Source organism: Pygocentrus nattereri, chromosome 14 (assembly GCF_015220715.1).
Source record: "Pygocentrus nattereri isolate fPygNat1 chromosome 14, fPygNat1.pri, whole genome shotgun sequence".
NCBI lineage: Eukaryota > Metazoa > Chordata > Actinopteri > Characiformes > Serrasalmidae > Pygocentrus > Pygocentrus nattereri.
Window position 1 is genome coordinate 23,458,267 of NC_051224.1, and position 144,179 is coordinate 23,602,445.

Below are 144,179 nucleotides of genomic sequence, written 5' to 3' on the forward strand. Positions count from 1 at the left end.
TACCATATTTATTGTATTGTTTTTAATTTAATGTTTGCATACTAGGCGGTGGCGTGGTGGGTAGCGCTGTCGCCTCACAGCAAGGAGGGCCTGGGTTCGATTCCCCGGCCGGGTGACCTCCTCTGTGTGGAGTTTGCATGTTCTCCCCGTGTCTGCGTGGGTTTCCTCTGGGTTCTCCGGTTTCCTCCCGCACTCCAAAAACATGCAGTCAGGCCAATTGGATGTGCTAAATTGCCCCTAGGTGTGAGTGTCTGTCTGCCCTGCGATGGACTGGACCTGTCCAGGGTGTATCCTGCCTTCCGCCCAATGACCGCTGGGATAGGCTCCAGCACCCCCCCCGCGACCCTGATGGAGAAGCGGCTTAGAAAATAGATGGATGGATGCATGTTTGCACTAATATCTGCACTTTGTACTGTCTATTTTGTTCCTTCTTGTGCCATGTTCTTCCTGGAGGAACGTAATTTCACTCCACTGCGTACTTGTACATAGATGGAATGCCAGTAAAGCGTCCTGACTTTTATTGTTTGTTGTTAAAATAAAAAAAAATTTCTAAAGCTTGGCACGTTAACTTAGTCTAGAGGCTGATGTTGTTTTAAGCTACTGTCATTAAGCTGCACTATATTAAATCTTTATATATATCTAAATCTTTATTGTATTTGACAACTTAAATGTAAGTTAAGTTGCTAGAATTATTACAGGGAAAAAATTTTACTTCAGTAAACTTTCCATTGACCTATAGCTTCTTTTATGAAAATGAATTCATATTTATCAAGGTATGGATAAAATATTGGACAGCTTTAGTTATAACACATCAGACCATCAGCCAACTGTGTTGCACACACAGGAATTAGACCTCTGCATTTAACCCAGTGAAACAGCCACATACATGCACACTAGTGAACACACACACTAGGGGTTAGTGAGCGCCCTTGCTTGGAGAGGTGGGTGGTAACCCTATCCACGGTGCCCAGGGAGCAGTTGGGGGTTAGGTGCCTTGCTCAAGGGCACTTCAGTCACATACTGTCGGCTGAGGGGATCGAACTGGCAACCTTCCTTTCACAAGGCTGGATCGCTAACCTATAGCCCACGAATGCCTCCCCTTAAAAAAATCCCTGAAGTCATAAATTGAAACACCAAAAAACTGCTGATGATGTTATGCCCAAAAAGCTAGTAAAAATGGCAAAGGACTGTCCATCTCAAAACCCATGACTTATGGGGACAGGGACGATGGTGGAGCATTGGGGACTTCACACAGCTCCAGGGATCTGTTGAATATCTGCATGAATACTAGAGCCAGTTGTTCAGCACAGGCTTTAAAGCAGGAGGGATAAACACTGTCTGGACCTGGTGCTTTCCTGGTCCTCTGTTTCTGGAAGAGTGGACTCTTCACATATCTTAAGTGCAGCCTGTGTGTCATAGAGGAGGTAGGGGAGTTGCCAGAGGTGTGATGGGGGCTAATGATGTTAAGCTGAAGTGATTGAGCACTGTTAATTTGTCCCTTTCAAACCTGCAACAGAAGTCATTCAGGTCTTCTATAGTTTGTGATGTAAAGCACCAATGCAGGGTCACCGGGACCTTCTTTAATCCACTCTCCAATCCAATCTCCAATACTGTAGGTGTCTGCCTCGGCCTGACAAAGCTGTCTTAATTTGGTAGCGAACCATGGCTTGTTATTGTTGTATGTGCACAAGGTCTTGGTTGGCAATATGTGTCTTTACAAAAACTAAGATGTCATAGTGTCTGTCAGTTCCAGCTTCAGGCACACTCCATTTGTACATTCACAACAATCTTGTAGTTCTTGGGCTCTCTGGTCAATTTCTGTTTTTCTACAGGCTTTGCAGATTTTAGTTTCTGCCTGCATGTTGGAATAAGATGAACCAAGCAGTGATCAGACTGCTCCAAAGCTGCCTGGGAGAACAGAGTGATATGCATCTTTAAGGATAGTGTCGCAGTGGTCCAGTTTGTTATTATCCCTGGTGGGACAATCAACATGGTGCCTTACTTTTGCTCTGTTAAGACCTCAAGGATTATGAAGTGTGAGAGTGTTAATTTTAGTTCCAAGCCAGAGTTTGTAGTCAGTCATTCATGCTGGCTTGGGGTGGGATGTAAACACCAACCAGGATGAAGGAGGAAAACTCACATGGTGAATAAAATGCATTCCAGTTCAGGAACAATGTCTCTAAGTTTGGGCTGCAGTTTTTAGTATTTAGTGACATCTGTGCACCAACTTTCATTAACGCAGAAACAAATTCTGCCGCTTTTTGTTCTCCCTGACAGCTTTGCTATTTTTGGATTAAAGTCTGCTGTTGGGGACGGATTCACTGAGCCAGGTCTTAGAAAAACAAAGAGAAGTAGAACATGTTATAAGCTGTTATATTCAGTATTGTGTGCATTATGCCTTGAATGTGATGTGATTGTACCTAGAACATTCTATTCTGCCTATTTTTTTCTCTATCTAGGTGTCTGTCACAATTGCATCTTTACCAGATTTCCATAGATTCTCTACTCCTGTAGAGAAAATTGGGAATTTATCAAACTTAATGTATTTGTCAATATTAAAGCCAAACAACTGAATTTTTAGCTTCACATTTTTCCAGTTGTATGATAAATGGTATGAAATCTTCAGGGGTCTTCATGAGCTGCTGCTTTCAATATAGATACTGGTCCATGACTGAAGTAACACTGGTCCCTCAAAATCAGATGGGAATGAAATTTTCAAGTCAAGTCAAGAGGCTTTCATTGTCATCCCAACTGTCACGCATCCCTCAGGTTCAGAGGCTTCTACTGACTCCACTTTCACTGCTCTCTGTTGCCTGAATACTAACTTGTTACACCTGTTCACTTATAATTAGATTAGTATAAAGCCCAGACTTTTAGTCTAGGTCAGTGCGAGGTAGTGCTACTTGTTCCAAGAGCCACTGAGCATTATTATTCTGATGATTGAGATTGTTCTGGTTCTGACTCTGTTTTACTGTTTTGAATTTTGCCCTTTGGACTTTGTTTGCCTTGGTATGTTTGTGTTTTTGTGTCTGTTGTCATTTTTGGATTCGTCCTTTGCCTGTTCTCTGTCCACGATTTTGTACTACAACTCTAACATTAAAGGCTCACCTTCTCTTTTTATCCCTTTTAAGCGTCTGAGTTATTCTGCCTCATTACACCATCTGCGTACAAGTACACAGTGGAGTGAAATTATGCTACTTTATGCTACTCCAGGAACAACACGGTGCAACATGAAACAAAATAGACAATACAAAGTGCAAACATGCAGATGAAAGTGTGCATAAAAATTTAACTAGAAACAATACAATAAATATGATAAATAACACCAACATTAGACACAGTAGACAGACAGGACAATGCAGCGCTTACACAGCACTCATTTTAGGATTCAGACAGAGAAAAACTGCCAACAACAGTGCTTTGAAACATACTTAGCGATTCACAGAGAGCCAGCCAAAGTGTAACTCCAGTAAATGTAGACAAAGTGTTACAGTAGACTATTTTTAGTTCTGTTTAGTACTTCTGGTAATAACTGTATGGGCTTTAGCTTTTACAGAAAAGTGTAAAACAGGAACACAAACTCCGCCTCTGCAGCTTCAGTCAACAAAGTCATCAACATTTCAGAGTGAAACTGTTCAGCAGTGAACACTGTAGTTCAAATCAAACTGATCAAGGCTTGGACATGGATCTAAGGCCCAGGATGCCGAGACCTCATCTTATTTTAATACTCGGTAAATTCAAATTTTCTTCCATTTTTTCCAAGAGCAAAATGCTGTGACTGTAGTTTTGCATTATATACATTTTTATAGCAAAGAACTTGTTTTGAGAGAGCAGATACTCGCTGGAATGGCTTTACCTTCAATATATGTTTCTACATTGAAACTGAAAAAAAATACACTACAGTTAAAGCGTTTTGACTCGCTGTTCAAAACTTTAAAGTCAATGTTCTCAATAATATAAAATTAAGTGTAGAAAAATGAAAAATTATTCTTGAAAACTAAGAATCAAGAAATGTTAGATGTGTTCAGAACAGAGACTTTCTTAATTTCCCCACTGAAGGCTGGTCTGTTTTACAAATAGCATGCAAGCAATTATTTTGCTTAAATTTATTCTTTAAAATTTTACTTTGATGCAATTTTTTACACATTTGTTTGTCATAGTAGTTCATAATAATATTTGGGTGGCTATTGTACTATTATATATACTCCAAATATTCCTATGTAAGAACTGAATAAATATATTGCTCTTCTCAAAATTGGTATGCTGAAGGATCATAATTATAAGTCTTGGTTCTAAGCCCAAAAAATATTTTATTTGAACATTATTAGGGTCTCGCTGCATCCACAGCTTCCCTCTAATTGAGCTGTAGTGTTTGGTTATTTGTTTTTCTGTTTCAGGACGGGCTTTCTATGGGAAATAAAGCTTGACAAAAGTGTGTTCTTTAAATCATCACTCTTATGGTGTTTAAAAATTGCACATTTTAAAGCAGCATATTAGCAACAGTTTCTCTCATTTCTGATGTTACTTCTTTGAACTTGCCCTGCCCGTTTTCAATAAAAACAGCTGAGTAAGTCTGTATAATGCACACAGAGTATGAGAGCTTTTACTCACAGCTACCTCCTCAATACACAGTGCCACCCAGGAAGTATAGACTATAATTGCAGATAAAATAAGGAGTATCAACTGCTTTTTTCATTGGGTCAAATTTTCATGACAATAGACGAACATAATCACGCGCCCCACGTGCTGATCACACCTAACCAGCAAGCTTAACTCCGGGGTCGCAACCGAAATATTAAGAGCCATTTTGTCCTTTCAGGAAAAATCAAATCAGCCACAACATTTTCTGTCCGTTTTACCGTCTCGGCTGTAAGTGTGTCTCAGTGTGTGCTGATGTTGTAGTACAGGTTAGAAATATAAACCCAAACCCAGACTCACTCTGCTCTGCTTTAACCTTCAGCTCAGCTGTAGCCGCTTTTCTCACATCTCAGGAAACTTCTGCGTCAGTTTCTTGTCTCTCAATGTCAATGTCTCTCAGTGTTTGACTTTTTATGAGGTTGAAGTCGCTTCTCATCCTCCAGCTTCTCGTCCCGTCCCACCTTAAATGGTGCGTGAGGCCCCAGATTGTCTTGCTGCGCCATTTAAGGTGGAACAGGAGAACTGGAACGAGAAAGAGAAGCGACTTAAATTTCATGAGTTGCTGCAGATTAAACGTATCAGCAAACCAGAGTGATTATAAATAAGTTAGTCCATTCATCTCTAAATAATCGATATTCGTCTTTCTCTTTGCCATTTTGTTCTCTGCATTGCTATATTGACCAGCAGTCTTTAGCATTTAAGACCATTTATTGTGAAACTGTGTTCCTGATTCTCACACCAAACAGAGTCAGAGTCACTGATGAGGATTTTGAGGCTAAAGTGTTGCTGAAGTTTAATAAAGACTAATGTTATATCTGTACACTCACCAATCAGACATAACATTACAAGTACCTCCTTGTTTCTAAATTCACTGCTCCACTTTGTATATAGGTGCACTTTGTAGTCAGGACCCCCATGGACCCTCACAGAGCAGGTACTATTTGGGTGGTGGATCATTCTCAGCACTGCAGTAACACTGACGTGGTAGTGCTGTGTTAGTGTGTACTGTGCTGGTACGAGTAGATCAGACACAGCAGTGCTCGTGGAGTTTTTAAACACTGCGTCCACTCACTATCCACTGCATTGTCGGTTCACCCTGTAGATGTAAAGTCAGATACATCTTTTGCTGCACAGTATGAGCTAACCATCCTGTAGTCCTTCATCAGTGCTCACAGCACACTGCCCACAGAATGCTGTTAGCTGGATATTTTTGGTTTGTGGACTGTTCTCAGTTTCACTGAGGTGTTTAAAAACTCCAGTAACACTGCTTGTCTGATCCACTCAGACCAATGCAACACACACTAACACACACATATATTTGTTACAACCCCTCAGTATCTGTCTAGGGGTAAGAGGAGTCTATAACAACATGGGAAGATGGCTGACTAAACATATGGCTGGGTATAAATTGCAAGCAACAGTTGAAGAGGGAGAACCACAAACAACTTAGTAGCTTCAACCATTTACTATCACCAAACCAGCTGTTTTGTTTTGTTTATACATACATATACAATATATACAGAAAAAAAATGACCAAGAAAACACCACAAGAGCTGGACCATGGACGGCACCAAAAGAAAGAACATAACAGAAAACCAACCTTAAACTAACTAAACCAAAAATACTCTTACCTTAGTAAATAAAAAAAACAAACAACTAACTACTCTAAACCTACTCTAATAAATCAAAACATACACAGGATGGTGCCCGCCCCTTACCTAATGTGTCTAAACAATTAGAGGCCTACATGAATATGAAGGCATGTATGGGCGCACCCTTCCTTACCTGTGGCTGTCCTCTGGTGGTCTGTCTCTCCCTCTTGCTCTTCATCCCCCCCCTAGAGGCAGCTTTTATAAGGAGAAGGCTCCACCCACTTCTCAGGAGCAGCTCCTTCATAGGCTGAGCCCACACCTGCAAAACATGCAAAAACTGTCCACGTGCATGTGCACGTAACATATGTATGATGTAAAATATGATAGAAAAATTAGTTTATAATATTATGAGTCATAATATATTATAATGAGTCATAATATTATGCCATATCATTGCATCTTGCTGAAATGTTTAAATTGGAGTTTTATTTCAACAGCTGATAATGCTTTGCACAAATTTCTCTAGTTTGTATTTGGTTATTTATGGGTTTGTAAATTTGATTGTTGGTACACTTTCTGGTGATATTTTTGTACACTGGCAGCTTTTCAATTGTGTGTTTCTTTCTGGCTGTCATGATTGGCCCCTCCCAGTCCTGTCCATGTGTTCATGTTGTGCTTTGATCTTCCATGTGCATTTGTTTTGGTTTCCTAGTCTGGGCCCTTGTTTTGGTGACTCCTCCCCAGATTATTCTCACCTGTGTTTCCACCTGTGTCTTGTGAACCCTTGTTAGCCCTCTTGTATTTAAAGCCTGTGTTTTCATTAGTCTAGTGCTGGTCTTTGTCTGAACTGTTATCTGCTGTGTTGGATGTTCTGTTTGTTCTGTTCTGCTCTGCTTGTTCTGGTTTGTCTGTCATGTCTGCCCCCCAATCTATCCGTGTTGGCCATCTGACTTTGGAATGTTATGACCCTGATTTTGGATTTGCCTTTAATAAATCTCGCTTATCTCAGCACGTGCGTCTGCCTCCTCGCTCCACGTTACACTGGCATAGGATTAAATGCAGTGTCCTGTTCACACTGTCAGTTGGGCCTCTTTAGTGTGTCAGGTGGAGATTCACAAACAAACTTTCTAACAGTTGTGCTTTGAAAGTAGCTAAAAAGTAGCCACTACTCTTTCTCCAAAAGTATCTAAATTGTAGCTAGCTACAACTTTTGGGAAAGTAGCTACAAAGTAGTTAATTAGTAATTTTTCAGTAGCTATCCCAACCCTGATCTTGATGGATCTTTTTTTTCTGTACAGGATTTTTTTCTTTCTCACTGTGTGACAACTTGGTAGTGTTAAAGCAAAGCATTTGTAATGATCTGTAATGAATTTACTTCCAATATATTTTATAAATAAAACAAATGGAAGTGAACTGGAAGGCTCTCATTCACTGCTCTTGTTTGGAGCACATGAGACGCTGCTGCCACTCATCTGTGATAAAATGTGCCGTTATGGTAAGATCATGCAGCATTTACATTCCAGTGCCTCAGGATAAATTGGTGGAACGGGAAAATTCAAACAAGAAGCTGGAGAATAAGAAGCAACTTCATATTGAGAAACATTTTACAGGAAACTCTTGTACTTTTGAGGAAAAGTTGCCAGAGAAAGGAGGAAAGCGGATATAGCTAAAGCTTAAAGCAGAGCAAAGTAATCTGTTTTTTAGCCTATACTAGTACATCAGCACATACTGAGTCACAAAAGCTGAGATTCTTTCCTCTCTAAAAGCGGACATTTCCACACTTGTCAGGTCAGAGCTACAATCTTCTCTTGCTGCTGAATTCGATGGTGCGAAGGCCGAATTGCATGCAGTAAAGACAGAAGTTGTTAACAACATTGCGTTACTTTGCCCTGACTTGGATGTGATGAAGGGGACTGTAAGAGAAATAGAAGGCGGACCTTCTGCATGCTCAGATGAGGTGACATATCTCCAAGCCTCGGTACAAAAGCTCAAGGCGGAGGTGGCTAATCTGCAGGAATTATCGCTATAGTGTTAGAAAAAGACTTTTGGGATCCAGCAGAGGCAGTGGCTTATGTGAAGGTGAATGTTCTGTAAGGTGGATGAATACAACAGGTTTGATGTAGAGTTACTTCACTAGAGAGACAAATTTAATATTTCTTAGAATAGTTGTGATGTAAAACAAGTGCGGCTATAGACGATTTATCTTCTAATAACCTTCAGCTGTGTTATCAAGAAAGAACAAATAGTTACAATTTAGATGGCTTACTTTATTGTGTGTACTTTGCCCTGATGTCTACACTGGACAATCAATAGCTTCTTCTGTTTTTCGTATCTAAGTTTTGCTAAAGGTACAATTCAGTTTTATATGTATAGCAGAGCAGCCTGTTAATCTAGGCCTCGCCAGTACAAGCACTTAATGTGTGGATATTTTCTCATGGGGTCATTGGGTCACCTTGTTCTTCTAAGTGACAAGAATTGGGTTTTTGCTTCACCAGAAGTTAATGTTAAGTTTTTTTTTTAATCTATGTTCTATGTCGAATTAACAAAAGGATTTCACATTTATGTACAAAGACACAAAACTGTGGTCCTTAACTGTATTCTAATATCTTTTATTACTTTAAATGGCAAAGGCACAGCCACTAATCTATCTTCAGGTTGTCAGGTAATGTTTGCAAGTTGGAATATTAAATCTCTAAATCATTCAGTTAAATATAGCAAAGTTCTTTCACATCTGAAGCAACTAAAGGTGGGAATCATCTTTCTTCGGGAAACTCACTTGCTTACATTTTATTTTAGACTGAGAGGAGGCTGGATAGGCCAATCATTTCACTCTAAATCTAGAGGAACTGCAATTCTTATTAACAAGGATATTCCTTACATTATGTCACAGGTTGATGCAAACTCTCCAGGTTGATATGTCATAGTTAGAGGTATAGGTAGATTATACAATATGCCAGTCATTCTAGCTGAATTTGGGTGACTGTACGTTTTTTACTAACTACCTCTCCCATTTACCAAATATAGACTCATACCATCTTATCTGGGGAGGAGATATAAACCGTGTACTATCACCATCTCTAGATCATGGTTCATCTAACACCATGACTCAAACTAAATCAGCTCAATTCAGTTATTTCTTGACACATATGGAATATCTGATATTTGGCTATTTCGGAACCCTTTATCTTTTATTTTATGGGTATACAGAGGGGGGCTCAGAAAATAGGCTCAGAAAATGTCAGTGAGTTCGATCTCACCCACTGAAGCTGATTGATAATTTGCACTCAAATCATTTGCTTGTTTCCATGTTATGCAAAAGTTTCATGAATCAGACAGAGCAGTTTGTACATTAGTAGAAGTGGTCAATTCACTATTTTTTACGCAACTTGAAAAGGTTTCAAAACCTTCTCTAAAGAGTTTGGACTCTTGGATTGTGTACAAATGGAGGAAATTCAAGACTCTGTTACGCTCCCCAGGAGTGGTCAACTAACAAAGATCACATCAAAAGCCAGGCAGGTAATAGTCCATGAGGTCACAAAGGACCCCAGGGTGACTTCTAAGCAGCTAAAGGCCTGAATCACAGTGGCTAATGTTAATGTTCATGAGTCCATCATCAGGAGAACACTGAACAACATTGGTGTACATGGATGGGATGCAAGTAGAAGCTACTGCTCTCCAAAAAGAACACTGCTGCCCATCTGCAGTTTTCTAAAGATCACATGGACAAGCTAGAAAGCTACTGGGACAATATTTTTTGGATGGATGGGACCAAAAATAGATATTTTTGGTTTAAATGAGAGGTGTTATGTTTGGAGAAAGGGAAACACTGCATTCCAGCATAAAAACCTTATCCCATCTGTGAAACATGCTAGTGGTAGTATCATTTTTGTGCCTGTGTTGCGGCATCTGGGCAAGGATGGCTTTCCATCATAGATAAAACAAAAAATAAGTTTGGAACTATACCAGCAAACTTTAAAGGACAATGGGCCTCTTTCACCAACCATTCTTCCACAGATTTTACAACGATTTTGACATTTTCCATTGTATTTGGGATTTGTTCGTAAGAAAGAACAGAATCTACACACTCTAGAGCCCAAAGGTTAGAACAGTTCTGCGCTTTCAGAACACATCATGAATCTGACATAGACTTTTTTTAGGACTTTTCTCAAAAGCACAGAAAACGCTAGGAAGATATTGATGTAGACCCAATGTCAGGACATCTGTCTGTGAGCTGAAACTCAAGAGAACATGGGTCATGCAGCAAGACAACAATCCTAACCACACAAGTCGTTCTACTAAAGAATGGGTAAAGAAGAATCCTGACCTTAATCCTAGAGAAATGTAGTGGATGGACCTGAAGCAGTAGTTCATGGAAGGACACCCACCAACATAACACAGCTGAAGCTGTTTTGTATGGAGGAGCTAAAATTTCACCAAGCTGATGTGCTAATCAACAGTTACTGGAAACGTTTAGTTGCAGTTATTGCTGCACAAGGGGGTCACATCAGATACTGAAAGCAAAGGTTCACATACTTTTGCCACTCACAGATCTGTAATATTGGATCATTTTCCTCAATAAATAAATGAACAAATCTAATATTTTGGTCTCATTCATTTAATTTGATTCTCTGCATCTACTATTAGGACTTTAGGTCAAACTTGGAAATATTGAAAATTCTAAATGGTTCACAGACTTTCAAGCATCACTGTACACGCTTTTTTTCTCTCACTGTAAAACATTCTCACAAATTTCCAAAAACTTTAAAGCAAAACATGACTTTCAATATCTCAACAAGCTAAATGACATAAGTTTTCAATGGTTTATTAACCATTTTATTAAATGGTTAATTTAATAATGTTTCCTTCTCTGTCCCAGGCCTCACAGGGAAAGTTTATTTTGACATTTCAGATCTTCATACTATTTTGAAATCTGTTGTAGCTGTTGTAGCTCTCTGAACAACTATGATTTCTCGTTTACTTAAGAAAATATCTGTTTTTTTGTTTCAGTAGTCATTGTTCTTGGTGACTCCTTGTTGGCTGGTAAGTTTTGTTTTCATTAAAAAACGGTTCATTCAAAATCAATATGCATACAGTGGAGGACTGATTAAGTATGTGATAATGTGGCTTCTTATGCAACAAACAGAATTCAATGTTCAGGCACTTTTTTGCATGTTTTGCATGTCAAGTTAAGAACAGATAAAAACATGACTGTTCATAAAGCTCTGCTTTAATCTCCCTTTGTTACAGAGGGCTTTAATATAAGACTCGTCAGCAGTGATGCCGTCTGTTCTGGCAGAGTGGAAGTCTATCATAATGGTCAGTGGGGAACAGTGTGTGATGATGGTTGGGATATGAATGATGCGGCGGTGGTGTGCAGAGAGATGAGATGTGGCAGAGCGGTCAGCGCCTATGGGAGCGCTCACTTTGGACAGGGAAGTGGCCCAATACTTCTGGATGATGTTGATTGTTCTGGAAGTGAAAGCTCCATCACAGCATGCAGCCATAATGGATTTGGCTCTCACAACTGTGGTCACAGTGAAGACGCTGGTGTTATCTGCTCAGGTATTATATTTTATATATATATAAAATATATATATATACACACACACACACACACACAGCTCAAAAAAATAAAGGGAACACTCAAATAACACATCCTAGATCTGAATGAAATATTCTCATTGAATACTTTGTTCTGTACAAAGCTGAATGTGCTGACAACAAAATCACACAAAAATCATCAATGGAAATCTAATTTATTAACCAATGGAGGCCTGGATTTGGAGTCACACACAAAATTAAAGTGGAAAAACACACGACAGGCTGATCAACTTTGATGTAATGTCCTTAAATCAAGTCAAAATGAGGCTCAGTATTGTGTGTGGCCTCCACGTGCCTGTATGACCTCTCTACAATGCCTGGGCATGCTCCTGATGAGGTGGCGGATGGTCTCCTGAGAGATCTCCTCCCAGACCTGGACTAAAACATCCGCCAACTCCTGGACAGTCTGTGGTGCAACGTGGCATTGGTGGATGGAGCGAGACATGATGTCCCAGATGTGCTCAATCGGATTCAGGTCTGGGGAATGGGCGGGCCAGTCCATAGCTTCAATGCCTTCATCTTGCAGGAACTGCTGACACACTCCAGCCACATGAGGTCTAGCATTGTCCTGCATTAGGAGGAACCCAAGGCCAAGTGCACGAGCATATGGTCTCACAAGGGGTCTGAGGATCTCATCTCAATACCTAATGGCAGTCAGGCTACCTCTGGCGAGCACATGGAGGGCTGTGCGGCCCTCCAAAGAAATGCCACCCCACACCATTACTGAACCACTGCCAAACCGGTCATGCTGAAGGATGTTGCAGGCAGCAGATCGCTCTCCACGGTGTCTCCAGACTCTGTCACGTCTGTCACATGTGCTCAGTGTGAACCTGCTTTCATCTGTGAAGAGCACAGGGCGCCAATGGAGAATTTGCCAATCCTGGTGTTCTCTGGGAAATGCCAAGTGTCCTGCACGGTGTTGGGCTGTGAGCACAACCCCCATCTGTGGACATCGGGCCCTCATACCATCCTCATGGAGTCGGTTTCTAACCGTTTGTGCAGATACATGCACATTTGTGGCCTGCTGGAGGTCATTTTGCAGGGCTCTGGCAGTGCTCCTCCTGTTCCTCCTTGCACAAAGGCGGAGGTAGCGGTCCTGCTGCTGGGTTGTTGCCCTCCTACGGCCTCCTCCACGTCTCCTGGTGTACTGGCCTGTCTCCTGGTAGTGCCTCCAGCCTCTGGACACTACGCTGACAGACACAGCAAACCTTCTTGACACAGCTCGCATTGATGTGCACTACCTGAGCCACTTATGTGGGTTGTAGCGTCCGTCTCATGCTTTATTGAGTGTGTCTTGCTAATTGCCAATAGTTTCCACCTGTTGTCTATTCCATTTGCACAACAGCTGTGAAATTGATTGTCAATCAGTGTTGCTTCCTAAGTGGACAGTTTGATTTCACAGAAGTTTGATTTACTTGGAGTTATATTGTGTTGTTTAAGTGTTCCCTTTATTTTTGTGAGCAGTGTATATATGTATAGGTGTGTGTGTGTGTGTGTGTGTGTGTGTGTGTGTGTGTGTGTGTGTGTGTGTGTGTGTGTGTGTGTTGCGCTGGTCTGAGTGGATCAGACACAGCAGTGCTGCTGGAGTTTCTAAACACCTCAGTGTCGCTGCTGGACTTAGAATAGTCCACCAACCAAAAATATCCAGTCAGCAGCGTCCTGTGGGCAGTGTCCTGTGACCACTGATGAAGGACTAGAGGATGACCAACACAAACTGTGGAGCAGCAGATGAGCAATCGTCTCTGACTTTATATCTACAAGGTGGACTGACAAGGTAGGGGTGTCTAAGAGAGTGGACGGTGAATGGAGTGTTTAAAAACTCCAGCAGCACTGCTGTGTCTGATAGACTTGTACCAGCACAACACACACTAACACACCACCACAGCAGTGTTACTGCAGTGCTGAGAGTGGTCCAACACCCAAATAGTACCTGAGTAAAACAAACATTTTTGTGATCTGATTAGTTCCATTTTCATTTTTTCTCTGCATTTTATTCATTAAGCTAATATGAAAAACAACACCGTTTTCAAAACTATCAGCCAGCTAGACAACATTTTGACACCCTACAGCTCTTTGGGTACTAGTCGCCTTAACATTTAGGTGAGAATTTGTTTACATGGTGCAATGTAAAAACCCCACCTATTTGAGCTCAGATAAACACAATACAATCATGTTGAAGAAGTACAAGCCAGACACATCAAGTAGAAACAATGCACAAAGATGTTAATTTTATTTTTCCAGATGTTCCACTATTTTACCATCATGAACACTCCATATTAAAATACAGAAGATGCGTGTAAGTTCACTGAAAAATAAACTGGCTATATTTGTCTTGTAGACATTGGGACCTCTGGCTTGGGGTGTTACAGTTTCAGGGGGGTGAAAAGTGTTCACGCAGGACAGATTCTTATGTTACAAGCCTGTTGCCTCCCTGCCATTAAAATAAATTCAATAAAATCTAAACTAAACTTGTTTAGTTGTAAGGCAAGTAAGAAGGCCAAGAAGCAGTGCAGCAAAAAGCAGTAACATGACTTTCCAATTATTTAACATTTACATTTACTGTATTACTAATGTGCATTCAATAGTTAATTATATTAAAAGTTCATGTTGAAGTATGTTTGTCTATGCAGTTCTCGTATTTTCAGAGGTGAAAGTTCATGTCAGGCATTTTCAATAATATTGGATTCATATCAATGTCGGTATGTAATTGTTAGAACAAAAATCACTACATTTGACTGATATTTGAAACCGATATTTGATGACGTAGTTACAACCCCATTCCAATGAAGTTAGGATGTTGTGTAAAACATATAAAATATAAATAAATAAAAACAGAAAACAATGATTTGCAAATCCTTTTCAACCTATATTCAATTGAATACACTACAAAGACAAGATAATTTAATGTTCAAACAGATAAACTTGATTGTTTTTTGCAAATATTTACTCATTTTGAATTTGATGCCTGCAACACGTTCCAGAAAAGTTGGGAGGGGAGCAACAAAAGACTGAGAAAGTTGAGGAATGCTCAAAAAACATCTGTTTGGAACATTCCACAGGTGAGCAGGTTAATTGGAAACAGGTGAGTATCATGATTGGGTATAAAGGGAGCATCCCTGAAAGGCTCAGTCGTTCACAAGCAAGGATGGGGTGAGGTTCACCACTTTGTGAACAACTGCGTGAGCAAATAGTCCAACAGTTTAAGAACGTTTCTCAACGTACAATTGCAAGGAATTTAGGGATTTCATCATCATACAGTCCATAATATCATCAAAAGATTCAGAGAATCTGGAGAAATCTCTACAAGTAAGCGTCAAGGCAGAAAACCAACATTGAATGCTCATGATCTTCGATCCCTCAGGCGGCACTGCATTAAAGACAGACATCATTCTGTAATGGATATTATCACATGGGCTCAGGAACACTTCAGAAAACCACTGTCAGTGAACACAGTTCGTCGGTCCATTTACAAGTGCAAGTTAAAACTCTGGCATGCAAAGCAAAATCCATATATCAACAACACTCAGAACGCCACCGGCACATTTCAAATTTTTTTTGGAAATCATGGACGTCGTGTCCTCCGGGCCAAAGAGGAAAAGGACTGTCTGGATTGTTATCAGCACAAAGTTCAAAAGCCAGCATCTCTGATGGTATGGGGGTGTGTTAGTGCCCATGGCATGGGTAACTTGTACATCTGTGAAGGCACCATTAATGCTGAAAGGTACATACAGGTTTTGGAGCAACATATGCTGCCATCCAAGCAACGTCTTTTTCAGGGACATCCCTGCTTATTTCAGCAAAACAATGCCAAGCCACATTCTGCACGGTTTACAACAGCGTGGCTTCGTAGTAAGAGTGTGGGTACTAGACTGGCCTGCCTGCAGTCCTGACCTGTCTCCCATTGAAAATGTGTGGCACATTATGAGGCGCAAAATACAACAACGGAGACCCCGGACTGTTGAGCAACTGAAGCTCTACATCAAGAATGAGAAAGAATTCCACCTACAAAGCTTCAACAATTAGTGTCCTCAGGTCCCAAACGCTTATTGAGTGTTGTTAAAAGGAAAGGTGATGTAACACAGTGGTAAACACGCCCCTGTCCCAACTTCTTTGGAACATGTTGCAGGCATCGAATTCAAAAGTGAATATTTGCAAAAAACAATAAAGTTTATCCGTTTGAACATTCAGTATCTTCTCTTTGTAGTGTGTTCAATTGAATATAGGTTGAAAAGGATTTGCAAATCATCATATTCTGTTTTTATTTATGTTTTACAAAACGTCACAACTTCACTGGAATTAGGGTTGTACTGTATTCTGGAAGAGGGGAATGTTTAGGTGGTGTTTGATGCTGCACTGAAGAAAAATTCATTTTACCACACTTTTAACCCTACAGAAATGAATAATAAACTAATGTGACATGCACAAATGCTGCATTTTATAAATATGTTTATCACTATCAGCAATAACAGACATGCACATGACATAATATTGGATAAAGACATCAGCCTAGAATTCTCATATCGTTGCTTCCATCGATAACTTGTTGACATAACTGGCAAGACCACTTATCAGAGACTGACGAAATAATTTATGTTTTTGTATTACAAATCAGGGCAAAGTGGGATCAGGCTAGTGAAGGGAAAAAGAAGCTGTTGTGGTAGAGTGGAAATCCAGTACAATTACCAGTGGGGAACAGTGTGTGATGACAACTGGGACATCAATGATGCAGCGGTGGTGTGCAGACAGATGGGATGTGGCAGAGCGGTCAGCGCCCCTCACAGTGCACACTTTGGCCAGGGAAGTGGATCAATATGGCTGGATGATGTTGCTTGTAGTGGAACTGAAAGCTACTTAACTGCATGTTCAAACAATGGATTTGGAACACATAACTGTGGACACGGAGAAGACGATGGAGTTGTGTGCTCAAGTAAGTAGTAGTTACAGCAGTTTACTGTTTAAATATTGCTGTCCAATGAAAAACATGTATCTCCATGTGAAAATTTGTGAAAATTTCATGATGACTGGTCCAATAGAAATGCTCCAAAATGACTTCCAATAAAATCCCTTTCCATTAACCTACATTGAAAGTAAAGAACATTTTTGCCCTCTCCTGTAAAGCTACTATTTTGGAGATAAGTTTTTCTTTGGACTGTGACATTATATTATATTTCTTAAATTATCATATTTAAATTATACTTCTTTAACAGACATTATACAGACTCCCATGCTCACCCTGACGTCATCTCATTCTGCTGTCTCGCCTGGGGAGGCTATTCAGTTCAGATGCATCTCGCCAAACCCAACCTGCATCTCTGTAGACTTCCATTTATACAGAAATGGGGAATCGATAAAATCCCAAACAGCTGAATCCTTAACAACATTTGATTTGACTGTGGATTCATCACATCAGGGTCAGTACAGCTGTGACTATTCATACCAGAGAAGTAGCTCCAGCACATCCTCCAGAAGCAGCTCTATTGATATCACTGTGGGTGAGTGCACAGAGCTCATAACAAGCCACTTTATAACAGTAATATTAGATGTCTCACTTTGGCAGACTCACCTAGGGCAAACTCTGCACGAGTTTAACATCAATGATTTGTTCCAGGCTACTTAAAAATTAATATGTAAAGTACCTCTGACTGACATACATTTTGGTATACATTAAAAGCAGAGGTGTGGGGATGTGAACATAGCACTCCCACTCACAAACCCAATTCAGTTCTTTTCCTAACTTCTGGAATTTATCTTAAAAAGAATCTCTGATATTTCCATGCACTCAATAATCCGATCGTAATCGGATTTCTGAAGTTAACCTGATTATTCAAATGGTCAGGTAAACACCATATTCCAATCTAGAAATCTAGAAAATGGATTCTAGCTCAGTGATTGGATTTCTCAGTCTGCGCACGTTTGAAAACAGACAATGGATGTCGCGAGACACAGCAAAACTCTCTTGGAGTGGTGCTGAAACAAACACAAAATAAAGGATTAAATATTCATGTTCTAGATGATGTATATTCATATTTTCAGGTAAAGTGGTACAGTGTTTAAAATAAAAGCCTCGGTATGAAGTTTGAGTTTTACGTTACGTTTACGTCACGTCATCTTCTGTGAGTTTATTGACTGGTTGTAAAGCGGAAATCTGATTACTGTCCGACTCATATAGACCTGGAGTTTCCCCATTAACTACTGAAGGGCATGTAAACACACTGAACTAGTTACTGACAATCTGATTTTCTGCAGTTATCGGATTAATAGGTGCATGTAAACACACTCATTGTTTGAAAACGTAATCCCTGTGCTTTAATATTCTAACCTATTGGATGATTACGATTACTTTTAATTATCAGTAAGCAAGTTAATATGTTAATGGACAGGGCCCACAGGCAGGCCCAATGTAAGTATTATATCATCTATAAGAACACATAAGAACAGCTCAAGCAGTTTGCAACTCTCTGTACTGAATAATAAGCCTTAGTGTGTAAAAAGCCTGGAATTTTCAGAGCTTCAGGCAAAAACCTGGATTACTGTACATACAAGAAGAACATTGTGCATTACAGGAGCATTCCAGCATTTCATGTAATCAGTCATGGTATGCGCTATTCCATAGTGCAGCACTGCAAGCCTGAGCTTCAAGATACATTTTCAGTTGAATTGCAGTGCTTCTTTTAGCTGTAGTTAGTGGGTATTTTTTTCTTGCTTCATGTGATTTATAACAAAATTATATATAAGTATTGACTTCACATGTATTACTGAATGTCTGTAGACATTAATTAATGTAGCATTAATTCATTTGGATTAACTGAATTGCTCTTTCAGTGACTCTACCTGCTCCAAGCATCTCTCTCAGGCCCACCAACAAAGTCACATGGGGACAGAAGGTTGACATCACCTGCTCTGTAAAAACCCAGTTCACAGGTGGATCCTTCACTCTGATACAGAACTCTGGGTCATTTAGAGAGACCAAGAGTGGAACCTCTGTCGCCTTCAGTTTACCAAAAGTGGACTTTGTTCATGAGGGGTCTTACTACTGCCAGTACCAGACCAGAGTGTCAGGTCGTGATTTCAGCTCTCCACACAGCAGTTCTGTTCATTTCACTGTTGTAGGTAAGATAAACTCTTTTTGAAATTTTTGTTTAAAAATTTTTTACCTGCATCTTTTCTTCTCTAATACTTGGTTACACATCCCCTTTCCTTAATAACAGCACTGATCCTGTCATGTAAGGGTTACTGTTGTCTCCTGAGAATTGCTGTTCATTTTAGCCCACTCCTCCGCTAACACTGTCCTGCATGTCTAAGCAGAACAGGATAATAACTGTGGAATGCTTAGGCCCAAATCTGTGTGTCTGGTACAACAGACGTGATGGAACACAGGGACAGTTTGATGAACCTCTGAAATCCCCAGATTTCAGCTCTAACTCTTGATCTCAAACAGCAGGTGAAATGCTCAAACAGGAACATAGGAGAAAAGAGAAAAGAATTCAAGAGACTGGTGTGACAGGATCCTGACACGACACAGGCTCCCGAGTGGTGCAACCGTCTAAGCATTGGCCCTATCATCAGGAGATCACAAGTTCAATCCCTGGTGATGCTACAGCCATCCATAGTCCAAGAGAGCATAATTGGTCTCACTCTCTCTGGGTGGGTAGGATGGCCCCCCTTCTCCCATCACTCAACACAGTGCTAGTCAGTGCAGGCGTCTGTTAGCCGACGTAACAGAACTGGTGGTTGGCGCTTTCCTCGAAGCGCGTTCAGCTGTCCAATTACGTTACGTGAGCGGCAGTTCGAAAAGATGCGGTGGGTGGTTTCACAGTTCTTGGTGAAATTTATGCACCTTTGATGAATAAGGGTCATTGTGTTTCTAAGAAGCGTTGTACACCTTTCACACCTGTATGTAGTAGGGGTGGGAATATGTAGGCGCCTCACGATTCAATTAACAATTATCAATGCATCTTTTTTTTATGCAGGAATTTTTTTTCTCACTGTATAACAACTTGGTACATTTAAAGCAAAGTATTTGTGATGACCCATTATTAATTTACTTCCAATATCTTTTATTAATCAAACAAACGGCAATGATGTAGCAAGTCAGCTGGAAGACTCTCATTCACTGCTCTTGTTTATCTGCGATATTCTGGCATATCAGCATGTACTGAGACACATTTACAGTCAAGATGGTAAAATGGATGTAAAATGTCGTGGCTCCCAAGGTAGTTTGATGTTTGCAGAAAGGACAAATTGGATGTTCTTAACATTTGGATTTCCCACCCCTGCTATAGCTTTTAATGCAGAGGGTGTCTGTCAGATTTCTCTCATCCATTTTGTCATGTGACACCACATAACACCACACTTCCGCACTTCCAAGTTCCACCTTTTGAATTCCTTTAACAGCCATCCATCCATCCATCCATCCATCCATCCATCCATCCATCCATCCATCCATCCATCCATTCTCTAAGCCGCTTCTCCATCAGGGTCGCGGGGGGATGCTGGAGCCTATCCCAGCAGTCATCGGGCGGAAGGCAGGATACACCCTGGACAGGTCGCCAGTCCATCGCAGGGCAGACAGACAGACACAGACAGTCACTCACACACTCACACCTAGGGGCAATTTGTATGTCCAATCGGCCTGACTGCATGTCTTTGGACTGTGGGAGGAAACCGGAGAACCTGGAGGAAACCCACGCAGACACGGGGAGAACATGCAAACTCCACACAGAGAGGACCCTGGCCGCCCGGCCGGGGAATCGAACCCAGGCATTCCTTTAACATTACATTATTAATTAAAATTTAGAAAATCGATTTTTGACAATTGTAAATCGATTCAGAAACGTCCATAACTGTCCAATCACAGTTAAGAATCAACAACCCCCTAGTATTAGGTGCTGTCCACTTATGATCTGATCACCAAGGATGCACGCTAATGCAAAATATGGTTTGCAGGCAACTCCAGCCTGTGTCATATATTTCCTTGTTTATCCTCTCACCTGCTGGTCAGCAATCAGTAGACACATTTCCACTTGGGTAACTGCAAGCATATATGGAAAAAGCATTGCATTTACTAGAGTTGAATGTGGTCAAGCTCCATGTCTGACCATCTCCAAATGTTTTTTTAGTACAATGCGTTACCAAGTGTTTTACATTGGTCTTTTCATGAAATGGTGTAAAATCTTAACGTGAGCCTATTCACAAAAATGCTACTGATTCAAGGTGTAAACAGATTCAGTGTGATGGACTGATTTGCACAAATTAAACCAAAGCTCTGGTTTCTACAAATGCCACTACTTTCTACAAATAAAAAGGAGGTAGTGAATTGTGTGCACCCCTTTAACCAGGTTCAAATCTAAGCAATGCCTTTGTTGCTATAGAGAAAAAATTAAATAACTGTGTACTCTTCTCTTCTTCGAATGAATGGAATTAAAAGAGTGTTTCAAAATTATTGAAGTATTGGCACCCCTAAACTATGTTTTCAATGCTGTTCTATACAAAACAAACCATATAATATGAAATTTCTCAGGCTTCAATTTTAATGACCATGTTTGCATTCCTGAAACTTTCAATGAGAGTTCCTGATCTTTTGTTTTCTATTATTGCCCATATGTAACATTCAATTCAACAAATAAAACTACACATTTCAAATATTATTTAACTGATATAATGTAGACCAAGTGAAAAAAAATGATGCTATAAATGATGTTTTTTCAGTGACTCTACCTGCTCCAAGCATCTCTCTCAGCCCCAACATTGTCATATGGGGAGGGAAGGTTGACATCGCCTGCTCTGTAAAAAGCCAGTTCACAGGTGGATCCTTCACTCTGATACAGAACTCTGGGTCATTCAGAGAGACCAAGAGTGGAACCTCTGTCACCTTCAGTTTACCAAAAGTGGACTTTGTTCATGAGGGGTCTTACTACTGCCAGTACCAGACCAGAGTGTCCAGTCGTGATTTCAGTTCTCCACAGAGCAGCTCTGTTCATTTCTCTGTTGTAGGTAAGAGACATTTGTTTTGTCCTATGTTAAATAATCAGTTACACACACACATATATATATATAGGTTGATTCAATTGATTTTGACAGGTCAGACCATGTATTTACAGCCAAAACATTCGTTTTTCAGTGACTCTACCTGCTCCAAGCATCTCTCTCAGTTCCACCAAAGAGGTCACATGGGGAGAGAAGGTTAACATCACCTGCTCTGTAGAAACCCAGTTCACAGGTGGATCCTTTACAGTGATACAGAACTCTGGGTCATTTAGAGAGACCAAGAGTGGAACCTCTGTCACATTCAGTTTACCAAAAGTGGACTTTGTTCATGAGGGGTCTTACTACTGCCAGTACCAGACCAGAGTGTCCAGTCGTGATTTCAGTTCTCCACACAGCAGATCTGTTCATTTCTCTGTTGTAGGTAAGAGACATTTGTTTTGTCCTATGTTAAATAATCAGTTACACACACACACACACACACACACACACACACACACACACACACACACACACACACACATATATATATATATATATATATATATATATATAGGTTGATTCAATTGATTTTCACAGGTCAGACCATGTATTTACAGCCAAAACATTCGTTTTTCAGTGACTCTACCTGCTCCAAGCATCTCTCTCAGTCCCACCAAAGAGGTCACATGGGGAGAGAAGGTTGACATCACCTGCTCTGTAGAAACCCAGTTCACAGGTGGATCATTCACTCTGATACAGAACTCTGGGTCATTTAGAGAGACCAAGAGTGGAACCTCTGTCACCTTCAGTTTACCAAAAGTGGACTTTGTTCATGAGGGGTCTTACTACTGCCAGTACCAGACCAGAGTGTCCAGTCGTGATTTCAATTCTCCACAGAGCAGCTCTGTTCACTTCTCTGTTGTGGGTAAGACACATCTTTGGATTTTTTGTAATTATATATTTGCTAATATTTTGCAGTTTTGATATGTTTCTCCTGTGCTCATTAATTGTTACTAAAAGTCTTTCAATTGTATCAATTAGTAGAACACTGTTCTTGAGATATAATAGGCTTCATACAAACTAGAATAAGATTTTAAGTAAACAAAGCTTTTTAGTCTGGGACAAATAATGACACTTTGGCCTGTTCACACTTGGTATTAAGATTTGTCCTAAGTAATCTGATCAAAAGTGTAAGCGAGACATGTAAACATATATATCTAGCACTTCCTTGTGTGTCGAATGTGTTTCAAGTGACAGGATTCCGTAAATGGAGAAAGGGCACCAGCCACAAATTATTGTTTCAAGTTATGTGAATTATAAATGGCTAACCTTTAAGAAATACAGCTACACATTTTAATGGGTATTTAACTGATATAACGTAGACTAAGTGAAAAAAAATTGTGCTATAAATGATCGTTTTTCATTAGCTCTACCTGCTCCAAGCATCTCTCTCAGTTCCACCAAAGAGGTCACATGGGGAGAGAAGGTTAACATCACCTGCTCTGTAGAAACCCAGTTCACAGGTGGATCCTTCACTCTGATACAGAACTCTGGGTCATTTAGAGAGACCAAGAGTGGAACCTCTGTCACCTTCAGTTTACCAAAAGTGGACTTTGTTCATGAGGGGTCTTACTACTGCCAGTACCAGACCAGAGTGTCCAGTCGTGATTTCAGTTCTCCACACAGCAGCTCTGTTCATTTCTCTGTTGTAGGTAAGAGACATTTGTTTTGTCCTATGTTCAGTAATCACTGTAATACAGTTAAATGTACAACTGAATTTATATTTAAACTAAATAAGTTAGGTTTTAAGTTTGAATAAAGAATGACTTTCTATTTAAAATATTTGTCATGTTGTAGGTTGGTTCACTTGATTTTCACAGGTCAGACCATGTATTTACAGCCAAAACATTCGTTTTTCAGTGACTCTACCTGCTCCAAGCATCTCTCTCAGTCCCACCAAAGAGGTCACATGGGGAGAGAAGGTTGACATCACCTGCTCTGTAGAAACCCAGTTCACAGGTGGATCATTCACTCTGATACAGAACTCTGGGTCATTTAGAGAGACCAAGAGTGCAACCTCTGTCACCTTCAGTTTACCAAAAGTGGACTTTGTTCATGAGGGGTCTTACTACTGCCAGTACCAGATCAGAGTGTCCAGTCATGATTTCAGTTCTCCACAGAGCAGCTCTGTTCACTTCTCTGTTGTAGGTAAGACACATCTTATTTGGAGTTTCTGTAGTCAAATCTTGACTGTCAGTCTGCAAATCTCTATACAAATTCTTGTTTTCCAGTGAACTTGCTTCAGCCCAATATCTCCCTCATTGCTCCTGATGGATGGTTTCACTGGTGGCTTCAAGGGTCACAGGTGATGAGTGGCCACAGCTTCTTCATTATTTGCTCCACCAAACCACAGTATCCTGGAGGTTCCTTCCAGTTGGAGTTCAGTGGATCCAATATCACCAGAACTCAGTCAGCTGTTAACCACTCAACCACCTTCTTCTTTCCTGAGGCAGATTTTATCCACCAGGGAAACTTCAGCTGTGTTTATGAAGTCACTGTGTCTTCACGCACCTGTAGCTCTCCTACCACTGAACTCTTGGTTGTTACTGTGAAAGGTAAAGTAAGATACACCAGGCTTTTTTTGCTCGTTTGGTCTCTGTTTAAAGCAAGAAAGTCTTGATGGTGATTGCTTTCTTACAGCATCACTGGCTCCATTCATTGGTTCTGCAGTGGCAGCAGGACTGTTACTCATATTAGTGCCAATCATCATTTTCTTTACAAAAAGATGTAAGAAACTAAAAGATCAGACGGCTGTGAAGACAGGTCATAGACCTTGTGAGTACTTTCTGTTGTGAATTAAAAAGCATTTTAATTATGTTCATTAAACAGCCATTTTGAAAACTAAAATGAGGCTCTTTGTTGTTGACTGATATTCAAATAACATTCAGCAAAATCTGGGTATTTAATTAAATGTTTAATAAACCAGTCTATTTTTTTCCCTAATCCCTCTGTAGGTGCCAAAAACACATACAAGTTTACCAGAGGAAGGAATGAAATGGATGATGAAGTTTACAAGAATGTAGAAACTGTTTTTCACCAGAGAGAAGATTCAGTTGATTTTAGTGAGACCTACATTAATGTAGGCGCTGAGGGGAATGTGGGCAATGCCCATGAAGGTGAGTCAATTCATGTAAATTGTGCAGGACGATACATGGAATGAATTAAATTAGGCTCTTGTTTCTTGTTCTTGTATAGAAAGCTTTGCTACTGTAACATTTGGTTAACAAGGTAAATGTTTAAATTTTCAGAAAGTGTATTTTGACGATCATACCTTAGGTGCCAAAGCTACATGTGTGATTACTTATACAGGGAATGAGATGGACAACAAAGATGTTTATGAAAATGCAGAAGACGGTGTCCACCAGAGAGAGGATTTAAAATTCTCTGATGACATCTACATCAACACAGAAGCAGATGCAAATAAAATGGCTGTGGACAACGACTATGAGGAAGAGCAAATTTATGCAAACATGAATTAGTGTGGAAAACTAAACAATTTCAATGATTTAGTGTCACTTTCATGCAAACACACTTTAAATGTATAAGGATAATCATTCAGTCATTTATAAAGGGGAGGGGAGACCAGGTGCCATATTACAGACAAGTCCTCGATCTGCTTTGTTACTATGGCAACTTCAGTTAAGACTGAATGTAGGACAGAAGCTATTACAGAACAAGTTCTTAAGTCTATAAATTTATTTCCAGATAAGAAAACAGTATTACAGAATCATCCTCAGTTGCTAACTTTAAGAAAAACCCCAGAGAGTTTCAATTGTTTTATGCAGTGTCAGGCAGCACAGTTCACTATAACCAGCATAATGAGGCTACATTTCTCTACACTGAAAACGGTGCTGTGACTTGTTTTCTTTCCAACAGCGTTTTAAAAAATCTCAGATGCTGTAGACTCGATCTCCACCGTCCCTCTTATTACCTTCATGTGTCAACATTGATGATAAAAAATGACAGTGATGGTGGTGAATAATGGAGACGGAGCTGAACGTGTGTCTGTTTATTAGGAGGACATAACTGTAGCACTTGGCTAAAGCATTTGGGAAATGAAACAAACTGAGAGCATCGACTCTGATAAACGGCACGAAGCGCTGACACAATATTCTTAACTTTCATTTTCTCGCACTTCAGTTTGTTTGACGTTCTTGACACCAGTAACGATAGGCAATGTTAGCTGATATGTATATATGTATATATAAATGCTGATAAACATGTTTTTACATTTCAGCTGTGCACAGTTGTGAGGTATTTTGATCAAGTAAGTTAAGATTTCCTAACTTGAGATAAGAAAAGATGCTGTGAGAAGGTTCTTTAATTAAGATCAGATTTGTTTCTGTAATACGAATTTGTGAAAATTCTTGACCTGTCAGATCTTAAGACAAAAAAGATCATTTTCTGGCATACGGCCCAAGAACCGTAACACTTTTTGCTACAGCCTCTGAAATTCTGAAATAAGATATTTGTCTAGCAATGGTAAAGAAACCCTCTACATATTCACACATTGAATATGTTTATGCCGAATACAAAAAGTAATAGGAAGTATGGCCACAAAGCAGTATTTATCGGAAAAATGAATTAAGTGATAAGTGCATTTTATTTCCCTTTTATGTTATTTAAATTCAAAGCAGGAACCACACAGAACTTGCATTGAAATCAAACCTATTAGTGTGGGCTGAAACATTTTAAATACATAAAACTATATATTTTGCTAATGACCCATTTACACAAATTACGTTTTTTGGGGGGACGATTTTTAAAGTAGTGGAAATTAAGGCTACTTCTGCTACGATTCCTCTCCTTCCCCAGAAAACTGTGGAATAAGGAAATCAGGAATAACAGGCTAAAATATGTTGTGTGTGTGTTGCTGCGAGTCACCCTGTACAGCCTAAAATAATTATTTAATATTCAGAACCACTGAGTCAGGAGTTTTTCAGACCATATCTTATATATTTACGTACTAATGTGACAAACAGAGGATCAAGAAGAAGGTCTGTCTCGATTTTCAAATGCATCCTAGGCTTTGGAACACAGCTACAGTCAGGCAATATGACAATATCAGTTGTCTGTTCGGTCACTATTAAGAGAATAGAATAGAGAATAGAATGCAACCATGACAAAGGATCTGTGATTGGTCAGCTTTTCTTAAATGCATCCATACATTGTACAAAAAATTACAGATTGTTAGAACAGTCAGTTTTAGGCTAAACATAAAATTTAATGTGAGTAATAAGTTTGCATAAATATTATTTCATAAAACGTTTTCCTATAAATCAATAATGTGGCCACTTGTACAACAGTGATATTAAACTATATTTGATTGCTGAATCTATGCTATCGTGAAGCATGAATATAGTTATTTTGGACTAATTATAATAGCCTGCTTGAGAGACGTGTGGCTATTTCAGCCATTATATCAATAAAATTAAATAAAATTAACTGCCAAACACTAGAGGGCACCTACAAGCATGTCCTGAATGATTGGGTGAGTGGAGCTTAAAAATGAAAAATTAAATCATCTATGCATGAACTTCCTGATGTTCTGTATTAAAACAATCCTGCATTTACAAAGCACAATTTTGCTTGAGCTCGTTTATAACCCATTCATTTGGACGTCCTCCAGAGCGCCCTCACATTACTCAGCAACAATTCTCCTACTAGAAATTCTCTCCTATGACTGTTAAACTGGTGTAACCGTATTGATGAATAGATCAGTACAATGTCATTTTTTTAGAATTATATGTTTATAAGGAAATTCTGTAGTTGTGTCATTTATATAAAATGGATTCTATAGGTACCTAACAATATAAATCCACTAAGATAAACAAAGGCCGCTTTAAAAAAGGGCTTCTTACTGTCTTAAACACTGCAATGTAATAACACATGTCCAGCACATGCTCAAGATTTCACACCTGTATTTAACTGCTAATAAAATGAATAAGTAAATGAAAAAACTGGAACATAATTTTTTATTTCATGGCTGAATGTTTCAATGTCAGTCTGACTGCCTTCACAAGCACTTTTCGAGTTGGTGGGTTAGCTGGTCCAGCTGTTAAGGAATGCAGTTCAAAAAAGGTGGATGCAGTTGAGCTTTGGTAATGTATTTTTGTTATTTGCTTAAAGCAGAGGTTGTTTCTTTCTCTTTAGTGCACTATAGTGCAATACAGTGACCACAATGTATGTCTTCTCATACTGTCATAATGATATCCAGCAATTTACAATACATTGCATTTTATAAGAATATTGTGCAGCCTTGATTCACAATGACAGAATATCCTAACTGTAAAGAACAAAGTAAAAACATTTCTTCTCACTTACAACATTCACATTTCTATATTTTGGCTATAGCTAACAGTATTATTAAAGCCACTGTGAGTAAGTGAATATATACCACCTTTAGCTAGATCCTTACACTTAATGTTTGTGCATTAAACAGTTTTATGCAATTATGCGTGGCTGTATTACTTTTATGACCATGTTAATTTTAGAAGACTTTGTAACATCCATCCATCCATCCATCCATCCATTATCTTCCACTTCTCCGGGGTTCGGGTCGCGGGGGCAGCATCCTAAGCAATGAAGCCCAGACCTCCCTTTCCCCAGCCACTTCCACCAGCTCTCCAAGGGGGATTCCCAGGCCCAGGCGCTCCCAGGCCAGCTGGGCGATATAGTCACATCAGCGTGTCCTGAGTCTTCCCCGGGGCCTTCTCCCAGGTGGACTTGCCTGTGACACCTCCCGAGGGAGGCGTCCAGGAGGCATCCTAACCAGATACCCGAACCACCTCAGCTGGCTCCTCTCGACGTGAAGAAGCAGCGGCTCTACTCCGAGTCCCTCCCGGATGACTGAACTTCTCACCCTATCTCTAAGGGAGAGTCCAGACACCCTGCGGAGGAAACTCATTTGGGCCGCTTGTATTCGCTATGTTATTCTTTCGGTCATTACCCAAAGCTCATGACCATAGGTGAGGGTGGGAACGTAGATCGACCGGTGAATCGAGAGCCTTGCCTTATGGCTCAGCTCTTTCTTTACCACAACAGACCGGTAAAAAGCCCGCATCACTGCTGACCCAGCACCAATCTGCCTGTCAATCTCCCGCTCCCTTGTACCATCACTTGTGAACAAGACCCCGAGATACTTGAACTCCTCCACTTGAGGCAAGAGCCTATCCCCAACCCATAGAGGGCTCTCCACCCTTTTCCGCCTGAGAACCATGGTCTTGGATTTGGAGGTACTGATTCTCATCCCAGCCGCTTCACACTCGGCTGCAAACCGATCCAGTGAAAGCTGAAGTTCGCGGCCTGATGTCCCCAATAGGACCACATCATCTGCAAACAGCAGCGATGTGACCCTGAGGTCACCAAACCAGACACCCTCCATCCCTTGACTGCGCCTAGAAATTCTATCCATAAAAATTATGAATAGAATCGGTGAAAAAGGGCAGCCCTGACAGAGTCCAACTCTCACTGGGAACGAGTCTGACTTACTGCCGGCTATGCGAACCAAACTCCAGCTTTGTTTGTACAGGGCCTGAATGGCTCGTAGCAAAGAGCAATGTACCCCGTACTCCCGAAGCACCTCGCACAGAATACCCTGGGGAACACAGTCGAATGCCTTCTCCAGATCCACAAAGCACATGTGGACTGGTTGGGCAAACTCCCATGAACCCTCCAGAATCCTGGAGAGGGTGAAGAGTTGGTCCAGTGTTCCACGACCCGCACTGCTCCTCCTGGATCCGAGGTTCGACTATAAGCCAGACTCTCTTCTCCAGTACCCCTGCATAGACCTTACCAGGGAGGCTAAGGAGTGTGATTCCCCTGTAGTTGGAACACACCCTCCGGTCCCCTTTTTTAAAAAGAGGCACCACCACCCCAGTCTGCCAGTCTGGGGCGGATCTCATCCACCCCTGGAGCCTTGCCACCAAGGAGCTTCTTAACTACCTTAGCGACTTCGGCCTCAGTAAAGGACAAGCCTATTACCATGTCCCCAGACTCAGCCTCCTCACTGGAGAACGTGTCGGTAGGATTGAGAAGGTCCTCAAAGTATTCCTTCCACTGCCCAATGACGTCTTCATTTGAAGTCAGCAGCACACCATCTCCACTATATACAGTGCTAGTGGCACACTGCTTTCCCCTTCTGAGTCACCTGACGGTTTGCCAGAATCTTTTCGGAGCCGACTTAAAGTCACTTTCCAAGGCCTCACCAAACTCCTCCCATACACGGGTTTTTGCCTTGGCGACAACTGAAGCCGCAGATCGATTGGCCTGTCGATACCTGCCAGCTGCCTCTGGTGTCCCACAGGCCAACCATGCCCGGTAGGACTCCTTCTTCAGCTTGACGGTATCTCTCATCTGGGGTGTCCACCACCAGGTTTGAGGATTACCGCCCTGACAGGCACCAACTACCTTACGGCCACAGCTACAGTCAGCCGCTTCAACAATGGAGGAACAGAACATGGCCCATTCTGACTCAATGTCCGCCACCTCCCCCGATATCTGGTCAAAGTTCTGACGGAGGTGTGAGTTGAAGATCAATCTGAAAGGTTCTTCTGCTAGACGTTCCCAGCAAACCCTCACTATACTTTTGGGCTTGCCTGGTCTGACCGGCATCTTCCCCCACCACCTGATCCAACTCACCACCAGGTGGTGATCAGTTGACAGCTCAGCTCCTCTCTTTACCCGAGTGTCCAAAACACATGGCCACAATTCCGATGACATGACTACAAAGTCAATCATTGAACTGCGGCCTAGGGTCTCCTGGTGCCATGTGCACTTATGGACATCCTTGTGTTCAAACATGTTGTTCGTGATGGACAAACTGTGGTTTGCACAGATGTCCAAAAACTGAACACCACTCGGGTTCAGATCAGAGAGGCCATTCCTCCCAATCCTCCCAATCACTCCAGGTCTCACTGTCATTGCCCATGTGAGCGTTGAAGTCCCCCAGTAGGACAATAGAGTCTCCAGGAGGAGCACTTTCAAGCACCTTTCCCAAGGCATAAGCACAGACAGCAGTCAGGACCCGTTCCCCAACCCGAAGGCGTAGGGAAGCTACCCTCTCGTCCACCGGAGAAAACCCCAACATACAGGCACCGAGTTGAGGGGCTGTGAGAAAGCCCACACCTGCCTGCCACCTCTCACCATGGGCAACTCCAGAAAAGAATAAAGTCCAGCCCCTCTCAAGGAGATTGGACCCAGAGCCCAAGCTGTGTGTTGAGGTGAGCCCGACTATATCTAGCCGGTATCTCTCAACCTCGTGCACCAACTCAGGCTCCTTCCCCGCCAGTGAGTTAACGTTCCAAGTTCCAAAAGCCAGTTTCAGCAACCGAGGATCAGAACGCCAAGGCCCACGCCTTCGGACACTGCCCGATCCACAACACACCAAACCCCTACTTCTGCCCCTCCCATTGGTGGTGGGTCAATGGGAGGGGGGACTCATGTAACTCCTTCAGGCTGGGCTCGGCCGGGCACCATGAGTAAATGCTCGGCCACCAGATGCTCGCTGGCGAGCCCCTCCCCCAGGCCTGGCTCCAGGGTGGGGCCCCGGTAACCCTGTTCCGGGCAGGGTGCACAAGTCCTGTTTTTGTGTTTTCATAGGGGTTATTATGGATCACACTTTGTCTGACCTGTCACCTAGGACCAGTTTGCCATGGGAGACCCTACCAGGAGCTTTTGCTCCAGACAACATAACTCTTAGGATCACTCAAGCACGCAAACCCCTCCACCACGATAAGGTGGTGATTCATGGATAGGTAACATGTCTTGTTACTTTGTAACATGTCTTTTAAAAATAAAGTACTTTGGAACTGAAAGGAGGGCGGCACGGTGGCGTGGTGGGTAGCGCTGTCGCCTCACAGCAAGGAGGGCCTGGGTTCGATTCCCCAGCCGGGTGACCGGGGTCCTCTCTGTGTGGAGTTTGCATGTTCTCCCTGTGTCTGCGTGGGTTTCCTCCGGGTTCTCCGGTTTCCTCCCACAGTCCAAAGACATGCAGTCAGGCCAATTGGGTGTGCTGAATTGTCCCTGTGTGTGAGTGACTGACTGTCTGTGTGTCTGCCCTGCGATGGACTGGCGACCTGTCCAGGGTGTATCCTGCCTTCCGCCCGAAGACTGCTGGGATAGGCTCCAGCTCCCCCCCGCGAGCCTGATGGAGAAGTGGCTTAGAAAATGGATGGATGGATGGAACTGAAAGGTGCTGCAAAGTTTGTTGCTGTTATGTCTACTTTTATTGTTTGGGGAGAAATAAAAACAAAACAAAAAAAGCAAATAAAACCCCCACATTATTTGATTTCTCATCAAGATCCTACCTAATACAATGACTTCTATTTGTATATTAGCAGAGAAATGGATATGTATTATATCCAAATATATTTGGTACATTTGTCAAACCCATTTCTTCATTTATGTTTAGGATTTGGGGAACTACCACATTTCCGATATTTTAATAAAATATCACATCCAAAAACAGGGCATAGATTGTTTGAAGAATAGCATAAAATAATGAACTCACATTTGATTGACAGGCTGGCAAATGTTCACTGCTACCAATGTCTCGAACACTGTTCAGCTTCAACTGTGTCATGATGTTCCTGAGTCTTTGGGATGTATTTCACCTACAATACAGAGAAAGAGGAAAAGACAATGTCACACAACCTAAACGTACATTCACAACAGGAGCTGAAGAGTTGATAATGTCAAGTTTGTTGTGACGTTGTTATATATATATTTATCACTGTTTTATTTGCAAGATATGCAGCAATAGAGCTGGCTGATTTGGCAAAAATGTAGTATTTTCTGCTGTTATTTCATTTAACTGTAGTATTATTTTGCTAAACTAACTAATCAATTAAACTAAAATGCTATATAAACTATTATTTATGTTCTTTCATTGTTATTATTACTATTATTAATATTATTATCATTATGATTGATAATGCAAGTATTCTTTTCTGATACCAATGCAGCCTCACAGGGTATCTTATAAAATCAGGGGTTTTGTAGGATGGTATGACATTAGGAGCTCAGTCCCAACATTCCTACGCATCTGTATCTTTTTTAGGTGCCAACACAAAGTAGCTACAATGGGAAATATTAAGAAAGCACATTTAATTATGTTTTGCAAGCATTCGTTCTACCTTACTGATTATACTGGAAAATGACATGAACATGGTAATTATGATGAAAGGACCGGCCGTTTTTGGTCCGTTCATGAAGAGGAACCAGAGAGTGGATCACCTGTCCTGTGGAAAGTCTCAGTTGCAGCGGGAGCGCTTGGTGCAGAAAGACAGAACGACTCTCTTAATCAATCAAAGAGTTTATTAAGTCTTCTGCACAAAGAAAGAAGGGCACTCCTTCTTTTATACAAACACGTCCTGCCCTGTTGCGTACAAGCAAACAGGGTGGACCCAAATAAGTTGTCTAACAGTCATGAAATGCTAAGCTGACACTCACGGACCACCGGAACTGCCCAAAGGAGGGGGGCTTCTGCTCTGTGTACGATAATCTTACCTACGAAAGAGAACAAATTGTTCTGGACAGAATGTAAGAGGAGCAAGTTGTTTGTGCAAAACTGCCAAGGACAGTAGCTATGCTTGCTGCAAAGTCTGCTTAGAGCAGAGTTAGAGCAGAGTTAACCCTTTCATTCCCCTCTTTTATGCCTCACCAACTGGTGAGGCATAACAGGCGAGTTACAGTGGTGCGTGAGAACACACATACATATGGTTGGTGCTGGAGATGAGAGGCTGGTATACGGGCCGCGGGGGTCGCATCGCAGAGGCCAGCGCGTAGACCCTTTCCATGAGGCATCTGAAAAAACAAGGACCCAAACACAACAACAGCAAAACCATACAGATAATGGGGACAGCCATGGCAAAATAAGGAGTAAGTAGTTAATAAGGAGTTAGTAAGGAGTTAGTAAGGACATATTTAAGAATGTACTGCAAACATGTAGCAAGATCTCTGTAGTGTTGCGAGTTTTAGAACAAAAATCCTGCGATAAAGAAACAGAATAATTAATGTGAGGGTAATCATAATGAGTAACATTCAAACAGTCAGGAGACAGACAGATGTGTGCTACCGCCTGCAGAGTAGCAGAGAGATCCTGAGGGGCCATGACCATGGAGTGCTTGTTCACACTGGAGGGCATCAGGTGACGCACGTAGCAGGAGTCATTGGTGTACTGCTTGGCTGTCCGGTTAGCATACTGCCAGAAAACGTTATCCATGGGGGATCCGCCAGCACGTTCCACCAGGCACAGGATTAATATTAGTTGCAACATACTTCTGTAACACAGGACAGGTTAGAGATAGGAAACAAAAATAGTTAGACGTCTAACATGTATATACATCACTGCGGGGCTGACTGACATCTGGAGGTATGAATCCACTGTGGAAAAAGATCAGTTAATACCCCCGTGCGTGTGACAGCGAGTACAGTAGTGGGTTCAGAGAAAGGGGAGTCTGAAAAACCCTTTCTCTCAAATTTCTTGACCAATACCTGATTGCCCGTCTTAAAAGCATGGGTTGAGACCTTGGGAGGGTCTGTGATAGTTTGGTTGACCCTCTCCCAGTATTCATTCAGAACAGTTAACAACCCTGCGGTGTACTCGCTGCGACGCACGTCCCATGACAATTTCATACGGCGACAGACCACCCAGAGTGTCTGTGCGCGCCATCCGCAGTTTGGCCAAAACTACAGGTAAAACCTTCACCCAATTAGTAGTGTTCTGCGTCTGCATGGCCTTTCATAACCGCCCTTTTATAGTCCGATTAACCCTTTCGACCATACCCGAGGATTGAGGGTGATAGGGGATGTGGAAAGCCCAGTCTATGCTCAGGTGCTTCGCGAGCATCTGTGTGACTTTGGAGGTGAACGGTGTGCCTTTGTCAGAGTCTATTCCTATTCACCGTAACGCGGTATGATTTCTTGGCATAGTTTTGTCACAACTGTATTTGCATTTTCTTTATTGCATGGGAACACCTCTGTCCAACCAAAAATTTATCTACTAAGACCAGTAAATATTTGTACGGCCCTACAGTCGTCATGTGTGTGAAATCGATTTGCCATTCTTGGAAAGGTGTTTCCGGTTTAGGAAGAACTTGGTGCGGTCCGGCCGGTTTTGGGTTATTCTGTGCACATGTAAGACAACAGTCTAATATGCGATCAACGGCAGAGTTCAAATTGTGAATGCAAAACAATTCGGACATGTCATGCTTTACCCCTCTTCGTTCCCGATGCGAAATACCATGAAAATCGGGAACGAGGAACAGAACACAATGTGCGGGCGTCGCGCAGCGGTTTGACGGCTGGATCGTAGCCCGATGACAGCCAATGCTTGATATCAGAGTCCGAGGCGGTGGCCTGAATACAGTCAAGATCAAGACCAGGAAGTAAGTCAACCGTGAGTGCAGCACAGGAGAAGGAAGCCGAATTCATAAAAGGGCAAGTGGGGCCATGAAGAGCTTCGCGTTTTGCGGCAGAGTCGGCGGTATTGTTACCAACAGAGTCAGGGTCGCTACTACGCTGGTGAGCGCGAACTTTAACAACGGCCAGTCGGGAGGGCAGGAAGCTAGCCCTGATCAGGTCCTCGATAAGCGACGCATGGGAAATGGGTTTGTTATCAGTAGTAACGAAACCGCGTTGATGCCAGATTCCCCCAAAATCATGAACTACGACGAAAGCGTAACGGTGGTGTAGAACAGTTATTTAGGAGCTGACAGACCTGATGAGAGGTGTGTAAGGTCAAGTCATGACCTAGAACTATTTTTTCAGCATACTGTACCATTAGTGCGCACGCCGCGACCGCTCAGAGACAGGACGGAAGGCCTCGGGCCGTAACGTCCAATGTTTTAGAATAATATGCGCAAGGGCGCAAACCTCCCCCGTGGGGCTGAGCCAGAACCGCAGCAGCAGTGCCCCCCGACTCCGACACCCACAGGTGAAATGGCAGAGCGTAGTTGGGCAGGCCCAAGGCTGGTGCAGACTGCAGTGAGGACAGTAGAGCAGAATATGCACAGTTCATGGCTGTAGTCCATGTGAGGCGATGAGTCATGGCCTGTTCGTGAGTGAAGGAGGCACGCAGTGTTTTGTCATGCGCGGAGCAGTCAGGAATCCACTGTCTGCAGTAATTGATGAGGCCGAGGAAAGACATCATAGCCTGCTTGGTGGCGGGCTTGGGAAGCTGCGTGATGCATGACACTTGGTCAGCGGAGAGGAGGCGTTGACCTTGAGATAGTTCATGACCCAGATATTGGACCCGGGGTAGGCAGAACTGCAGTTTCTTTAGTGAAACCTTGAAGCCCAGGGTAGCCAAGCGCATGAGGACCAGTTTAGATGCCTCAGTGCACGTGGAGCTGTCAGGGGCCGAAATCAGAAGGTCATCTGCATACTGCAGGAGCACAGCACCCCTGGGGAGGGAAAGGTCAGAAATGAGGTCTCGGAGCGACGCGGCGAACGCCGCAGGCGAGTGGCAGAAACCTTGCGGCAAACGAGACCACGTGTATTGGCGTTGGCGATGAGTGAAAGCGAAAATCGTCTGGGTGTCAGGTTCAACAGGAATGCTGAAAAAAGCAGAACTAACGTCTAAAACAGTAAAAAATGCGTGTTGACACGGAATGGAGGTCAATATCGAAGAGACATCAGGCACAATTGGGGCGATAGGCACGATGGCGTCATTAAGGCGTCGAAAATCTTGAGTGAATCGCCAAGAACCGTCCGGCTTGGGGACTGGGTTAATCGGTGTGTTATACGCACTTTGACATGGGACGACCACACCTAGAGAAAGAAGTTTCTGTAGAATAGAGTCTATACCACACAGTTTGTGCTCGGGCAAAGGGTATTGTTTAACAAAAACAGGAGTGGGGCTTTTTAGAGTAGCCTCATATGGTTTACAGTCAACCCTGCCAACATCATCCCTATGTGCAGCCCAAACAGTGTGTGGTATGGAACGCAGAGGCTCAGGAACCTCTGTGGCATGTGAGACAGACAGCAGAGCAGACACAGGTGATTTAAAGGATTTATTGGCGATGTTGAGATCGCGATTGAAATCTCCCGTGGACACGGTCATGCGCGAACCAGAAAAGGACAGGGATAGACCAAGTTTACTCATTAAATCCCGCCCCATAGGGTTAAAGGGACAATCTGGCATGAACACGAAAGAATGAGTAAATCGCACTGCGTCGCATACAAACTGAAGTGGGGGCGTATACGGAGATGAGAAGGGCTGTCCTGTAATACCCACAGAGCTAGTGTTTCTAGATGATAAAGGCCCCTCATAGCGAAGAGAGCGGTATCAATGAGAAAATTATAATCAACACCAGATACATTGAGAGACACAACAGGAAGGTCATGATTCAGATGGTTAGCAAGGTGAAGAGCACATTTTGGTAACAAAAAGTGCAGCTGTCCTGTTATTTATCTGTCTTTTCTTAAACCTAACTTGCCTGGCACTGCTGTGGATTGAAGTCCACATTTCAAAAAATACACAGCAGTGATCAGACAATGCAACATCCTTAATAGAGGCTGAAATGTTAAGACCCTTTGAGATAACCACATCCAAAGTGTGACCATGGCAATATGTGCTTCCAGTCACATGCTGAGAAAGTTCAAAAGATTCAAGTACATCATAGAGTTCTTTGGCGTAATTATCCTTGTGATTATCACTATGAATGTTAAAATCACCAGCAATAACAAAATGATCAAATTCAGTAGAAATAAAAGATAACATATCTGTGAAGTCATCAATAAAATTAGCATTGTACCTTGGAGGTCTGTAGACAGTTACTAATAACATTCTTTGTGCCCCTTTTAAAATCGCACCTAAATATTCAAAAGATGTGAAATCACCAAGTGGTAACTGCTTGCATTGGAAAGTATCATTAAACAAACTTCCGCCTTTCTTGCCGGTGCGTGAAACATTTAAAAAGTTAAAGTTTGGTGGAGCCGTCTCAGTTAACACAATATCAGCACTATATGAGTTTAATGTCTCTGTTAAAAGCATGAAATCAAGCCTGTGAGTTGTAATTAAATCATTAATTATATAAGACTTATTTGTAAGAGATCTGATATTCAGTAGAGCTAACTTAATAACCTGTGCACTTTGTTTCAAAGACTGTGAGTTACCTCCAACATACTGCAGGTTGGATCTGACCTAAACTCCTTGTTCTTTCTGCTTCTGATACGAACTGGAATGGGAAAGATAATTTGGACACAGGGTCCATGCTTGTTTTGAAAACATGTACCGCTGATATCATCACTGTAGCAGCACAGATCCAAAAGAGAGAATGCAGAAAGGCTGAGCGCAGATGGCGTAAAACCAAACTTCACACACATAAAGAGAGTTTCTTCAGTTCACCCCACACCTTTTTCACGTCATACCACGATTTATAGCTTTCATTCATGTAAGATAGGTCTCATCCAGGATCCCCTATGCCCTCATTAATCATGCGATGTGCGGAACCCAAATAGCCCACATCGAAAGTGCCCTCCCTGGGGTATGCGGGTATTTGCGGATTACCTTCGGTCCAACCAGCTAGGTTGGACAAACCCAAATTACATCTACGCATCCATGCAGCCGGTGTCTCTTCCGGCTCTGGTTGGAACGACGTGCCCAGTATGGAAAAATACAGTGAGAGCTGTACTGAGAGTTTCCACTATAGGACGTTCCCTGTCTCCCACTAAGCGCTTAGGTTTAAATGTACCCTCTCTACTCTCACTCTCGTACTCCCGCCCACCTGACAGGGCTGGGTCGGTTCGCTCTGAACACCGAGGTGATCTCGACAACCAGGTAGAGGTCCAAAAACGATTAATTGGACTTACCTGGGTGAAGAGAACACGTCGGAGGTCACCATTTGAAAGGACCGGACGTTTTTGGTCCGTTCATGAAGAGGAACCAGAGAGTGGATCACCTGTCCTGTGGAAAGTCTCAGTTGCAGCGGGAGCGCTCGGTGCAGAAAGACAGAACGACTCTCTTAATCAATCAAAGAGTTTATTAAGTCTTCTGCACAAAGAAAGAAGGGCACTCCTTCTTTTATACAAACACGTCCTGCCCTGTTGCGTACAAGCAAACAGGGTGGACCCAAATAAGTTGTCTAACAGTCATGAAATGCTAAGCTGACACTCACGGACCACCGGAACTGCCCAAAGGAGGGGGGCTTCTGCTCTGTGTACGATAATCTTACCTACGAAAGAGAACAAATTGTTCTGGACAGAATGTAAGAGGAGCAAGTTGTTTGTGCAAAACTGCCAAGGACAGTAGCTATGCTTGCTGCAAAGTCTGCTTAGAGCAGAGTTAGAGCAGAGTTAACCCTTTCACATGATAATATGTTTCATTTAACTATATTCTTACAAAAGATGGTTCTTCAAGGGTTCTTCAGTAAATGGTTCTATATAGAACCATGAACACTCAACCCTCTGCATGATTAAATGGTTCTTTGCGTTGTGAAAGCATTCTTTAGATTGATGAAAAATGTGGTGTAGATGGTTCTGTATAGAACCTTTTTGAAAATGGTTCTGCTATTGTTTACAATGTCAAGCTTATAACAATAAAATGACTCTTTCTGGGGCTGAAACCTTTATATATAATTTTATATATAGAACTATATACAGATACCTTTTTAAAAAGGTTCTACAAAGAGCCATCTACAGCACATTCTCCATCAATCTGAAAAACATTTTCACAATGCAAAAAAAACTGTTAATCATGCAAAGCTGTCTGAGTGTTCATGGTTCTGTATAGACAGGTTAAAGAACCCTTGAAGAACCATTTTTTTAAATGTGTACACTGCTGATTAAAATTTAACAGCACATTTAATCTAGATAGAGAAGCTAAAGCGCAAAAGCAGATATTTTCAGAGTTTGACAAAAACCAGCTTGATTATTTAGTTATTAGTTCCAGTGCCCCACATTTGTGAAGTAATCCTATGAAAGCCTATAGTAATTTACTCAACAAAACTTTGATTCAATTGACTGCTGATGACTAACCATAGCTCTGATGTTATTAACAGAGCGAGAGCCAGCTTAAGGGGAGTCTGGCCACTTCCTATTTCTGCTGTTATATCAAAAACATGACTGCAAAACTCCAGTGGGCTCCCACGAGTGAGTCCTAAATGAATAAGTGTGAAATTCACTAAGTGATTCACTAAGATTCCTCCGATATCAAAATTATTTATTTCACTTGTAAATCATTACAGAACAATGCAGTAAACTGTAAATGTTTTCAATGAGCAAAAGGTTTACTATGTAATTTTACAAGGTCTCAGTATGAACCTCCTTCAGCTGTACAGACAACATCAACACCATAGCCAAATTCATCCCATACTCGATTGAACTTGGTGGGTGTCACTGCACTCACAGCTTTTTCAGTACAATTTTGGAGGTCATCCATTGTTAAAGAATGACAAATGCTCCGAGCTGTTGGAGGTTCACTGCCCACGAAAATCACACTGTCAGAAACTCTATGACCCCCTCTTTCAATTGGATTGTGTTTGGTTCCTGGATTACTCACAGTTGTAAAATTCACTAAAAAAAGACAGAAAAGAAAACTTTATTGTATACTTCCTTTTTGCTACAGCAAACAGGTTTTGGGCAGTAGCACGCTAATATTACTATTGTCTCTAATTTAGGAACCGCTGTCTCTGGCGAATCATAATGCTGTTAATTATACAAACTCTCGCTACTCAAACTCGGCCTCTTCCTACTATACACATGCCTCCACGAAACTGTCCATCTTTCAACCACTAACTGTGAAACAAACACAGAGTTGAAGAGTCGATTCCAAGCATTTCTACTCTCTGAATCAATGGCCAAGAGTCGAACTTGTCTCCCAGACGTGCTGGAGTTAAAGAATTGGCTTTTTTGGAATCGACTCTCTAATGCTTACCATGAGCAGCTAACTTAAATTGCTTTTCCCCCACTCGGCTCAACTTGCCCCCCTTTTGGTTTTCCACTGAGCAAACCTGGTGCCTGGTACTATTTAAGTATCACCTCTGTCGAGGTTCCAAGCGAGCTGAGCCGATACCAAAAAGTGACATGAAAAAAGCTACAGACTACAGTGTGATAACTTAGCAAGCTGCCTAAACAGTGCAAACAGCCAGATAACTGAGGGAATTTCTTAGGAATTGTAGTAGGAAATGAAACAAACTAATCAGAACTTTAAGAATGTATGAAGTGTGAGTCTAGGCATGTAAAATTGACCTCTTTTTGGACTAATCTTAACAAACGGTTGCCTCAGAATTTGCTCCAGTTTTCTTGAGTTAGCTGCACTGTCTAACCTTAGCTAGCGAGCAAGCAAGCTGTCCAAAGAGTGCAAACTACCTGACTGTCTCGGTAACAGGACTTAAAAAGGGAACTTATATTTTGTTGCACATCAGTTCAGATTCACTTTTGAGTATAAAAATTAACGGTCATGTGGGCAGGGCTTCATTACAACCATTGATAATGTCGTTATGCATACGTTTCAGAGAAAAGTGTTTTTAAAAATATTTTTAAATGTATTTTTTTTTAAGAATGTACAACCCCAATTCCAATGAAGTTGGGAACGTTGTGTAAAACATAAATAAAAACAGAATATGATGATTTGCAAATCCTTTTCAACCTATATTCAATTGACACTACAAAGACAAGATATTTAATGTTCAAACGGATAAACTTTATTGTTTTTTGCAAATATTCACTCATTTTGAATTTGATGCCTGCAACACATTTCAAAGACGTTGGGACAGGGGCATGTTTACCACTGTGTTACATCACCTTTCCTTTAAACAACACTCAAGAAGCATTTGGGAACTGAGGACACTAATTGTTGAAGCTTTGTAGGTGGAATTCTTTCCCATTCTTGCTTGATGTACAACTTCAGTTGCTTAACAGTCCGGGGTCTCCGTTGTCGTATTTTGCGCTTCATAATGTGCCACACATTTTCAATGGGAGACAGGTCTGGACTGCAGGCAGACCAGTCTAGTACCCGCACTCTTTTACTATGAAGCCACGCTGTTGTAACACATGCAGAATGTGGCTTGGCATTGTCTTGCTGAAATGAGCAGGGATGTCCCTGAAAAAGACGTTGCTTGTATGGCAGCATATGTTGCTCCAAAACCTGTATGTACCTTTCAGCATTAATGGTGCCTTCACAGATGTGCAAGTTACCCATGCCATGGGCACTAACACACCCCCACACCATCAGAGATGCTGGCTTTTGAACTTTGCACTGATAACAATCCGGACATTCCTTTTCCTCTTTGGACACAACATCCATGATTTCCAAAAACAATTTGAAATGTGGATTCATCAGACCACAGAACACTTTTCCACTTTGCGTCAGTCCATCTCAGATGAGCTCGGGCCCAGAGAAGCCGGCGGCGTCTCTGGGTGTTGTTGATATATGGCTTCGTTTTAACTTGCACTTGTACATGGAGCGACGAAGTGTGATCACTGACAATGGTTTTCTGAAGTGTTCCTGAGCCCATGTGGTAATATCCATTACAGAATGATGTCGGTTTTTAATGCAGTGCCGTCTGAGGGATCGAAGGTCACGGGCATTCAATGTTGGTTTGCTGCTTACTTGCAGAGATTTCACCAGATTCCCTGAATCTTTTGATGATATTATGGACTGTAGATGATGAAATCCCTCAATTCCTTGCAATTGCACACTGAGAAATTTTGTTCTTAAACTGTTGGACTATTTGCTCACGCAGTTTTTCACAAAGTGATGGACCTCACCCCATCCTTGCTTGTGAATGACTGAGCCTTTCAGGGATGCTCCCTTTATACCCAGTCATGACACTCACCTGTGGAATGTTCCAAACAGGTGTTTTTTGAGCATTCCACAACTTTCCCAGTCTTTTGTTGCCCCTGTCCCAACTTCTTTGGAAGGTGTTGCAGGCATCAAATTCAAAATGAGTGAATATTTGCAAAAAACAAAGTTTATCCATTTGAACATTAAATATCTTGTCTTTGTAGTGTATTCAATTGAATATAGGTTGAAAAGGATTTGCAAATCAGCGTATTCTGTTTTTATTTCTGTTTTACACAACGTCCCAACTTCATTGAAATTGGGGTTGTACTTTTTATGGATATGTTTTGTTTTTGTTTAAATATTGTCATCCAACTGGTTAATTTATCCCTCATATTTTTATAATAAAATTAATCTGATAAAAACATTTGTTCATATTCACACCTCTCTCTCTGTCTCTCTTTCTGTCTCTCTCTCTGTCTCTCTCTCCAACAAAATCAGACACTCTTGGTCTGTTTAGGGATATTTAAAAGCACCCAATAACCAATAACAGCTGTACATTGCAATTAAAGCCCCTTATACACCTTGCCCAAAAATGTATTTGGACACGTTAATGATTGGTAAAGTTTAACTCTCATATTATCTTTTGTGTCCATTTGAGCCCATTGAACGTTTAACATTTCTAAGGTTTTATTACTTCTCATTCCTTCTAATTTAATGAGGTAAACTGAATAGACATAAATCAACATGTTTTCAGTGTTTGGGGTACATTATATACTCGTCAGTGTTCTTTGGGGTCGGTTAGCTGTATAAAACAAGAAATATGAACATTTCACACTCATTTCATTGTTATGGATGACATTGAGTATGCACTTTTATAAACTCCAAACATACTTCCCTCAGTTTCAGTGCCCTAACCTAACCAACCCTGTAGTAGTGCAACCACAGTGTGCTTGTCTTCTAATTGAATATTGTCTTTCTGCTGGTAAAGGTAGGCTCTGAGTTGAGACTTTCTCTAGCTTAGACTCTGTTAGTTACAAGGCTGTCTTGTAGTACCTAGTGCTTAATTGTAATTACTAGTTTCAGGTGTGGTTTTGAGTTATCCAAAGGTGTGAACTGTAAGGGCTGGACTATCAGTCACAAGGCTGATAAATTGAGGCTGTGGAATCTCTCAGTCTCAGTGGGCATGCCCGGTGCAGGAAGACAGAACCACTCTCGTAATCAATCAAAGAGTTTATTAAGTCTTCTGCACACAGAAAGAAGGGCACTCCTTCTTTTATACAAACACATCCTGCCCTGTTGCGTACAAGCAAACAGGATGGACCCAAATAAGTTGTCTAACAGTCATGAAATGCTAAGCTGACAGAAACACACTCACGGACCACCGGAAGTGCCCAAGGGAGGGGGGCTTCTGCTCTGTGTACGATAATCTTACCTACAAAAGGGAACAAATGGTTCTGGACGGAATGTTTTCCGATAAGAGGAGCAAGTTGTTTGTGCAAACTGCCAAGGACAGCAACTATGCTTGCTGCAAAATCTGCTTAGAGCAGAGTTGGAGCAGAGTTAACCCTTTCACTGAGTCTCTTCTCCATCAATGAAACCCTGCTCATACTGTTGGGTGACTTCAACCTTCCTCACCTGCCCCCTGGCTGATGGGTATCCTGCGCAGCAACTGACAAGAACTAAGGAAGGCTGAGAGGGTTCACATCCTCTCCATGCAGGCTCTCCACTGGTGTCCTACAAGGCTCGGTGCTCGGTTCTCTTCTATTTTCTCTTTACATTAGCTATCTTGGTGATGTAATATCTTCTCATGGCTTCTCTTATCACTGTTATGCTGATAATACTCAACTAATGTTTTCTTTCTCACCCTCTGACACACAGGTTTCCAGTCGCATCTCCATCTCGCATGTCTGTCTGACATCTCTTCATGGATGGCAGCTCATCACCTGAAGCTCAATCCTACCAAGACTGAGCTGATATTCAACCCTGCAACTACAGGTCCTCATCATGATCTCACCGTCTCATTCAAGAAGTCTCTGATTGTTCTGTCTGTAGAGGCAAGAAGTCTTGGTGTGACTCTGGATGGCCAGTTATCATTCTTGACTTACATCACGAACCTAACTCATGCAGATATCTCCTGTACAACATCCATAGGATCCGGCCCTTCCTCACCCAAGAGGCTGCCCAGGTGCTAGTGCAGTCTCTTGTCATCACAAGGCTTGATGCTGCAACTCACTCTTGGCTGGTCTTCTCATGCAGGCCATCAGGCCTCTGTAACTTATCCAGAGTGCGGCAGCATGGCTCGTCTTCAATCTCCCCAAGTTCAGCCACATCACCCCACTGCTGCACTCCCTTCACTGGCTTCCTGTAGCTGAACGCATCAAATTTAAAGCCCTAATGCTTGCCTACAAAGCCAAAAATGGACCAGCCCCTACCTACTTGATGGCAATGGTGAAATCTTGAACTGTACCATGAGCCCTTCGAGCTTTGAGTACAGCTTGGTTCGACCATCATTCAAGGCGCGTGGAAGACAAGCGTCGAGAATGTTCTCTGTACTGGCACCCAAGTGGTGGAATGAACTCCCACTGGCTGTCCGAACAGCAGACTCTCATGCTGTCTTCAAACACAGACTGAAGACACATTTCTTTACACAGCACTTAAATGAGGATTGAATTAAGTATTGTTTGCAATATATTGTGCTGCGCTTATATCCATCCATCCATCCATCCATCCAACCTCCACCGCATATCCGAGTCTGGGTCACGGGAGCAGCAGCCTAAGCAAAGAGGCCCAGCCCTCAATCTCCTCCGCCACCTCCTCCAGCACTTCTGGAGGGATGCCAAGGCATTCCCAAGACAGCCGAGAGATATAATCCCTCCAATGTGTCCTGGGTCTTCCCTGGGGTCTACTCCCCATCGGACATGTCTGGAACACCTCCTTAGGGAGGTGCCCAGAGGCCATCCTTACCAGATGCCCGAACCACCTCAACTAGCTTCTCTCAATGTGGAGGAGCAGCGGCTCTACTCCCGAATCGCCAAGCTTCTCATCCTATCTCTAAGGGAAAGCCTGGCGACCCTGCGTAGGAAGCTCATTTCAGCCGCTTGTATCCATGATCTCTAAGCTGCGCTTATATATCATATTTTATTGTATTGCACTGTGTATTGTAGTTTACTTTATTGTTGAATGCACTGTGTATTGTAGTTTACTGTATTGTATTGCATGGCACAGAGTCCTGTGTTCAACTCTGTTCCTTTTTTCTGGGTACAACATCAAACTATTGGTGTGGTGAAATCCTGGAAAGGAACTCAAACCATACTGCACTAAAGCTGCACCTAATCACAGAGAAGGAAACAAAGTCTGGAGCTGTTTTGTTTTTTATAGTGTTGTTGCTTAGCCTGTGTTCACTGATGAATCAGGAACTCAGACGTGTACAAAGACATTCTGGATGCACATTTGCGGAACTTCTGCTAAGACACTTCACAAACCAAAACCATCTAAAAAGCATCAGCTCAGTGTAGTAGCAATGTTTAGTAAAAGAATACATATTACACCTTCCAATATCATATCTGATCAGTATGGTAGATATATTACTGTAGTGGGCTCACTTTTCTAAACTTTTCCAAAAATGATCTTTTGCAATTCTTGTATTAAGAACACCAACAAGAAAAAGTTGGACAAGCTTTCTAGTTCCATATTCTCTTTAGACAATCAGATTTCTTCTTGTTCCACTCCAGAACTGAATAAAAAGTGGCGTGATCTACAAGAAGAATTCAGTTTGCTTTCCACAAAATATGCTGAAGCCTTTATTTTATGTTCTCAAGGTTTTTTTATGAATATGGTGATAAAAGTGGGCGACTTCTAGCACATCAGTTAAGACTAATGCACCAAATTAGGGACACTCATGAAAATGTATTGACTCATCCTAAAGACATTAACAAGGTTTTTAAAAATTATTACTCTTCATGATATACTTCGGACAGCCTGATTAACACTACTGCTATGCACTCATTTATAGATAAACTAGCACTCCCGGTTTTAGACCCCTATACTGGCTGAAGAGTTAGATCGCCCATTTACCTTAGGGGAAATCTCTGAGACTATAAAATCCTTCAGTAGTGGTAAATCCCTTGAACCAGATGGGTTTGAAATAGAGTTCTTTAAGAAATTTGACAACCAACTGTCACCTCTTTTGCTGGAGGTATATAACGAGTCCTTGGGAAGGGGTTCCTTGCCCCCTTATATCTCACTTATTGTTAAAAAGGATAAAGATCCCACTTTTTTGCAGCTCATATCGTCCCATCAGTTTGCTTTGTAATGAGCATAAAATCCTAGCTAAGATTCTTGCCAAATGCATTGAGACTGTCCTGCCATCTTTTATATCAGAGGGCCAAACAGGTTTTATCAAAGGGAGGCATTTATTTTCTAACATTTGTAAACTTTTAAATACATTATATACATCTGATAACTTGCAAATTCCAGAAGCTGTTGTTTCACTAAATGCAGAGAAGGCCCTCGACCCTACAGAATGGGACTGTTTATTTTTAGTTCTCAATAAAATTTGGATAGAAAATACATTGATTTCCTGGATTAAGCTGCTCTACACTGCACCATTAGCTCATGTCCATACAAACTCTGTATATTCTGATTATTTTTCTTTACACAGAGGCATGCACCAGGGATGTCCCTTATTGCCCTTTTTGCTGTTGCCATAGAACCTCTTTCAATTACCCTTAAAACTGCTCCTTCTGTAAAGGAATTACTCAGTATGGAATTGAAAATAGGCTTTCCCTCTATGTGGACAATCTCTTGATATATGTAACTCACCTCCTGTCTGCCATTCCAGTTATTAATTCTAATTTAGTAGAATTTGGCTTATATTCAGGCTACAAACTAAACTTCTCCAAAAGCAAATTCTACCAAATTAATGCTGATGCCTCTACAATTACACAAACGGAAATCCCCTTTAGGCTAGTACCTGACAGATTTAAATATCTATGTGTTAATATCACACATAAAAGAACACTCATTCAGGATCCTAATTTCTCCCTTCTGCTTATTAAAATGTGCAGTGACCGGCAAAGGTTGAGTAGCCTTCCCCTCTCTCTAGCAGGTAGGGTACAGTGCATTAAGATGAATGTCCTTCCTGAATTTTTATTTTTATTTCAATGTCTTCCTATTTTTCTCCCTAAATGGTTTTTTGTTTCTATTGATAAGGCTGTCACTGGGTTTATTTGGGGTGGTCGTGTCCCCGTATCAGGAAAGGAATTCTTCAGTGTCCCTGTTCTTCTGGTGGCTTGGCCCTCCCTAATTTTATGTATTACTATTTCACAGCCAACATACAAAAAATTGCTTTTTGGTTTAAATACCATTTATCATGGAATCCCTTTTCTGTCACTTCTCTTTTATTTGTGCCTTGGTTTAATCCTCTCTTCCCATATTCCCCTCTCATTTTTCCTCCAATTCATTAGTGTCTACTCTAAAGATCTGGACCCAGTCTTGCAGAATGTTTCACTTTAATGAGGCATCTGTTTCAAGTCCAATATGCAAAAATCATTATTTAAGCCTGCAACCCTGGACTCCAGATGTATAAGTTAGGAGGGGAGAGGTATTACCACCTTTAAGAATTTCTTTAATGGCACATTTAGCAGTTACTCCACAAATTTAAGCTCCCTAGAACAGACCTTTTTAGATTCTTCCAAGTTTGTCACTGGGCAGAATCCCCTTTTCCCATGTTTCCGGAATGTCCCCCAGCTCTCCCCTGGGATGACTTTTTTACTGTGAAAACTGAGGGAATGCTTATTTCAATTTTTTATAATAAGATTTTGTCTTTTAATAAGACAAAGATTTCTGAGGCCAAGACTAAATGGGAAGCGCAGTTGGATCTTGAGTTGGAGGAAAGATGGTGGGCTGTAGTTTGTGCAGTGTGTCCTCTTGTGCAGTGTTAAACATAATGCAACTGAAAGTTATCCATAGAGCTCATCTGTGCAATGCTAAATTAGCACAAATTTATCCTGAGGTTAAGCCAACCTGTCCTTGCAGCGATGAGGACCCCGCGACCCTCTATCATATGTTTTGGTCTTGTCGCAAATTGGGGCGATTCTGGGACTTTGTATAATCTACTAGTTCAACAGTCTTTAATAAATATCTGAGCCTCTGCCCTCTACTAGCTATTTGTAGCATTTATATTGGCACTACTCAGTTGAAGCAACATGGCGCCCCCCGAGGCAGACGTGTTTGCTCGCTCTGCTCAAGAATGCCGGCTTTTTCTTCTCTTTCTGTGCATTAACGCTCTCTTTACAGTGCACAAGTGCCAGGCACTCTTAACTTACGACAGACAAACTCTGCTGGACATCGCAAAAGACAACATGCACAGATTTAGCGGCTTTATTCCACCGGAGCTACAACCCATTGTCCGCTCCCGCAGCCACCACCACCAAAACCAGGAAGACCCAGACCTACCGACCGCGAGTGAGCACTCTGATCCGAGTAGAGTGCTTCAGAGGCGGCGACGCAAGCGAGGCAAGAGGGGAGGGCTGCATGCTAGGCTAAAGGCTCGCGCTAGCCGACCACCAGTGCCTAGCCTCTTGCTAGCTAACGTGCGGTCACTGGAGAACAAGCTGGACGAGCTGAGAGCTAGGATAACATCTCAGCGGGAAACAAGAGAGTGCTGCGCTCTAATCTTTACTGAAACCTGGCTCTCAGACAGAGTACTGGACAGCGCTATCCAGCCAGAGACTCACTCTGTGCATCGCGGAGATCGCACGGCAGCCTCCGGTAAGGCTAAGGGTGGAGGTGTGTGTGTGTTTGTAAACAACGCGTGGTGTAGAGACATACGGACCGTTTACAAGCACTGCTCACCAGACCTGGAGTTTCTGCTCTGTATATATTAATCCGCGGGCTAACTCTGCGGCAGCGCTCGGCAAACTCCATGACGTCATCAGCGCGTTAGAGACGGCTCACCCTGATGCCGTGTTTATCATTGCCGGTGACTTCAACCAGTGCAACTTACGGACTGTATTTCCGAAATACTACCGTGGACGTTCCAACTCGTGACAATAACATCCTGGATCACGTGTACAGTAATGTACGCGGTGCATACAGGGCTGCACCCCGCCCCCACTTTGGACTCTCAGACCACATCTCCTTGTTCATGGCTTACAGACAAAGGCTGAAACAATCACATCCGGTTACCAAAACAGTTCAAGTATGGTCTCCGGAGACTGAGAGCATACTGCAGGACTGTTTTGCTACGACAGACTGGGATGTGTTTAAAGCTGCAGCCACTACGGAGGACTCTTCTGTCAGCATACAGGAATATGCTGAACATGTGTCTGGCTACATCAGCACGTGTGTGGATTACATCGTGCCCACCACACAAGTGAAGAGGTTCCCCAACCAGAAGCCCTGGATTAACAGTCAGGTACGACACATGCTCCATGCTCGCTCTCTTGCATACAGATCAGGCAATGAGACAGAGTACAAAGCTACGAAGTACAGACTGAGGAAAGTCATCACAGCAGCCAAGAGGCAGTACAGAGAGAAACTGGATGGCTTCTACTCCACTGCTGACTCCAGGCAGATGTGGCAAGGCCTCCAACACATTACAGAATACAGGACCATCACCAGCAACATCAGCTCCACAGACAGCCTACCGGACGACCTCATCACCTTCTACACCCGCTTCGAAACCTCCAGCACTAGCACCGGGAGGTTCACACACACACAGCCCACACAACCCCTGTCCCCCCCTCTGTCAGTATCAACAGGCCAGGTCTGCAGAGCTCTGAGAAAGATCAACCCCCGCAAGGCACCAGGACCAGACAAGATTCCTGGGCGGGCCCTCAGAGCATGTGTGAACGAGCTGGCTAATGTACTGACCTCCATTTTCAATCTCTCTCTCAGCCAGAGCATTGTTCCTACCTGCTATAAAAGGACAGTCATTGTCCCCATTCCTAAGAAGAGCCCCCCCACCAGCCTGAATGACTACAGACCAGTAGCACTCACTCCAATCATTATGAAGTGCTTTGAGAGAGTGGTGCTGGCCCACATACAAGACAGTATACCAGACACGCTGGACCCCCTGCAGTACGCCTACCGTCACAACAGATCCACCTCGGACGCAGTCGCTGCTGCCCTTCACTACTCCCTCTCCCACCTGGAAAACAAAGACTCCTACATCAGGATGCTCTTTGTTGACTACAGCTCAGCCTTCAATACGGTCATCCCACACAAACTCACCCACAAACTCTCCACACTCGGCCTGCACCCCACCCTCTGTGACTGGCTTTTGGACTTCCTGACTGGCAGGCCCCAGTCTGTCAGGATCAGCAACAGGACTTCAGCCAGCATCACCACCTACATCGGCACTCCACAGGGCTGCGTCCTCAGCCCTATTCTCTACACCCTCTTCACCCATGACTGTGTCGCCTCCCACAAGGACAACATCATCCTGAAGTTTGCTGACGACACAGCAGTGATAGGACGTATCACTGGTGGAGATGAAGCAGCCTACAGGAGGGAGGTGACCAGACTGGTGTCATGGTGTGATGTTAACAACCTCATCCTCAACACGGACAAGACAAAGGAGCTGATAGTGGACATGAGGAAGGAGAGGAGACCTCATCGGCCACTTTTCATCCGGGAGCTCGAGGTGGAGAGGGTGAGCAGCTTTAAATACCTGGGTGTCCACATCAGTGAAGACCTCACATGGTCACTGAACACCAAGCAGCTAGTCAGAAAGGCTCAACAGCGGCTGTACTTCCTGAGGAGGCTAAGGAGGTTTGGGATGTCTCCGGTGATCCTCAGCAACTTCTACAACTGCGTCATTGAGAGCCTCCTGACCACCTGCATCACCGTGTGGTACGGCAGCTTGACCGTGATGGATCGTAAATGCCTACAGAGAGTGGTGAAGACTGCAGAGAAGATCACCAATTCTCCACTGCACTCTCTGCAGAACATTTACAACCACAGAGTCCAAAGGAAAGCTGCCTCCATCATCAAAGACCCCACCCACCCCCAGCACGGTCTGTTCAAACCTCTGCCCTCAGGCCGGAGGTATAGGAGTATGATGTGCAAGACCTCCAGGCTAAAGAACTCCTTCTTCCCCACCGCAATCAGAGTTCTGAACCAGAAATAACTATTCACACTTCGGTCTGCCAGACTTAGGTACAGACGTGTGATGTGTACCCCACTGGTAAAGAACTCTTTCCTCAGGAATAACCTGCAACTACTGTCACTTTAACTGTAGCACATGTTTACAATCGCACTTTACTACTCATTTCTGCTGCAGATAATCATGTTCCCGGCAAGGCACAGCACTATTTATCCATACCACTGTAATTTATACATTGCACTATTTCTTGATTAATATATATGGTTGTATATATACTCTTTATATTCTTAATGTTATATCTGGCATTCTTAGCGAGGAGCAAAGTAAGCTTTTCATTGTATATAAGGAAATCTGTTTCCTCTGTACATATGACAATAAACACTTTGAACTTGAACTTTGAACTTGAATTCCTGAGAACTGGACTCAGAACAGAGAACTGGTAGTTCGTTCTCCAGCTCCTTACATTAAATTCTCAAACTGTCATTTTTTTATTTTTATTGCGTATAGGTTTTATGGCTCAGTCCAATTGGGTCAGACTCTGAAGATCAGACACATTTGGCAAATGGCATTGGGTTCATTTCTGGCTGATTCCAGGTTGTTTAGCTGTTCTTCTGTTACAACTGCCACTGAAAAGTTGCTCAGTGGTGATGACACTTTGGCAATTTAGTGTCGTCTCATCTTCAGAGCCTGACCAAATCAGCTGTCGGTCAAATATGATCTTAAAAGTGTTTTTTGTTTGTGGCAAAGTAAGAAGTAAAAACGATCAAATGGCTTGAGCATCTACTACAGCTCTCAAAGTCATTGCTTAGCAACGTGTGTCTTAGTGGAGTGATCATGTTTTTGATAAACTTGTGATGTTGTGGTGAAATAACAGCACAGTTAGAACACCTCTCAACCAATCAGCTTATGTAGCTGGAATTTACTGTTGTATAATTCCCTATAAAGCATGCGTCCACTCTTGATGACCACTTTTTTTTTTACTCCAAATTCAAATCAGGCAGATGAAATGTACATATTAAAGACAGAAACAAAACAGCAAACTTAAAAACCACACCATTAAGCATCCTACACTAAAGCATACTGCCACAGCGGGTGTGAAAAATGCTTTTTTTATTTCTATCTCACCTCTGATGACTTAATGCATGGAAGTAAACAGCCCACAGATCACTACCGGCAAGGACAATGCAAATGTTTCTTTAATTCATGTGACTTTTTATATTTGTCTTTGTAAATGGTAAATCCCGTTGTTCTGCCAAAGTATCAGGTATTGTTATTATAGATCCTCCAGGCACATCCTTTGTATCTGGAGCTACAAATTCAAAGTGCATTCACACGAACAATAGATTGCTGCTAAAATAACTCTAAGCTTGATCAAAATAATGGCAGATAGTGGTACCGTTACTGAGCAGTGATAGGAGGAATAAAAGAAGCTGACATTCAGGAAGGATGTAGCGAGCATCCAGATTATAATCAACCGTAACACTGTGACAAACCTGCTTATTCCACTGTGTCACTAGTAAAGTGTCCACCATAAGTCAGGACAGGTGGTTAGATTTTCTCATAATCACATTCAATAAAGGTAAAAGAAAAATGCCCTGAGTCTGGATTTAGATCGATATGTGACTGAAATGTAGACTTTCAGCTTTAGTTTAGAAAAATGTAACATTTAGCAATTACAGACATTTTTAGTCCCTCCATTATACTTATGGGCTTTACTATAGATAGATACAACCTATATTCAATTGAATACACTACAAAGACAAGATATTTAATGTTCAAACAGATAAACCTTATAGTTTTTTTAAATATTCACTCATTTTGAATTTGGTACCTGCAGCACATTCCAAAGAAGTTGGGACAGGGGCAACAAACGACTGGGAAAGTTGAGGAATGCTCAAAAAACACCTGTTTGGAACATTCCACAGGTGAACAGGTTAATTGGAAACTTGTGAAAATTGTGAGTGTCATGATTAGGTATAAAAGGATAATCCCTGAAAGGCTCAGTCATTCACAAGCAAGGATGGGGCGAGGTTCACCACTTTGTGAACAACTGCGTGAGCAAATGGTCCAACAGTTTAAAAACAACATTTCTCAACGTTCAGTTGCAAGGAATTTAGGGATTTCATCATCTACAGTCCATAATATCATCAAAAGATTCAGAGAATCTGGTGAAATCTCTGAAAGTATGCGGCAAGGCAGAAAACCAACATTGAATGCCCGTGACCTTCGATCCCTCAGGCGACACTGCATTAAAAACCGACATCATTTTGTAACGGATATTTACCACATGGTCTCAGGAACACTTCAGAAAACCACTGTCAGTGAACACAGTTCGCCGCTCTGTCTACAAGTACAAGTTAAAACACTGGCATGCAAAGCAAAAGCCAAATATCAACAACACCCAGAAACGCCGCCGGCTTCTCTGGGCCCGAGCTCATCTTAGATGGACTGACGCAGAGTGGAAAAGTGTCCTGTGGTCTGACGAGTCCACATTTCAAATTGTTTTTGGAAATCATGGACGTCGTGTCCTCTGGGCCAAAGAGGAAAAGGAATGTCCAGATTGTTATCAGTGCAAAGCTCAAAAGCCAGCCTCTCTGATGGTATGGGGGTGTGTTAGTGCCCATTACATAAGTAACTTGCACATCTGTGAAGGCACCATTAATGCTGAAAGGTACATACAGGTTTTGGAGCAACATATGCTGCCATCCAAGCAACGTCTTTTTCAGGAACGTCCTGCTTATTTCAGCAAGACAATGCCAAGCCACATTCTGCACGTGTTACAACAGCGTGGCTTCATAGTAAAAGAGTGCGGGTACTAAACTGGCCTGCCTGTAGTCCAGACCTGTCTCCCATTGAAAATGTGTGGCACATTATGAAGCGCAAAATACGACAACAGAGACTCCGGACTGTTGAGCAGCTGAAGTTGTACATCAAGCAAGAATGGGAAAGAATTCCACCTACAAAGATTCAAGAATTAGTGTCCTCAGTTCCCAAACGCTTCTTGAGTGTTGTTTAAAGGAAAGGTGATGTAACACAGTGGTAAACATGCACAACTTCTTTGGAACGTGTTGCAGGCATCAAATTCAAAATGAGTGAATATTTGCAAAAAACAATAAAGTTTATCCGTTTGAACATTAAATATCTTGTCTTTGTAGTGTATTCAATTGAATATATGTTGAAAAGGATTTGCAAATCATTGTATTCTGTTTTTATTTATGTTTTACACAACGTCCCAACTTCATTGGAATTGAGGTTGTAGATAGATAGATAGATCGAACGAACAAACGAATTAACCACAACCTGCATTCAGAACACACCCACAAAACAGTTGATTGTAATAAAAAACAAGGTCACTTGAACAGTGCAGCTACTGAAGATAAACTCCACTCTAAAACCAGCACACATGGGTCTCTACTATGTTCAAATTATTATGATGTTCACAATGTTTTATTGCTATTATTGCTTTTAGCAGTTGCAGTTCTAAAATTGAGACTGCTGCAGCCTCCTCCACTCCCCAATTCAATTATCTAGCCACATTTTTGTTGCCTGTAAGTGCAAATCACCATGTAGACTACTTCTGATCATAATTCTCAGACAGCTCAGTAGCACAGTAACAACAGAAAAATATGTAGCTCTAACTTAACCTTTTAACTGTCACCCCATTTTTGCCTGATCCATCATCCAAAAGCAGCAAAAGCAGCTCTCTTCTCACATACTTTGGGCTACAGCCATGATCTTGGTCTCATCTAAAAGCAAACATTCTCAAAATTTTTCGCAACATTTGTAATGATTGTTTTGAATTACTGGCACAGAGTAACAGAGCCTAGAATGGAGGAGTTCATTTCCTCCTGACTCATAGAGCTCTGAACTGATATTCTGACTTATATATATATATATATATATATATATATATATATGGAAAAATTGTACCAAATATTTTGGTAGAGACAACTTTTTTAAAACACAAAAAAGTACTGAACTGCAGAAAGTATGTGTTTTGGTAGTGACATTCTTAATGTTCCACACTGATATTCAGACTTTGGGACACAGTTACTTCAAAATGATGGAATGTAACTGCTCACTATGTGGCCATGAGAGATGCAGTCTCACTTCCTGCTCTAAAGTGTTTTGGTACTGACATGAAAGCAAGGGACAGCAGTTTTTAAAGAAACTCCTGATTAATCTAAATCTATCAACTTCACATTAAAATAATAATAAAAAAATAATTATAAAGAAAAAACACTGAAAAAAGTGTAAGCATTATTTTCACAAGCGTAACTTTAGGGGTTTGGGTTTGGGACAAACACCTCCCAACAGAAAATATCATATAAATAATGATTTTTTGTATATTTAATATATTACTATCTATATTAATGTCTGAAATTTAAACAGATTCATAACAAAGTCCTTGAAAATATAAAAGGCCTGAAGACTTAACAGTTTTTTTTCCTGTGTAACTGGTGTCTGAATTAACTTGGTAGAATGGGCCATATATAGCGTTTGTTATGCTCCAAAGATTTTTGGAGGTGTTTTTTTTTTTCCACTTATTCAGATGTCAGGTTCCTTCTGCTGAGAGTAAAAAACTATTCACTGTAGCTTTCATTGTTCTATCATTTATGCTTGCTTGGTTTTTGCATCTCTAGAGTAAAATGTAAAGGGGAAGTAACAGAGAAGAGCCTTTTAACACTTTAGTCATGTTTAGTGAGGTATTGCAGTTTGTGTACTATGTGTTTCGGGATTTGGTCTCTTTCCCTGCAGCATGTTGGAAACTACAGGAGCGAACCTGACCAGGAATAAAATAAAACAGATGTTTATCTGTCAAGGGGTAAACTTGTGGAACAGATGTGACAATTAAGTTTAAGAAAATGGTAGGAAATAAATATAAAACTGAGGTACCAAAAACAAAAGGGTTGAAAAACCTGTGTTTCAAGCTAAGAACTGAACTCTTATGATTCTCTGATGAAAATACATGACATGCCCATAGAGCAGAATGGAAACATCGAAAGATAAACAGGAAAATACAAAGCACTCATTATAAAATGAGGAAAAAGCTGAGATAACTGAAATGTTTGAAATAATTTACTTTTGACAGAAATTACAAATCAACTGTGGTGTGTGCCTCCAAGTGTTAAGAGTATAGCATTTACAAAACAGGAAAAGGGTGAAAAGGAACTGAAACTTCATTTCAGCAACCTCTATAAAACTCAGCCATCAGCACTGCAAGAGCAGAACCGCCTGAAGCCAGTGGCGCACACTGGATTAACATCCAACTGAACATGGACCCAAAGACCAGGATGCTCACTTTAATGCTCGGTAAATTCAACTTAAACATTTGTCAATTATTTTTTAGCAATACTGACAGTATTGTTGTATGGCACATATGAAGCTGTATATGCAATAGTTATATTGTTCCATTATGTCTGATCTTACAGTGAAGCATAAATTCTTTTGGAGAGAGAGAAGCAGTCATGCCCACTTGACTGTTTTTTGAAACAAATTGAAAATATATACCTGATCTACTAATGAATTAATGTAAGGAAATGTTTGGATTGTTTGGTTTTGGTATAACATTTCAACTCACCCTTCGTTAGGGTGAACTTGATTATGGAGACAATGAAAAATACATTACAACAACAGCAATGTTATGTATGCCTTGTTCACAGTAATTACCTTGAGATTGGGCATGGGTGTGCCAAGACGCACGGGGCTCATCTCAAGATGAGACACTGCCTTAATAATGAGAGAAATGTTACACAAGATGGTTCTAAATGGTTCAAGGTGTGTGTGTGTGTGTGTGTGTGTGTGTGTGTGTGTGTGTGTGTGTGTGTGTGTGTGTGTGACTGAGTGAGTGAGTAGGAATGCAGGTTTTTATTTTACTTTATTTTCTATTTATTTTATCTTATTCCCTATATGTGAATGTCTGTCCATCTTTTTTTCAAGAGTGTAACCAATGGACAGGAGAATGCGTGTGTTTTATATGCACTCAATAATCCGATAACTGCAGAAAATCAGATTTTGTCAGTACTCCATTCAACACTTTTACATGCACTTGAGTAATAAGCTAATGGGCAAACTCCAGGTCTACATGAGTCAGACAGTAATCAGACTTCTGCTTTACAACCAGCAAATAAACTTACAGAAGAAGACGAGACGTAAACATAACATAAAACTCAAACTTCATACCGAGGCTTTTATTTTAAACACTGTGCCACTTTACCTGAAAATATGAACATACATCACCCACAAGATGAATAATATTTAAATCTTTAATTTAGTGTTTGGTTTCAGTGCCACTCCAAAAGTGTTTGGTTTAAATGGACTGAGAAATCTGATTACTGAGCTAAAATCCAGACTCTTTATCAGATTTTTAGGTCGGAGTATGGTGTTTACATAACCATTTGAATAATCGGTTAACTGCAGAAATCCGATTACGATGGGATTATTGAGTGCATGTATATGCACTTGTCGGTTCATGCTAACAAGTCTTTTTGGTCTTTTTCACTATTTTTGTTTTCTAAATATATGCATGGCAATGTTAATACTAGCTGTTTCATTTATAGTAAATAACACAGGTAAACGCCAAAGGAGGTGGAGAAGGTTAGATAGTTTGAAATCAAGTTTGGGGCACTTCACAGTCTAGTCTAGGTGAGAGAAACTGTGGTAAAATTTTGCAAAAGTTTTGCTCTAAATGATCCTTGCCATTAAAAAGACCCAGGGCTGTCGTCTAACAGCCAGAGCCTAGACATAGTCCTGAGTCTAGGAGACAGTCACCATCATCCCACGTCTTTGAGTTACCACACTTTTACATCAGACATTTTCAATTCTTCTTTGAGTTGATTTGAAGTGATTCTTCAGTTTTTTAAGTTTATTTTCAAGTACGTAAAGTGCTTGTATGTTACTCAGTAATATTCACAGGTCCAGAGAACAGTGTCCAGTTACTATGGTCTCGCCACAACTTCCCTCTGAATGTGCCACGATGATGCTTTTTAACTTGCTGTGCAGCAGTATGCACTTTCTATGTGAAATCAGCTTGTTGGCTTAGAGGTTTCATCTTGCTGATGTTTTTAAAAAGGAAGAACTCCAATCCCTTCATGTCTTCAGCTGTCAACTTTGAGTTGGACATCCCCAACATCCTTCTTACTGTCTGTAGGTACAAACTGGGCTTCATTTGGTTCACTTCAAATGGTTCTGTACAGAAACATGAACACTCAAAGAACTACCTGCATACTGGTTCTTTGCATGGTGAAATGGTTCTACAGAATGTGTTGTATATTGTTCTTTGTGGAACCTTTTTGAAAAGGGTTCTTTTATTGTTACAAGCTTGACATCATAAACAATAGCAGAACCCTTTTTGGTGCTGTACAGAACCATATTGCTGCTGTCAGAAGAAAATCTTCTCTTGTTTTTTTAGTTTTTGACATATTTTAAAAACACCTGTTGTTACATTGTGTGTAAATTTCATGATGAATGGACCAAAAGAAACAGCCCAAAATGACTTGGGGGGGAAAAAAAGTCTGGCATTTACATTAAAAGTAAAGTAGGTTTTTTCCTTTTCCTGAAAAGTTCATTTTGGAGAGGTTATCTTCTGGCAACAGTGATATACAACACAGTCTCCATTAATCTTAAGAACTATTTCACCATGCAAGAAAACCCTTTATTCAACCAATTGTTTTTTAACTGGTTTTGGTTCTATATAGAACCACTGTCTTTCCAAAGAACCTCCAAATAAGCATCTTTTTAAGGGAAAGGGTTGTCTTCCCAATTGTTATTATTATTTTTTTTTTGGTCAAGAATTTATTGATTTTAGCAGTGTCAAAGTCATTTGACCTTTTTCCCATTTCTCTATAATCAGTCTAATTTCTTCATGTTTGCATTGACCAAAAGCAGAATTTTGATGACACAGTACCACAAGCTTTTTATTATTTCTATGTATTTTTCATTTATTTGTAATTAACAATCAACAATTCATGCAACCTCTTTGAACAATTCAGACCTTCCTCACATTGAGGTAGCTGATTTATGCATTAGAAAAGGTGATTAGCAAAATCTTCCACAGAAATAATCCTACAGCTGCTATTAGGATTATTATTAGGACTTTATTAGTTGGTTTAACAAAAGCAATGTGTTCTTTGTTTCAGTAGCCAGTGCTCTCAGTGCTTCACTATTAACTGGTAAGTGACCTTTCAGTGAATAACAGTATGAATATGTATGCAGTGAATACAATGAAGACTGATCACTTAATGTGACTTCAACTTGTACCACCATAGCATCACATAGTACTGAAGGTCCAGACAGCATGTCAAATTAGGACTGAAAGCAAGCAAGACTATAGGACTAATCTAATTTTGGCTAATAAAATTGTGGTATTTTTGCTCTAGATGGTTTAAATATAAGGCTTGTCGATGGTGATGGTGTCTGCTCTGGTAGAGTGGAGGTCTATTATAACGGCCAGTGGGGAACAGTATGTGATGATAGCTGGGACGACAAAGATGCTGCGGTGGTGTGCAGAGAGATGGGATGTGGCAGAGCAGATAGAGCCACAGAAAGTGCCCACTTTGGTCAGGGACATGACCCAATATGGATGGATGATGTGTATTGTTCCGGACGTGAAAGCTCCATCACAGCATGCAGGCATAATGGATGGGGTAAACACAACTGTAAACATAATGAAGATGCTGGTGTTGTGTGCTCAGGTAAGAAAACCAAATTTTCGTGTCAAATCACATAATATTATAAGTAGTAGGAGGCACACAGATTCATCCGTTATACCAGTTAAAATTCTTCCTCAGTTATGGGTTTTGTTTGGACCATTTGACCAGTGCGCCACAAATGTACCAACTTAAATGTTGCAGCCGTTATATTCAAGTGCCTGTACAAGAGCCTGCATTTCACTGCTGCAACAGTTTAGATGGAAAGACAAGTTAGTATATAAAGGCAACTGTAACCTTGCAGAAATTCAGATATGCCTTAACATTTAGCACTTTTTGCCAGTAAGCAATACTGACATCTGTGTACCATTCAGTTCTAATTTTACAAATAAAAAAATATTTCAGATTGACTTGAAAAATGGTTCTTATGAAAAAACAAAGAATAAAAAAGTTAACATATGAACATTGGTTTATTTATAAATACACACATACTTGAATATATACTGAAACTTTGGTTCGTTTTTTTCTGTTTTGTCCTGGCTCTGATTTTTTACCTACACATCAGTCAGACTCATCTAAAATATAACTGGGTGGAATGTGTTTACAACCCCTTTTCCAAAAAAAGTCATGACACTGAGCACAAGGTAAATAAAAATAGAATGCAATGTTATGCAAATCATTTAAAGCACATATTTAAAGGAAAAAAACTACAAAGGCAACAAATCAAATGCTGAAACTGAGAAATTTTGTTTTTTATAAAAATATTTTTTAATGTGATATATACTACTGTCAATGAAATGTAGTGTTTAAATGATCCGCACATCACTGCATTTTGTTTTTATTTACATTTTGTAAAGCGTTCCAATTTTTTGGGAAATGGGGTTGTATTTGACTGATATGGTATGACATATCATAATTTTGAAATACAGTCATCAATTTTAAATACTGCAGCGTACCTTACTGTTATTCTGCCCAACCCTAACCAAAACATCAGAAACATTAATTAGACCATCTTGTAGATTTTGGCCATACCACCCACTACTACTATAAATTGTGAACATGTAGTGGTCAGTGCAAAGTCTGAAGGACAAGGGAAAATGTATATGTCAACACTAGGCTACTCTAGTAGTAACCACAGAGGCGTACATTGGGAAGACAGCTTTGTGTTTCTGTACCGTATTGGAGACTTTCTTATACGACTTTATGAAATTATATATATAATTGCATAGCTCCATAATGTGTTATATTTATATTAAAATTACATTTTGGAGTAATATTTTGGTTTGAGGCTGCAGCTGTGCTTACATTGCATTTTGTGTTCTTATCATGCAGCTGTAAAAATTCACAGTAGTCATTTATTCTCTGGCATTATATATTTCATCCGAACTGTAGCTTTACGTACTTGTTCAATCGTGTTTATAACTGCTTTCCTTGACCAGTAAAGAATGTCTACTTGTTTAACTGTAAAGCAAGCTACAAAGCACCCAGGTTAATAAAGTTAAAAATACTTTTTATGTTAAACTGTGTATTATGAAGTTATATAACATTACATTCTGAATTCTTTTTGATCTTCACATGATCAATTTATATTTACATCTATTTCTAAGTGGTAAATACACTCAAATAGATTTTTTTCCCCATATGATAAATCAGGTCCTGATGAGATCAGGCTGGTGAATGGTAAGAGTCGCTGTTGTGGCAGAGTAGAGATCAAACACAACGGCTGGTGGGGAACAGTGTGTGATGATGACTGGGACATCAATGATGCAGCGGTGGTTTGCAGACAGATGGGATGTGGCAAAGCAGTCAGCGCACACAGCGATGCCCATTTTGGTCAGGGAAGTGAACCAACATGGCTGGATGATGTTGGATGTAGAGGAACTGAGAATTACTTAACTCAGTGTTCACACAGAGGATTTGGAAAGGAGGACTGTGGACATCAAGAAGATGCTGGAGTTGTTTGCTCAAGTAAGTAATAATTTTAACAGCAGTTTACTCTTTAAATGCATTTACAACATTACTGATCATATTCCTTTAACAGATGTCCTACAGAGTCCCTCACTCACCCTGACCTCATCACCCTCTGCTGTCTCGCCTGGGGAAGCTGTTCAGTTCAAATGTGCCTTGACCAACCCAACCTGCATCTCTGCAAACTTCCGTTTGTACAGCAATGGCAGAGCAGTAAAATCCCAAACATCCGAATCTTCAACAACATTTGTTTTGACTGTGGATTCCTCACATCAGGGTCAGTACAGCTGTGACTATTCATACCAGGGAAGTAGCTCCATCACATCCTCCAGAAGCAACTCCATTGACATTACTGTGGGTGAGTGCATAGATAACATAAAAATATGTTCACTTTAACAATAATAATGCGATCATTTGAAACCAATTCGCAAATTCTATCCTAATTTAAAGGAATTACTCAAGGCTATTTTGAAAATGTGACTTTAAAATATGTGTTTGGCATGAATGCTGGTATACACTATGTCCGGTGATGTTAGCATAGTACTATCACTCATTAATCTAACTTAGACATTCTTTCCAGAATTCTTAATAAACTCAGAACTGTACATTTCTCACCATGTGTGTAGGGGGATGTTTTTTATTAGTGTCTGCTAACCGAAGGCTCTAATGTCTGCAGGTGTTGTGAAGAATGTCAAAGGGCTTTTCAAGTTTGTCATCACTTTTGCTCGGTCAGTTGCAGGCAAATCAAGTGGTCTTTATTGTCATTCCTCACCATCACTTGCATACATTGGAACAAAATGTTGTTCTTCAGGCCCAAAATGCAAAACAGCAGTGTATTACACATGACCACACTGAGTGCCGACACACACACACAAAATGCACAAAGGACAGGACAATAAAAACACAGAACAATAAATATACATGGCAAATACACATGATGCCAACTAGACAGGATAACAAAACAATTTACACAAGTGGGTGGGTGTCAAAACATAATTTGAGTGGAGAAACTAGTGCAACAATTGTCAATTTTACAGTGTACAGAAAGACTGAGGTCCCATAGCAGCATTTTTTTTATTAAATTGCAGGTGTGCAATGATGGTTTAGGAATGTGTTTTCTGGTGTGCAGAGGAGGTAAAGAGGTATGTTGTCAGTCAGTGGTGGATGATGGAAAGAGTCAGTGCATTCAGTAATCTGACTGCTTCAGGAAAGAAGCTGTTCCAGAGACTGGAGGTGGTGGAACGATTGCTCTGGGACCACCTGTCAGACTGAAAAATGGTCAAGAGTTTATGAAAGGAGTGGGTGAAGGCGTCCACAATGCTGGTGACCTTGTGAATGTGGTAGGATGCGTCGATGCTGTGTAGAGCCTCAGTGATCTTCTAAGCTGTGCAGTTCCCTTATCATATAGGCCAATCTTTATCATCTCCCTGTAGAATGTATTAAGTATGGAAGGGTGGAGGTTTGCTCTTTTCATCCTCTACAGGAACTGAAGTCATTGCTGGATGTTCTTGAATAGGTGGGTGGGGTTGAGAGCCCAGGTGAGGTTGTTAGTGATGTTCACACAAACGAACCTGGAGCTTTTGACTGTCTCCACAGTTGAACCATTGGTGTGCAGTGGACAGAGATCATTGCTGTTCACCTGGAATCAACAGTCATTCCTTTTGTTTTACCAATATATTTGTTTTATTACATTTACATTTGTGGAATTTGGTTGATGCTCTTATCCAGAGCGACTAACAATTTGATCATTGTACACAGGTAGGCCAAGGTAGTGTTATGAGTTTTGCCTTATTGGTATAGTGTAGGGAGGTTGCCCTGGTGGGGGATTGAACCCCAATCTACAGTATAGAAGGCAGAGGTGTTAACCACCACACTATACCAACCGTATTAGATAGATTAGTTGTCAAAATGGTCAAGATTAGCTAAGAGTCCCAAACTTTGCTCAGAGAGAAATTTTCCCAAAGACATAGATCTTTGGTCTAGGTCCCAACCCTAGTTCTGGAGAGCCTGGAATACACCAATTTCAACGCAGGAGGGGCTTGTAAATTAGACAGTACAACTGAATTATAAGAGCCTGTAACATGAATAATGCACTATACAAAACTGCAATTAATATTTGAAGAAAAATAAAACAAATTAGTGTTTACAGTAACAAGGCCCATCCACATGATGGCGAAAAGATATTTTTGGGAAAATGCTGTTCTCACTGAGTATATATATATAGCATATATAAATAGCAAACAGCATGAACTTTAATAATAGCTTTGAAAGACAATAGTGATGCACAGTAAGTAGTGGCATCAAATAAATATACCACAAACCATTTCAGGACTCTAGAGCTCTGTTCACACCGCAGGTAAAAGTGAGCCAAATTCAATCTTTTTCTTTATATGTGACACAGATGTTACAAAAAAAACACACTGAATCTGACATGTTCAATTCTGACTTGAGACTCTTTCATATGTGGTACTGAATTAATTTCCATATGCAATCTGTGACAATGCGACTCAGCCTGAACAGCCTGATCGGATTTCCTGTGACTTTTACGCCAATCCAACTCAACATTCGTCATCATTTTTGCTGAGACTCATAAACATTTAGGTTGATGTTTTTTGTACCAAAAAATTAGAAGAGATGTATCCAGAACCCTCTGTGCTCTTCAAAAGAGATTATGAAAGAAATGGCCAACTGCGGCTGTAGGAGAACAAGGCTGCAGCGTCAAAGAACAGTTCAAAGTCTGAAAGCAAAGTTTAAAGAATTCAAGGATGTGAACCAAAGAAGTGACCGCTGCCTTTTTAGAGCTCTAACACTTTCTGGGTGATGAGCCCAAGTGTCAGTCAGTGAAGCTGGCTCCTCTGATGCTGGTGAAGATAAAGCTGATCCTCCAGGAGTGATTGGTGTTCGTTGACAGTCGTGATTGTTTACCTCTGGATGAGCCGTGTGAAGCAATGCTCTTTTCTTTTGCACATGCGGGTCAGTTTAGGAGCTGATCTTTTCAAACCGATGTCACATTTGAAAGATTACTTTTGAAAGATACTATAAGCAGCAAAACAACACAATCGGATTTGGTGAGAAAATCAGTTTGAGCCACTTTTCCCAGTTGTGTAAACGTAGCCTATTAATACACATGACTAAATTCATGTCTCAGCTCTTAGCAGCATCACCTACATTAATTATAGTCTTGTGTCCAAATGAAAGATGACATCATACTAGATCCACATCATACTGCATTTACTGAATTACACACTTGTTCTTTTATTTTTATGAATATTAAGCTTCAGCTGACATGCTATCCTGCCCCTGATTTAGTGAAGAATTACCAGATATAAAGGTAAAGGAAAATGTTTTTTTACCAGAATATAAGAACGTATTACCAGCACAAGTTTTTTTTTTTTACAATCTAATTAAGAGTCTTGCCTCATATTCTTGAATCTTATAAGAATTAGTCTTCAGTCTTCAGTTTATCAATGCTTACAGTCAGCAATTACCAATTGTGCACTTTGTTATTCCCAGAAATGAGAGTGTAGCTGTCACTACATGTTTGCATCATGGTTTACAGTTACTCAATGAGCTTTTCTGGTTTCTGTGTAACACATTTGTAAAGGGCATCTGCTTTCAAAATAATGAATGCAAACCACTTAAGTGAACTGCAAAAAATTCTCACGGTCAAATATTTCCTTTTCCAGTAATTTTACAAACTCCACGCATCTCTCTCAGTCCCACCAAGGAGGTCACATGGGGACGGAAGGTTGACATCACCTGCTCTGTAGAAACCCAGTTCACAGGTGGATCCTTCACTCTGATACAGAACTCTGGGTCATTTAGAGAGACCAAGAGTGGAACCTCTGTCACCTTCAGTTTACCAAAAGTGGACTTTGTTCATGAGGGGTCTTACTACTGCCAGTACCAGACCAGAGTGTCCAGTCGTGATTTCAGTTCTCCACAGAGCAGCTCTGTTCATTTCTCTGTTGTAGGTAAGACAATTCTGTACAGTATTTTGAGTTAAAGCTTGGCTGATACTTTGCATGTTTTGATGTGTCATTTTAGTGTTTAGTCATTGAGGAGTCTTCAGTTTTCAAGTCCAGAAAGCATGGTATGCTTCTGCTATGCTTGTACCTTCAAAGAACAAGGAAATATCTTTTAATAATTCCCTGATTGGTTACGCATTAAAGTATTATGGATCCAATATCAACAAAATGATAACCACTCAAGAAAATCCTTTGGCATTAGAGGACATTAGCATTATTGCAATGGCAGCTACTTGCAAAGCAAATTAAGAAAATGACAAACGGCTTTTAATTCATTACTATATATTTTACACAAAAAGACATTTATGTAGTTGTCATTAACAAGCAGGTTTGGTGGGCCTCTGTTGTGACAATACTATTACTCACTACTGCTGATGCAGTTTTAAGTTCCCTTTCATATTCCCGTCTGGTATAGAATCTCCCTTAAATATATGAATACCCACTGTAATTCACTTGGCAGGGAACTATTAGGGCAGTTGGAATGTACCTTAACGGCATGACCTACACATTTTCCAAAAGTGGGCTTTGCTCAGGACAAACCAGAGTGATTTTTCCACAAAGTAGTTCTGTTGCTTTGTTGTGGCAAACACTATGTTTGGAGTTTTTGTGTTGAAGCCTGTCTGCTATTTTACAGTTTTTAAAAGTTTTTTTCTCTTTACAGTGAACTTGTTGCAGCCCAATATTTCCTTCAGTGGTCCTGATGGAAGGATCTATTGGGGAACTCAGTGGCAAGAGGCGACCAGGGGCTACAGCTTCTCCATCATCTGCTCCACCAAACCACAGTATCCAGGAGGCTCTTTCCACTTGGAGTTCAGTGGATCCAGTATCACCAGAACTCAGTCAGCTGTTAACCACTCAACTACCTTCTTCTTTCCTGAGGCAGATTTTATCCACCAGGGAAATTACAGCTGTGTTTATGAAGTAAACGTGTCTTCACGCACATTTAGCTCTTCTACCACTGAACTCTTGGCTGTCTCTGTGAAAGGTACAGTAACAGGCACCAGTCTTTGTTTGCTCCTTTGGTCACTTTAAAGAAAATCTTAATGATGATTTCTCTCACAGCATCACTGGCTCTCTTCATCGGTTTTGGAGTGGCAGCAGGACTGTTACTCATATTAGTGCCAGTCATCATTTTCTTCACAAGAAAATGCACAAAGCAAAAGGACCAGATGGCTGTTAAAATGGATCACAGACTTTGTGAGTACTTTTTGTTTTGAATCAAGTCGTATTTTCATTATGTTCATAAAACAATGTTTTTAAAACTGAACTGAGGATCTCTGCTGTTGACTCAAATAACAAGTTCTTGGTGCAGATAAATTTGCTGCCTCATTAACAAATAAAATTTTTCATGTTCTAATGAGTTCATTTTTTCACACAATTCTTCTGTAGGTGCCGAAAACACATACAGGATTACTGGAGGCAAGAATGAAATGGATCATTTTGATGATGACGACTCTGAAGATTACGAAAACGCAGAAACAATTTTTTGCCAGAAAGAAGACTCAGATGATTCTAGTGAGGACTATGTTAATATAGAGGATGAAATGGAGAATATCGGACTGGGCAATGGCTATGCAGGTGAATACATTTATATAAATTGCGCAGGATAGTGTAGCAAATTAAATAATTAACAATCAAATACCATCCTAAAAGAAAGAGAAACTAAGGTTGTATCTCAATTTACACACTAGTCCAGTATGTAGTGAATAAGTACTTAGGGAATATGAATTCAGGTACTGGCCATGTCCCTGATAGTAGGAACTTTGGGGCACTGATGACTCAAGAAAGTGTGGCACAGATGCCAAGATACTGATTTCTTGGGCAGTACCCTAACTACTGAACTAGGGACCTGTTTAATACCTTAAAGCATATGTATATAACATTTAAACTATATTTAGAAAAAAGCTGCAGTAATATTTGATCAATGTCATTTTTCACTTTTCACAAAGCGTATTTTCATGATTCTATAGGTGTCAAAACCTCATGGGGGATTACCTACACAGGGAACAAGTTTGACGACGACGATGATGATGATGATGATTATGAAAATATAGAAGTCGCTGTCCACCAGAGAGAGGATTCAGATATCTCTGATGAGGACTACGTTGACATAGATATGGATACACAGAAAATGTCTGAGGATGACTTGTAACCACTAGCGTAGAGTCCACTAATAGTTTTGCTACAAAGACATTTGATAAGGGAGGGTATCACCTGGGACCGTGTATACGTTGCGCGGTGTATGGCAATTAAACAGCAAGTTAGGCTGACTTACAGCAGTCTCCTGAGGCTGAAAGGCATACAAGATGATTTAATGTACAATAGGACATATGTTAATTGAACAAACCAAAGTAATTTCCAGCTCCCAATCCACACCATCAAACAGTCACCGAGTGAGTGACCATTACCCAACACAAATAAAGTCCGTAGGCTGTTTTGTAGCTTTTAGTCAATAAGTTGGTGGTAACACAGCTCACATAGAAGGTCTCTTCAGTAGTAGTCTTGCGATGGAGAAGCAGAAGGTGGCCAGTGAGGCGGCTAATAGTGAGGTTGAGTGAAGCAGGAATGATGTACCAAGAGACCTAAGAAGTCCCAGCTTCAGCCACCTAAAACCGTCTAGGGCATATGAAGTCTCCTTAACAGGCAGCAAACCCACGGTTTCCTGTTAAGGAGACAATCCGCATGGAGGATGTGCCACCTGCACACAATATCCTCCCTGTCACCTGCTTGGCTTCTTCTATTCATACACACCCCAAGGGAGCCTCTCTACTGACCCCATGAGGATGGGAAGAGGAACTACAGCAAAATATATCTAGAGCCCTACTGACAGATAACCAGTTTGGTTACAGACTATGAGGATTAACAAATTTATTCAAACATGGATTAGGATGTTAAAAACTATTTACTTATCCAGTGTCACTTTAATCCAAACTTATTTTAAATTAATAAAAAATAATCAATGGTAAGTCATCAGTCATCCTTCACCATTTAACTTGAGTTTGAAGTGAGCTACTGCAAAGCATGAATGTACTTGTTTTTGTACTTATGTTCACTGCCACTTTTAGGTGAGCCCAGATACCTCCTATTTCTCCTGTTATATCAAAACAACAACAAGTGCTCATGAGCGAATCCTCAATGAAGGGGAGTGAACAGAGCTAAACAGCTAAAAATGAAATACATGTTTCTAACCATTCATGACAGAACATCTTTTAATTTTGGAAAGTAGAATGAAGTATTCCATTAAAAACATCAAAGATTGGTTAGCATTACTGCTACTGAGCAGCGATTGGTTAGCATTACTGCTACTGAGCAGCGATTGATTAGCATTACTGCTACTGAGTGCTGATCGGTTAGCATTACTGCTACTGAGTGCTGACTGGTTAGCTCTAGGACAGGTGTCCCCAGTCCCAGTCTTGGAGATCATCATCACTTTTATTTATGTAGCGCCTTTCCCATGCCCAAGAACGCTTTACAATCAAAGAACATCAAAACATTAAACAACAACATATTAAACACAAGGCAATACAGGTAAACATTCAAGTATAAACGGAACAACGATAAAACAGTAAGAAAAAGTAAGTCTTTAACAGAGATTTGAATGAAAACAAAGAGGTTGCCGTCTGAATAGACTGTGGGAGAGTATTCCATAACTTGGGAGCTACTACATTAAATGATCGACCACCCATAGAAGTCAATTTATATCTATGAATATGATGAAGGCTTGAATTTTGCGAAAGTACAGGATGGGACATATAGATCAAGAAGCTCTGTCAAGTATTGAGGAGCCTTGTTGCACAGAACTTTATATGTTATAAGTAGAACTTTGTACTGAATACGGAATGTAATGGGCAACCAGTGAAGACTCTGAAAGACAGGGGTGATGTGGTCATTCTTTTTTGAAAAGGTGACGATCCTAGCAGCGTCATTTTGAACATACTATAACTTAGTGAGCGTTTTTGACAGGGAGGCCAGAAAAGAGAACATTGCATGCACAAGCATTTCTACATCAGCTTGACTGAGAAATATTGAAGAAATATTGCAAAGTTGGAAAAATGCTGTCTTAACAACTGAATTGATGTGGATGTCAAAAGTGAGTGTAGGGTCAAAGATAACTCTGAGGTTGCGGACATGGGGAGAAGATGTTACTAGAATCCCATCAATACTGATACCAAGGACAGATGAGCTAAATATCAGTGACTTAGAGCCAATTAAAAGCAATTCAGTTTTGCTAGCATTCAATTTTAAAAAGTTCAAACTCATCCATGACTTTATGTCATGGATACAGTCAGATAGAGCAGGTGGTGGTGTAGTCTGAACTGGGCTAATTCTAACATAGATCTGAGTGTCGTCTGCGTAACAATGAAAATACACCTTCATAGTTTAAGTTATTTGCCCAAGTGGCAACATGTAAATATTGAAGAGCAATGCACCTAAAACTGAGCCCTGTGGAACACCCTTAGTCACAGATATCAAAGAAGATTTAAGATTTTTAAAGATTTTTATCTACATATTGATGTCTGTCACTGAGATATGAGAAAAACCAGGAAAGGGCGGATCCAGTAACGAGAGAGTAATAGATCATGAGATATGGTTTCAAAGGCTGAGCTAAGATCAAGAAGTATCAACATGCTAAGAGCTCCTGAATCAGCTACATTATTGGTAACTAAGGAGTGTAGTCTCTGTACTATGCAAGGGACGGAAACCGGATTCAAAAGGCTCATATAAATGATTTGTTTCCAGGTGGGTGTGCAATTGTGTAGCAACTACTCTTTCCAACAGTTTAGCAGTGAATTGGAGATTAGAAATTGTTCGGTAATTATGTAAGTCATGATAGCCTAGACTAGGCCTTTTCAGGACAGGGGTAATAACAACTGTTTTGAGATCAGTAGGGACACAACAGGTTGCAAGACATCTATTAATAAGGTGTGCGATAGGGATGGATATCTATTCTGACTCATGTGTAGCTCTGGCTTTAGTGCCCTCTAGTGGTGCACTTCCTTTTTTGGGCTCTGAGTCACTGTTTAGAACAGCACATGGGGAATCATGCAAGTATCAGTTAACATCCAGTCTTTCTTGTCTTTGTTCAGGCATTATCTGTAAGTAACCTGTTTATTGAACCTATTTGCACACCGTTTATGTTTTATCTTTAGTGGATGTTTCATTTTAGAACAGCATTTAGTTGGTGAAGTCATGCTAGTTGGTCAAAGCTAGCTTCCCTGTTCTGGTGTTTATATGGGTCTCAACTGGAATGTATAGGTTGTAGCAACCTCATAGCCACTTCAGTTGTAATAATCTTTGTTGTATATCTGAGTTATGTATTTATTTGTGCATTGATACTGATTACTGGAATCAAAAGCCACATTTCCTTTTTTCTGTTTTCACAGTTTTACACCGCTTCCAGTAAAATCGCTAAAAGACACCACGTGTCTCTGCCTCTTTTTGGGACAGTTTACATGCTGTGTGAATCCAAAGCAATCGAGCAATGGCATAAAATTAGTTGACACAGTCAAGGCCTTGTCAATGTGTACATTAAAGTTACCAAGTAATATAACAGAGGACAGAGCACATACTTCAGTAAGCAGTTCAGATAAATCCAATAGAAAACTAGTTTGCATTGGAGGACAATAGATTAGCACAGCAAATAATGGAATTGGACCAGGTAATTTACATACAAGATGCTCAAAAGAAGATGTAGGAGTCAATGAGTAAGTTTAGATTATTATGGAATATAACTGCTAAACCCCCACTTGAGTCGAGGTAAAGATATGTAGTTAAAGCCAGGAGAAGCCAGTAAGTTCAGGTGTAAGAAATAATTTGGTGTCTGCTTTTGGTGAAATAACGCATCAAAGTTATTCTCAAGCATCTTTTGCCAAAGCAGTAGTGATTTTCCTGATAACGAGCAGCAGTTTAGTAAGGCCATGCTACTTGTGTCCTCACAATTCGTATCTGTTTCCTGACTCTGGTTGACTTTGCACAACGGTTGCAAATGAGTAAAATCCCTAGCACGGCGTCTACGCTGTGCAGGGAGAGGGTTGCGCGGTGTAGATGACCACATCGATGGTATTGTCGACGCTGAGGTGCAGTGGAATGTCTGGTAGATCCTACTTAAGCGATTTATGTAGGGCACCTACCTATTCAAGTGATTTACAGTAATTGTAAATCTCTGAATTGAGGCGTAAAGCTTTGTTGATTTAATATCCACATTTAACAGAAAATCACACAGAAGCCTAAGCATCCAAATCTAAATATAAAAGCAGTTTTCTTCCATCCTTCCAAGTTCAAAACCAACCAGTTACAGCTGTGTCCTCCCAACAACAGCTTTCCAAAGCAGTCACTGACAGTCTGTTCTCCTTTCATCAGATATTAACATTCACACAAGCAACTAAATTTCTCCCTCACATGCATCTTAAATGGCTAGGAGTGTAGCATGCCCCCATACCCTGGTCCCCCATGATGGCTGCAAGAGCCAACGGGAAGGTGGGGCCAAAACTTTGAATCCAGATTGGATGCCAACACACTGAAGGAATCTCCACGGTGGAAAAGAAGAAAATCAAGACCGTCGTCCACCCTGGCTGTGTCTGCATATAGCCTCTACTGACCTGCTAGTAGCCTCCGATTCTCCTGTCTTGTGACTTGAGTCCATACCCAGGCCGCAGGTTTGTTTTCCCTGCTTCTGCCCTACACTTGGCCATTCCCCGGAGAGTGTTGACTCAAGTCCCCGGCCTGAGTTGAGTGATGGGATATGTGGCATGTGCCCATCCCCTAGGCCCTGATGAAGGTCACAAAAGCTGGCAGGAAGGTGGGGGCCGAACATCTAGCCCAGATGAAACACAGTGAATACAGCAGGGATAGGATGAAATCCATGAAGGAATGGGGGACGGCTCACAAAGCCCGAGTCCCATTTCATGGGCACCGCATCTGGTCCCAACGCGAGGCCACTTTAATTTGCTTCAAGTTTGACCCTGGCAGCTTAGACGTGGAGAAAGTCAAAAGGAAGATATGTGTTTGGAAACAGGAATTTCCAAAACTGGAGCTCAAAAACTGACCCCATCCAAAACTGGAGCTCAAACTGACCCCATCAGGTAAACAGCACTTAGAGATTTCATCTTTGAGAGAGAGGAGAAAATCCAGCTGCTTCAGATCTGAAAACATCCTGTGTTCCTGTCCACCCTTCCACCCTGTAACGCAACAGATGCAGTCAGACGCTTGTGGAAAAAATGAACAAGTGGGGTTATACTGAAATCAGGAAAATTCACAAATCAGAAACAAAATAATATTAGTACAAAACCAGGTGAACATACAATACTCAAGGTAAAATGCAGAGTCAAAATAATACAAATAAAAGGCTGAAACACAGGAAAAATCACTCAGTAGTTCCAGAAATAGAAACATTACCTCACAAAAGAAACAATGCAAGCGAGACAGTTTAAATTTAGACACAGGTGAAACACATCAGACTTTAGATGAAGCAGATCTGCGATAGGCTGATGACTGAGAGCTATGAATCACATGTTCACCCAGGGAGTTTGGGGGAATAGAGCCCATGAGGGAATCAGTGTACTGAGGAATTATGGAGCTGGAAGGACGCATGACACACTGTGAGAAGACAAATGAGGAGTGAGAAAATGCAACCAATTTCTCTTCTTTGGAGGTGTGTCTGCAGATTTATTTTGAGAAACTAAAAGTAAGTTTCCTGAAAAGAATGGAAGCTGGAATAAAGGTAGAGTGTCTCACTGAATAAAGAAAATGTTATTATTATAATTAGTTGAGAAGTCTTCTGTCTCATTTTCTGCTAAATATGTGTTTTCTTTATCATCTGTTAACATGAATGCAGCATATCTGTCAACTTAATCCTTGGTTAAATAAGGAGTAAATTTGGGTAAATTTGGAAAAAACAATGAAAAACATTTACAACATGCCTACACCAAATGCGTACTGTTCCACTAGATTTGACTTCTCAATGCAGCAAATTAAATATCCCTTTTATAAAGTGCAGCAACCACATGGTAGGGTTAGTCTGTTAGAAGACCCCCAGACAAACAACAAGATAACTCCATATCCTGCCATAAACCTCAAATAAAAACAGCTTCTGACTACATAACTTTGATTCAATTGAGAGTTTTTGGTTAGAAATAGTTGTTACATATTAACTTAAAGTAGCATGTAGTGGAGACAAGGCAAAAGGGGAGGTCTACTTGCTAAGCTAAAAGCCAGAGCTAACAGACCCCCTCTAATAAGCTTACTGTAATCCAATGTGCAACCAGTAACAAATATCAAATCAAATCAACGGATGTTGTCACAAAGCAGCTTTACAGAATTTCGGATAAGACAAAGTTTTAACAGGAGTGTAAGAATGTACAAACCCCCCAGTGGGCAAGCCAGGGGCAACAGTGGCAAGGAAAAACTCCCTCAGAACTGAGGAAGAAACCATGGGAGGAACAAGGCTCACCAGGGGGGACCCATCTTCCTCTGGTCAAACTACCTACAAGTGATTATACTACTAATATTAATAGCAGTAATATTGGTATTAGGAATAAATAGGAGTCCATGAGAATATCAGTGTAGGGTGGGCAGCTAGTCTAAGGCAGGTGGTGGCAGCTGGGGCGTGGGCAGCTGGTCAGAAGTGGGTAGCAGGAGGGCTCGACAGTCGGTCGTCCTTCAGTGTCCAGCCGGACATATGGGTGATTGTATACTTGGAAAGAAAGCAGGGAGATGGAATTAGTTTTATTCTGTCTGTTTGTAGATAAACAGGGGATGTAAACATTTCCAGACTGTGGCTAACGACTCCGGCAGATCTGACTATGACAGCTTAACTAAAAGGAGAGAACCAGAAGGACACACAGACACGGCAGCACTCTGAAACAGTTTGGCATCCCTCCGCTCCACCGTCCACAAACTTGAGTGACCACGTGCAAGCAGCGGGACGACAGCACCAGCGTCTCAGTTTACTATAATTCCCTGTGTCCATGGACCCTTGGATCTGCTGCCTTTATCTAAGGGGGAACATTAGCTACCAAAAGCTAAACTGAACAAGTGAGTTTTCAGCCTAGTCTTAAAGACTGAGTCCCGAACAGTTTCTGGAAGATCATTCCAGAGTTTGGGGGCTTTATAAGAAAAAGCTCTTCCCCCAGATGAAACCTTCTGAATTCTGGGGACTATTAATAAGCCAGCACTCTGTGATCTGAGTGGTCGTGATGGCTCATAATGAGAAACAAGGTCTTGTAAGTATTCAGGAGTGAGCCCATGTAGGGCTTTATAAGTCAATAAAAGGATTTTATAATCAATACGGAATTTAATAGGCAGCCAATGAAGTGATGATAGCACTGGACTAATATGATCAAATTTTCTAGTTTTAGTGAGGACCCTGGCTGCGGCATTTTGGACTAGTTGGAGTTTAAATTCCTGCTTGTGCATCCTGACAGTAGTGCATTACAATAGTCTAGCCTGGAAGTAATAAAGGCGTGTACTAGTGTTTCCGCATCACGCAGGGACAGGGCATTTCTGATCTTGGCAATGTTGCGAAGATGTAGAAAAGCTGTCCTAGTGATGCTGCATATGTGTTGATCGAATGATAAATCTGAATCTATTATAACGCCAAGATTCTTTGCTGCTGATCCAGGTGTGGCTGGAAAATATAAGATAGAGAATAGCAGACGAACGCAGATCGGAGATCAGCGTAGTAAGCAAAAGATACAATGATCAAAAGACTGGTGACACAAAATCGTGATCCCAGTCCGAGCGAAGTTCAAATAGGCAAATATCCAAAACGACAAAACAGAGGTATCCAAAAAGGGCTAGGCACAAAACGAAAGTCAGCAGAACAACACTAAAGCTCAAACACGAGAAACAAACGGCACAATCCAAAACGCTCAGTAGGGTTCGGCAGAACAGTACTTCGCATTGTAGTAGTGCTAAGTCAGGGCTTAAATAGCCCAACCTTAGGGTCTCATGATAAAATTAGTAATCCTTAGTAATCAGGAGACTTGGATCTCTGCCAGGAGCGGGGTGGGGAGTATGAAGTCACGTGCGATTCCAAAGGATTCTGGGAATTGGAGTCCCTGTCTTGCGAGGCTGGAAAATCACATTAAACAGTATTCTAAGATTATACTTATTATTCTTGATCAGTGAGGCCAGATATGCTGAGCGAGCTTTAGTGAGAGCATTTCTATACTCTATAAGGCCGTCCTTCCAGGCAGTGTGGAACACTTCCAGTTTGGTTTGACGCCATTTCCGCTCTAATTTCCGAGCTGTTTGTTTTAAGGTCCGGGTTTTATCGTTGTACCATGGGGCAAGCTTTCTCTGCCTTATTCTTTTTATTTTAAGTGGGGCCACATTTTCTAAAGTGGATCGTAAGGTATTTTCTAAATAATCAGTTCCATTGGGTCTGATGGAGTGGAGACTGGGGTTGATAGAGATTTTCTATAAATTGTAGGGCGGTAGAAGGTTTTATTGAGTGCTTTGTTGAATAACGAGGGGACGTATATATATTATGGCTAAGTCGTAGCTCATATGAAATTAGGTAATGGTATGAAATTAGGTAACTTCTTCTTCTTGGCTGCTTTTCAGTGATAAACAGCTGATTTGAAATGAATAAGCATACAGTAAAGGACTGATTACTTGAACTGAATCTTTAGCCAACTGTGTTTGAACACATAGGAATTAGACCTACACATTTAACCCATCCATGCAGTGAAACACCCACGTACATGCACACTAGTGAACACACACACACTAGGGGGCAGTGAGCACACTTGCCCAGAGTGGTGGGCAGCCCTATCCACGGTGCCTAGGGAGCAGTTGGGGGCAAGGTGTCTTGCTCAAGGGCACTTCAGTCATATACTGTCAGCTGAGGTGTTCGAACCAGTGACCTTCCGGGCTGGTACCCTAACCTCCAGCCCACGACTGCCCCATTACTTAATGTAATGAGGCTTCCCATGTAGCAATAACGCAGGGGTGGGTGATTTGGAAAAACAGTACATCACAATACTTAAAGACATGCTCTCTTTGTAGTGTGTCATGCAGTTAGTCAGTGTTCGTTAATGGTATGTGTCCACTGCAACTACACCTTACTGCATTCTATTCAGTTCACTGGAGAGCTCTGCCACATACACGGTGCTTGATGGGCTATGGCAAATTGTGCCAAACTGCGCGGCGGAAAAGTTGAGCAGATAAAAATTTTTGTGAATAAATGTAGCCACTGCAATGCAATTAGCCCATTAAGGCAGAAATAGACTTGTTTTACATTTAGACATTTTCTTATATAATAAAACAAACAAAGTAACAAACAAAGATAAACAAAGTGCAAAATACAAACAATTACCACTGAAAACACTCAGTGTGAATTTAGTGTCCACAGGCTCAGTGCAAATCAGGCATGGGGCCCAGACCTGGTAGTGGTGGGGGGTCTCACAGGAGGGGCTTGAGGTAAAAATAAGAAATGGGTTTGGGCATAGAGACCATTTATTTACCACCAGCCTTGGAGGCACCCAAGTAAGTAAGTAATGTTTAGGAACTACAAAAAGTTTAGTGTCTGGAAGGCATCCAACTACACATTACCCAATGGTACAGTAAGAAATAACCATAAAGCCGACCTTCTTATCAGACTATTTTTGTCACATGCTTTGTAATCAGAAGGAAAGACTGCACATTTTCCGTTTCAGCTTTGGAAGCATTTTATTTACAAAATAATATTCTGACCTCACTAAAGAGACACCAGCATTCTGTTCAGATGAAAGATTTCAACCAAATTTCAACCTTTTTTCAAGCAGGCACACCCAGAAATTATGGGCAACACAGAACAGGTCTGGCTGACATTTTGTTTGTATTCATAAAATCTCAGTATTTTATGTAGTTTGTACTTGATTTAAAATAAAATACAAAACTTAGAAGTTAAAAAAAAGTACACAAAATACTTCCCAAAAAGCAAAAGGTTGTTGCTGAAGTAACTGTGATTGGTCTATAGGAGTTGTATGGATGCGCTTTCAAGGAAGCAGGCAAAGGCTTGGATTAGATAAGTTTGAAGTAGAGCAGCTGTCCTGTTTCTCTCACTATCGCTCTCTCTTTGTTTCCCCTTTTCCTTTTCCTGACCTCATCTCCTCCACAGTCTTTTGGGGCTGTGTAGGAATGGTAGGAATAGAGGTGGGGGGACAGAAACAATAGCAAACATGGTTTGCAGCCCCAGAGTTGTGGATTGTGGAAAACAGGAAAGAACTGTGGGCTATTGTGTGAGAAGTGAAAGTGAAACAGATTCTCGACCCTCTGCAGCCTCTGAGAGAGTGTGAGTTTAGAGTGTGGTTACTGTGGTCTCCTTCACTGTCTTTTGCATGACTGAGAAATGGACACACTTAGACAGTCAGCAGAAAGTACACAGAAGTGTCTGAAACTGTGGGCGTAGACTTGGTGAGAGTCTGTAAAACATCATCCGTTCTTCGAGGTAAAGCTGCTTGAGGACAGAGGCAGTGCACACTGTAACCAACCATAATTCAAACTGAACAAGGCTCTCAGGACCAGGATGCAGAGACCTTACCTCATTTTCATGCTGGGTAAAGTTAAACTTTTTTTTGTTCTATTAAAAAAAAAAAAAAACTTTTTAACTTTTTAAAAATGTGTATTTAAAGGCTGTCTTAGGTAAACGGGTAAAATGATTTTTAATAAAATGTTAACAGTATGCTAACAGAATAAAAATTTGTCTTATATTCTGTTAACTTATTTTTTCACTGAACTTCCATTCAGTGCACTTAAAGCAGTGTTTTCTTTTTTTTATGCAGCGTGACCTGATTAAAGTGAAAACAGTAGCAAAAGTACACTACTTAATGTTTTATGATTTGTTTTCCTGCAACACATTCCAAACATTTCAGATAGTAGCATCTTAGATGGTGTCTTTGAACAGATCACACATCTGTGACTGAGAGTCAGTTTGTGAGCTCTGAGTGAACGCTGATTTTCTTGACGATCTCTGCTGTCAGCAAGTAGAAATCAGGGCTAAAAACACTGTATGATTGTGAACATGGTTTGCAGCCCCAGAGTTGTGGATTGTGGAAAACAGGAAATAATTGGGGCTATTGTGTGGAAAGTGAAAGTGAAACAGGTTCTCGACCCTCTGCAGCCTCTGAGAGAGTGTTCTGGTAAAAAAAAAAAAAAAACTTTTTAACTTTTTAAAAATGTGTATTTAAAGGCTGTCTTAGGTAAATGAGTAAACTGATTTTTAAAAATATGTTAACAGTATGCTAACAGAATAAAAATTTGTCTTATATTCTGTTATTTTTTTCACTGAACTTCCATTCAGTGCACTTAAAGCAGCGTTTTCTTTTTTTTACACAGTGTGACCTGATTAAAGTGAAAACAGTACAAAAGTACACTACTTAATGTTTTATGATTTGTTTTCCTGCAACACATTCCAAACATTTCAGACAGTAGCATGTTTACTATTGTCTTACACAGCCCACACCCAAAACTGAGCTTGGGACATTGGAGTGAACAACAGGAGTTCTGGGTGCCTTTGCTGACCCCTGTCACTCACAGAGAAAGAGTGATGGAAGAGTAGGAGTGAGCAGGGAACGCAAAAGACAAAATAAGCTGAAGAACAAATTTTGCTCCAAAATGCAACTTCAAGTTTTTCCTGCAGGCTGTTCTGCTACTTACAACAGACAAACAAAGCAGGTCTGTACCCCCTACATGGCTCTGGCTTACTCAACCACTGACTCTATTATGCCATGAATCAACTGCGGATAACAGAGCCAAGCTGGAAAGTGGTAGCCTCCCAGCATTCCGGTGTGCCGCTTGACATGCGGGGGGCACCCCTGTTATCTGCGTTTGTGGAGGTATTACACACTAGTAGTTCTGTAAGCTTTAATCTCACACCCACACACACACACAACACACACACATTTTCTAAGCTGCTTCTCTCTCAGGGTTGCGGAGGGCGTGCTGGAGCCTATCCCAGCAGTCATTGGGTGGAAGGCTGCTCTAAATCAGTCTTACAAAAACTAGTTTTGCAGACCCTATTGTCCTGCACTTTAGTGTTTTTCCTCATTACCTCATTATCAGCCCATTATTATTTCTTCTGTGCTACAAAATAGGTTCTTCTACTGTAACAAGCTTGACATCGTAACAATAGTAGAACCCTTTTTACTTGTATACAGAACCATTATCAAAAAATTCTATGTAGAACACATTTGTTAAATCAATTTAAAAAACCTTTTCATGACTCAAAAGACACCTGAAATTGTGCAAAAGGTGCCTTCAGTGTTCAAGATTCTATATAGAACTACACCCCATTTCCCAAAAAATTGGGACACTGCAAAATGTAAATGAAAAGAAAATGCAATTATGTGCAATTTAAAGCCTATATTTCATTAAAAATAGTACAAAGAAACCATATCAAATGTTGAAACTGAGAATTTTTTTTTTGAGAAATATATGCCCATTTTTTAATTGATGGCAGCAACACGTTCCAAAAAAGTTGGGATGGGGCAACAAAAGGCTGGTAAAGTTGTGTAATGCTTAAAATACACCTGAAAGTTAATTGGTAACAGGTCAGTAATGTGATTAGGTATAAAGGTTAATCACTTCCAGCGCCACTGAGTGGCAGCCTTTCCAATAGCTCTGTGTTTTATCATCGTTGTTAACCGCTTAGTCCAGATAGGGTCGCGGTAGATGTTAGGAGAACAGAGAATCCCAGATGACCCTGTCCCTCGCGACTTCCTCCAGCTTATTCCCAGGGACCCCAAGCCGCTCCCAGGCCAACTTGGAGATGTAATCCCTCCAGCAGGTCCTAGGACGACCCTGGGGTCTTATCCCGGTAAGGCGTGCCTGGTAGACCTCCACCGGGAGGCGTCCAAACCACTTCAACTGGCTCCTCTCAATGCGGAGGATTAGCGGCTCTACTCCAAGCTCCTCCCAGATGGCCGAGCGCCTCACCCTATTGAATAGAGTGTAGCCTGCCACCCTGCGAAGAAAGCTAATTTCCGACCACTTGTATTCGCAATCTCATTCTTTCGGTCATTACCCACAGCTCATGACCATAGGTGAGTGTCGGGATGTAGACCGACCGGTAAACAGAGAGCTTGCCTTATGGCTTAGCTCCCTCTTCACCACTACAGTCCAGTACAGTGACTGCATTACTGCTGCCACCTGTCCCAGCCTGCGCCCCCTTCACAATCAGCTGCAAACCGCTCCACTGAGCGCTGGAGGCATTCATGTGATTCAGCCAAAAGAACAACATTGTCTGCAAATAGCAGAAATGCCACTCTCTGGCATTCACAAATAATGCCCTCCCGACCCCGGCTACGCCTTGACATCCTGTCCAAGAATATGATGAACAGGAGTGGAGACAGGGCACAACCCTGCCGGAGCCCAACGCTAACAATGAAAGGGTCCAACTTAATTCTGAGTATACAAACACAGCTCTCACTCTGGGAGTACAGAGATTGAATGGCCCGGAGTAGTAGCCCTGGTACCCCATACTCCTGGAGGACCTCCTACAAGATATCTCAGGGAACATGATTGTAAGTCTTCTCCAAATCCACAAAACATATGTAGACTGGGTTGGCAAACTCCCATGCCCCCTCAACAGTCCGCGAGAGGGTGAAAATCTGGTCCATTGTTCCACAGCCGGGACGGAATCCACATTGTTCCTCCTCAATCTGAGGTTCAACTATCGGTTGAATTCTCCTTTACAGCACATTGGCATAGACTTTCCCAGGGAGGCTGAGCAGTGCCCTTCCCAGGGAGGCTGAGCACACCCTCCAGTCCCCATTTTTAAAAATTGGGACCACCACCCCAGTCCGCCATTCCAAGGGTACTGTTCCTGAGGTCCACGCAATATTGCAGAGGTGCGTCAACCACGACAGCCCCACAATATCCAGAACCTAAAGCATCTCCGGACAAATCTCATTCACCCCCTGTGCCTTGCCACTGAAGAGCTTGCCTACTACCTCAGTGACCTCCACTGGAGCTTGACATGCCAGAGGCTCTGGCCCTGACTTCCATGAGGGAGGCATGTCTCCCGGATTAAGGAGTTCTTCAAAGTGCTTCCACCAACTGACAATATCCTCACTTGAAGTCAGAGTTTCTCCCCCCTTGCCGAATACAGCTTGGGTGCAGCCACCACGACCACACCTGAGTCGCTGATTGAAAGTCTTCGAAACTTCGAAAGTTTTCCATGGCTTCACCAAACTCCTACCATCCCTGGATTTTGCTTCTGCCACCATTGCGGCTGCCACCTTTTTTGCCTGTCAGTACCTATCGGCTGAGTCGGGAGTCCTTCGGGCCATCCAGTCCCTAAAGGCCTCTTTCTTCATCAGAGGGTTCTTGGGTTACTGCCCCGACAGGCACCCACAAGCTTTTGGCCACAGCTATGTGCCAGGTCTCCCAGTCATTGCCAACATGAGCATTGAAGTCCCCCAGTAAGACTATGGAGTCTGTAGGCAGGACCCTTTCCAGAACCCCACCCACTCACTCCAAGAAGTCCAAATACTCTGACCTGTTGTTTGGTGCATAAGCACACACAACAGTCAGAGTTTTCTTCTCTGTGATTTTAATTCTCATTGAGGTGACCCTCTCGTCTCCCGGGACAAACTCCAACTGCACGGCCTCTCACAATGTGCAATCCCTGAGTAGGAGAGGGACCAACCCCTATCCAGGAGTTCGTTCCAGAGCCGACACTGTGGGTGGAGGTGAGCCCAATTATATCTAGTTGGTACCTCTTAACCTCCCGCACAAGCTCCGGCTCCTCCCCCCCAGTGAGGTTACATTCCACATGCCAAGAGCCAGTTTCTGCCGCAAGGGCCTAGGCTTTGCATTTTGTGTACTGTTTTTGCCCTTGTTTCTAGGTTTTTCTCTTTTCTGTTTGTGTATATTACTTTTTAGCGACAGTTCTGTTTGTACAAAGGACATGGAGCCTATTTTCATGCATATGGGTAGAAATAACTTAGCTTCCACACGTGAAGAGCTGCTAGCACTGTGAACAAAGGGTCATGCTGGCACAACACACCCCATTCAAGGGGGAGCTGTGGAGGACCTTTTGGGGATGCAGAGCTGGCACTAAGCTAAAGGCTACGCTGGAGGTACAAACCATCTATTCCTTCGGTGGTGATGGGGAATGTGTTTGGCCAACAAGACAGACGAACTAGTGGCACTGGTTTGGAATCTGCGTTTATAATGGGAATGTAGTCTTTTATGTATCACGGAAACGTGGCTAACTGGCAACATTCCTAGTGTTAATGTGGACATTCCCAGCTTCACCACCGTGAGAGTGGACAGGGATGCTAAAGTGAGCAGCAAAAGCAAAGGTGGGCACTCATGCTTTTTGTTAACATCAGATGATGTAACCCAGGGGCGGCACGGTGGCGTGGTGGGTAGCGCTGTCGCCTCACAGCAAGGAGGGCCTGGGTTCGATTCCCTGGCAGGGTGGCCGGGTCCTCTCTGTGTGGAGTTTGCATGTTCTCCTCGTGTCTGTGTGGGTTTCCTCCGGGTTCTCCGGTTTCCTCCCACAGTCCAAAGACATGCAGTCAGGCCAATTGGACATGCTAAATTGTACCTAGGTGTGAGTGACTGTCTGTGTCTGTGTGTCTGCCCTGCAATGGACTGGCGACCTGTCCAGGGTGTATCCTGCCTTCCGCCCGAAGACTGCTGGGATAGGCTCCAGCTCCCCCCCGCGACCCTGACGGAGAAGTGGCTTAGAAAATGGATGGATGGATGTAACCCAGGACAGGTGACTGTAAAGGAGATAATCTGCAGTCAGGATGTTGAACTGATGGCAGTATGTCTTCACCCCTATTATGTGCCTAGGGAGTTATCACATGCCATCGCTGTTTGTGTTTACGTTCCCCCTCGCACGGACGCTGAGATGGCGTGTGATGTCATACATGCTACCATCACAAGACTGTAGACCCAGCACCCTGAGGCTTTCATTGCCATCTCTGGTGATTTTAATCATGTTACACTGGACTCAATGCTCACATCTTTTTTACCAGTATGTAGACTGCCCCACTAGGAAGAACAGGACAATTGATCTCATTTACGCCAATGTGAAGTGTGCATACATCGCCACACCCCTGCCCCCTCTGGGAAAATCTGACCACAACCTGGTCTACCTGCAGTACAATCCCCATGTCCGGAGACAGCCTGTAACCACATGCTCCTTCAGGAAATGGTCTCCTGAAGCCGAAGCGGCTCTCAGGGATTGTTGAGTCCACGGAATGGAGTGTACTGCCGGAGCCATATGGGGATGACATCGAGGGGATTACACACTGCATGACGGACTACATGAACAAATGGACATTGTTGTTCCAGTGAAAACTGTATGCTGCTTTGCTAAAAAAAAGCCCTGGATAACCAGCGATGTCAAAGGTCTGCTGAATAATAAGAAGAGAGCCTTTAAAGTCAACAACCAGGAGGAGCTTAGGAACAAACAGAGGGAGCTCAAAGTCCAATTGCGAGAGGCCAAGGAGTCCTACAGGATGAAGGTGGAGCAGAAGTTAAAGGAGAATAACATGAGAGAGGTATGGAATGGTATGAAGACCATTACAGGCAGTAAGCAGAGGATGGACAGTGCGTTAGACGGTGACGCAGAAAGAGCCAATGAGTTCAACATCTTCTATAAATTGTTTGACTGCCCTGTTCCGATCTCCACAGCGCCTGTATGTCCAGGAGTCACCTCCACACCCTCCCTTTTCTCAGCTCCTGCCGCTTCAGTCTCTGTGTGCCTGGACATCAACACCTCATCTGCTCCTATTGATAATCATCCACCCTCCCAAACGCTGACTGCATAGACATCACAAGCCCCTCTACCCCCTCTTCACACATCAAAGCATCTGATCTGATCTGCAGCACCGCTATAGCACCCCCCTCCCTCTCTACACATCTTCATTGCAGATCAAGTTAGAGGTGAGCTGAGGAAACTCCATACAAGGAAGGCAGCTAGTCCGGACAAAGTAGGTCCTAGACTAATTACAGCACATCTTCAATCTAAGTCTGCGCTTGGGGAGGGTTCCCACACTGTGGAAGACATCATGCATCATTCCAGTACCCTAGAGGGGGTGACCCAGTGAACTCAATAACTTCAGGCCTATTGCTCTAACATCCCATGTCATGAAGACACTGGAGTGCCTTCTTCTACACCTTCTCAGACCCCAGGTTCGACACGCAACAGACCCCCTGCAGTTCGCCTACAGGGAGAAAGTGGGAGTGGAGGATGCCATGCTGTACCTCCTCCATCATGCCCACTCTTATCTGGATAAGGGTGGTTGTGCTGTAAGAGCCATGTTCTTTAATTTTTCCAGTGCCTTTAATACCCTCCAATTGAGAGACAAACTGGTTAACATGCAAGTGTATCCACACCTGGTCTCCTGGATTACTGACTACCTCACTGGCAGACCTGAGTATGTCAGGCTGAAGGACTGTACATTAGAGACTGTGGTCAGCAGCACAGGAGCAGCACAAGGGACTGTACGTTCCCCATTTTTGTTCACACTGTACACCTCAGACTTTCAGTACAACTCTGAGACGTGCCACATGCAGAAGTTTTCGGATGACACTGCCATTGTGGCTTGTGTAAGGGGATGGCAGGAGGAGGAGTACAAGACCCTGGTGAAGGACTTTGTGGAGTGGCCATGGGAACAACCTGCTTCTGAACACTGTCAAGACCAAGGAGATGGTAGTGGACTTTTGCAGGGTTAGGCGACACACATAGCCAATCTATTGAGGGGGTTGAAATGGAGAGGTTAATGACCTACAGGTATCTCGGGCTGCTACTGGATGATAGGTTGGACTGGTCAGCCAACACAGACATCCTGTACAGGAAGGGTCAAAGCAGGCTCTACTTCCTGAGGAGGCTGAGGTCCTTTAACATCTGTTGGAAGCTCCTGCAGATGTTCTATCAGACCATGGTTGCCAGCTGTCTTTTTATGCTGTGCAGTGTTGGGGAGGAAACATAAAAAGGAGAGACGAGATGCAACTGGACAAGCTGGTCAGGCGAGCGGATTCAGTGGTTGGTGCGAAACTGGACTCTGTGGTTAAGGTGGCTGAGAGAAGGACATTACACAAACTGCTCTCCATTATGGAGGATGATGGCCACCCACTGCACACCATCATCATGGACAGGAGGAGCATGTTTAGTGGCAGGTTGCTGTCACAGAGCTGCTCAACCGACAAATTCAGGAGATCCTTTGTCCCCAGAGTCATCAGGCTCTTCAACTCTTCCCAGGGGGGCCAGCAGAGAAGGATGGAGAGAGAGAGGAGGACTGAATCTGAATCTCATACTTATCTTGTGTTTCTCTATTCATCTGCACATTCATCTGCACACACAGCGTGCAGCACATAGTGCACTTTCTACATACCTCATTGCGCATCTTGCACATCTGGACACTAGACACTTTATTTGGTACAATATATGCACATATTTATTTATTCATTCAGTGTGGTCATATGCCGTTACCTGTAAATTATTGTCCAGTCATTATTGCAGATATAGATATCATCACAGATTGTTGTATTTTTTCTATTTGTATATATGCCTCTAGATAGGATCTGGTATATTTATTGTTATATGTCTCCACCCTTGTTACGGTTACAGTACCGTGTTGTGAGTCTGCTATTGGCTGCTAAATTTCCTTCGGGATCAATAAAGTATCTATCTATCCATCTATCTATCTATCTAAAAGGGCATCTCAGATGAGGTGGAGTTCACCACTCTGTGCAACACTGCATGATCAAATAGTGCAACTATTCAAGATTCAACGTAAAAGAACAAGAAAAAAAACATGCAGATTTGATCATCTATGGTACATAATAATATTAAAAGAATCAGAGAATCTGGAGAAATCTTTGTATGCAGGGGACTAGCCAAGATCTTTGGGCCCTCAGGCAGCACTGCATTAAAAATGGATATGATTCTACAATGGAAATCACTGCATGGGCTCAGAAACACTTCTGAACACCACTGTCTGTGAAAACAGTTAATCACTGCATCCACAATGCTCATTACAACTCTAAAATGCAAAGAAGAAACTGTAAATAAACAAGATCCAGAAATGCTGCCATCTTCTCTGGGCCTGAGCTCATTTGAAATGGACTAAGGCAAAAAGTGTCCTGTGCTCTGACTAATCTAAATTAATTATTTATTTTTTTGTGGAAATCATAGATGACGCATCCTTCTGGCTAAAGACCTTTAGGCTTGTTATCAGTGCACAGTTCAAAAGCCAGTATTCATCATATATATTCATGATATAGAGGGGCATAAGTGCACATAGCATGGGTGATGTGCACATCTATGAAGGCTCCATTAATGCTGAATGATATATACATGTTATGGCAACATATGCTGCCATTCAGACAACATCTTTTTCGGGGAAGGCTTTGATTATTTCAGGAAGACAATGTCAAACCACCTTCTGCTCATATTACAACAGCATGGCTCTGTAGTTAAAGACTCTGGGTGCTAAACTGGTCTGCCTGCAGTCCAGACCTTTTACCTACTGAAAACACTATGAAACGAGAAATACGACAAGAGACCCTGAACTGTTCAAAGGTTAAAATCCTGTATCAAGTAAGAATGGAAAAACATTTTCATAACCACAGCAAACTTACACATGAAGGGATTTCAAGCCACATTTCTCAGTTCAAGAATGTCACAAGTCCTTAATTCATAAGGCTATTCTATATCTTGCCTAAGGTTTCTCATTTAGACGAACATAAGTGATTCAGTACTGGGTCAGAGCACTTGCTAAACTAAACTGGGAACATGCCATCACACTGGGGATCACGTAAATGTTTTTCAACTTTGTACTTACAAACATTTAAATTCATATGCATATATTATTATTTGCATTTTTAAAAAAGTAAAAATGAAAAAAAATAAAAATAAAAATGAAAATTCTACACATTACACATGTGACATGCAAAAATAAAAATATTCTCATGCAAGTTAAACCTTGTCCACCTGGTTAGGAAAATTTCATGCAACAATGAGGACTCTTGTTGAAAGACCTTCCTGAAGTTCTCAGGGACACTATTTTTACACAACACAGTTACAGAGCCCTAGCAAAGGTCTAACACATGCCTGTCAGTACAGTTAGTTGGATAATATGCAAGGGCAAATTTCATGGAACCTGATCTAATCACACAGGTGCACCACACAAGAATACTATCAGACTAATGAAGCAGGGTAAGACAGAAGACAGCAGTCAATTGAAAAGAGTTGTAACAACAATTACACAGAGAATCTCTCAATTTCTCAAAATCAATCGGAAAAACAAAACAAAAAAAATAGAACTCTTTGGCAATAACTGGCAATAACTCAGTTTGTTATGTTTGGAGCAGCAAAGCATGAAGGTGGGAGTGTTACGATTCTGGGGCGTCACAGATCATCAACAGAAACCTCAATTGAGAGATGTACCAGGAAAAAGCATAAGAGAATTTAATCTCACCAGCCAACTTATTTCTAAAAAGAAAGTGAATGAGCTTCCATGGCGTGGCTAATCACATGGCCTGAATCACTTTGAAAATTAGTGACAAACAGATGATGAGAGGATTTTGAAATTAGGAGTAACCTTGGGAAATGGAAGCCGGTGCAGAGAGGAACAGGCCAAAATGAAACCATAATTCTGCAAAAAGCTGATTATGTATTATTTCTTACTTGAGGACAAAATTTCACATCTATGATAATTAAGAGTCTTGTAGTTTGTTAGCGCTACACTAATAGTGATTCACATGAACCTTTTTGAGGCTGCTGCTTGCATTCAGCAAATCCAGTCAGTGACATATCTTGAACTTCCAGAATGTCAAGAGGAGTCAAACTCAACCACTGAAAGAGCCATTATTGAAAACACCAATAAACCCATGGGCCAGAGAACGCCTATGTTTGTATTTCAGTAAATACCATTTTGCTTTACGCCCAAACTGGCCATTGTTTATTCACAATATGCCAAAACATCAACAGAAAAACATAGGTACTTGCAACAAACCTTGAAATACTACATCAATACTTGAAAACTAAAAAAAATGCACTTTGTCTTCCAGTGGGTGCTGGGGATTATACTGCAATGCATTGTAACACAGGCTAATATTAATAGAAAATCTAAATCATTTCACAGACTGGATAGTGTTACAGGATGGCAGGGAGGAGGACCCAAATGCAGAAATGAAAACCAGTGAGAAAGAGGTCTAAATAAACTGGGGCAATGGAGTTTTTTTTTGGGACATTGTGATTGAGGTAACCTGGAGCCAGGCTCGAACCACTGATCAGTACACATACTAGGGGTGCGGGAAAAAGAAAATTCTTAGATGTATCGTGATTCATTAGCTACAGCTGCTTTCCTCTCATCTCCGCCAGAAATCCTTTTCCTCAGAAGTAGAGCAGCTTATTGCAAAATGTCTCACATCATTCGGCTGTTTTACGAGGCTGAAGTGGCTTCTTATTCTCCAGCTTCTTGTTTGAATTTTTCCATTCCACCTTAAATTATGACTGAGGTGCCGAATGTAACTGCTGCACCATTTAAGGTGGAACGGGGAAATTTGATAGAGAAGTGACTTCATCTTCACAACTGTGGTGTTTTACAGTCTCTCGTTGCAGATTTAACATACCAGGAGCTTCTAAATGTGAATAAATCCATTTGTCTTTAAGTGTTCGCATGTCCGGTCTCAAAGATATTTTATTGACACAGTGACCCCTGACTCTCTACAATGAGATCAAATGTGAAGTTATACAGTCATTAAAGAAAACAGGCAGGACGGCTGTAACATGCTGAGTGTACATCCATTATCACAGGATATTATTTCACTGTAACTGCTCATTTTATCACAGATGAGTGGCAGCAGCGTCTCATGTGCTCCAAACATTCTCATTCACGCAGTGAATGAGAGCCTTCCAGTTTACTTACCACATCACTTCCGTTTGGTTTATTAATAAAAGATATTGGAAGGTAATTTATTGTGGACTATTATACAGACTTTGCTTTAGAACTAGCAAGTCGTCACACAGTGAGAAAAAAGAAATCCTGTATAGAAAAAAATTTAACAATAATTGTTTTATAATCGCATCACAGCCTCTGAATCATAATCAAATCGAATCGTGAGGTGCCAAGAGATTCCCACCACTAATAGATACTGTCCTGATCACAGGTGACAACAGATAATTGAAAAGGCGGGAAAACGTCGAACAAAAGAAATGCTGAAACCAGCATGCTCAAACAAAGACTGAACTAGAACGGTGAAATAAAAGAAAGAGAAAGCAAAATACACCTCCTCCGTAAGAACGAAGGGAAGGTAGACTTTGTTTGAGCTGTTTGCTCTTGGTGGAGTAAACACCTTTTTGATTTCTTGGAGCTGTTTGTAACTCAAGACCTTTTTTTTGGCTTTAAGTAGCTTTGGGAGATTCATTGCAGCCCTCTTTTATTCTCTCTTTAGTTTTTGGGGCAATTTCTGCCAAAGCCTTAAGTAGAGGAATCCGCAGGTATATTTAGCTGGACCTAGTCAGTCTGAGGGCTTGTGGGAATTGGAGTTCAATGAAGTTATGGCCCCTTGCCACCATCACCCTCTGCTGACAGCAGGTGGTGCAGGCTGGACAGCTTGCTGCCATCCACCTCTGTTGGCTGTGCCGCAGGCCTTGTGTTCGACATACAGTGTGACCGCTATATATGAGTGATGTTTGTCCCCACAAAACTCGTCCTGAACAATGAAAAACCAAAACCTGATTGTTTGAATCTGTCACCTGTTAATTATGCTAATGGTTAGGCTAACATGTTAGGGCTTCTTGAAGTCATAAAGAGAGTCTGCTTAACTGTATCTACCACAATGTAAAACAATTCCCAATATGCAAATTTTCCACTGGGCATTTCAAAAATGTAACCCTTTTGTTTCCATTGTTATTCTTGTGTGGTGTGTAAATAGTTCTCTATCAATTTCATTTTTAAAACAATTCTATGTTTATGCTTAAGAGGACATATGTCTGTTCATTTTAATAAGCAAAAAGTAAAAAAACTGTGTGCGTACACTTGGAGTGGATACATGCACTGGAACTATGTGAAAGTAAATGAATACTTGTTTCCCCTGTTAGGGAAACGTCAATCATTTAATTTTTACTTTGAGCAAAAGTATTGTCACAAAAGCCCCAAAACAAATGATGATTTTCAGTCACAACAAGCTCTCAAGAATTCACAGGCATTATCTAAATGAAATGAGATGTTTTTAACTGTTAACATGGGTTTAGTAATAATTGCTTTTGTAATGTCTTTATGTAAAAATCTTTTGTCTTCAGCACTAAACAAAATCACTCTTACCTACAGTTATCCTTTTCTTTTAGGTTGCTATTTTTTATAACTTAATTTTCACCATTTTATTTTCAATCCAGCCCATATAAGACAGTTTATTTCTTTATCCCAATCCTTACACGGAAATGGTTTCTGCAACTTCCTCATATCAGTGTTGAACTTTTGCAGGTTTTCATACCAGTCAAGCAGAAGTATACCTGATTCCACTTTTTTTATGAGTGGGTCTCATTCCTGAATAGTAATATGATGTAAGCTCATGCTTGGTTATTATGAAAACCAGTAGCCACACCAGCCCTTTGAGGATAAGACAGGTGAACCCTGCTGTGAAAATACAAAAAAATATTGACCCTCATTTGGAAATAACTGTACAATTATAGATTATTGCCTCACTGATCAACTATGATTGTCACTGATTTAAGGAAAAATCTTTTTTTGTTTCAGCAGTCATTGTTCTTGGTGGTACCATGTTGGCTGGTAAGTTTCCTGTCCAGTGATTAACAGCTGATTTGAAATTAATATGCATACAATAGATCACTTTATGTGATGTGTCTTCTCATGTAGCAACATATAAGGGGTGCTGTTGGTCAGTGTTCTTTAATGACATGCGTCCACTTATAACTTTGCTACGTTGCATTCTATTAATTTCATTGGAGAACTCTGCCACATCATGTGGAGCATAATGGATTGCAGGATGATGAAGTCTGCTACTCCTCATGGTGGAAAAGTTCAACATATTTCCATTTTATGCAAATGCTCAGAAATGCATATTATCATGATAACAAAATTTATAATGATAAAATACAGACATACTGCCCATCTCTACAACATAGTGGAAAACAGAATCCAATGTTTAGCCATTTTTTTCTTGCATGTTAAATTAGAACCTAATAAAATCATGTCTGTTCATAAAGCTGTGCATTTTTCTCCCTCTGTGACAGACAGCTTAAATATAAGACTTGTCAATCCAAATGGCGTCTGTTCTGGTAGAGTGGAAATCTATCATAACGGCCAGTGGGGAACAGTATGTGATGATAACTGGGACATGAATGATGCAGCAGTGGTGTGCAGAGAGATTGGATGTGGCAGAGCGGTCAGCGCCCACCAGAGCGCCCACTTTGGTCAGGGAAGTGGCCCAATACTTCTGGATGATGTTGGTTGTTCTGGAAGTGAAAGCTCCATCACAGCATGCAGTCATAATGGATTTGGCACTCACAACTGTGGTCATGGTGAAGACGCTGGTGTGACTTGCTCAGGTAAACTAATTTTTATGCCATAAGACTGAAATCTTGATCTTAAAACTGATCTAAGTCTGAAACCAGGAGCAGCAACAGTAACATGACAGAAATAGATGCAGAGAAAGAAGAATGAAGAATTTAATAGAGCGCATAAAGCATTTACCTTCCATTGTAATTTGATAATTTAAAGCTGGGCTAACACATCACTTTTACCCCAATTTTAGCCCTGATTCTGAGCCTGTGCTGGTCGGCTCTAGTCTGTAGATTTTTGGGTCTGTTGGAGTCGACAGTTGTAGAGTGAATCGAGTCGTGTTTGAGGGGCACAGACTCACACAGATATATTTGGTCTCCTGATTATATTTCTGACAAGTCAGAGTTTATCAAACATTTGATTTTTTTGACTCAACTCTGAGTGTAAACTACTGTAAGCTGATCAACAACTCAATCTGAACAGATTAACAAGATTAACATTAAAAATGAAAATACAGCAAGTAAAGAGAAAAATGCTTAAAAAGTTAACAAATCAACAAAAACATGAAAATGACCAATTAGTCTTACATAATGAGGGTTTAGTAATACAAAGAGAATAGATGAGCACTGATGACCAGTAGCAGGAAGAAAAACACAAGGGATAAAATTTTGATGGACAATAAGGGAAAAAGAGTATTAGATCCAGCCAGAAGGATAGCAGCAAGAGTGAAAGGGAAGGTTTACAAGACAGTAGTGCGTCCTGCTATGATGTATGGTTTGGAGACTGTGGCTCTGTCTAAAAGACAGGAGGCTGAGCTGGAGGTGGCGGAGATGAAGATGCTGAGATTTTCGTTGGGAGTGACAAGGCTGGACAAGATTAGAAATGAGCAGATCAGAGGGACAGTGAAGGTGGAGCAGTTTGGAGATAAAGCCAGAGAGGCCAGGTTGAGATGGTTTGGACATGTGTTGAGGAGGAATAGTGGATATATTGGTCAAAGAATGTTGGAGATGGAGCTGCCGGGCAGAAGGAGAAGAGGTAGACCTCAGAGAAGGTTTATGGATGTAGTGAAGGTGGACATGGAGATGGTTGGTGTGAAAGTAGAGGAGGCAATGGATAGGGCAAGATGGAGGCAGATGATCCGCTGTGGCGACCCCTAAAGGGAGCAGCCGAAAGAAGAAGAAGATTCTCATACAATCTCTTTCTAGTACATTATGATTATTACGATGCCTATAGCTTTCTACTTCATATGTTAAGTGCAAAGATATTGCTTGTAATGGTTGAAAACCAAATAAAAATATATTTGGGGAAAGAAAATCTGATTACCAGTTTCCAGTGGTAATCTAATTAGCAAACAATTAGCAATTACCAGTGATCAAGGCCAGTGCATAGTTTCATACACTTAAGGAACAGTTCCCCTTTCAATTTGACAATCCATCATGCAAGACTAAAATGAACATCTGAGCATAGCTTAGTTTGCAAAGTTATAACACATTTGTTAATGTTTCTTGTTCATGTAGACAATAAGCTTTTGTTCAAAACTAAAATATAGAGACGTATGCAGTGAACTCACTGAGCTTGCAGATATGTAAATATCCTGTTTGTTGATACTTTCATAAGTGTTTCTGAGCTTGTGGATGCCATCTTTGTATATGATGGAACAAGCATTCCAAAAAAACCCAGAAAGATTTAATATGTTGTGCAACACATCAAAAAGCAATCTTTTTATTATATATAATTTTTTTTTGCAAACAATGCCCAATGCTTGCATAAAGAGCCTACATCTCCAGCTGGGATAAAATAACTTTTTGTACAAAGGTTATTTGTACAAAAACGTGAGGAAGGTTTGACACAATATTTGGGTGATGTAATTTGGATTAGCTGTATGTCAAGGAAGAAGTCACTTATTTCTTAGTTGTGCCATGACTGTACAAACTAGAGAGAGGTATGCTGTAACAAAATGATTATTCCTTCAATGAAAGCCCAGTCCTGCGGTTACTATAACATGCTCACACCATTGTCACACTATTACTGCTGGTGCCACAATGTTGGCTATATTTCTCTTTTTGACAGATGGCTGTAGCAACACCAGGGATCACAAAACAGTTGTGTTACTCTAGAGCAATCATTTGATTAATCTGTTGCTGGGTGAAACACTGACCAGAAGACTAGGTTCTAGATTTTACTATTATTTAAAATAAATGAAACGGGATTACTGTTCAAAGATTGGAGACTGGCCATTTATTTAATTTCCAGAAAATTACATTTCAGCCACACCAACTAAATGTCAGTATTTTTCAGTATTTACGGTGCCCACTGTTTACCTTTATTACAGCTTCCATTCCTTTTAGGAGACTCACTTTTAGTTTCTTAAAGAAAGCTGCAGAAGTACAGTGGTGCTTGAAAAAACTCTTTAGGATTTTCTATATTTCTGCATTAATTTGATCTAAAATTTCATCAAATTTTCACACAAGTCCTGATGCTAGATAAAGAGAACCAAGTTAAACCAATGATACAAAAATATTAGACTTAGTAATTCATTTATTGAGGAAAATGATCCAAATGATTACAGATCTGTGAGTGGCATAAAATATGTGAACCTTTGCTTTCAGTATCTGATATGACCCCCTTTTGCAGTAACATACAGTTCACATACTTTTGCCACTCACAGATCTTTTTCCTCAGTAAAGAAATGACTAAGTCTAATATTTTTGTCTCATTTGTTTAATTTGGTTTTCTTTATATATCATTAGGACTTCACAACTTTCAAATTTGATTTTCTTCTCTTTCTCAAAGATGAAAGCTTTAAACGCTGTTTATCTGATAGGGGCAGGTTTGGTGGTCTTCAAGATGATTAGAGTCGCATTTTTCTCTGAAGCTTTTCATTATTTTGGAAACAATTTTAAAAACTTGTCCTTTTTTAACTTACATGAATGTTAATTTCAATTTGAAGGAGAGCAAAATGTCAGTGACTTCTTTGGGAAGCTTTTGTTGGGAACAGCTATAACTGGTTTTAAGATTGGAAGAATAGAATGTTAAAATGGCAGAAAGTAAACTAAATACATATAGATTTGATATTATATATTGTGTTATGAGCTTTTATGTCATCATCTGTTAAATCTCCATATCTTGCATCTCTAGTAAATTTACAGCTACTGTTTCCATTGCTAACTCACTGAGATAACTGGCACCACCGGTTTTCACTGACTGATAGAGACATTTATGTTTTAAATAATAAATCAGGTCCTGATGAGATCAGGCTGGTGAATGGTGAGAGTCGCTGTTGTGGCAGAGTGGAAATCCAGCACAACGGCCAGTGGGGAACAGTATGTGATGATGACTGGGACATCAATGATGCGGAGGTGGTGTGCAGAGAGATGGGATGTGGCAAAGCAGTCAGCGCACCACACAGTGCCCATTTTGGTCAGGGAAGTGAACCAATATTGCTGGATAATGTTGGATGTAGTGGCACTGAGAGCAACTTAACTCAATGTTCACACAGAGGTTTTGGAACTCACAACTGTGGACATCAAGAAGATGCTGGAGTTGTTTGCTCAAGTAAGTAATACTTTTAACATCAGTTTACTTTTTAAATGCATTGACAACATTACTGATCATATTCCTTTAACAGTCCTACAGAGTCCCTCACTCACCCTGACCTCTTCTCACTCTGCTGTATCTGCTGGAGAGGCTGTTCAGTTCAGATGTGTCTCGCCGAGCCCAACCTGCATCTCTGCAGATTTTCGTTTGTACAGAAATGGGCAATCGATAAAATCCCAAACAGCTGAATCTTCAACAACATTTGTTTTGACTGTGGATTCCTCACATCAGGGTCAGTACAGCTGTGACTATTCATTCCAGGGAAGTAGCTCCATCACATCCTCCAGGAGCAGCTCCACAGACCTCACAGTGGGTAAGTTAGTAAGTTCATAACAAGCTCACTCTCTAACAGCAGTAGTTGTCTGATCTCAGCATGTTTCTACAAACTCTGCCCTAGTTTATCATAAATTATTTGTTCCAGGCTATTTAAAAATTCAAGCATAAAATACATCAGATTGACCTTTATTTTCAGTTTACATTGAAAGCAGGTGTGTGAAGATGTTGGCATAGCACAATTACTCACAAACCCTATTAAGATTTTTTGCAAAGGTCTGGAATTACTCTTAACAAGAATCTCTGACATAGTCTAAAAGTGTGCTAAAAATAAAGCAGTGTGCTCCTATTGTCATGCACACTTCCAAAGATCAGCAAAATTGAGCAGTTACAGTAACTCCCTGCTTGTGTTCCCTTTTTGATCCCAAGAGCAGTATGTTATGGGTAAGTTATTCAACCTGTAACTTTATAGCAAGTTTAGGGAGAAAATAAATCTCATTACGGGTGTGTAGCACACCCTGTGCACTACCCCAGGAGGAGAAAGGACACTAGAGGAGAGAGGTTTGCAGCAAGCATTTAAACTTTGTTTTACACTCAAAACATAAACATAAAACAAAACTGGCCACCCCTCTGTGGCTTCAAAGCTAGATTTTCCAGTCCTTATTCTCTCACATGCACATTCCCCAGTCCTTTCCTCATGCTGCTGTTTCTCCCACTCCTTTCTTGTTCTTTCTCTGGTCTTTTTTAAAGGCGCCCATGCTACCAAAGCCGAACCAGAATTAGCTGGCTCTCATTAAGGCAGTGCAAGCACCTCAACCAAGAGTAAATCAGAGCTCAGTGCTCCACCTATCTGTCACCCCCCCTGATCCACTGCTCGTTTACTAGGATCAAACATGAGGTACTGTCTAGCGGTCTTGTTGTGGAACAGGACTCTAGTCCGGGACTCAGGCCCCGTACTCATGCCTCTCGTGGAGTTGTTCTCCCACCCGTGCCGCAAATGTCCTCCCACCCATGCTGCAAATGTCCTCCTCTTGCTGTCACTCATAGCCTTCACTAGCATGTGAGACTCTGTACCAGCATGTGAGGTACTGCCTTCCCACTCTCTATAGTTGCTGACATTGGTGATGTTTAGCCGTCTGGCTAAAGACCGAACACAGGGAGGGAGGGCAGGAGAATAGAAAAGGGAACTGGATATGGTTTTGGCAAGAGGAGCCCCTGCAGTAGGCAGAGTGAAGCCTCCATGTTCAAATTTGGGAGGCATGCACTCTCCTTGCCAAAGTGCAGGGACAAGTAGGGGAGCACGTGCCTTGGTTTGCTTCTTGAGTGGCACACATACCACTGCACCCATATGCTGAATTACGAAAACATAACACTTAACAAGATTCCATCATTTGCTTGTAAAGAAGCACGTTCTCTTGTCATAGCAGTTGAAGTCGCAAAGTCACAAAGTTTGCTTGGTTAGTCAAAGGAGCCTCAACCAATAATTGATAAGACTAAATTCAAGCAACATGACACTATGCTAGCCACAAAGGACTGACCTCCTTCAGTGTATTGTCCCATGTACTTCAGTGTATTTTGTATCCAGTGTATTGTGCTGTTTGAGGAGGACAACAGTACATTATTGATCATAACATTTTGCCATTAGAAAAAGACAGAAAGACTCTAGATCATAAGCTTGTTATCACTTTGGATTAACATGTTTCATGTCTGGACTGTATCTGGATATACTTTGCATAGATACCGTTTAAAAGTTTTATTAAAATGTGTCCACAGTTTAACCACATGATATTCAATTTTAGCATATCAAGCATATCAACACATACACTGTTCTTTCTTATGTTTACCTTTTTTATTTGTTATGACCCCTAAGCTATATATTTTCATACTACATACTACACAAACCAGTTGAGAGGGGGGAGCGTGTTTCTTAGGCTTTGATGTTTAGTCAGTGTTTTTGTCTTTCTAATACTTCGAACAACATTTCTTGATCTATTATTTATAATTACAATATATAACATTTAATTAAGTCAAACTATGCATTTCAGACATCACTGATTAACAGCCTTAAAAAAAGTGATGGCAAAAAATATAATTTTCCAGTGACTCTACCCACTCCACTCATCTCTCTCAGTCCCATCAAAGAGGTCATATGGGGAGAAAAGGTTGACATCACCAGCTCTGTACAAACCCAGTTCACAAGTGGATCCTGCACTCTGATATAGAACTCTGGGTCATTCAGAGCAACCAAGAGTGGAACCTCTGTCACCTTCAGTTTACCAAAAGTGGACTTTGTTCATGAGGGGTCTTACTACTGCCGGTACCAGACCAGAGTGTCAAGTCCTGATTTCAGTTCTCCACAGAGCAGCTCTGTTCATTTCTCTGTTGTTGGTAAGACAAATTCTGTTTGGAATTTTTGTCGTTAATTTTTGACAAAAGTACTTTGGACAAAAATTGTCACATGCATCATATCTTCTTGAATACTTGGTTATGCATCCATCCATCCATCCATCCATCCATCCATTCATCCATCCTTCCATTCATCCATCCATCCATTAGCTTCCGCTTCTCCGGGGTTCGGGTCGCAGGGGCAGCATCCTAAGCAATGAGGCCCAGACCTCCCTTTCCCCAGCCACTTCCACTAGCTCTCCAAGGGGGATTCCGAGGTGCTCCCAGGCCAGCTGGGCGATATAGTCACGCTAGCATGTCCTGGGTCTCCTCCCAGGTGGACTTGCCTGCGACACCTCCCAAGGGAGGCGTCCAGGAGGCATCCTAACCAGATGCCCGAACCACCTCAGCTGGCTCCTCTCGACATGAAGAAGCAGCGGATCTACTCCGAGTCCCTCCCGGATGACTGAACTTCTAACCCTATCTCTAAGGGAGAGTCCAGACACCCTGCGGAGGAAAGTCATTTCGGCCGCTTGTATTTGCGATCTCGTTCTTTCGGTCATTACCCAAAGCTCATGACCATAGGTGAGGGTGGGAACGTAGATCGACCGGTAAATTGAGAGCCTTGCCCTATGGCTCAGCTCTTTCTTTACCACAACTGACCGGTAAAGAGCCCGCATCACTGCTGACCCAGCACCAATCTGCCTGTCAATCTCCCGCTCCCTTGTACCATCACTCGTGAACAAGACCCCGAGATACTTAAACTCCTCCACTTGAGGCAAGAGCTCATCCCCGACCCAGAGAGGGCTCTCCACCCTTTCCCACCTGAGAACCATGGCCTCGGATTTGGAGGTACTGATCCTCATCCCGGCCGCTTCACACTCGGCTGCAAACCGATCCAGCGAAAGCTGAAGTTCACGGCCTGATGTCCCCAATAGGACCACATCATCTGCAAACAGCAGCGATGTGACCCTGAGGTCACCAAACCGGACACCCTCCATCCCCTGACTGCGCCTAGAAATTCTATCCATAAAAATTATGAATAGAATCTGTGACAAAGGGCATCGCTGATGGAGTCCAACTCTCACTGGGAACGAGTCTGACTTACTGCTAGCCATGCGAACCAAACTTTTACATTACATTACAATTTAGCAGACGCTTTTATCCAAAGCGACTTACAAATAGTGTGGTACATAGAACAAACATAGTCAGGCCTTAAAGGAGGCCAAGGGGTAAAAGCGGGGTAGAGAAGGGAAGGAGGGCAAGAAGGAGATGAGGTTGGTAGTGGCTAGATTTGCAAGAGGCCAGAGGCAAACTCTTTGTACAGGGCCTGAATGGTTCGTAGCAAAGAGCCGTGTACCCTGTACTCCCGAAGCACCTCCCAGAGAATACCCCGGGGAACACAGTCGAATGCCTTCTCCAGATCCACAAAGCACATGTGGACTGGTTGGGCAAACTTCCATGAACCCTCCAGAATCCTGGAGAGGGTGAAGAGTTGGTCCACTGTTCCACGACCAGGGCGGAACCCGCACTGCTCCTCCTGGATCCGAGGTTCGACTATAAGCTGGACTCTCTTCTCCAGTACCCCTGCATAGACCTTACCAGGGAGGCTGAGGAGTGTGATTCCCCTGTAGTTGGAACACACTCTCTTACACACTTTTTAAAAAGAGGCACAACCACCACAGTCTGCCAATCCAGTGGCACCGCCCCCAATGTCCATGCAATGTTGAAAAGGCGTGTCAGCCAAGACAGCCCCACAACATCCAGAGCCTTGAGGAACTCAGGGCGGATCTCATCTTCAGGAGCTTCTTAACTACCTTAGCGACTTCGGCCTCAGTAATGGACAAGCCTATTCCCATGTCCCCAGACTCAGCCTCCTCATTGGAGAACGTGTCGGTGGGATTGAGAAGGTCCTCAACGTATTCCTTCCACCGCCCAATGACGTCTTCAGTCGAATTCAGCAGCACACCATCTCCACTATATACAGTGCTAGTGGCACACTGCTTTCCCCTTCTGAGTCGCCTGACGGTTTGCCAGAATCTTTTCGGAGCCGACTTAAAGTCACTTTCCAAGGCCTCACCAAACTCCTCCCATACACAGGTTTTTGCCTTGGCGACGACTGAAGCCGCAGATCACTTGGCCTGTTGATACCTGCCAGCTGCCGCTGGTGTCCCACAGGCCAACCATGTCCGCTAGGACTCCTTCTTCAGCTTGACGGCATCTCTCACCTGGGGTGTCCACCACCGGGTTCGAGGATTACCGCCCCGACAGGCACCAACTACCTTACGGCCACAGCTACAGTCAGCCGCTTCAACAATGGAGTAACGGAACATGGCCCATTCTGAGTCAATGTCCCCCACCTCCCCCGATATCTGGTCAAAGTTCTGACGGAGGTGTGAGTTGAAGATCAATCTGACAGGTTCTTCTGCCAGACGTTCCCAGCAAACCCTCACTATACGTTTGGGCTTGCCTGGTCTGACCGGCATTTTCCCCCACCACCTGATCCAACTCACCACCAGGTGGTGATCAGTTGACGGCTCAGCTCCTCTCTTTACCCGAGTGTCCAAAACACATGGCCGCAAGTCCGATGACACGACTACAAAGTCAATCATTGAACTGCGGCCTAGGGTGTCCTGGTGCCATGTGCACTTATGGACATCCTTGTGTTCAAACATGGTGTTCATGATAGACAAACTGTAGTTTGCACAGAAGACCAAAAACTGAACACCACACGGGTTCAGATCAGAGAGGCCATTCCTCCCAATCACACCCCTCCAGGTCTCACTGTCATTGCCCACGTGAGTGTTGAAGTCCCCCAGTAGGACAATAGAGTAACTCCTTTGGGCTGGGCCCTGCCGGGCACCATGAGTAAATGCCCAGCCACCAGACGCTCGCTGGCGAGCCCCTCCCCCAGGCCTGGCTCCAGGGTGGGGCCCCGGTAACCCTGTTCTGGGAGGGTACACAAGTCCTGTTTTTGTGTTTTCATAGGGGTTATTATGGATCACACTTTGTCTGACCTGTCACCTAGGACCAGTTTGCCATGGGAGACCCTACCAGGAGCTTTTGCTCCAGACAACATAGCTCCTAGGATCATTCAAGCACGCAAACCCCTCCACCACGATAAGGTGGTGATCCATGGAGAGGAGGTTACGCATCCCCTTTCCTTAATAACACTAATCCTGTCATGTCTCCTGAGAGGTCTTGTCCATTTTAGCCCACTCTTCTGCCAATTTTATGCTTCATGTCTGAGCAGAACAGGATGATAAGCACTTAGGTCCAAATTTGTATGTGTCTGGTTCAATGATGCAGGCATGGTGGAACACAGGGACAATTTCAAGGACTAGCAAAGTCTCCAGACTTTAAACCCATTTATAAATCTGGAACAGCAGAAAAAATGTTTAAATAGAAACATGGAATCTCTGAAATATTTACCCACTTTGAAGAAAAGAGGGCTGGAATCTCAAGACACTGGTGTAATCCTTACTAAACAGGATCACTGGTGTTATTAAGGTAAGGAGACACATAACCAATGTGTTATAAAAGAAACAATGCATGCAACAATTTTTTGTCTAGTGAACTTATATTGCAGCTGTTTTGATATTGTTCACCCATTCTTATTAATTGCTGCGGAAACTACACTGTGATTCAAAAAGATTAATGTGATTTCAAAGCACCGTATTTTTATATTTTTAACAAGCAATCTAAGACGTTCTTAAAATATTCATAGTATACCACAAATTTATTAATACAACTGCACCTGTCACTTCTACACTTTGCAGTTATTTTGCAAAATTCAATATCAAATTTGTCAACAGTTCAGAATATCAAAGGAGAAAAAAATATCCCAACACCCACTTTCAAACCAAAATGAAGCATTATGCTCCTATTGTCATGCTCATATCCAAAGAACAGCAAGAAATGAGCAGTAACTCCCTGCTTATGTAGTCTTTTTATTTAAAAAACCATGTGTTATGAGTAAATTACACAATTTGTACCTTCTTGGCAAATGTAAGGAGAAAATGATTCTCATTAGGGCTGTGTAGCCCAGCCTGTACGCTATCTTGGGAGGAGAAAGAACACTTGAGGCAGGAGAAAGGTTTCCAGCAAGCATTTAAGCTTTGTTTTACACTCAAAACTCAAACAAAAAACTCATACCTCTCTCATACCTCTCCTGACTGTTGTCATTCTTCTGCTCTCTCTTGCGGTTGATGTCGTCCTCCCTCTGTCAACCATGACCTTCGTTGGTATGTGAGGCTCAAGCACCACCTTCCCACACTCATGGCTGTCATTGGTGGCCAAGGGTTGGTTTCAATGGTTTCAAATACTGCTATTCAGTTCCTTCCATTTTAAATCCAGTTCCTGTTTGTTTTTCATATACTCAGTTACCAAAAAATAACACAACAAATCTCAGTCATTTGATTAGCTATAACAAGATAACATGCTCCTTTACAGTATCGTTAAAAGCCTCAAAACTGAAGCTTTAGCATTAGTTAGAAAACTGAGTCACAAGGTTGGCTTCCTTTAGGAGCTTCAACCAATAACTGATGGGGCTAAGTTCAAACAAATGACATTTTGGTAGCCACAAAAGAAAGATGATGCAGGGGGAAAAAACAGTGCATGCTCCTTCAGTGCACTGTGCAATTTACTCACCTGTCTGAGGAGGACAATAGTACATTATTGACTGAAACATCTTCCCATTAGAAAAAGACAAAAAGACTTACTGTAATACAGAACTCTGGTTAACAAGCTTGTTAAAATTTTGCATTAGCGCATTTCATATTTTGATTGTATCTGGATGTAATTTGGCTAGACACCATTAAGATTAGATTAGATTCAACTTTATTACAATTGTGCAGAGTACAAGTACAGGGCCAATGAAATGCAGTTAGCATCTAACCAGAAGTGTAAAATACAGTATTATTTACAAAGTGCAGAAGGATGTTACAGTGGTAAAAAAATATATAGATATAGTAGGTATATAGATATAAATATAGCATACAGACATCTGTGTTAGAGAGTGTAAGTGGCTGCTCATCAGGTGATAAATCTGTTTTGGAGAAGACCACTGTATTTCCCCTATCGAAGCAAGCTCTCTTGCTTTGAACAGAAAGCAAAACTCTCTATTCATCCAGGGCTTCTGATAAACAGAGGTGTTTTTTTGTGAGTTGTCCACAGAGCTGTTGTTATGATCCAGGACAGAGTTGGTGTAGATGTCAATGTTGGTATGAACGTCTGTGGTGGCCTGTGGGTTAGAAGTACAGATCTCAAAATGCTGTGATTAAAGGCTCCGCCAGGTGCACAGCTTGCAGTTTGCTAATAGCAGCACAAAGATCTTTCATAGCCACATTAGCATTAGCGTGTAGGGGGACAAAAAATGGCAGCAGCTAAACTCGCGTGGAATGTAGAATGGTCTGTGCTTAATAATCAGGAATTCCAGATCAGCAGAGCAGTGGGCATCAACAACGACAGTGTCCATGCACCATGCTTTGTTAATACATGCAAACACCACCACAGCAGCTCCTACCTGAAGCTGTAGCTGACCCATCAGCTCTGAAGAAAGTGAGCCCCTCTAGTTCTGCTATGCTATTAGAAACATTGCTGCTTAGCCAAGTTTCTTAAAAAAAACCATGAAACTACATTCTGTGTGAGAGTTCAGATCTTTAATTCATCCAGCTTGTTCAACAGACACTGCATATTGGTGAGGAACATCCTAGGTAGCAGTGGTGGACAGTGTGGGTTTAGCCTTAGCTTAGCACACAGTGTTTTTACACTTGTCTTTACATGTCATTGACTGAAATCTGAACATTAGCCAGTTGGCCCAAAAATTTGATGCAAGGTGTAAACAGACTTAATGCGATGGACCGATTAGTGAAAAATAAACCAAGGTGCTAGTGTGCCAGTACCTTCTACAAAAAACTAAGAAGGTATCAAACTGCCCACCTCCCCTTCTTCAGGTTCAAATTTGAGTAAAGCTCTTGTGTTTGCTATGGGAAAAATGTATGTGATCTTTCTTCTTTCAAAGAATGGAATCAAAGCTTGTTTTAAAATTACTTTAAAATTGGCACTTCAAACTATATATTTTCAATTTAGTGCCATACTAAATGAACTAGTTAGGAATTGGGAGGGTGTTTCTTGGGCTTTAATGTTTATTCAGTGTTTTTGTTTTTCTTATACTTTCAGTGAGGTTTCTTAATCTGTCGTTTTATATTATTCCCAATGTATAACGTTTAATTAAGTCAAACTACGCATTTCAGAGGTCATTTGAATTTTTAGAATTTGAAACAGCATGTAAAAAAAAAAAACTAATGCCAGAAAAACATTATTTTCCAGTTACTCTACCCACTCCACGCATCTCCCTCAGTCCCATCAAAGAGGTCACATGGGGAGAGAAGGTTGACATCACCTGCTCTGTAGAAACCCAGTTCACAGGTGGATCCTTCACTCTGATACAGAACTCAGGATCAATTAGAGAGACCAAGAGTGGAACCTCCGTCACCTTCAGTTTACCAAAAGTGGACTTTGTTCATGAGGGGTCTTACTACTGCCAGTACCAGACCAGAGTGTCCGGTCGTGATTTCAGTTCTCCACAGAGCAGCTCTGTTTGTTTCTCTGTTGTAGGTAAGAGGAATTCTTTTTGGATTTTTTGTCATCAATTCTCAGCTAATATTGAAGCAATTTATATATGTTCCTCCTGTGATCATCTGGGATAATGAGATCACAATGCATCCTGAGTGTTTTTATACCTAATCTTTCATGTAATGGAGTGAATGAGATTTCATTACCAAAAAGGTAATAAACAAACTTTATGTAATGGATTGATTTGTGAAAAAGAAACCAAGGTGCTAATGTGCCTCTAATTAATACAAAAAACTAAGAAGGTACCACACTGCATGCACACATGTGAGATGGGTTAAAATCTAAGCAACACCCGTTCATTTGCCAAAGGGAAAAATGAAATGGGAAAAAAAAACTGATCTTATATCTTCTTTTTTAAGAATTAAATTGAAAGCATCACAATCATTTCACAATCATTTCAAATCTGGCACGCCTAGATTCAAGCTTCAAGAGTTTTATTGTCACATGCACAACAGAACGGGCAGTTATACTGTGCAATGAAATTCTTATTTGCTGTTCCTCCATTAACCAAATATAATCTTAATATAATCTTAGAAGAAAATTGAAAAAAAAAAATAGACAATATAAGAATAACACTAAAAACAATAGTTAAAAAAAAGTTTAAAAAGTACAGTTTTATGTGCAAAGTTGAAAGAAAAATTAAAGTTACATGTGTGTACGTGCAAGTATGTAGAGCAGCAGTTCATAAAGTGCATGTTGCAAGTAACAAATGTTAACAGTAGTGTTCTGTGCAAGTAATAGATGTAAGCAGTAGTGTTCTGACAGTAGCAACAATTCAGTGTATGTAAGGTGCAGTTATTGAGTGCAAGGTTGGCCAAAGTTAAACCAGTTCAGAATGGAAGGGGGGAAGAGGTAGTGAGTGAAGTATTCACCAGCCTGATGGCCTGTAGTCTTAGACTTCACACTCCTGTAGCGTTTGCCAGAAGGTAGGAGTGTGAAGAGTCTGTGCTGGGGGTGTGTACTGTCCCTGATTATGTTGTGGGCCCTCCTGATGACCCTGGCATGATAAATGTCCTGTAGTGAGGGGAAGGCTGCTCCTGAGATGGACTGTGCAATTTTGATCACACGCTGGAGAGCCTTTCTGTCCTGAGCAGTGCAGTTTCCATACCAGACCATGATGGAGCTTGTAAGAACATTCTTGATCGTACTCATGTAGAAGGTGCTGAGAATTTTGGCTTACATGCCAAATTTCCTCAGCCTTTTCATAAAGTACAGTCGCTGCTAGGACTTCCTGATGATGAGGTGTGTGTTGTGAGACCAGGTGAGATCCTCACTGACTTGGATGCCAAGGAATTTGAAGGTTTTCACCCTCTCCACCTCAGTCTCACCAATGTACAGGGGTGTGTGCAGCTCCCGGTTCCTCCTTGGATTAACAATAATTTCCTTGGTCTTGTCTGCATTCAAGGAAAGATTGTTTTCATGGCACCAAGCCACCAGCTCACACACCTGTTTCCTGTACGCTGTCTCATCCCCACCAGTGATCAGTCCAATGACTGTAGTATCATCAGCAAACTTGATGATGCTGATGTTGTTCTGGGAGGCCACACAGTCATAAGTGAAGAGCGTGTACAGAAGGGGGCTCAGTACACAGCCCTGGGGGACCCTTGTGCTCACTGTTCTTGTACTAGATGTGCGGTTGCCGACTCTGACTGACTGGGGTCTGTCTGTTAGAAAGTTCAGAACCCAGTTGCAGAGGGCAGGTGTCAGTCCGAGGGTGAGGAGCTTTTCAGAGAGTTTGTATGGGATGACCGTGTTAAATCCTGAGCTGTAGTCAGTGAAGAGCATTCTGACATATGTGTCCTTTCCCTCCAGGTGTGTGAGGGCTGTGTGAAGGGAAGTGTTCACTGCGTCATCTGTGGACCAGTTCTGACAGTATGTGAACTTGAGAGGATCTATAGAGTTTCGATATGAGTCAGGGCTATTCTCGCAATGCACTTCATCACGATTGGGGTGAGTGCAACAGGGTGATAGTCATTTAGGCAGGTCACAACGCTTTTCTTTGGGAGAAGTATGTTGGTCTTGGATGGCACAAAAGCTTGTGTGAGGGACAGACTGAATATGTCCACAAACATGTTAGCCAGTTCTGATGAGCAAACCCTGAGTGCATGCCCGGGGATGTTGTCTGGGCCGGCTGCTCTCCGTGGGTTTATTCTCTTCAAGGTCCTGCACACATCCACTGATGTCACAGTGAGCGATGTGTTCTGTGTGGCCATAATGTCTCTCAGTCAGCCAGGGTTGAGGGCCTCGAAGTGAGCACAGGACTCATTCAGCTCATCAGGTAGTGTTGTGTGGCTGGTTGTCACCACTCCGCTCGTCTGTTGGTAACTGGTGATGTGCTGCAGTCTTTGCCACATGCGCTGGGAGTCCGCAGTGGTGTAGTAGCCCTCCAGCTTCAGCCTGTACTGTCTCTTGGCACTCTAATAAATCTACGCAGATCATGTCTGGACCTTTTGTAGTCTTCAGCATTGCCTGAGAGAAATGCAGCATGGCGAGCATGTAGCATGGACCGAACTTTACCATTTAGCCAGGGTTTCTGGTTGGGGTATTTTCTGCAGAGCTTTGTAGGAAGAATGCTTTCAATGCAGCTGCTGATGTAGCCCGTTACCCCAGAAGCATAGTCCTCTAGATCAACAGTACAGTCCTCTCTCACAGCAGCAGTTCTGAACACATCCCAGTTTGTACTGTCAAGGCAGTCCTGCAGCACTAGGTCAGTTTCTTCATTCCACACTTTGATAGATTTATTCACTGGAAGTGCTTGCTTGAGGAGTTGCCTGTATGCTGGGTAGAGGAACACAGCGATGTGGTCGGACTGTCTGAAGTATGGCTGAGGCACAGGCCTGTAGGCCCCCATTATGTTGCTGTAGACTTGGTTGAGTATGTTACTCTCCCTCGTCAGAAAAGCTCATGTGCTGATGATACTTGAGGAGGACAGTCGTCAGGTTACAGTGGTTGAAGTTGCCGGCAACAATGAACATGGCGTCTGGGTTTGTGGTCTCGTGTTTACTAATGGTGATCATGCAGCAGCCCTATCACTGTGGCTGAGTTTGCATGTGGTGGGATGTAAACAGCCAGGATAAACACAGCGCTGAACTCTCTCAGCAAAAAGAAGGATCTGCACTTCACCATTAGCTGTTCTAAATCAGCTGAACAATATTTTTCAAAAGTCTTTATATCAGAACACCACCTGTTGTTCACGTAGGTGCAGACACCACCTTTGTTCTTCCCCGATGCTGCCGTAGATCCCTGTAGTGGATGGAGTGCATTTCTAACTTTAATCGCTGAGTCTAGTGTGCTGTCCGAGAGCCAGGTTTCCATGAGAATAATAGCACAGCACTCTCTGGTCTCACGCTGAGTTGTTATTCTGGTCCTCAGCTCATGCAACTTGTTTTCAAAGGAGCGAACATTAGCTAGCAACAGGCCAGGTAGCAGTGGCTGTACTTCACCAATCTCCAGGAGTACCTCTCTACCCTAATCTATATGTTTTCAATGTGGTACCATGATAAACTAACCAGCTGTGAGTTACTACACTACACTTCTGTTGCCCCTCGAGTGGCAGCCCATTACAGCAGCTCATTATTTTCACTTCTATTAAACTTTCTTTTTTTCTTAATCACTTAAGTTTTTATGTAGTATCTGTTGTCTTGTTATTATCTGCTTACACTCGACTCAGCCATGTTCAGGACAGTGGTGTTTTTCCTGCTCGTTTTGGGAGTTTTCTTTGTGTTCACGCTGGGGGGAGCATGAGTGCAGCCACGGCTCCATTGTTTACGCCAGGGAAAAGCTGTTAGCGCTTAGCAATGCTGCTGCTACACCAGATGGCTTCGCTGAGATTCCACATGAGCTAAGTAGGCGAAGAAGGGGAAAACGTGCAGGTGTCGAGCACCATGCTCGGAAAAGATGCTATAAACTCGTTCTTCCCTCGGTCATCATGGGGAATGTAAGATCGCTCTCCAATAAAGTGGACGAGTTAGCGGCGCTGATGCAACCCCAGCAGGAATACCGGCAGTGCAGCCTGCTGTTGTCCACGGAGTCGTGGCTAACTGAGCTAACCCCAGATGCTAACATCGCACTGGAGGGCTTCCAAATTGGTTGGGCAGACAGGATGAAGGAAAGTGGTAAAAGGATGGGAGGAGGCTGTGTACATAAACAACAAATGGTGCAATCCAAGACATACTACTGTTAAAAAGCAGATATGCAGCAGGGATGTTGAACTGTTAGCTGTTAGCATGCAGCTGTACTATCTACCTCGTGATTTCTTGCATGCTATCGCGTTAACTGCGTACATTCCTCCCTCTGCTGATGTGTGCACGGCATGTGATGTCATCCACTCAGTCACGAGCAAACTCCAAACACAGCATCCACAAGCTCTCATCCTAATTTCTGGGGATTTCAATCATACTTCCCTGTCCTCCACACTTCCCAACTTCAAACAGTATGTGACTTGCAACACAAGAGACAATAAAATACTGGACCTGTTTTATCCCACCCTTGGGCAAGTCGGATCACAATCTGGTAGATCTCCTGTCTGACTACAAACCCATTGTTCACAGGTGTCCTGTCAACACAATACAGGTGAGAATTTGGTCTGATGGGGCCTATGAGGCTCTGAAGGACTGCTTTGAAACAACAGATTGGGAGGGTCTCCATGACCCACATGGTGAGGATATTCATGGTCTCACTCACTGCATCACAGACTACATAAATTTCTGTGTGGAGAACACTGTACCCACCAGGACTGTATGGTGTTTTACCAATAACAAGCCCTGGGTTACCCCAGATCTGAAGGCCCTTCTGGAAGAAAAGAAGAGGGCATTTAGATCTGGAAACAAAGAGGAAATGAGGAGAGTACAGAAGGAGCTGTGGAGGAAAATCAGGGAGGACAAAGACCAGTACAGGAAGAGAATGGAAGGCCAGCTGCAACAGAAAAATGCAATTGGAGTGTGGAGGGGTCTCAAAACCATCTCAGGTTTTAAGGAGTCTAACAGGTAGCCTGTAGGAAACCTGCAACGGGCAAATGACCTCAATTTCTTCTTCAATATATTTGATCTGGTAGCTGACCCTCAGCCCAGCTTACACCCCTGCTTTCAGCTTCCAGCATTCAGCCCTATGCTCCTCTGCCCCTAACCAGAGAACAAGTGAGGAGGGAACTGAGGAAGATGAAGGTGAGGAAGGCAGCAGGTCCAGACAACATCAGTCCTGGGATCCTGAGGCACTGTGCAGACCAACTGTGTGGGATAGTAAAGGACATTTTCAACCTAAGCCTGAAACAGGAGAGAGTGCCAGTACTCTGGAAGACATTGTGTGTAGTACCTATCCCAAAAACTGCACACCCCAGTGATCTGAATGGCTACAGACCAGTGGCACTGACCTCACATCTGATGAAGGCTCTGGAAAGACTTGTTCTTGCCCATCTTTGTCCACTGATGGGACCAGCTATGGATCCTATGCAATTTGCCTACCAGCCAGGCATTGGAGTGGAGGATGCAATAACTTACCTACTCCACAGATCCCTCGCTCATCTTGAAAAGGTGGGAAGCACTGTTAGAATCATGTTCTTTGATCTATCAAGCCCACTCTACTAGGGAGCAAGATGGAGAGAGCAGGGGTGGATCACCATCTCATCACATGGACTATGGACTACCTCACAAACAGACCGCAGTATGTGCGACTTAAAGACTGTGTATCAGACACACTACTCTGCAGTACAGGGGCCCCACATCCATAATGGACAACACCTCTCACCCACTGCAGGAGGCAGTTGAAGCACTGGGCAGCTCCTTCAGTGACAGGCTCCTCCACCTGCAATGCGTAAAAGAGAGATACCGCAGCTGCTTTCTCCTCACTGCTGTTCAGCTCTACAACCAAAACCTCCCCAAGCAGAGACTCAGAGTCTCTCCATCATAAACACACTATGGGTTCACACATCACTTTATCATAGTGCACTCTATCACAAACACACCACATAGACCTATATCTTATCGTACCTCTAATTAATGTGCAATATCTGCTGCTGATAGATTGGTACAAGTGCAATACATACGCAAGTTCTGTGCAATATCTATAATCCTTACTGTGCAATGTCTACAATTTCTGTGCAATATCCAGTCGTTACTTGCTCAGAAATGTGCAATATCCATAAAACTGCACATGTAAACTGTAAATTTGTGTTGTCTATTTTTTATATTTTTCTGCTAACAGACACCTTGTTTGTTTATTTATTTCTATAGTATATCTTATATTTTGTATTTTGTATGATGCACATCTTTGCCTACTTACTGCTCTTTATCTGCTTACTGTGTATTCTGCTGTAACAATGCAAATTTCCCCCAGTGGGATAATAAAAGTCTATCTTATCTTAGAGGTTGCTTCTCAGGCTTTAATGCCTAATCAGTACTTTTGTGTTTTTAATGTTTTTAATTAGACTTTGTAATCTTTAATCTTCTAAATTTAAATTTAAAAAATCTAACTGGGTATTTCAGAGGTCATTTAATTGACATAATTTGGACTAACCAGGAAAATCTCATTCCAGTTATCAATTTCCAGTAATTCAATTTCCTACTCTGCGCATCTCTCTAAGTCCTATCACAGGTTACATGGGGAGGGAAGATCGACATCTCTTGCTCTATAGAAACCCAGTTCACAGGTGGAACCTTCACTCTGATACAGAACTCTGGGTCACTTAGATCCCATTTACACCTAAGTCACTTTATGCGTCTCGAGTATCAGGATATTCCATCCCACACAGCAATAGGATTTCAGTGTGACTAAAGCTGGGCCTGCACTACGCAATCTTTTGCTCAATTTTAACCCCAAACACAGGCACAATTTCAAGCCAGCTGGCAGTTTGTAGTAAAATATTTCTCACAGTGTGATATCAGCATTTCTCGTGTAGTATATGCCCAGACTAACCGGAGATTACCACATGTAAGTGCATGTGGTTAATATCAGAACACAATCTAAATACATGTCACATGAAGCGACCAGGTGTAAAGGGGGTCTTAGATTGACCAAGAGCGGGACATCTGTCACTTTCAGTGCTCCTAAAGTGGACTTTGTTCATGAGGTCTTACTACTGCCAGAACCAGACCAGAGATTCCAGTCATGATTTCAGTTCTCCACAAAGCAGTTCTCTTATTTTCTTGGTTGTGAATAAAATGCATGATATTTGGAGTTTCTGTAGTCATATCTTAGCCATTAGTCTGCACCTTGCTATATGAGTTCTTGTTTTCCAGTGAACTTGCTGCAGCCCAATATCTCCTTCAGTGCTCCTGATGGAAGGTCCCATTGGTGGCTTCAGGGGTCAGAGGTGACCAGGGGCTACAGCTTCTCCATCATCTGCTCCACCAAGCCACAGTATCCAGGAGGCTCCTTCCACTTGGAGTTCAGTGGATCCAATATCACCAGAACTCAGTCAGCTGTTAACCACTCAACCACCTTCTTCTATCCAGAGGCAGATTTTGTCCACCAGGGAAACTTCAGCTGTGTTTATGAAGTCACTGTGTCTTCACGCACCTTTAGCTCTCCTACCACTGAACTCTTGGTTGTCTCTGTGAAAGGTACAGTAACTAGTCTTGTTTGCTTTTTTCTGTATTTAAAGCAAGAAAGTCTTGATGGTGTTTTCCTTTGCAATGTCACCAGTTTCCTTCATTGCTTCTGGAGTGACAGCAGGATTGTTACTCATGTTAGTGCCAATCATAATTTTCTTCATGAAGAGAAACAAAAACCAAAAAGATCATCAGAAGGCTGTGAAGACAGATCATAGACTTCATGAGCACTTTCTGTTCTAAATTGAACTAATTACAGTATTGTAATTATGTCTTTTGAACACTTAACTGAAGTTCTTTGTTGTTGACTAGTATTCGCATAACATCCAGTGAAGGTGCAGAGACATTTACTGCCATAAAATCTGGTTAATTTTTCCCCACACAATCCTTCTGTAGGTGCCAGAAACACATATGGGATCACCAATAGAGGGAACGAGACAGACTGATGATGATGACGATGACTATGATGATTATGAAAATACAGAAGTCACTGTCCAGAAAATGGATCAGAGATCAGACCAGAGAGAGGATTCAGACATGTCTGACGAGGACTACATTAACATAGATGAAGAAGCAGAGAAACTGGCCGTGGACAATGACTATGAGGATGAACAAATTTATGCAAACACGGATTAGTGTGGTAAACTAAACAATTTCACGTGTGTCACTGTAATTCAAATGCACTTTAACTGCATCAGGATAAAAATAGTCAATGGTCAGTCATTTTTTACAGTTATTTATAAAGATGAGGAAGGGAGACCAGGGCTGCCTCAGTCTGTAAAATTCAGTGCTTGTTTGCACAATACTTTTCAAACATTCATACAACACGCCCTTATTTGTCTGTAGCAAATAGCAGTGATATACGAACACGCTTGAATACTTAAATACCAACAGTGATAGAAAACATGCCCACAAAGTGATATCTACCAGAGAAATAATTCATAAAACAAAACAAAAGAACAGATATTTAAAGTGTTATTAGTGTAAACATTTAATCACATAACACTGTGTGCAAGTGTGGTGCTAAAGACCTATTCTCACCCCTGTTACGTAAATTACGTTTGATATTAAACTATATTTCACATGTGAAACTACACAAGGTATTTTGTCTGTTTGAATCTTCAATATCTACATTTAAGCCAGAGCTCAAATGCTAATGCTTAGTGCTAACAAAACATAGGACTAAATGAACAAAGCCTACAGTAAATACTCTGTAAATACTTTACAGTTCATAAAAAAGTTGCATGCAGTTTTGATGTTAGCAATTACTAGTATTTCATTATTTTTAACCAATTTTTAATGCACTTTGTACAACAATGAATGGGGCTTTGGTAATGTATTTTTGGTATTTGCTTAAAGCAGTTTTCTTCTTCTTCTTCTTCTTCTTCTTCTTCTATTGAAATCACAGTTTATGTCTTCTTACACTGTGATAATGATATTCAACAATTTTATGAAACATGAACTTTATGAATGTGTCTGCATTACCATTAAACACTGCACACACACACACACACACACACACATTATCTATATATATCTATAAATAATCCCTGTATATGTAACATGGCTGTGTCATTTTTATGGTTATATGTTTATTTCATAAAGCTTTGTAATTTGTCTTTTAAAAATAAAGTATCTTTGGAATCCCTGAAAGGTGCTGCATAGTTTGCTGCTGTTCATTTATGTCTATGTTATTGTTTTTTTAGAAAAGAAAAAACAAAAATAACAAAAAACAAACAAAAAACAGATTGCTTCATTACTTGTCAAAATCCTACCTTAAAACCTTCCATTTGCATTTCAGCAGACAGATGGATACCAAATATGTAATTCCAATGTCAAACTCGTTTCTTCCAGTAGGTTTAGGATTTCGGGGAACTATCATATGTATGGAGTGAGCTGTAATGTATTAGTATCCATGTTGTAATAACCTTGAGACCAGGCCTGGGTGATATCTAAAAAAAAAAAAAGTAAAAATCTACTTCTTGTAAAAGTTCCAGGTTAGAGCTAGTAGGATAAAAACCCAGTTCTACAGCACTGAAGCAATCTGAAGTTCCAAAGCATGTCAACATTTATTAACGTAAAGTAAAATCAGTAGAGGATGAAAAGCCATGGGGTAGGTGAAGCTATAATCACCATGCATAGCAGGGAGAGCTAACAGATTCCTGACTTCTCTCTCTCTCTGGTAAACAAAAAAGACTGACCATTTGGCCACCCACACACTTCTTAAAGGAACCTGAACCACAGTTTCCTTACATATTTAGGAAGCTGTTTATCGGTAAGTATGTCCCCTTGAGTTCTGTCTCAGTTCTCTTTCCCAACATGGTGATTTTTCTCTTTTACACATTGCCATTGGTTACTTGACTACCATCCGATTACACTGCTCTGTTGTTCAGATGTATTTGAGACTGTGTCTAGGCTAAAAAGTCTTCTAGAACCAAATCGATTCAATGAAATATTGAAAAAAAAAAAGTTAAGACTTGTTGGTAAAGATTGGTTCAACACTAGAAAACCATGAACAAACCATGTTATTGACAGCCTGAGGAACACTTACCTTACTACACTGCTCATCTTCCACCACATTTTGATGCTCCGCTTCTGTGGGACATACTTCACCAACAAATCAAGGAAAGATGAAGAAGCAATGAGAGTCTGCAATGCAGCTTTCTGTTACACACCCTAACACACGTTCACAATAAAAAGTTGCTAATGTGGCCTCAAGTTTGTCTCTTGTCTCATTGTGTCTTTCTGTGTTTAAAGACCTTAGAGGAAAGTCAGTTCACTCAGCAGCCATCTGGGCAACACCACCAGGCAATTATTTACAGACATACAGGACAAGGCTCCTTCCTCTTTGAGTAAGGAGTAGCCTAAATACTCTAAACTGAAAGCCAAATTATTGTTTCCAAAACATTTAAATCAGTGATAAAATCTGTTAAAACCCTCATAAATAGTTTGTAGTGTTTGACTCAGTAACACACACAAAAAAACGTTTATTTTCATGTTGTTTTGGCTATTGCGCTTGCAAAGATCTCCACAACAAGGGTGGGCCTGTCCCATTCACGGTGTAACCAGCAAGTTGATTGGCTATTCTACTGAAGGAAGGGAATATCGGATGCCATGTTGAGAAAATAATAATTTTATTACATTTTTAATTAATGCTATGCTCCCATTGACATTATAGTATTTTGAATAAACTATGGCGAGTTTGGGTGACAGCATAACATTAATTAAAAATGTAATGAAATGATTATTTTCTTTGGCCCACAGATTTGTGTAACGATGGGGAGTGATGTGGAGGCAGACGCATGTATGGAGACAAGTGGATTTATTATGGGCAAATCCAAAATCAGGGTCAAGACAGTCCAGGGTCATAGAGCCAATACGTAAAACAGGAGGGACAGACATAGCGCCAAAATGAAATAGGATCAAACAAACAACGGAGGCCAGATGAAGCACCAAACAAAACAATTCAAACAGTACTTATCCAACAACACATCCAATACATACATCCAACAAAGACCAGCAAACACACAGGGGAAATCACAAGGCATAAATACAACAGGGTTAACGATTGTTCACAAGACACAGGTGGAAAACAGGTGGAACAAATCAGGGGCGGAGTCAAGAAAACAAGGGGGCCAGACTGGGAGGAAACCAAACAAAGAAGAACATGGACATGTAAACAGACGCACATGCAAGACCATTTACTTTCTACCCCAGTTGCAGTTGATCAGCCAACGCATGTTTGCTATCTGACATGTGCTTCTTTAGTTTACAATGGGAGATACTAGGCTAATGCTGATAACATCTTATCTTATTGCATATTCTTATATATTTCTAGTTGTACATATGTCTGTAGATGGGTTCTCTGTACATATTCTTGTTTTTATATTGTATGACCCTTATAACTGTGCTGTGTTGTATGAGTACTACTGACTGTTACATGTCCTTTGGGATCAATAAAATATCCATCTATCTTTCCACCCATCCATCCATCCACCTACCCACCCTGGACATAGACTGTCACCAATCTCAACTCTGTAAATACATGCCCAAAAACACCTCTAAGCCCGCTCAAAAAGTATCATGATTTTTGGTTGTTATATTATGCTAAACATAATTTAGTCCATTAAACGAAAAGTTCTCTGCATTGGTGAATGGTGGGGCACCCACAGTAAGCATCCAGAGGGGGTTTTACCTCTGCACAAACATGTGGTATCACCATACGACCAAAGGTGGAGCTACATGAATTCCTGAACACACAGACACACTGTAACTTAGCAGAGAAGCTAAGCTAATGCACTTAGAATAATCAAAACAATGTCCAATTAAAATTTTGACAACACTTTTTCCTCAAAAGACCCTCAACCATATATGTTTGAATCTAAGAGAACATGAAGAAATGAGTTAGCTGGGTGCTGGAGACAAGAGTGACTCACCAGACACACCTGAGACATGTACAACAGGAACTGGGTGAAATTAAGGCAAGTGCCAGGTAATGCCAACCAAAGTGAAGTGAAGATGGTAAAAAATGTTTATATATTTCCACTGCATAAAGTAACATTTATCAAGAATGTTAGCTGCATATGACATGATTGTAGTTAAATGAAAAAATAAAAAATAAATGAAACTTACCTTAAATTCACTTCTCATTTGCACAAATTTACTATGAACTGCTGAAGATTTAAAAATATACCATTTGAGACTAATGCTGGCATTAAATAACAAAGACAGGGAGATATATAAACCAGAGTTCTGCTACTTTATGTCAAACGTGTGCATGTCAGCAATAAACAATACTGTACTACATTCAATACAAAGGTATAAATATACTATACTCCTCCCACCATAGATTTTAATCCATGCAAATTAAACCCATAGCACACTCCATATTCATGTCTACTGAATAAAATCAGCTTCCGCATGGCCAGAACATCCTGCAGGGTTAAATCTGCCCTCATCTGAAAATTATGAACAGGATCCTGGCACACTGAACTTACGCTTCTCTTCTCAGTCCTTCTATAAAGACTTAAATACTGTTGATTGTTCAGTTTGCACTTCCTGAGATGGATCAGAATGTTTTTCAGATGTTCTACCCATCTTAACTCCACAGTCAGCTGAATAATCCAGAAAGGTACTGTTTCCCTTACCCTGCTGTTCTGAAGAGCTCCATGGCAACCTGTGATCTATATGTATTGTAGCTCGCTGTTGGCCAATTTCTAAAAGGCAGATTTCTCCCAGACTGAATATCCAAACATGGTTACTTGTCATGAGCTTTCTGATGTTGTAGCTCATGCTTGGGAACAACCTCCAACACATCAGGCTTCAGCAGTGACAGACTTGTGTGGCTACTAAAGAGTAGTCTTCATAGGATCCGCACTACTTTGGCTGAAGCCAATTTGGACATGTACTAGCCCACAAATTTCGGAATATCTTTGGCTAAAAGTGGCCCAAATCCGATCTTTTTCTTCATATGTGACACAGATGTGTATCTTTGTGGCACTGTTGAACAGCAAAAAAGCATTTTATCTGATATTTTAAATTCTGATTTGAAATATGGTACTGAAATACAATATGTATCCAATATGCAGCGATGTGACTCAGTCTGAACAGCCAGATCAGAAATTCATGCGACTTTTACATCAGTCAAGTCCACAATTGTTATCATTTCGCACTGCTGAAACTCAAACATTTAGGCTGATGTTTTTGTACTGAAAAATTAGAAGGCACTTATCAAAATCGCTTTGCGTTCAAAGAGATTTTGAAAGAAATGACCAAACGTGGCTGTAGGAGAACGAGGCTTCAGTGTCCAGGAAAAATCTGAAAGCAAAGTTTAAAGAATCCCAGGATGTGGACCATGTCCAAATAATGTGCACTTTTAACACAGAGCTCACAGATTCTGGGTGATGAGCCCAGCTGTCAGTCAGTGAAGCTTCATGTTGGCTCCTGTGATGCTGGTCAAGATGTAGCTAATCCTCCGGGAGCGACTGGCGTTCATTGGCAGTCGTGATTGTTTACCTCTGGACGAGCCATGTAATGCAGCGTGAAGCTCTGTTCTTTTGTGCAAATAAATTTTGAGTCAGTGTAAGAGCCAATCTGTTCAGACTGATGTCGCATACAGATCACATTTAAAAGATAATGTGAACAGCTAAACAAAAAAAAAAAAAAAATCAGACTTAATGAGAAATTCAGATTTTGGCTACTTTTACCTGCTGTGTAAACATAGCTTTTATTTACTCCTGACCTCGACAGGAAGCTTCGAGCCAATGCTGTCATCCAAGTAATTCCATGATTTCCTGAATGCAAGTCACCCAATAACCTCATTCTGAACTTCAGTGGCGCGGCCACCTATGATCCCCTTTGTCTGTGGAGAACTGGTCCTTCCTGTCATTAAAAAGCTTTAGTTCTGGGGTAGGTACAAAGTTCAGCTGTCACTGTCAGTTCATGGAATTTTGAAAAACTGAGTTGTGTCTTGTCTTGTCTGAGGCATAAAAATATAATTTTTCAGTGACTCTACCAGCTCCATGCATCTTTCTTAGCCCCACTAAAGAGGTTGCATGGGGAGAGAAGGGTGAAATCACCTGTTCTGTAAAAACATGGATCCTTCACTTTGAAACAGCATTCTGGGTCTTTTAGAGAGCCAAAAGGGAAACCTTTGGCACATTTTACCTTAGTTTACCAGAACTGAATTTTGTTAATGAGGGGTCTTACTACTGCCAGTACCAGACCAGAGTTTTTTCCGCTCTCTACTAAGATGAATTCTTAGTAGAAATTCAAATTTAGTAGAAAGATCAATTCCAGACTAATATTTTGCAGATGTTTTGATATATTCCTCCTGTGCTTATTTACTGCTGATGAAGGTATTTCAACAGCATCCAAGCTTCACCTCTGACCACCTCAAAATGTGGTTTAGTGATAACTATAATCCAAGTGCAGTGCATCCCAGGTATTTCTACACTTGTCTCTTCATGTGATGGAGTGAAATCTGAATGTGATCCAGTTACCAAAACTGCAAGCACACAGCCTCAGTGTGATGGACTGATTTGCGATAATGAACCACGGTACTACTATGCCACTAACCTTTTACAAAAGAAAGGAAGTAACTTGTGTGCAAACCCACCAAAGAGGTCACACGGGGAGAGACTGTTAACATCATCTGCTCTGTAGAAACCCAGTTCACAGGTTCTTCACTCCGAGACAGAACTCTGGGTCATTCAGAAAGACTAAGAGTGGAACCTCTGTCATCTTCAGTTTACCAAAAGTGGACTTTGCTCATGCATTTCTAGTCAAATTTCAGTTCTCCACAGAGTAGTTCTGTTATTTTTTTTTGCTTGAGGTTATGACATATCACATTTGAAGTTTTTGTAGTCAAGTCTTGGCTTTCAGTTTGCAAATCTCTATACAAGTTCTTCTTACTTTTCCAGTGAACTTGCTGCAGCCCAATATCTCCTTCAGTGCTCCTGATGGATGGTTTCCACTGGGGACCTCAGTGGCCAGAGGTGACCAGGGGCCACAGCTTCTCCATCATCTGCTCCACCAAACCACAGTATCCAGGAGGCTCCTTCCACTTGGAGTTCAGTGAATCCAACATCACCAGAACTCAGTCAGCTGTTAACCACTCAACCACCTTCTTCTTTCCTGAGGCAGATTTTGTCCATCAGGGAAACTTCAGCTGTTTTTATGAAGTAACTGTGTCTTTATGAACCTTCAGGTCTCCTAACACTGAACTCTTGGTTGTTACTGTGAAAGGTACAGTAACATGCATAATGTTTGCACATTTGCTGTCTTCAAAGAAAATCTTAATCTGTCACATCATCACTGGCTCCTTTCATTGGTTCTGGAGTGGCAGGACTGTTACTCAAATTAATGACAATCATCATTTTCTTCATGAAAAGATGTAAAAAAAACAAAAAGATCAGCTGGTTGTAAAGACAGGTCATAAACATTGTGAGTACTTGCTGTATTGATTACACCGCATTTATACAGGGTGATTCAAAAAGATTAATCTGACTTCAAATTGCCATATTTTTACAACCATGAGGCACCGAGGAACCAATCACATTCCAATTGAAAGAGGGGGTTTTAGAGTTTCTCACTGTTTTTGGCCTGTCTCTCATTTATGATTTTGTCTTGCCCCTTTTTGCCTTCTAGAGAATAAACATCTCTTTATCGTGATCTGCTTACGTCTGAATTCTGTTGCCTTGTCACACTGAGATGGATGATGGCGAAGATCATGAAAATGCAGAAACTGTTTTTCACCAGAGAGAAGATTCAGACGATTCTAGTGAGGTCTATGTGAATATAGATGCTGAGGAGAATGTGAGCAATGACTATGCAGGTGAGCAAATTTATGTAAATTGTGCAGGATGGTACATGGAATAAACCAATATAGAAAAACTCTCCACTGTAACATTTGGTTAATAAAGTTAATGTTATTTTTTCAGCAAATGTAATTTGACACAATCATTCCTTAGGTGTCAAAACCACATGTGAGATTACCAATATTGGCAAACGGGACAGACAGTGATGATAATTATGAAAATGCAGAAGTCTGTGTCCACCAGAGAGAGGATTCAGAAGTCTCTAATGAGGATCACATAGACATGAATGCAGAAGCAGAGAAAAAAGCCATAGACAACGTCTATGAGGACAAATAAATGCATGCAAAACGTGGACTATTTTATAAAAATTAAGTTATTCAGTGTGATTTTAATTCAAACTTACTTTAAATGTATCAACAGTACTCATCTGATTAATCTGACCTATTAATGCCATTTAGAGATAACTGCAGAGACCTGCCCTCATTACATCAATAAATGAAAATTCTATACAGCTGCAGGCAGTATTGTCACTATGGCTGCTGTGGAAAAATGCTAGCACTTCCCTTTTTGTTCATTTCACCATCCTGTGGGTGATGTCAGTGCGTGCTGTGAAACAATGGGAAACGTGCCAATGTTGGATGTAAAGTTTCCTGGGAAAAAACTGAGTTAAAGACTTAAATTCTAGCTTTGAAATCTCAGTATATTTAATTGGCCACTCCCAATAATATATCACTCTTTTCAGGAAATAAACCTCGCATCTCCAAAATGGAAGAAAAGGAGAAAACATGATTTAATTTTAATGTATGTCAATGGAACCAGACTTTTTTCCAAGTCATTTTGGGCTGTTTCTTTTGGTTCATTCCTAATAAAATTAAAACACAATGTAAAGGGTAACAGGCATTTTCAAATTATGTCAAAAATGAAAAAACAGAGATACAAGGTTTTCTATCGACAGCAGCAACATACACGTTTACAGCCTGTATAATTAATTTGGTTCCTGTCTTTTAGTGAGAAAATACGAATTACATTAATTGTGTTAATTTACTTCAACCAGCTAAAAAGCCAATTGGTCTGAATCCAACAATCTACTATTGTAAGCGATTGATTTGATATAAGATACCCAACGTTAGTTACAGTCGGTTGCATTTGCTAATGTGCTAGAGGCGGCCTTGATTCAACAAGCTGGCTTACATTAGCAGGAGTCCAAAAACTAGCGTTAGTGTTACTTGCCAACAATGTTTTAGGCAACAAACATACACAAAGCTGAATCTTCTTATTCGCCAGCTTCTTGTTCAAATTTCCCGTTCCGTGTTAAAGGAGGTGTCAGAATGTAACTGCTGCACCATTTAAGGTGGAACAGGAAAATCTGAACAAGAAGTTGGTGAATAGGAAGCCGACTTCAGACTTCAGAACATTATGAGCTTCTAGTTTCTAGCTTTTTAACATCACACAAAATTTTCCTAATTCAGAGGTAAAACAGTTTATATGTCATTAAAGGTGATCAAATCTGCACCTTTTCTTTTGCAACTCTGAATAAAGAAAAATGAACCTGTTCACATTCGTTTTTAGTGCTGTCCATGATTGGGTCACCCATGTCTTGTCTGTGGCTGAATGTAATAAAGTGCAAGGGAGGAAATCACACAACAATGATGATGTACATCTAAAAATGAATAGCTATGCTATGATGGCAGAAATTTGCATAGCCAAGAATTGTTAGGTTTGATTTTAACTCAGTTAGGCCATTTGCGGAGGCAGAGTGAGTACACAGAGGAATATAACTGAACCATAATCCATGTAAATTGTATTTTCTATGTTGTACTGACTCCACACACACTGTATGATCTACAGGCTTTTATTTTACAGTTCTGTTTTAAAACATTAGTTTATAAAAAGATACTAGGTCTACTTTTCCACTAGGAAAAACTTATTTAAGGCACAGTTGGACCCTAAATCTGCTGTTGCACCTTTGAGGGAACATTTACACATTTAGTTTGTACCTTGATGAATGAATCACGTACCTGCATGGTAGCTTTATTTCTAACAGTATAGAATTTAAAAACAAACAAATAAACAAACATTCTTCAATTAAAAATATACTAATCTCAGACAGCCCAATTGACTTATACTGTACACTAAGATAGACACAGCTATCAGGATCTTGCCAATTCTGTTTGTTCCCACTTCTGTGTACTAGTTTTATTAGTCCAGTGGGAAACAAACTTTAAGTTAAGCTTAAATGTTAGCTTGTCACCAGTAGCAAGAGATTTTGTGCTCTGCATGATAACAATGCCTTTTTTCCTGATTTAAGGTCTAACTACATACATAAGCAAGTTAATTCAATTAACCGCAAAGAAGACTGTGATGAAGGAACTGCTCAGAAATAGACATTTCTATGCTTTTGATAATTATGGAAGATTAATGGCTACATACACAGTGGCAATACAACAAGAAAAAATATATATTTACCTCACACATAAATGCCCTGTCCGTCCCCAAATGAAACATTTTTATTGCATTTCAGTTTTCATAATCAAGAATTGGGCATTAAATTGTGCAAAAGTGTGTTCCGTTTCAAAAAAATCAACAAAATGTAATTTGACCAGGGGCTTTTTGCACACAACTGTATAAAATAATACATAAAGACCTAAGATTTGCCCATAACTGTGGTAGTAACAGGGTAATACTAATATCATACATAATAATTAGTAATATTAAAAATTGCTAATATTTTATTATTATTATCATACATAATAATCTTACAATAAAAATAGGAAGCACAAAGATGTGTTAAATATATTCAAGTAAACACATTATTATAAAGCATTTTTCTCAATTCTTAAGTATATTTTGATTAAGCCACTATACAAACTCTAACACTGACTAATTAGTCTCTCCTTTGAACAGGGCAGCACCATAATAATTTAAGGGGGAGTAAACAGTTGCACCCATTTGACAGTTTCACGGTTTGTATTTAGGAGCGCTATCTGTGACTTTTCCTACGTCTGTGCAGCAGCAGTTTCCACGAAAGACTTTACAGCAACATATATGACCCGTGTGTGGACAAAATACTGAGAAGACAGCAGCAAGATGGGTTCCTTTAAGTTGGGCATGATTTTGGATGTTCTCCACTGAACAGCACTACACACTACAAACCTACAGTGACCTCCCAAGCTCCTTAGGGTGGGTTCTTAATGCAACACTCTAGGATTTGCCCCAGGATGCCAGTCAGTTCTTTTTAAATGATGATTCTACAGAAACATTGTGTCCGTAAGCATTAACAGATATATATTACACTTGAAAAAGTTGCTCAGGTTATAATTTCTTTTTATTTTAAAACAATAACTTATTTGAACAGTTACACTTTTTTGGGCCTAAATTTAGCAATATTGGTTTTTAAATCAGTCATATAGAATTAAGAGAGCATCTCTGAAAGGCTCAGTCATTCACAAGCAAGGATGGGGTGAGGTTCAACACTTTGTGAAAAACTGCATGAGCAAATAGACCAACAGTTTAAGAACAACATTTCTCAATGTGCAATTTTCCTCATCTACAGTCCATAATATCATCAAAGATTCAGAGAATCTGGAGAAATCTCTGCAAGTAAGCGGCAAGGCAGAAAACCAATATTGAAAGCCCGTCCCTTCGATCCCTCAGGCGGCACTGCATTATAAACCGATATCATTCTGTAACGCAAAGGGGAAAAGTGTCCTGTGTTCTGACGAATCCACGTTTCAAATTGTTTTTGGAAATCATGGACGTTATCCATGATTGGATCACCACCTTACCGTGGAGAGGTTTGCGTGCCTACATGATCCTAGGAGCTATGTTGTCAGGGACGAAAGCTCCTGGTATGGTCTCCCAAGGCAAACAGGTCCTAGGTGATGGGCCAGACAAAGGGTGATCCAAAAACCCCATATCAACAGTAACAACAGGACCCAGGTTCCTTCGCCCGGATTAGGGTTACCGGGGACTCACCCTGGAGCCAGGTCTGGGGATGGGGCTCCTCGGTGAGTGCCTGGTGGCCAGGCCAGGCTCAGCCCGAAAGAGCTACATGGGACCACTCTCCCACGGACCCAACACCCATGGGAGAGGCGCTTATGGGGGTCCGGTGCATTGTGGATCGGGTGGCGGCCGAAGGTGGGGGCTTTGGCGTTCCGATTCTTGGCTACTGGAACTGGTTCTTGGAACATGGAACGTTACCCCTCTGGCAGGAAAAGAGCCCGAGGTAGTGTATGAGGCTGAGAGATACCAACTAGATATAGTTGGGCTCACCTCAACACATGGCAGGGGCTCTGGAACAGATTCTCCCGAGAGGGGTTGGACCTTATTCCATTTTGAGGTTGTCCATGGTGAGAGGCGTCGGTCAGGAGTGAGCTTACTCATAGCTACCTGGCTCAGCGCCTGTACGTTGGGGTTTTCTCCGTGGATGAGAGGGTTATTTCCCTGCGCCTTCGGGTTGGGGAACGGGCTCTGACTGTTGTCTGTACTTATGCACCAAATGGCAGTTCAGAGTTTCCGGCCTTCTTAGAGACGCTGGAGGGGGTACTGGAAAGTACCTCCTGCAGAGACTCCATTGTCTTGCTGGGTGACTTCAATGCTCCCGTGGACAATGACAGTGAGATCTGGAAGGGCGTGATTGGGAGGAACGGCCTCCCCGATCTGAACCCGAGTGGTCTTTTGTTATTGGAGTTATGTGCTCACCACAGTCTGTCCATAACAAACACCATGTTTGAACACAAAGGTGTGCATAAGTGCACATGGCATCAGGACACGTTAGGCCGCAGTTCATTGATCGACTTCATAGTTGTGTCATCAGATTTGTGATGTGTTTTGGACACCCGGGTGAAGAGAGGAGCGGAGCTGTCAACCGATCACCACGTAGTGGTGAGTTGGATCAGATGGCGGGGGAAAATACCAGACAGACCTGGTAGACCCAAACGAGTTGTGAGGGTTTGTTGGGAACGTCTGGCAGAGGAACCTACCAGAAAGATCTTTAACTCCCACATCCGACAAAGCTTCAACGGCATACCGAGGGAGGCCGGTGACATCGAGTCCGAGTGGGCCCTGTTCTGTGCCTCCATTGTCGATGCATCCGATTGGAGCTGTGGCCGGAAAGTCATAGGTGCCTTTCGTGGCAGCAATCCCTGAACCCGTTGGTGGACACCTCGGGTAAAGGAAGCTGAAGAAAGAGTCCTATTGGGCCTGGTTGGTTTGTGGGACTCTGGAGGCAAAAGATGGGTACCGAAGAGCCAAGTGGATAGCGGCTTTGGTGGTGACTGAGGCAAAAACTCGGGTGTGGGAGGAGTTTGGTGAGGCCATGGAGAAAGACTATCGACAGGCACTGAGAAGGTTCTGGCAAACCGTCAGGCGCCTCAAGAAAGGAAAGTGTTTCCCAACCAACACTGTATACAGTGGAGCTGGGGGGCTCGTTGGATGGTGGAAGGAATACTTCAAGGATCTTCTCAATCCCACCAACGATCCTTCCCTAGAGGAGGCAGAGCTCGGAGATCCGATCGAGGGTCCGTCCATCACTCGGGCTGAGGTAACCAAGGTGGTCAGAAAACTCCTTGGTGGCAGAGGACCGGGGGGTGAATGAGATCTGCCTGGAATTCCTGAGGGCTCTGGATGTTGTAGGGCTGTCCTGGCTGACACGCCTCTGCAACATCGTCTGGACATCTGGGGCGGTCCCCCCTGGAATGGCAGACTGTGTGTTCCAACTATAAGGGGATCACACTTTTCAGCCTACCCAGTAAGGTCTATGCAGGGGTAATGGAGAAGAGAGTCCGACTGATAGTTGAATCTCAGAGACAAGAGGAACAATGCGGGTTTCGCCCAGGTTGTGGAACACTGGACCAGCATTTTTCCCTCACCAGGGTCCTGGACGGTGCGTGGGAGTTTGTCCAACCAGTCTATATGTGTTTTGTGGATTTGGAGAAGGCATTTGACCGCCTCCCACAGGGGATCCTGTGGGGAGTGCTCCGGGAGTACGGGGTGAGGGGCTTGTTGTTACGGGCCATTCAGTCCCTGTACAAACAGAGCAGGAGCTTGGTTTGTATAGCCGGCAGTAAGTCGGACTAGTTTCCAGTCAGGGTTGGACTCCGCCAAGGCTGTCAGTTGTCACCGATTCTGTTCACAATTTTTATGGACAGAATTTCTCAGAACAGCCAAGTGGCAGAGAGCATCCAGTATGGTGGCCTCAGGATTTCACGTTTGATGTGGTTCTGTTGGCGCCATCAGGCCGGGACCTCCAGCTCTTTCTACTTTCTTCCACTTCAATCTACATTCCGACTCTCACCCATGGTAGTGACCGAAAGAACGAGATCGCGGATACCAAAATGAGCTTTCTCTGCAGGGTTGCCGGGCTCTCCCTTAGAGATAGGATGAGAAGCTCGGCGATTCCGGAGAGGCTTGGAGTAGAGCCACTGCTCCTCCACATTGAGAGAAGCCAGTTGAGGTGGTTCGGGCATCTGGTAAGGATGGGCTCTGGACACCTCCCTAGGGAGGTGTTCCAGACTTGTCCGACGGGGAGGAGACCCTGGGGAAGACCCAGGACACGTTGGAGGGATTAAATCTCTCGACTGTCTTGGGAACGCCTCGCCATCCCTCTGGAAGAGCTGGAGGAGGTGGCTGAGGAGAGGGAGGCCTGGGCCCCTTCGCTTAGCCTGCTGCCCCCACGACCCGGATTCGAATAAGCGGTGGTGGATGGATGGATGGATGGATGGATGTTGTGTCCACCTGCCAAAGAGGAAAAGGACTGTGTGGATTGTTATCAGTGCAAACTTCAAAAGCCAGCATCTCTGATGGTATGGGGGTGCCCATGGCATGGGTATCTTGCACATCTGTGAAGGCACCATTAATGCTGAAAGGTACATACAGGTTTTGGAGCAACATATGCTGCCATCCAAGCAACGTCATTTTCAGGGACGTCCCTGCTTATTTCTGCAAGACAATGCCAAGCCACATTCTGCATGTGTTACAACAGTGTGGCTTCGTAATAAAAAAGTGCGGGTACTAGACTGGCCTGCCTGCAGTCCAGACCTGTCTCCCATTGAAAATGTGTGGCACATTATGAAGCATAAAATATGACAATGGAGACCCCAGAATGTTGAGCAACTGAAGTTGTACATCAAGCAAGAATGGGAAAGAATTCCACCTACAAAGCTTCAACAATTAGTGTCCTCAGTTCCCAAATGTTTATTGAGTGTTGTGAAAAGCAAAGGTGATGTAACACAGTGGTAAACATGCCCCTGTCCCAACTTCTTTGAACGTGTTGCAGGCATCAAATTCAAAATGAGTGAATATTTGCAAAAAACAATAAAGTTTATCCGTTTGAACATTAAATATCTTGTATTCAATTGAATACAGATTGAAAAGGATTTGCAAGTCATTGTATTCTGTTTTTATTTATGCTTTACACAACATCCCAATTTCATTCAATTTTCTTCGGTTTTGACTACAATAATCTGTACATGACTCTGAAGTATACGATTTAAATGACAAAGAAAACAAATGGCAAACAAATATTATAAAGTATATCATGAAAGTTCCCCAGGAGTCGTGTCACTGCTGTTAATGCATAATAAAAATCACTTATTTTGAAATAAATATCATACCGATGACATCACTCGACTTCCTTTTACCAGTTTTCTAAGGATCTATGAAGAAAAGCCCATGGTGAGTCCACTGTGTCTTTCAGTTATCAGAGATTCTCATTTAGCTCATGATTTTAAATGAAGATTTTAGAAAAAGTCGCTGGTGTGACCGTCTAAATTCTGAGGTAATTGTGAAAAAATACAATAGAAATGGATTAAATTACATATTTTAGTGGACATTCTATGATTGACAACATGTGGTTTGATGCTCTGTAGCAGCCGTTTTGTAAAATGCATTTTTCATTAAAAATGTCACTGGAGTAAACTTTCTTATATGTAACACCAAAGATAATTGGTAACATCAGTGTAACATCTATGGATAGATAGAAAAGTGGGTGTTTCTGTTGAATGACCCATGTAGTAATGATGCTGTATTCTGCATTAGCTGACACGCTTGTGTTTCACTTCTGCTGAAGGGATTGCAAACATCACAACTCTAGCCATGGAGGGTTTGACTGCTGCACATTTATGATGTGTTATTTTTTAAAATAATTCACAGTGCACAGGTCAAAAAAATTAATGGCAGATACCATCTCTCAGGACTAAATGTTAAAGGGTGCATCCGCAAAGCCAGCAGAATTGTGGACGACCACATCCATCCCTCACACAGACAGGACTGGATAAACATCTTTATCCAGGTGATATCCTGACATGAAATTCAGGCTTAATGAATTGGGGCAAATCAAGCTCCAATTTAATTGGTAGCCCAATCGTCCGGTCGCAAAGAGACACTTTTGCCTGCTTTTGTTATCACACCGCTGAGGGAGCTCTTAGTCTGATGAATTACAGAAGGCTATTCACTCTGAAATGATTACTTAATAGTAGATTCACACTGGATTGAAATTAGTAATTACTCAAATGACAGAATCTCCTTGTGTAATACTAATCAAACTTGAATAAGGCCTGAGTGATATCTAAAAAACTGGCATTATATTTTCTAGTTAAACCGGCACAATTAATGATAATATCGCCGACTCCTACCCCTGCCTGCCCCAAAACCAATACATGCAGTCCATGGCAGCTTTGATCTATTTTCTATTTTAATTTAGATCATATGCATTTTGAAATAATAACTGCTTTTAAAAAAACTCACATACTGAATAATGACACTGAGAAACCCAACATCTTTTAAGAAACCTTTCACTGATCATTATAATAAACGTTACTGCAAACACATACAATCAAGAGCTTGTGCAACTGCAAGTGATTTCCGAAGCCATGTGAATATGCTTTCTACGTTAAAAACAAAGTTTTCTATTGTTACAGTAGCGTTTTTCATAATTCAATCAGCCACCAAGACACTTAATCTATACAGAAAACACTGCACCACTGACAGTTGACTGTGGAATATTTAGTGAGGAGGAAATTTCACGATTGGACTTGTTGCACAGGTGGTGTCCTATCACGGTACCATGCTGGAATTCACAGAGTTCCTGAGAGCGACCCATTCTTTCACTGATGTTATTAGAAGCAGTCTGCAGGCCTAGGTGCTTGGCTTTATACACCTGTGACCATGGTAGTGATTGGAACACCTGAATTCAATTATTTGGATGGGTGGGATGGGTATGTCTGTACTTCTGAAGGTTTGAGTGACAGGATCATAATACATCTCCTAGACACACTCACCCCTATTTATCAAAGCTGCAGTCAAATCTGATCATAAAATGGACATACACAAATTTCCCCAACAGTTTTGTTATTCATTAATTTTGTCTTTGGCACATCTTCTCAGACTCTCACTTGGAGGGAGTTTGTGTATGTTTGAGCATAATAGTTTAGCAACCTGAAAAAGAGCTAAAATTGTCCTTGCCATGCCAATGCCAATAATCAGAATGAAAAAATAAAATGAAAATAATTATAACAATAAAATAACAGTAATACTAATAATTTGGCCGCTCAGCACAAAAACGGATGTACTTATTAGTGTAAACAAATGCTGCAACTACTCCATTAAAAGACAAATTTCTCTGCTTTTGTTTAATACGACTGACTTCACCCACAAAACAAACAGTACAAAACATCACTGGTGTAGAAGCCTCTCATACCCTGTAGTTATATGCTTAAATCTGCATTTATTTTTGCATCATCCTACCACCTTAAAAAAAGAAATAGTTTTTCACATTATTTCTTTCACATTGTTGTCATTTGAACCTCTGTGGTTGATTCACACCTGTGATGTCATTACTTTTCACACAGAAGAGCTTGTGACGTTTCACATCAGTGGCCTTAAGAAAAACATTTAAATTAGAGGCTTTGAAGAAAGACTGTGTGAAACTGCGGAGCAAGAATGTTAGTGTGGTATTGTATGCAGCTGACAAGCACGCAGAGTCCTACACTGTTTATTAAACAAATCCTTGTTTATCGTGTGTATACTCATAATTATTAATAATAAGCATTTTTGTTATTTATATCTGAACTTGATATTATTCTACTCTTTTTACTACCAATGTTGTGATTAAATCTCATTCTGAGTGTATAGTTCTTGTGGTGGATATGCATCATTCAAATTACCATCACATACACTGCATGTTAATATGACCACAGCTATCAGGATCTTGATATGTAGTCAAGCTAACATGGAAAAACACACATCTTTTGAAAGAAGCCATATAGGAGCTGGATTAGTTTTCCCACAGGAGCTCTGGTAATGTTTTCTGTGTATTTGACCGGCTGATTCTGAATAAGATATCTGTGTCATTTACCCAAATCATCCCAAACATCCAGGACTGAAACATCTTTATCCAGGTGATATCCTGACATGAAATTCAGGCTTAATGAATTGGGGCAAATCAAGCTCCATTTTAATTGGTAGCCCAATCGTCCGGTCGCAAAGAGACACTTTTGCCTGCTTTTGTTATCACATCACTGAGGGAGCTCTTAGTCTGATGAATTACATTATTGTAATCAGTAATCACTCAATCACTCAGTAATCAGTCATTACAGAATCTCCTTGTGTAATACTAATCAAACTTGAATAAGGCCTGAGTGATATCCAAAAATAACTAGCATTATCTTTTCTAGTTAAACCGACACAATTACTGATAATATCGCCGACTCCTACCCCTGCCTGCCCCAAAACCAATACATGCAGTCCATGGCAGCTTTGATCTATTTTCTATTTTAATTTAGATCATATGCATTTTGAAATAATAACTGGTTTTAAAAAAACTCACATACTAAATAATGACACTGAGAAACCCAACATCTTTTGAGAAACCTTTCACTGATCATTATAATAAACGTTACTGCAAACACGTGAAGTCAAGAGCTTCTTCAGGTGCAGCTTCTCCCTGCTGGAAAAACAGCAGACTGCAAGTGATTTCCAAAGCCATGTGAATATGCTTTCCAAGTTAAAAACAAAGTTTTCTATTGTTACAGTAGCGTTTTTCATAATTCAATCAGCCACCAAGACACTTAATCTATACAGAAAACACTGCAAATGTTTCTCTGTAAATTACACATAGCAAACTGTGGGGAGTTTAAAGGCCCAGTGTTTTAGGAGTGAAAGTGAATAAAACATTTGTACATGTGTGTTATTTGTTACCTTGGTCTAAGAACACTGGCCATAAAGAAGGTCAGAGGAACTTTGTCTGCAGGTTACAGTTAACTTGTCTATGCTAACATGAAGCCATTTAGCTAGACTTTTTACTGCAGCAAGTCATTTTATGGCGAGCTAAAGTTCCAAAGCACGTCAGCATTTATTTTTGATTCCATTCACATGAAGTAAATTCGGGGGAATCTGTGCAGTAAAGCCATCATTAGCAGAAATGAATTAAGGCAGTTTCTTAACAGGCACCTCTGTGAAAAAGACTGCTGCTGTGCGAGTCCACACACTTCTTAAGCATGAACCCCAGTTTCACAATGTTTCACAAAGACAATTGCACGCCTCAGGTGGACTCCGACTACATTTCCCAGACTGCTTTGGGTGGTCACATGACTCTGGACAAACGCACGCCTCAGGCGGACTCGGACTACATTTCCCAGTCTGCTTCGGGCGATCACATAATGGGGGCGATTGTCCAGAGTCACTACCAGCGCTCACAGTGCCCTAATTATTGAGTAAACACCTGTGTGGGCTGACCTACTTATTTAGTGTTTAATCCTGGGCTGTAGGAAGAATCGGTGCGAGGTATTGTGTCTCTCTCAGAGCGAACTAAGTGCCATTTCCGATTGTCTATGCCTGCATGTCGTGACCCCGTCTTTGTTTATCCGACATTGTTTCTTTGCACATTTTTAGTAATAGGGCAAATATTAAAATTAGATACTGATCATTTATTATTATTATGCAAAGTGCATAATTTTAAATATTATTTCAAACTATTATGGTTAGTTATTGTCCGTTCTTAAGCACATTCCAGTTAAGCCACTATTCAGACTAACACGGGCTGCTTTATCTCTCCATCAAGCAGTGTAGCACTAAAATAACTGAAAGGGAAGTGACAAGTTGAGTCTTTTTAAAACTTCAGTTCTGTGGTTTGCATTGAGGACTGCAGTCTGGTCTTTTCTGCTTCTGTGCTGCAGTTTCCTCGAAGGGCACTATAGCAACATATATGACCAGTGTGTGGACAAAATGCTAAAAAGACAGTTCTCCACTAGACAGCATTATAGACCTACAGGTCACAGTGACCTTACATTAGTTTCTGGTGCCAGAACTGCACCTCCATTTATATATGACTTAAGCCGATATAACGGATTAAGTCATAGATGTGACTACTGCACATTACTAGTAGGTCAGGATGTTCTACATGGTTCTCCAGTGCAGCTTTGTCCATCTTAGGCTGAACCCTAAAGGGCTGTTTTGGCTATATTTGGCAGCAGCTACCTAAAACAGAGTCAGTGTTTTGTTTTTTTGTTTCAGGTTGGCGCTTCAGCCCAATATTACAGAAACTTCTTAAGTCTGAAATCTTATCTGTTTAGTCATCATGAAGGACTGAATTTAAGACAGAAGCTACTACAGAACAAGAGTTCTTAATTTCATAATCTTATCATTGACTCCAGATAAGAAAACAGTATCACACAAACATCCTGACTAGACTAAACCTCCTAAATCCTGTGCTAACTTTAAGAAAAACCCCAGAGCGTCTTATCTTCTGTTTCTATTGTTTCATGCAGTGTCAGGCAGCACAGCTCACTATAATTAGCCTAATGATGTATTTATCTACACTGATAAACACTGTTTTAAAAATCTGCACACGATTTCCACCGTCCCTCTTATAACCTTTGTTTGTTAATCTTGATGATAAAATATTACAGTGATGGTGGTGAATAATGTGAAGACGGCACTGAACGTGTGTCTGTTTATTAGGAGGAATAATGTTAGCACGCTCGTCTAGTTTGGGAAATGGAGACCGAAACTGTGGAGCGGCAACTGACAAACAGCATGAAGCACCGACACAATATTCTTTAATAAACTTTCAGTTTATCACACTTAAGTTTTGAGACAATTCGTCAGTAATGGTAGCTAATGTTAGCTGCCTGGCTAACTAACCTGATTACATTAAGCGTTTATGTCTCAGCTGTAAGTGCATGGTCAGTTGCTAATTAACAGACATGACAGTTGACAGTCAACATTGATTAAGATAAGATTTCTTAACCTGAGATAAGATTCCTAAATCAAGATAAGATTCAATTCTTTTTCATTTTAAGACAAGACAGGAAGTTTCTGTAATATGGCTCCAGGAATTCCAGTTTCTTCCCACAAGCCATCAGTCTCTCGAACAGTTCAAATATTACATACAAACAATATTCAAACTGTACTTCTTAAATATATTGGTCTTTAGTATATATGGTATATAATAACACTCAACATTCCATCCTCTATAAATACCATGTAAATACCAAACAGCATTTTCTGCACCTCACTTACATGCCTTATTACCCCACTACCCTCCCTTAATACTCCACTTACCTGCCCTATACCTGACTGTTACCTTACTAATCCATTTTGACACTACAGCACTCAGCACTTTACCCAATTTACAATGCAATGTTTACAGGTATGACTGTGTATGTAGGTGTGTGTTAGGAATGTATGTTTTATTTTATTTACTATTGTCAATAATCTGATGCTGTGCAGTGAGCTCCTGTAACCAAAACCACATTCCTTGTATGTGTAAACATACAGTGGTATGCAAACGTTTGGGCAACCCTGATAATTTTCATGATTTGCCTTTATAAATCATTGGTTCTTCAGATCAGCAATTTCAGTTAAATATATCTTTTAGCAGACAAACACAGTGATATTTGAGAAGTGAAATGAAGTTTATAGGATTTACATAAAGTGTGCAATAATTATTTAAACAAAATTAGGCAGGTGCATAAATTTGGGCACCCCAACAGAAAAATTACTTCAATTTTTAGTAGATCCTCCTTTTGCAGAAATAACAGTCTCTAAATGCTTCCTATTGCTTCCAATGAGAGTCTGGATTCTGGTTGAAGGTATTTTGGCCCATTCTTCTTTACAAAACATCTCCAGTTCAGTCAGGTTTGATGGTTTCCGAGCATGGACAGCCCGCTCTAAATCACACCACAGATTTTCAATAATATTCAGGTCTTGGGACTGAGATGGCCTTTCCAGAACATTGTACTTGTTCCTCTGCAGGAATGCTATAGTAGATTTTGAGCAGTGTTTAGGGTCGTTGTCTTGTTGGAGTATCCAGCCCTGGCGCAACTTCAATTTTGTCACTGATTCTTGAACATTGTTCTCAAGAATCTGCTGATATTGACTGCAATCCACGCGAGCCTCAACTTTAATAAGATTCCCAGTACCTGCACTGGCCACACAGCCCCACAGCATGATGGAACCGCCAACAAATTTTACTGTGGGTAGCAAGTGTTTGTCTTGGAATGCTGTGTTCTTTTTCCACCATGCATACCGCCCTTTGTTATGTCCAAATAACTCAATTTTAGTTTCATCAGTCCACAGCACCTTACTCCAAAATGAAGCTGGCTTGACCAAATATGCTTCAGCATACCATAAGCGACTCTGTTTGTGGTGTGTGTGCGCAGAAAAGGCTTCTTCTGCATTGCTCTCCCATATAGCCTCTCGTTGTGCAAAGTGCGCTGAATAGTTGAACGATGCACAGTGACACCATCTGCAGCAAAATGATGTTGTAGGTCTTTGGAGCTGTTCTGTGGGTTGACTATGGCTGTTCTCACCATCCTTTGCCTCTGCCATTCTGAGATTTTTCTTGGGCTGCCACTTCGGGCCTTAACTAGAACTGTGCCTGTGGTCTTCCACGTATGTAGGTCAAGGGTCGCTGAGCTTACAAAACAAATTTTGTCTTCCAATACTTAGTGCTAAAGGTATTCAAATCAATAAAACGACAAGGGTGCCCAAACTAGGCACCTGCCTAATTTTGTTTAAATAATTATTGCAAACTTTCTGTGAATCCTATAAACTTCATTTCACTTCTCAAATATCAGTGTTCGTCTGCTATATGATATATTTAACTGAAATTGCTGATGCAAACAACCAATGATTTATAAAGGCAAATCATGAAAATTATCAGGGGTGCCCAAACGTTTGTATACCACTGTACTTGTCCAATAAAGTCTGATTCTGGTTCTGATACGATTAGCATCAGGCAGTAAATTCTCATCAGCCTATAGGAAAAATAAGGAAAGGTTAGTGTGTGGTATTTTGTCGAATCCACTGCATGAACTACATGGTAAATATAATATTTAAATATAATATTTACATGCCTGCAATAAGACATTTTAGAGAACTGAAGAGACTTAACAAGTTTAAAAACGATCATCCCTCACTTAACTGTGATACTTACCCAAATGAGTAAACTGTTTAGATAAGTGCTCAGCTAGAACACACAGATATTGGGCTGTAGAGTGTATAGTAGAATCTGGTGGCGGAGTAAAGTGTATTTGTGTGGTTTATTGTAATGTTTGTCTTTGATTTTTTGTGAATATTTATTATCTTTATAATTATCTCTATAAATATCTTTCCCTCCCTGTACCCCCTATTTTCCCATGGAGCTGCCATGATGAAAGAAGAATTAAGGAAAAATTTCACAGTCTTTGTTCTTTGTAAATTGTAAAGTTCTGCCATTTTTTGTGTTGCTCACTGTGACCAAGCACCATTTGACTAACAGACAAAATTGCCACCCACAGTCAATTTAGGGCAGGCAGTTATCAAATACACTATATTTCCAAAAGTATTCACTCACCCATCCAAATCATTGAATTCAGGTGTTCCAATCACTTCCATGGCCACAGGTGTATAAAGCCAAGCACCTAGGCCTGCAGACTCCTTCTACAAACATTAGTGAAAGAATGGGTCGCGCTCAGGAGCTCAGTGAATTACAACGTGGTTCCGTGATAGGACGCCACCTGTGCAACAAGTCCAGTCGTGAAATTTACTCACTACTAAGTAACTATTAACAAAGTGGAAGTGATTGCACAGCAACTTGGCTATGTAGGCCACGTAAAATGCCAGAGCAGGGTCAGCGGATGCTCAGGTGCGTACTGTATATTTGGGGGGAGTGGTTTTGGGCTCGGCCCCTTAGTTCCAGTGAAAGGAACTCTTAATGCATCAGCAACAAGAGATTTTGAACAATTTCATACTCAAGCAAGGTCCATAAAGACATGGATGAGCGAGTTTGGTGTGGAAGGACTTGACTGGCCTGACCTCAACCTGACAGAGCACGTTTGGGATGAATTAGAGCGGAGACTGCAAGCCAGGCCTTCTTGTCCAACATCAGTGTCTGACCTCACAAATGCGCTTCTGGAAGAATGGTCAGAAATTTCCATAAACACACTCCTACACCTTGTGGAAAGCCTTCCCAGAAGAGTTCAAGCTGTTATAGCTGCAAAGGGTGGACCGACATTATATTAAACCCTGTGGATTAAGAATGGGATCTCACTCAAGTGCATATGCATGTGAAGACTGATGAGCGAATACTTTTGGCAATGTAGTGTAGGTGGTACAAAACACAGATCTACAAAAATAAAGTAGTTTACAATGGTGTGTGTCAGTCTGTGGAATAGCAACAACAGACTTGTAATGTATTCTGGTACACATTGAACTGACAGTAATCTATGGTATTCACTAAACATTAAGAGTGCACAGGGCCCTCAAAATCAGTCTGAAAATGCTGCCAACAGCAGTGCTCTGAAACACACACAGATTCATTTCGGCCAGTCCAAGTTTATCGCCAGTAAACGTAGACAAAGTGTGACAGTAGACACTTCTTTAGCTCTGTTTAACAATTCTGGTAATAACTACATGGGCTTTGTCTTTTACAGCACAGGAAAAGTGTGAAAGAGGAACAGAAACTCCGCCTCTGCAGCCTCGACCAACGAAGTCAGCAGCATTTCAGAGTGAAACTATTCAAAGTCAGCAGCAGTGAAAACTAATATAAATCAAACGGATCAAGGCTCGAACATGGATCCAAGGCCCAGGATGCTGAGACCTCATCTCATTTTAATACTCGGTAATTTCAATTTTTATTCCTTTTTCTCCAGAAGCAAAATGCTGTGTCTGTACTTTAGTTATAAAGATGCACTATATACATTTTTATAGCAAAGAACTTGTTTTGACAGGGCAGATGCTCACTGGAACGGCTGTACCTTCAATCTTTTGATAGTAAAACTGAAAAAATATGCTACAGGGAAAAAGTTTTCTGTTCAAAAAGTTAAGTGTTCCCAATCATATAAAACTGATTTGACTGCAGAAAAATGCATAAAATTATCTGCTCGCTCTGTGCAACTTCACAAGTTTCAGCTCACTAGTAGAACATCATAAAACTGTAAACGAAAAATATGAAATGTTAGACGTGTTCAGCATGATATAATAAAATTACCATCCAAAATTCATATTTCAAAAGTGGAGGTCAAATCTCAAGGTAGATAACTTGACAACAAACGAAGTTCTTGCTCATTGAACTCTTGAAAGATTGAATAAAATATCTTTATAGCAGTTTTGGTAATAGTTTATAATATTTAACTCCTCATTGTATAAAGTTATTATTCTAAAACAAAGGTTAATATGGCAAGTGATTTCAAACTTTTGAATGGTTGTCTGCCTACAACGTATTTTGAATTGAATTTTTGAATTTAATCATAAATTATTAATAGCATGTTATCTTGTTCTTCTGATATTAGGCTTGGGTGATATGTTAATGTAATCAGATTTCGTCGATGATGGACAAGTAACCCGATGCTGATGTGTACAAGGCGATAATGACTGTTTTGGTAAAAGAACTCAGAGAGAATTAGAGAGGACTGATTCACCCTTAAACAGCTTGAATAATAGAGGGAAACTGGGGTTTACACTTCACGGACCAGCAGTCAGTTTCACACATAGATGTGAGAGAGAGAGATAGAGAGAGATTGTTGTTTGTTGGCTGTTTTGTGTTATTTCTCTCTGCTATGCGTTGAAATCCTCCCTTTACCACACAAATTACTCTTAATTTACTTGACGTGAATAGAATCAAAAATAAATGCTGATGTGCTTTGGAACTTCAGCTCTCCTCAAAGTGACTCACAGCTCTAATAAAAAAAACAAGCTGAAATGATGAAGTTAGCATAGACCAGCTAAATTACCTCTAATCTGAAGAGAAAGTTCCTCTGAGCCTCACATACAGCTTTTGTGCAGTATGTTCTGTGCACAGTGTCCTGGTGTTTAGCTGGATTCAGTAAACGCTGCTGTAACAAAAGAAAATGACTTGTTTTCAGTGTGGAAATCACTTTGAAAATCACTTGCAGTCTGACGTTCCTCCAGCAGGGAGCGTTGTTAGCACTTAAGTCACTACAAATCTTCAGCAGAAGAAACTCATGAACATGTGTTTACACTAACATTTATTATAATGACAGGTGACAACACTCAAAAGATGTTGGGTTACTCAGATTTATTAAAGATTTTCATTAAAACAGTCAACATGTTAAAAAGCCTATAGACTCAAACAGAAGAGAAAGGGGCAGTATTATCAATAATAATTACTTTTAACTAGAAAATACTGGGCTAATTATTTTTAGTTATTGCCCAGGCCTAACTGGTACTGTACTCTGTATTTGTACAGTAACAATTTAATCTTAACCTTGTGTTAGTTAAGGTTAACATAAGCTTTGGACTCAAAGTGCATTAAAACAGTAGAAATGTTACATACACTATATTGCCAAAAGTATTTGCTCATCTGGCTTCACACATATATGAACTTGAGTGGCATCCCATTCTTAATCCATAGGGTTTAATATGATGTCGGCCCACCCTTTGCAGCTATAACAACTTCAACTCTTCTGGGAAGTCTTTCCACAAGGTTTAGGAGTGTGTTTATGGGAATTTTTGACCATTCTTCCAAAAGTGCATTTGTGAGGTCTGACACTGATGTTGGGTGAGAAGATCACAGTCACTGCTCTAATTCATCCCAAAGGTGTTCTATTGAGTTGAGGTCCGGCCAGTCAAGTATTTCCATGCTCATCCATGTCTTTATGGACCTTGCTTTGTGCACTTGTGCGCAGTCATGCTGGAACAGGAAGAGGCCGTCCCCAAACTTTTCCCACAAAGTTGGGAGAATGAAATTGGCAACCGCCAAACCCAGAATCGTCCATCAGATTGCCAGATGGAGAAGCATGACTGGTCACTCCAGAGAACAAGTCTCCACTGCTCTGGAGTCCAGTGGCAGCAATTTACACCACTGCATTTGCTTTGCATTGCACTCGGTGATGTAAGGCTTGTATGGAGCTGCTCGGCCATGGAAACCCATTCCATGAAGCTCTCTACGCTGTTCTTGAGCTAATCCGAGGGCCACATGAAGTTTGGAGGTCTGTAGTGATTGGCTCTGGAGAAAGTTGGTGACCTCTCTGCACTATGCACCTCAGCATCCACTGACACCACTCTGTCATTTTACGTGGCCAAACACTTCGTGGCTGAGTTACTGTCGTTCCCAATCACTTCCACTTTGTTATAATATCACTGAGAGTTGACTGTGGAATATTTAGTAGTGACGAAATTTCATGACTCTACTTGTTGCACAGGTGGCGTCCTATCACGGTACCACACTGGAATTCACTGAGCTCCTGAGAGCGACCCATTCTTTCACTCATGTCTGCAGAAGCATTGTGCAGGCCTAGGTGCTTAGTTTATACACCTGTGGCCATGGACGTGATTGGAACACCTGAATTATAGGCGAGTGAATACATTTGACAATATATTTCCTGCACACAATAACTCTCTTGGCTCTGGAACTCAATCTTCCCACAAATGAAGATGCTTATCAAAACGTTTGCATCAGACAATTTCAGCTCTTCTTAAAGTTCTCCTTTAAGCAGTATTGGCTTGATTTGCCTTTGAATCAAGTAGTGCACATATGATGGAAACTAAGACGTTGATATGGCCAGTAAGGAACCTTCCACTTCATTCTCAAAAAATGTGTTTTGAGTCTTTCAGTTGTCACACCGTGGGGCCGAGCCCAATGTGCACTCTACACTAAGCTGCCAATGTATCAGGAACACCAATTTGTTCTAACACTCATTGGCCATTATATAAGAAACATCTACCAGATAGGTGCACATTGTCCCTGCAGGCACAGGACGTCAATTTGACGTCAAAGACGTTGTTTGAAGACGTTGGTTGAAAATGAAAATCTGACTGACGCCAAAACCCACCGTTGGCTTGACGTCAACACCCGACGTTGTAGAGACATTGGATTTTGGTTGAAAATGAAAAATAAACTGACACCAAAACCCAACATCAGCTTGACATCAACACCCAATGTTGGACAGATGTTAAATTATGGTTGAAAATGAAAATCGGACTGATGCCGAAACCCATTGTTGGCTCTACACCAATGTTAGTCAGAGTATTTGGGTGCCTTGCTCAAGGGCACTACAGTTGTCAATAGGAGTCTAGAATTGAACTGCCAACCCTTTGATTAATGAACAACCTGCTCTACCACCTGAGCAATGGCTGCCCCAACCTTGTTCTCGCCATTTAATAGCTTCCTGAAATTGTCACCTTAAAAAAAAAAAAAAATTACAAACACATACACTCACACACCAAAAAAAAACAAAACAAACAAACAAAAAAAACAAACAAAAAAAACAAACAAACAAAAAAAAAAACAAAGGAAAAAGACTTCTCTTTCAGGCTGTTCAGACTGGTATCAAAACTCAACGTTGTTCAGCGACTTGAATTCAACCTAATTTCAACCATGGTTACATATCATTCATCATATTCATAATTGCTCTCAAAATAAGACAGTTGATGAAAAAGTACCAATAAAACACTTGCTTATTTATTTTAGTAAAACAACTAAAGACAACATCTTCTTTCAAAGAGACAGAAAAAAAACAGTTAAATTGAATAAATATTGGGCTCCTAACTGTTTTGGGTTGGATATGTAGACCCCACTGCCAAGCTGTCCAGGGGGCTTGTTAAAAGGTGTTCTGCCATGGAACAGGAAATATGTTCTGGTCCTTGCTGTACCACTTTTTGACAGCAGCTGCAATGATGAAGAAAAAGCTAAAGGAACAAAAGAAGAAAAAAAAAAGAAGCTAAGCTTATCACTTGTGAACATTTAAACTACTCAGAAGACTGCTGAGTTTAATCATCCCTCAAAGCAGTAATTCTGAGGTTAATAACTGACTCATCACACTGATTTATCAGTATATACCGGTTATGTATTAAACTATATTACAGTCTCAAATGTTCCAATCATGCAACATTTGGTTGCAACCTTACAAGCTGATAGGTCAACAAGCTAGGGCAGGGGTCGGCAACCCAAATGTTGAGAGAGGGCATTTTGGCCTTTAACAAAAATCAAACCACCTTGGGAGCCACAAAAATTTGTCAATTTTACCATCTTGGCTGCAAATATGTCTCAGTATGTGCTAATGTCCTTGTATAGACTACAAAAATATTAACAAAAACACATGCCTAATTTGATCTGCTTTAAGCTTTAGCTCAGCTGTAGCCACTTTTCTCACATCTCTAGCAGGAAAGTTTCCCTCAAAATGAATATTTGTTTGTAAAATGTCTCTAAACATTTGATTTTTTAAAGGAGGCTAAAGTCGCTTCTCATTCACCAGCTTCATGTTCAAATTTTCCCATTCCACCTTAAATAGTGCCTGAGGTGACAGAATATAACTGCTGCATCATTTAAGGTGGAAGAGGAAAATTTGAATGAGAAACTGACTTCAGCTTTGCAACATTAGTGTTTGGCAGTTTCTTGTTACAGATAACAGCTGGTGTCATGATTGGCCCCTCCCAGTCTTGTCCATGTGCGTTTTGGTATTTCTAGTCCGGCCCCCTCATTTCATGTCTCCGCCCATGATTGTCTCCACCTGTGCCTCGTTTACCCTTTGTTATTTAAGCCCAAACAAATTTGTTGTAGAACTACTTTTTGGCAAAACGCACTGTCAATATTAAAGCATATTCAGTAAGAAACTCTTTGATTTATTTTGTTTGTTTAATTTGTAGAAACTGTTGTATAAAAGCAATAGGACACTGAAGGTTGTGTGTTATCATGTATAACATCACAGCTGTGATAATCTAACCATATATCAAATAATAGCCATGATGTTATTATGCATTAACACAACCTTGAGTGTTTTATTGCTTAAATAGCCATCAAACAGAACTAGAATTCATGCCTTATGATAATAAGCCACTCCACTGTGCATCAGAACACGCAACATGTATCCATATCTGTAATGTTACAAACAAAAATACAGCAGATACTGATAATCATCAACTTTTGGAGGCCAGTGCTGCGGCTCACTTCTAAGCTAAACCAAACAGTTCTGCTGAACTGCAATGAAAGTCGTTTAGATAAAACAAGAATGCCCACACCAGGAACACCCCCTTAACTTTAATTGGCTGATACGTCTGGAGCCCTTTTCTAGAGCGACTTACTTTCTCTAGACAGACAAAACTCTTCTTGTATCTTTGCTAGTTACCAATACAACCCCAATTCCAATGAAGTTGGGACGTTGTGTAAAACAAATA

At 41.3% G+C, this 144,179-nt stretch overlaps 2 protein-coding genes and 1 long non-coding RNA gene across 3 annotated transcripts in view; all 3 read left to right on the top strand.

The window, feature by feature from the left end:
• Positions 1-48,791: 48,791 nt before the first annotated feature.
• Positions 48,792-69,304, top strand: LOC108414208. Its single transcript, XM_037544914.1, has 14 exons — positions 48,792-49,356; positions 49,496-49,631; positions 49,744-50,667; positions 50,890-51,002; positions 56,903-57,007; positions 59,833-59,865; positions 60,073-60,387; positions 61,996-62,310; positions 62,384-62,668; positions 65,997-66,284; positions 67,000-67,323; positions 67,401-67,535; positions 67,728-67,916; positions 68,309-69,304. The coding sequence occupies exons 1-14, from the start codon at positions 48,792-48,794 to the stop codon at positions 68,488-68,490; spliced, it is 3,909 nt and encodes a 1,302-aa protein (XP_037400811.1). The 3' UTR covers positions 68,491-69,304.
• Positions 69,305-78,609: 9,305 nt separating this feature from the next.
• Positions 78,610-114,900, top strand: LOC108414209 (sialoadhesin-like). The gene is made up of 8 exons (XM_017687028.2): positions 78,610-78,880; positions 92,048-92,080; positions 92,545-92,859; positions 96,053-96,367; positions 96,441-96,722; positions 105,398-105,685; positions 112,936-113,259; positions 113,644-114,900. Exons 1-8 carry the CDS (start codon positions 78,850-78,852, stop codon positions 113,691-113,693), a joined length of 1,638 nt encoding a protein of 545 aa, XP_017542517.2. The 5' UTR covers positions 78,610-78,849; the 3' UTR covers positions 113,694-114,900.
• Positions 114,901-138,596: 23,696 nt separating this feature from the next.
• The window catches only part of LOC119265095, a 25,088-nt gene continuing 19,505 nt past the window's right edge, over positions 138,597-144,179 (top strand). Inside the window, exon 1 of the long non-coding RNA XR_005131390.1 lies at positions 138,597-138,666. This is a non-coding gene — a long non-coding RNA (uncharacterized LOC119265095). The remainder of the gene's footprint in view (positions 138,667-144,179) is intronic.

Excerpts from the sequence above, each read along its gene's own strand:
- LOC108414209 (XM_017687028.2), top strand. The coding sequence starts at position 78,850 with ATGCAGAGACCTTACCTCATTTTCATGCTGG. Across the intron at positions 92,081-92,544 it reads TGGTGGTACCATGTTGGCTG|ACAGCTTAAATATAAGACTT; the intron begins GTAAGTTTCCTG and ends CCTCTGTGACAG. Across the intron at positions 96,723-105,397 it reads CTCCACAGACCTCACAGTGG|TTACTCTACCCACTCCACGC; the intron begins GTAAGTTAGTAA and ends ATTATTTTCCAG.
- LOC108414208 (XM_037544914.1), top strand. The coding sequence starts at position 48,792 with ATGGCGCCCCCCGAGGCAGACGTGTTTGCTCGCTCTGCTCAAGAATGC. Across the intron at positions 50,668-50,889 it reads GACACGCTGGACCCCCTGCA|GCCCCAGTCTGTCAGGATCA; the intron begins GTACGCCTACCG and ends CCTGACTGGCAG. Across the intron at positions 62,669-65,996 it reads CTCCATTGACATTACTGTGG|TAATTTTACAAACTCCACGC; the intron begins GTGAGTGCATAG and ends TTCCTTTTCCAG.